General features: G+C 34.9%; 4 protein-coding genes and 1 non-coding gene across 17 annotated transcripts; 3 read left to right on the forward strand and 2 right to left on the reverse strand.

Annotated features, from left to right (window-relative positions):
* The first annotated feature begins 58,937 nt into the window (after positions 1 to 58,937).
* TRNAV-CAC (transfer RNA valine (anticodon CAC)) lies at positions 58,938 to 59,011 on the forward strand. The gene has a single exon. It is a non-coding gene; the product is annotated as a tRNA-Val (tRNA).
* A 13,169-nt stretch (positions 59,012 to 72,180) lies between these two features.
* On the reverse strand, positions 72,181 to 73,452 carry LOC100256731 (transcription factor PRE6). The gene is made up of 2 exons (XM_002276513.4): positions 72,919 to 73,452; positions 72,181 to 72,623 (listed from the first exon to the last, which is right to left on the reverse strand). Exons 1-2 carry the CDS (start codon positions 73,042 to 73,044, stop codon positions 72,471 to 72,473), a joined length of 279 nt encoding a protein of 92 aa, XP_002276549.1. The 5' UTR covers positions 73,045 to 73,452; the 3' UTR covers positions 72,181 to 72,470.
* Positions 73,453 to 78,112: 4,660 nt separating this feature from the next.
* Positions 78,113 to 118,712, reverse strand: LOC100244863 (peptidyl-prolyl cis-trans isomerase CYP23). Of its 8 annotated transcripts, none has more exons than XM_019220868.1 (9): positions 118,540 to 118,712; positions 118,246 to 118,359; positions 118,013 to 118,161; positions 115,076 to 115,148; positions 114,884 to 114,973; positions 112,873 to 112,912; positions 111,927 to 112,009; positions 111,776 to 111,842; positions 78,113 to 78,483 (listed from the first exon to the last, which is right to left on the reverse strand). In XM_019220868.1, the coding sequence occupies exons 1-8, from the start codon at positions 118,648 to 118,650 to the stop codon at positions 111,822 to 111,824; spliced, it is 681 nt and encodes a 226-aa protein (XP_019076413.1). In that variant the 5' UTR covers positions 118,651 to 118,712; the 3' UTR covers positions 78,113 to 78,483; positions 111,776 to 111,821. The 8 variants fall into 8 exon arrangements, with proteins under 8 accessions (XP_019076413.1, XP_003631278.1, XP_059596574.1 ...); XM_003631230.4 differs by lacking the exon at positions 78,113 to 78,483 and adding an exon at positions 79,071 to 79,578; XM_059740591.1 differs by lacking the exon at positions 78,113 to 78,483 and adding an exon at positions 81,394 to 81,576.
* An 8,736-nt stretch (positions 118,713 to 127,448) lies between these two features.
* Positions 127,449 to 135,261, forward strand: LOC100249995 (F-box/kelch-repeat protein SKIP11). Of its 6 annotated transcripts, none has more exons than XR_009466875.1 (3): positions 127,449 to 127,854; positions 128,576 to 130,372; positions 131,804 to 135,261. XR_009466875.1 is itself a non-coding variant. In XM_003631246.4 (2 exons), the coding sequence occupies exon 2, from the start codon at positions 128,646 to 128,648 to the stop codon at positions 130,269 to 130,271; it is 1,626 nt and encodes a 541-aa protein (XP_003631294.1). In that variant the 5' UTR covers positions 127,449 to 127,854; positions 128,576 to 128,645; the 3' UTR covers positions 130,272 to 130,866. The 6 variants fall into 6 exon arrangements, 2 of the variants coding, with proteins under 2 accessions (XP_003631294.1, XP_010652237.1); XR_009466876.1 differs by lacking the exon at positions 131,804 to 135,261 and adding an exon at positions 131,000 to 131,268 and having other exon boundaries at positions 127,592 to 127,854; positions 128,580 to 130,372; XM_003631246.4 differs by lacking the exon at positions 131,804 to 135,261 and having other exon boundaries at positions 128,576 to 130,866.
* Positions 135,262 to 140,381: 5,120 nt separating this feature from the next.
* LOC100262017 (uncharacterized) lies at positions 140,382 to 141,884 on the forward strand. Its single transcript, XM_002276300.4, has one exon. The coding sequence runs from the start codon at positions 141,166 to 141,168 to the stop codon at positions 141,673 to 141,675; it is 510 nt and encodes a 169-aa protein (XP_002276336.1). The 5' UTR covers positions 140,382 to 141,165; the 3' UTR covers positions 141,676 to 141,884.
* The last annotated feature ends 2,295 nt before the right edge of the window (positions 141,885 to 144,179 follow it).

Consider the following 144,179-nt stretch of genomic DNA (forward strand, 5'->3'; position numbering starts at 1 on the left):
ATATTCCAGACATCATCCCAATTCAGCTAACAGACGACAAGGCTCTATCCTCTGTCGATATTTCGAATAACATGATATGCTTTACCAAGAAGTAGTTTGTTGAAGTGCTCCGTTTTCCTCTTCCTTCCATTTTTAAACAATTTCTTCCCTTCACACAAAGCACTTTGACCTTTCTTTATCCGAACATTATCCGAATATTGATGGAGTGTAGTGTGTTAGACATGCTTTTCCAACTAGATCTTTCCCTATTGGAAGTCTTATTCATCTATATTGTCAAGATGAGCCAAAAGGAGAGGTTAAGCTTGTTTGCCCACATTCCTTCCCTTTAGTTGGTGACCAATTTTCTAGAATCAAGCAAAGGCTAGTCTAAGGCGCATGTTTTGGTGTTCGGCCCTTAGAGCAGTTTGTTTGAGGGTCAGGATGGAGTTTTTTCTTCACGACACTCGTTGGAGATTCCAAGTAGACTATACTTTTATCACTTTCATTCCGTCTTGTTGTTATTTCCTCATTGTTGTTAATATACTCACGATATTTATGTTTGTCTAATGTAGGTAAAAAAAGGCGAGGACACATTATCAAAGTGGGTGGAGAAAGCTTCATTCTCCCGTCTTAACAAGTTGTTCGAAAAATATGCTGCTAAACAAGCTCATAGCGTTGTCTTATTGGACAAGAATATGCAGGCACTGATTGAAAAACCTAAGTCGTTTATCATCCAGGTGTTTCCTCAGCTAGCTTCTCTGTCTTTGGTATTTGACGAACATTTCATGCTGAAGGTTTTGCCTTTCTACGAGGTTGCTCGTTTGATGGATTCTGAAACATGTCAGGCTCGTCTAGAGGAATGGGGGAAGAAACACCAAGAGAGAGTATTGAGGTAAGCTCTACTTGCTTGTTGTATAACTTTCAGCTCCGCTATCTGTTCTTTTGCCCAGAAGAAGAAGAAGTCTGCGGCTTGTCCCATCCAGAAAATGAGAACTTCGCCTCCTGCCACCTTGTCTTCATTGTCTGCTTCAGCCTCTTCATTCTCTCTATTTTCATCGTCTTCCAATGACAAAGCAGAAACAGGGGTGAACCGAATGGTGCCCCTTATTATTTTTTAGGAAGAAGAAGAAGAGATGGTTTCCAACTTGAGAGTCGGATTTTGCGAGAAATAGCATAAACGCTTGCCCAAATCCATTGCTATCGACATTTCTCCTTCAAAGAAAGCTTGTCCGACGCTCAGACCGGATTCTTTGTCCAAGCTAACACTGTCGACTACTACTACAGTCGTCACTTCGGACCCAGATGAGAAACCTTCCTCTGTTGACGACATTTCCTATCACGAGATGAGGAAACCCTTCATCGTCTCGGGGAACATTAGTGAGGACTCATTCTAGTGCCTAAATTCTTCTTTTCTCCATCCAAAGCCAACCTATGTACCTAGTCGGGAGGAGGTGTCCGAGCTTCTAAGTCGTATTCCTTTCTTCATCGAAAGGGAGACTCTAGTGCAGGACACGAGGGTGCTCTTTCCAGCTATGCAGCGAATCCCGATCGAGGTGGATGAAGACCCTAACCAATCTTTCATGACATGGCTTCCTTACGGTAGTCCGAACACTACCATTGGCACTATCATTCATATGAAGGACTACACAACTTTTAAGACAACAAAAGTGGTAGGTCATCTTCATCTTTTTCACTTGTGACTTTTCTTTTTTTCCTTTAGTCTCGTGTTTCATAATTATCTTTGTTGCTTCCAAGTGGTAGCTGGAGTTCGTAACCTCATGTGGTAGCGAGTGCACCTTTTCCAGCGACTAGAAGCAGCTGAAACCATGAGGGCATACATTGCCCAATAACATGGATGGAAACAAGAAGCTTCTAGCCAACTTGAAGATGACAAGAAGCGAGAATGCTGCTGCTTGAAAACTGGCTAAGAGACTGTTGTTGCTTGAAAATTGGCTAAAGAAGGTGTCTGTCTACTAAGGAAGGTGCGTCTACTGAGGAAGACCGATGAGGAGAAGGAAACGTCTCAAGCTGAAGCTTGTCGGTTAGTTGGGAAGAAGACAACTATGATGATCAAGAAGGAGAAGGCTGATGAAGAGGCTACCCAATCAAGACGGGATCTACAAAATCTCTAGGTAGGGTTTGCTGCTTAAAAAGAGGATCTGGAAGCGGACTACCAGAAGCATGTGGATGACATGTTCTTCTATGGCTATCGATGTTGTATGAAGAAGCATGACATTGCCAGTGATGTTCCTAACTTCCCTTCTGATGATGAACATGATGAATTTTTAGGTGGTCCTACCCAAGGAAACGAACATGTTTTAGGAGGCGAACTTTCCACTAAAGACGACTCTTATGGCAAGCAGACTTAACTTCTTTTTCATTTCTTTACTTTGGTTGGCTATGTCTTGGACTTTCATACTTGTAAATATAATGCATGCTCTTTTGAGTTTTTTCTTTAATGTGACTACACTTATTAAATTTTCTCCAAGTGTGCTTTCTTTAGTCGTTTGTTCTTACTACACAATTTTCATAAGCAACTTTTATTGATAGTATTGCTTTAAGTTGGTTACATTCCATGGATGGAACAGGGGCCCATTGTCTAGTGTTTGGAGATGATATGCCCTCGAGTTTCCTGCCTTAATTACAACATGTGGTCCTTCCCAATTATCTTATAGCTTTTTGCTCCTACTTTAGTTGTGTTTTCGAAAACTCTTCTGAGGACCAAAGATCTTGGCCGAAAAAATCGAGGTTGTGCCATTTTGTTGTATTGAGCGATTGCCATTTGATGGTAAGAAGATATCTGGATAGCTGCATCTCCTCGCTTTTTGTCTGCCCAATCCAATTGTCTTATGAGTTCTTTGTTGTCTCTTTGATCTTGCACAACTGTTTTGGCAATAGGCATGCCAATTGTAGTTGGAATGATGGCTTCCATTCCATAAGTAAGGGCAAAGGGAGTGGTTCCCGTTGGCCGTCTGGATTTTGTCCGGTTGGCCCATAAGACTCCAAGCAACTCGTCCACCCATTTTTCTTTTGCTTCTTCCAATATTTTCTTCAATGCATTCAATAGGGTTTTATTTTTCGCTTCTATTTGTCTGTTGCTTTGTGAATAGCAAAGTGTTGAGTATAAATTCTCGATGTTTAATTCTAAGCAAAATGTTTGAAATACGATGCTATCAAATTGGAGTCCATTATCCGTAACAATTGTTGGTGGAATTCCGAATCGGCATACGATGTTTTTCTAGACGAACTTGGAGATATCTTTGTCTTCGATGCTGACATAGGCTTTTGCCTCCACCTACTTATTGAAGTAGTCGGTTGTAATGAACAAAAACTTATTTTATGTTCCTCTAATGGGCAAGAGGTCGATTATGTCCATCTCCCACTATGCAAACGACCAAGGACTTGTGACCAAGGTGAGGGCTTCCAAAGGTACACAAGGAATGGGAGTGTATCGTTGACATTAATCGTATTTTTTAACAAAACTTGCAGCATCCCACTTCATGGTGGGCTAATATTATCCTTACGTGTAGGCGCTATGTGCCAAAGTTCATTCACCTGGGTGATTTCCATCTATGCCCTCATGGAGTTTGGTTATGACATACTTGGCATCTGGCTTGCTCAAACACTTTAGGTATGGACTTCCAAATGATCGTTTGTAGAGTTGAACTTGGAGACATCTTTGTCTTTGATGCTGACATAGGTGTTTGTCTCCACCCACTTGTTGAAGTAGTCGGTTGCAATGAATAAAAACTTCTTTTGTGCTGCTCCAGTGGGTAAGGGGCCAATTATGTCCATCTCTTACTATGCAAATGACCAATGACTTGTGACCAAGGTGAGGGCTCTCGAAGGTACACAGGGAATGAGAGTGTGTCATTGACATTGATCGTATCTTTTAAAAAACTTTCAGCATCCCACTTCATGGTGGGCTAATAGTATCATTACATGTAGGCGTGGTGTGCCAAAGTTCGTTCACCTGGGTAATTTTTGCATACGCCCTCATGGAGTTCGGTTATGACATACTTGGCCTCTGACTCGCTCAAACACTTTAGGTATGGACTTCTGAATGATCGTTTATAGAGTTGATCATTAATTAAAGTGAAGTGTGTTGTTTGTATGTGGAGTTTATGTGCTTGCTTCCCATCTTTGGTACTTCCCATGTCTAGAGGTATTTTATAATGTTGAGCATCCATCCTAAGTCTGCTTGATTGGTGTTGCATACTAGCTCAAGAGTGATTGAAGGCGTGACTTTGTGGTAGATGGGCAACATTATCATCTCATTTATGGGAAAAGTGGTAGCTATTCTGGCTAATCCATCGGCCATTCTGTTCTCTTCTCATGGCACTTGTCTGATGATCTACTCGTCTAGCTTTTTTAGGTATTCTCCTACCATGGCGAAGTATCGGGTCATACGTTCATCATTTGCTTCGTACTCTCGTTGAATCTGCCCGACAATTAGCTGAGAGTTGTTTTTGATTTCCAACTTGGTTGCGGCTAACATTAGGGCGAGATCTAGCCCAATTATGACAACTTCATATTCTACCACGTTGTTGAAGGTGGAGAAGTTTAGACGGATAACTTGCTCTATTAGTTCCCTAGTTGGTAACTGTAGGATCACACCTACTCCGGGTGTTTGGATAAAGTGTCCACCATTGCTCTCCAGGGCGATTAGCCGAATGTGTTTGTTTTTTAGGGAGTTCAACTATAAAGTTAGCCATAACTTGCCCCTTTAAGGATAACCACAACTGATACTTGATTCCATACTCACTCAACTCGATTGCCCATTTCAACATTCGTCCGGATAGGTTCGACTTGTACAAGGTGACTTGGAATGGCTAGTTTGTAAGTATGGTCACTTGATGAGCTTGAAAGTATGGGCAGAGCTTTCAAGTGACATTCTTTAGTATTAGAGCAGTTTGCTTTACTTGGGAATACCGAGTCTCAACATCCACTATTGCTTTGCTCACATAATAGATGAGTCTCTGCTCCCTATCTCATATATGGAAAAATAGGACGACGTTGACAACGCAGTTAGATACGGCCAGATACATGTAAAGTTCTTCACCGAACTTGGGACTGCTTAGAATGGGTGGTTCAGTGAGGTAGTGTTTGACTACCTCAAATGCATACTTACACTAGTCTGTTCAGTTGAATGTGCTTACCCTCTTAAGTATGAGGAAGAAAAATCTCAGCTTATCGATGAAACGAGCTATGAAACGACCTAAAGTTGTGAGATGGCCTATGAAGCATTAGAACTTTTTTTTGTTGTTTGGAGCATGTGTTTTGAGGATGGCTTTCACTTGAGTTGGATTAACTTCAATTCCTCTTTGAGTTACCATAAATCCTAGAAACTTCCCTGCATTGATGACGAAGGCACACTTAGCTGAATTGAGCTTCATGTTGTATGCCTGCATAAAATTAAATGTTTATTTCATGTGTTGGACGTACTTAGCTGAAGTTTCACTCTTTACAACAATGTCATCAATGTAAACTTCTACGATTCGGCCAATTAAGGGCTTAAAGATTTTTGTCATTATTCTTTGGTAGGTAAGACCAACATTCTTAAGTCTAAACAACATGACTCTATAATAGTACAACCTTTGCGGTGTGACAAAGATCATTTTCTCCTCGTCTGATTGGAACATAGGGATTTGGTGGTATTCGAAAAAGGCATCTAAAAAGGAGAACATTCCATGCTCAACGGTGACATTGACCATCTGATCTATCCGAGGCAAGAGAAAACTATCCTTTGGGCAGGCGTCATTTAGGTTGGTGTAATCAATGTAGACCCGCTTCTTTCCATTTTTCTTCGGGACTACCACTACATTTGCCAACCAATCCAGATATTTTACTTCTCTAATGAATCCAGCTACCAATAGTTTGTCAATTTCCATTTGGATGATTTTTTGTCTGTCCAGCGTCGAATCTTTTGCCGGACAGACCACGAGGTGGGTGAGACATTAAGCTTGTGGAAGGCCACGACCAAATGGATCCCCGACATTTCTGAGTGAGTACAAACAAAGTTGTTCTTATTGCGTTGAAGCATACTTCCTAGCAGCTCCAGTTTGTCCTATATGAGCAGGGAACTAGTGTAGGTAATTTGATCCATGTCGTGTGAAAGAGGCAGCAGTTGGAGCGGATCAGTTGTAGATGGATTCTTCTCCGCCAGACTCAGTAACTACTATTGTTCCATTGCATTTGTTGGCTTTGAATGCGCCTCCTCATCGATGGGATGTTAGAACTCTAACGCCACTTGATAGTATTGTCGTGCGACTAGTTAGTTGCCAAGGAGATTAACTTATCCCTCTTTTATGAGGTAGCTCACCATTTGATGGTACGTAGAAGGAATAAATTTCATTTTGTGAAGCCATACACATCCTATAATGGAATTGTATGGAGACAAATCATCGACTATCGAGAATCGCACGCTTAGTGTGATCGGGTCGACTTGGATGGGCAAAACAACATCACCCAGGGAGGTTGTTGTAGCTCCATTAAATCTGGACAACAAATGTCCTGAATTCTCTAGGTTAGATGGTGAGTAGCCTATTTGCCTATAGACTGACATTTGTAAGAGGTCATCTAAACTACTTGAATCGACTATGATTTTAAGCACGTCAAATCCACTTACCCCTAGTGTTAGGATTAGAGCGTCTTCATGCAGTTGCAATACCCGATTGACATTTATTGGAGGGAAGGTGATTGTGTTGTCGACTGGATGCACACTTCCTTCTACGAAGGTGTGCTGAACGAAGTTAATCCGTTCTTTTACAGAAGTCGTGTAGAGCAGTCTTCGCCTTTGCCGCCTAGAACTATGCTTATCATCTATTGGACCTTCATGTATATAGTTAATGATAACTTTGGGAGCTTTCGGAGATGCAGGGGCTTGGACGATGGCTTTTGGTGTCGCTTCTCTTTGTTTCCTGGTTGTGCGAACATATTGCTTAAGGTATTTGGCCTTGATAAGTTTCTCCACCAAGTAATGCAAACTCTTGCATTGTTCAATGGTGTGGTCGTGATCCTTATGGTAGGAGCACCTTCTGTTCCAATCCTGTCTAGTCGGATCTGTTTTGATTGGCTCCAACCATTTGAAGTCTGATAGGTTACGAATTAGCGGGATGAGTCTCTCATAGGAGATGCTTAGGAGGTAAGACTCACTTGCTATTGTTGTCGGCTATCTCGCTTCTTATTACTTTGTCTCGATTGGTTCGAGGACTTAGAATTTCCCGCCTTATCATTCTTAGTCGAATGATTAGTGACCAAAATATGTTGAGAAACTGCTCGGACATCATCTTCGAATACTTGTTCGCTCACTTGAATAGGTCATCCATAGTTGTAGATGACTTCTTCGCGAGAGACTCGAAAAATGGCGTGCCTGGGCTGATGCTTCACTTGAAGATTTGCAGGATGACGTCCACACTAGAGGATTTAACTTGAAGTACTGCTTGCCTGAACCGCTTCATGAAGTTCCTTAGCGTCTCATTTTCCTGCAACTTGATGTTTTTTAGGATGCTTATGTTGTGCTTTTGGCTAGCGGAACATAGGTAGTGGCCTACAAGGCTTCTGAGACATCCCAAAAAGTGTTGATGGAATTATACGGGAGACGATGGAACTAGGAGAGAGCTTGGCCATGCAAGCTAGCTAAAAAGACCTTGCATATTAGTGCATTATTCCTTATGTCGAGGGTTATGAGTTGCCTGAAGTGTATGATGTGGTCAAATGGATCACTTGTTTCATCGTACATCATGAACTTGGGCACCACGAACCCTCTAGGTAGTTCGTAGTTAATAATATGGGGGTCGAATGGTGTGAAGAGCATGTCGTCCAACCATCAGCTAATAGAGTTGGGCAGGGCTCGCGTCACTAGTGCCTCCGCCTACTGCTGTGTTGGTGGTTGAAAAGGTCATTCGGATGTAGTTGTTGTGGCTGGTTATCCCATAAGTGCCCTCAGGTTCTTTGACATGCATGGATGCTCCTCTACGCCTGGTGCTTGAGGTTCCAATTGGGTTCGTATCGCGTCAAACCAATGTGACCCTTTGTCATGCCTCATTTTCCTTGAAGCCTAGGTAGAGCCGGTGCCTTTATCCAGCTATGTTTGATGAGCTGGTAAAGACTCCTCCTTGGATTGTCTCGAGTAGCTGTTAGAGGAAAACTTTATGCCATCAGGGAAAGATGCCTCAATAGTTCGTCTTGAGGCTGTTTGTCGGCTTTGAGTACGTCGACTTTGAAAGGGGCCCATTGTTGACATTTAAGCCTGTAACTCTTCGTTCTCTTCTCTTAATCGTTTTGTTTGGCAGAACAGAGTGTGTATTTGCCATTCATTTTCTCATTAACGTCTCTCTATCCTTTTATGCCAGACAAAATAGTCTTTGTCACCCATAGCTGATGATTGGTTTCTAGAGAGTGTTGACATCCTTAGTCTTTTCCACAGATGACACCAATGTTACTGTCATGCCAATTGGATATAGGTCTGTCTAGTTTCATTGGAGTTAAACAAACTTTTCCCTACATAAAAAGATGTTCGTACATGTGGTCCAAGCACACCCCTTCGAAGCTTAAGTCATAATCTAGCAATAGTGAATCCAACTGTTTTGAATGGATATGTGCACGCATACCTTTTTCATGCTTCTTGTGGGGTTTTTATAGAACATAAGGCACCCATCATCATAGCATTGATTGTGCATTCATGCCTTTCTTGAGTTGATGATAGTCGTTATGACAGATACTAAGCCTTAATAAGGTAGTCAACACCATCATCTCAACACGAACTGGGTAATCATATCAAACAAGAACTATTGATTAGTACTTTGTTAGCTGTCGTGCAAGAATCTCGAACCATGTTGTTGACTGTGTATTTACATTTGTTAATGCCATTGATTGCTTGTAACAATTGATTGACATCGATTTTTAGGTGTAAAAGTTGTCTAGATTGTTGCTCAAGCTTTGGGTGTGATTAATCATCTATCCAATACCTAGAATTTTCGACTGGATTGGTTTGTCTGTCTGGAAGGCCCAGTCATCTTGGTCTGTCCATTCCGTTTAGCATTGGAGGGAAATGAAATATATCTCTCTTCTTGTGCCAGACGGAGCTTATCTTAGTGCAGATGGATTGATCCTAGATGGATTATTTACTTACTTTGGACGACTAAAAGGTCTTGATCTTGGGGGAGGACATGTGGAGTGAAGCTTCCCATAGGGATCACAAATGAATAGAATTTAATCAAGAAATGGTAACTTGATTTTAGAAGAGTTAATTGAGAACATTAGTGGAACATACCTGAAATCACAATAAACCTACTTTTTAGCTTGAAAATTGGTTGTTTTGGGAGTCGATAAGGGACTTCCACCTCCTTGTAAGCTAGGTTTTTAGCCATCTCCTCGAAGTGAGTGTGGACCCGTATTTTTCACATGCATCCTCATTTGATGGTGATACTCGTTTTTTATTGTAAAAAAAAATTGATTTTTGAAAAAGTTGGAGTCGGCACTTATTTTTGTTTATTTTTTTAAATGAAAGACAAAATAAAAAATAGAACCCTAAGAGTGACTCCTTATGAAAATGAAAACATGTTCGTAAAAAAATCGAGTTTAGATCTAGGGGTTTGTTTACTTATTATGAAGATACCATAAGGTAACGCCCCTCTAAGCCTTAAAAAAGTTTTTACTAAACAAATGGAGGGAATTAAGACAATTGACTAGTAAACTAATGGATATTAAGAGACAAAAAGAAAAACATGCAACAAGGCAATGGTGATAACAAATGAGAGCAATAGAACAACCAAAACCAAGTATGCATATCAAAGGAATAAATCAAGAAAATGAAGAAGCGTACCTCAATTAGTGGCAAAAATGGGACAATGTGCTTACATAGAAAAGAGGGTTAGTCCACAAACAAGATAAGAAATATAAAATCAAAATAAGAACCTCTTAACATATACAAGATATATACAATTCAAATCAATGATCAATATTGGCTAATCTAGTATCAAAGTGAGCTAAGATACACTAAACATGCACAAGGTTCAAAATTAGCAACAAGCATGCAATTTCAAAATTAATCAAAATAAAATAGCAAAATGGGAGATATGATACAAAGAAAGACTTAACTAACATGCTTAATATGTGTATAATACAAATTAAGAGTCAAATAAGATCATATGCATGTAAATGGAGTCTGAATTAGTAAGTTTTTACAAGATATACAGAAATTGAACAACACATAAGTACTTATGAAATAAATCCGAATAACATAGTTAGAAATGAGATAAAATAAAAATAAAAATTATAAACATCCTTAAAGTGTTTAGACTACAAACCTAAAACTAAAAGTTCCTAAACATGCACCAAACATCCCAGATATAACTAAACTTATCATTGCTCATAAACATGGTAGAACAACATATCATTATAAGATTAAATTAGTTAACGAACTTAGAGGTAAGATAAAATTAAAACAAAAAAATACAACACTTACAAAGAGTCTAAAATACATTAAAAATGTTTATGAAGTCTAAACATGCACCAATTATCTCATATTTCAAAGAACATATGATAACACCATATTCAAGTTAGCATAACCAAGGGTAAAAATTTTGTGATATTTCGAAGAGATATCGAGTGTCGATGACCACCAAATAGAAACACGACACTGCATAATCAATCGACCAAAGTTTCAAGAAAATTGGCTAAAAAATCGATGATAAATCGTTGATATATTAGTGAGTCAAGATAAATTGACGAAACGACATAATATTTCCCCTTAGACACAAAATGTTGGCGATATATCATTGATTAATTGAGGAAAAATCGACGACTTGGCTAATTATTTTGATTTTTTTAAAGTTGAATGGGCAAAATCATGGTCGTGTTTTCTAAAGGTGATTCAACGGTAAAAAAACGTGATCTAAGGGCTCAGATTAAATCTAACCTTGATTTAACGACCATAATCATGCTCATGTTTTTAAAGTTGATCCCAATAGTCAAAAGCTAGATCAAAGGGCCAAGATTAAATTTGACCTTGATTTAACGGTTGGGATGTGACTTCAATGGTTATTTGAAGATCCAATAGTCAAATTTCTTTAAGATTTTTAGCAAACGACCAGAAATGAATTATAATGTTAAAATGACCATCCAACGACTATTTTGGCCCAATTTTTTTTTATAAATATTTCATTTTCAATCCATTTCATCCACAATTCAATTGAAAGTATCTTGGTTTCATATTGCTCAAATTTTATTTGTGATTATTTTCTAAATTTTATAAATTTGGGAATTTGGTGTTCAAGTGGTGCTTTAATTCTAAATTAAGGTTGATCAATTACTTTAAAATATTAGGTATGTACTTAATTCAATTTCAATTATGTAATTAGTAGAAGTTTAATAATTTAAATGATTGAAATTCTTAGTTTTTTTAATAGTAGTTTAATACTAAAAAAATAGATTTGTTTTTCTTTTAAAATTACTATAGTATTGAAATTAAATTATGGTAAATTGTTTATTCAATTGCAAGTTATGAATTAAATTTAATATTAGTTTATAATCAAGTCAAATTATGGTATATTGTACATCCAATTTAATTTATATGCATGGTTGTAGATGTTAATCACCTAAGTAATTAGTACATGTCCAATATGTTAAAGAAAATTAAATTAATGGTTTAAATTTAGTATATTTACAATTAGTGTACTATTAAACTTAAATTGTAGTCAATTGTTTATTTAATTTCATGAGGTTAAATTATAGTCTAATGTAGATCATATTTAATTCATATGGAATGTTCTACATTTTAATCCCCTAAGTAATTAGTACATGCCTAATATATTTAAGTAAATTAAATTAGTGCTTTAATTTTAGTATTTTTACTATTAGTGTACTAAACTTAAATTATAGTTCACTGTTGAAAAATTGAAAGTCCAATTGAGAACACCCAGAAGGGGTAGGGGGTGAATGAGTGATTTTAAAAATTGAAATAAAGATTTATATGTCCCAAATTTTTATTCTAATAGATACTAGAGATACCTTGTATAACCAAATGGGCTATACTTGAAATCTTTAAGTATAAAAATATGATTTTTATCGTTTAGGGATAACCTTTGAGATGCTAGGGATAACAATGATAATCAATTATTCAACGATATAACAATGAAATTAAGAGATATGAATAGACATGAGATTTATGTGGAAAATCCTCACACTAACTATGGAGATAAAAAACTACGAAGTTTAAAACCTACTAATTTAAATCCACTATACGAAATCAAGTTACACAGATTTACCCCGTCGCTTTACCTTAAAGACTTACTCTCTGGGACCTACAACTTGATTCACGTTTATGATGCAACAACCTTCAATTGCTCCAATGGATCACTTTAGCCTGGCCGAAGAGATGAAGGTCTTCAAACTAAGATTCAATGATCGAATCCTTCAATTAAAGATTAGGAATGGTATGACACTTTAAGCTTTCTCTCTAGGATCTCTAAAACAACCTCTCTCTAATCTTTCTAACCCTCAAGGGGTTATAATGAGTTATTTATAGGAGTAAATTCCGAAAAGGTTTGGTTTTATAAGACTTTCAAATTAGATTTGCATGAAGGAATCTTGGTTGGAAATTCATCACTGCTCGAGCCTACTTTGGTGTCTTAAGCATTTCAAGTGCTCGAGCATCAATGCTTGAGCAGTGCTTCCCACTTGAGCATCCTTTGTTTTTCAAAAACTTTATAAAATTTAATTTTAAGTTCAAAACAATTACCAATCCCATTTATACCTCAATGGAGCCTAAATTTTCATAAACCAAACATTTTTAGATGTACCTATGACTTCCCGATTGGATGAACAACAACTCTTGATCTTCAATGGAAAGCAATTCATTGTCTAAAAGGACTTCTTTGATTAAACATTTAAAGAAATAAAATTGCTAACAATTAAACCAGACTCAAGTGAATTGGTTTTGTTTAAAAGGTTTGGCTTATAGCAAGTTAGATTCTTAAAAGGTATAAAAGAGAATTGGTTTTGTTTTGAATTTAAAATGATTTAAAATTAATATTTTATATAAGGTAGGACCGCTTAAGTGGCTTGAAGCGCTTAAGTGTTAAGGATCGCTCAAGCATTTTTTACCGGTCAAGGGCTCGAGACACTTAAGCGGTGGGTTAGTTGGTTGAGTGGTCATGCTAATTCTGTTGAGATTTTTTCATGCAAATAGGATTTAGAACTATTTCAAAATTGAAACTCTTTAGGCTTTTGTCTATATATACCTCATTATAACCCTTTGATGGTGAAGAGATTGGTAAGAGATCAGAAACTTTTTAAGAGAATTTCATTAAGGAGAAAACTTAATGTGCCACATCATTCTTGATTTTTGGTTTAAGGATTCGATATTTGAATTTTAGGTTGAAGACTTTCATCCATTCAACGAGGTTGAAGTGCATACACTAGAGAAATCAAATGTTGTTGTGTTGTGGACGTGGATCAAGTTATAGGTACTAGAGAATAAGTTTTTGGGGTAAAATGGTCAAGTAAATCTGTGTAACTTGATTTCATATAATGGATTTATATTAGAGGTCACAAACCTTATAGTTTTTTTATCTCCATTGTTAGTGTGGGGGTATTCCACGTAAAAATCTCTTGTACTTCATTGCTTATTATTCGATGTCTTGTTTGAATTGCTTATAATAAAAAGAATTGATATACCTTGATATCTCGCAAAAAAAAAAAGTTGGTATAACATATAAATCTTTATTTATTTATTTTTTTAGTACACACATTCACCCCCTTGGGTGTTACCCCACTGGACTTGAGGGTTTTTTCAACACTTAAAGAATTCTTTAAAACCTAACTAGCATAAGAAGTTAAATAAACTAACATTTGATGAAACTTTGATAAATAACTATCATGATAATCTAACCAAAGTAACATCAACCACACGAAAAAAAAAACAAAGAAAAAAATCAAACTTACCATCTAACATGCCAAGGAACTTTTTTAACAGAAAATAATATTGGATCAACATTCTAATTGAAAAAGGAAATTTCTTTTAATCAGAAAGTATTATCAAACCTACATTCTAACACACAAGGTGAGATATTTTTAAACAAAGAACAAGATCAAATTTACAATCTATCATGTCAAGAATTTTTTTTTAACATAAAATAAAATTGAATTAACATTCTAGTTTGCAAAGGAAAATTTTTTATTCAAAAACTATTATCAAATCTACATTCTAATACACAAAGAATAAGATCAAATTTACAATCCAACATGCCAAGGAATTTTTTAATAGAAAATAATATTGAATTAACATTCTAATCTACAAATGCAAAAAAAAATTGAGCAAAAAATTATCTCAAGCCAAAATCAACTTTTTTTTTTAACATGAATATTATGACGTAAATCCAATCAAATCATATAAATTTAAAAACTTACTAAGATAGATTTAATGACAATCTAGTATTCATCACTTTAAAATATAAACATAATTGCATGGGATCAATCAAACTATTAACTAAAATTAAATACTATGATAGATTCAATCAAGAGTAAAAGTTAATGACTTTTAAACTTGAACAAAGAAAACATGGGATCAATTAACTAAACTTTAAAAAAAAAAAAAATTTAAAACAAGTAAACTAACATGAGATTAATAAAAATTAACTTTAAAGATTTTATAATAAATAAACTGAATATGAAATCAATTCCATTAACAACTAAGACTTTAGAACACATTAGCTAACTTGAATTCAATGGAAACTTAACAACCTAAGATTTCCAGAAAATTCAATGGTGCGTGTTGCTCTTTTTATGTGGGTTGTGCATGTTCCTTAGAGAGAATCCAAAGTCGTGCGGCTCTGTATGCCTTTATACTCTCAAAGTGGCCACCAATCCCATGTGTGGTGGAGAAAGAAGATCCCACACTTGTGCATCTTGCCATGGCAGCCTGCTGCGTCTTCCAAAAATGCAACTTAAACTGAATATGAAATCAATTCCCTTAACAACCTAAACTTTGCTAGTCCCTAGCAAATGAAAAGAGTAAAAAAGAATGAAAAATATGTAATGAGATTCATGAAACCATATTAACTCAACATAACATGTTTCACACACAAGATACCCAAGTACACAAATTTCCTAGAATTGAGCAAGATGACACAAGATATGCAATTTCTTAGTTTTCTCACCTTATCTTCGTATACATAAATGTGCATCCATGTTTAGCATTCCTCTTAGTGTCTCTTGATTTTCCCTTGATTGGTTCTTTCCACCTAAACCTCATGTGCTTAATTTTGGTGTCCCCTCATAGTATTTTTCTTATGATTTTTTCTTAAACTCAAATTTCATCATTCTTTAAGTTAAAGTGGAGGAAAATTTATTTTGATTTTTCTTTTTTAGTTTAGGAAATCTCCTTCTATATGGCTTAATAGGGATCCACCAGCAACTCCCAAGTTTTTCACCCAAGGTACCAGGTATTGAGGACCTTTATAGGACACTTACCCCTCAGGTATCACCCTAGCTCAAGGTAAAACAAGGTGGAATTTCCCAAACATTTTTTTTTCATTTATCTTTTTTTTTTTTTTTTTTTTTCAAAACTGAGTTTAGCTTATGTAACGAGCAAGATACCGATGACTCCTAACCAGTTGGTTTCGAGCACCAGGGCTTGAAGACACAAGGCCATTACTGATTACTACCCAAAAAGTGCTATTTTACACCTTTAATTCAATATCTTTTAAGCACTTTTGTGTAGTAATTCTCCATCTTTATTCCAATTGGCATGTTAAGGACCTAGCAATGACTTCTAATCATATTTGTGGCTAGTTTTAGTGTTTTGACAGCCTTTTGGATCATTAAGACAAGCCAAGTAAAGGAGAGAAGCAAAGAGAAGCAAAGAGGAAAAGCAAGCAAAGTGAAGAGAAGCAAAGAGAACAGCATCTGCAGTCTTCTTTCACACTTTTGGAGCACTTCCCGAAGTCCATTTTCTACATGCTATATACCATTTCAAATCTCAGGAAGTCAAGAATCCAACGCTTTAAACTGTGTACAATTTGGAGCTAAAATGAGGAAGATATGGCCTTCAGAAGACAACTGCTCCAGGCTTGTGCGAGTGTTGTGCGAAATTCGCACAACACCTTCAAAATTCGCACAGCCCATGCGTGGTGTGAATTTTGCTCTGTTATTGCCGATTCCACTTTAGATATTTTCTTATGTATTTTTTGATGTAATTTCCTTTCTTATCCTTGTAACTAACCAATCACAAGCTTTTGCTTTTGTAAAGACTATATAAGGGGTGGAAATCACCTCTTGGAATATATAATTTATGTTACGTTTTACACTTAGAATATATACAGAGCTCTCTCGTTTCTCTTTTCTCTTTACTATTTTATTTTCTTGGAAGCCAAACAACCTCTGAGGACTTTTCCTCAGAGGATGATTGGCTAAAACTTTTAGTTTCTCAAAGTATGGGTGTTATGTGATGGCTTGGATGCAATCCCCTGGAAATTTCTCGCACCTGGAAGGTAAGGTAGTCGTTTTTCATTAAAGGTTCATTAATGTAAAGTTTGGTTTTTATTTTCTTTGGACAACTTCCAACGGCCAATACTTGATAAGCTTTTGGATTTCTATCCATTAGTTATCTCCTACGAGCTATTGGAAGGTGAGGTTTTCAATTCCAAGTTTTGCATTAATCCGTTAGAACCAATTTCAATGGCCATTGAAAGGTGAGTTTATCACCTGGAATGACTTTGAGTTGCCAATATTTGGTAAGCTTTTGGCTTTAGACCATTAGTTATCTCTTACGAGCCATTCAAAGGAAGTCTAAGGTGAATAACCATTGATGAAATTCACTACCATCTGTTTTGCCATTTTAAAGGATTAAAACTTGATTTGCTAAATCCATACCGGTTTGGGAAGCAAGCATCACCATAGTTGCAACCCCAACGCGAGGAGCCTATCCTGAGATTTCCAATTTGCATAAGAGCCAGAGCATAGCTATCCTATATTTGAGAAACTTGTTTTTACACCCTTTCATTTTAGTCTTTAATGTTAGCTTAGATTAGTTTAAATCTTTCTAAAACATTTACATCTTCTTTTAAAGCTAACATCCATAAGAAAATCACCTATTTTCCTAATTTGAATATCACTAGTGTTTGCGAAAATCCTTCCCAGTGAACGATCCTAGAACCACTATGCTATAGTAGTTTGGCTACTTTAGTAATAGTATTTAAGGTATAAATTTTGTTGATACGCCTTTAAAGCTAAGCTACCATGAGTCGCATCAATTACCCCCTTAGATAATTGCTCAAGCTTAAATCAATCATTTTCAATTTTTTTTTTCATTTCCTCATTTTATTGCTTAAGAACAACTCTTTTTAAGTTACAGAAATTATCTTAATCAAGATATCATAAGGGTACACGTGCTTTGTGTGTGCTTTGAGTCTTAAATAGAAAATAACCATGAAAGAAAAATTAAAGGTATTCTAAGGATTCAACCTAACTATTTTTGCACTTAAAGGTATATAAAGATAAGGTAAGTGAACTAATACTCTTACTCTAACTGCATTTTTTCTCAAATTCTAAAGAAATAATACTACTTAAAGCATTCTAATGCCAAATAAACCATGAGTTACCAAGGCAAATCAAGAATCTCATTAGCTAACCAAAGATGACATGCAAACTTTTGAAAAAAATTAGGGCTAATAGGCTAATAGGCCTTCCCCCCTCAACCTAAATTACACATTGTCCACAATGTGTAGGATATGGGTCAAAATAAAGGAAAAATGAATATGTTACCTCAAGATCATCAAGTGAGAAGTTTGTTATGAGGACTTCATATAAACTGTAGGAGCTTTGTCACCTTGAACACATGTGAGGCGTACCTTTTCACTCCCTTGAAGTTCACATTTACCTATATCACTTGGATGTTTGCAAGCTAAGTTGCTACAACTCATAAACTCATTACTAAGTTAAAAACAAAAAAAACAAAAAAAAAAATGCTAACCATATTGCTAATGACTGATTGAAAATGCAAAACTAAATAAAGGAAAATAAATAAATAAAATAAAATAGAATAAAAGAGAAATTAAATGAATAAAAGTTTTACCTAAATCTAATTTTTACCTCCTAGATTTTCAGAAAATGCTTCAACTCTTTTGAACATCCCCATCAAGAAAATGGAGATTCTCATCTTGTGTCTCAAATCTTTCAATGAAATGCTTTAAGCGCTGACCATTAACTTTGAATTCATTACATGTCCTTGGATTTCGAATGGTCATAGTGCCATAAGGGAAGACTTTTTTTACCACATAAGGCCTATTCCACCTTAACCTAAGCTTTCCTGGAAAAATGTGAAGCTTGGAGTCGTACAACAACACATTTTCACCTTGCTTGAACTCCCTTCGTAAAATAAGCTTGTCATGGTAGAATTTGTGTTTTTCCCTTGCATTACGTAAGCATTCATAACTCTCATTTCGATATGCCTCAAGTTCATTCAGATCATATTTCCTTTTAGCTCCAACTTGATCCGAATCAAAGTTCATCTTCTTTATAGCCCAATATGCACGATGTTCGAGTTCTACAGGTAAATGACATGCTTTACCATAAACAATCCGGTACGGTGACATGCCAAGGACAGTCTTATAGGCTGTCCTATATGCCCAAAGTGCATCACTCAACTTGGTAGACCAATCTTTTCTTGTAGTATTGACTACTTTGGTGAGAATTCTCTTAATTTCCCGATTTGCTAGCTCATCTTGCCCATTCGTTTGAGGGTGATATGGGGTGGACACTTTATGCCTCACTCCATATTTCTGCAAAAGAGTGGAAAAGGGCTTATTACAAAAATGTGAACCTCCATCACTAATGATTGCTCTCGGAATGCCAAACCTAGAGAAAATATTCTTCTTTAAAAATTTGAGCACCACTTTGTGATCATTGCTCTTGCATGCCACTGCTTCTACCCATTTAGAGACATAATCCACTTCCACCAAAATATAGAGATTACCAAAAGGAGGGAATGGTCCCATAAAGTCAAGGCCCCAACAATCAAAGACTTCAACAACACAAATATGATTTTGAGGCATTTGATACCTTGTGTTGATTTTCCCTAGTTGTTGACATTGTGGACAACTTTTGCAGTGAGTGTTACAATCCTTGAACATAGTTGGCCAATAGAATCCACTTTGTAGAATTTTTGTTGAAGTCTTCCTTGAAGCAAAATGACCTCCACATGCTCCTTCATGGCACATTCGCAATATGTCCTGTTGTTCATCCTCTGGAACACATCTCCGCATAATTTGATCTGGGCAAAACTTATACAAATATGGATCATCCCAAGCATAGTTGATTCGTGCCCAGTTGGGTATTTTAATCAAAAAAATATTTATAAATCCTATGACCTCATACTAGCGTAGCAAAGCTACTATAGTATAGCAGCTCTAAGGTCGAACTCTGGGATGAGTTTTCACTCTACCACTGATAGACTCAAGATTAGAAATTGAATCTGATGATTTCCTTTGTCAAAAACTTAAAGTTTAAAAGAAAATAAAATTTGTTTTAAAAGTGGTGTTTGAAACTAAACTAACATAAAACTAAGTAAAAATGGAAGAAAGAAAGTCTCCCAGAGCTAAAGGTTGCTAGGATCAACTTCAGAATGCAAAGTGGGAAATTCCGGATTTTTCTCCTCGTATTGGGGACAACAACATAAAGGATGGTTGTTTCCTGAACCGGTATAGGTTTAACAATGAAGATTTAATCCATAAAAAGTCAATAGAAATGGTAGTCAAGTTCCATTAATGGCTTTAGACACTATGGGTCTTCACCTTTAACCACTTTCCAATGGCTCGTACATGATAACTAATGGTCTGATGTGGATCTAGCAATAAGTATCCATAGAGACCTAAAGTTTATCATGTATTGGCCATTCAAAGTGATTCTAAGGGATTTAAAGCAAAACTTTAGATTTAAAAGCCATTTATGAACTTCAACTACCTGTATTTAATGCACGAGAGTTTTCCACTTTTGCATCTGGACTTTTCACCTAGCTTCCTTCACTCCAAGAAACCAAAGGTTTAGCCTCTCATCCTCTGGGAAAACATCCTCAGAGGTTGTTTGGCTTCCAAGAAAAAGAAAATAGAAGAGAGAAAAGGAAAGCAAAGAGAGCTCTGTATATCTCCTCGAGAGGAAAAATTTCACTAAGTGTAAAATATACAATATATGTTTCGAGAGATGATTTCCACCCTCTTATAGTCTTTACATAGCAAAGCCTGTGATTGGCTAGTTACAAGGATAAGAAAGGAATTTACATCAAAAAATACAAAAGAAAAGATCTCATGTGGAGTCGGTAGAACAGAGGAGATTTCGCACCAAAGTCGCATGGGCTGGTGCGAAATTCGCACTTGCTTGATGCAATTGTCTTTCGAAGGCCATATCTTCCTCATTTTAGCTCCAAATTGTACATGGTTTAAAGCGTTGGATTTTTTACTTCCTGAGATTTGAAATGGTATATAGCATGTAGAAAATGGACTTCATGAAGTGCTCCAAAAGTGCGAAGGAAGACTACAGCTGTTGTCCTCTGTTTTCCTCTTTGCTTTTCTCCTTTACTTGGCTTATCTTAATGATCCAAAAAGCTGTCAAAACATTAAAACTAGTCACAAATATGATTATAAGTCATTGCTAGGTCCTTAACATGCCAATTGGAAAAAAAATGGAGAACTACTACACAAAAGTGCTTAAAACATAATGAATTAAAGGCGCAAAATAACACTTTTTGGGTAGTAATCAATAGTGTTTTGCCTGCGAAAGAAAATACTTCTTTGTTTCCATGTTCCATTCTGATGGAAGCTCTCCGGTTGGTAAGTAATTTTCTATATTTGTGAACCAAGGCAACTTATCCACTGCACAAAGTGTATCATCAGGAAACTCATCATTAATTTGTGCTTCCTCGAAATGTGACTCTACTTTAACTCGGGAAAGATGATCAGCAACCACATTCTCTACCCCTTGCTTATCCTTGATTTGAATGTTAAATTCTTGAAGGAGAAGGATCCATCTGATAAGTCTTGCTTTGACATATTTTTTGTTGAGTAGATATTTCAAGGTCGAATGATTAGTAAAAATTACTATTGAAATTCCCAAAAGGTAGTTCCTGAATTTATCAAGTGCGAACACCACTGCAAGGAGCTCATTTTCAGTAGTTGTGTAGTTCTTCTGAGCATCATTGAGGGTTTTACTAGCATAGTACACCACATATGGTTTTCCATCCTCCCTTTGACCTAGTACGGCTCCCACTGCATAGTCACTAGCATCACACATCAACTCAAATGGAAGAGACCAATTGGGAGGTCTCACAATTGGTGTAGTAGTGAGGAGTAACTTTAGCCTCTTGAAAGCTTCTTGGCATGCTTTAGTCCATATGAATTCTGCATCTTTAAGTAGTAAAGCACAAAGAGGTTGAGAGATTTTTTAGAAGTCTTGTATGAACCTTCTATAAAAACTTGCATGTCCCAAAAATTGTCTCACCTCTTTAATAGTGGTAGGCGAAGGTAGCTTTGAGATGAACTCAATTTTTGCTGGATCTACCCGACTACCCTCTTTAGAGATGATATGACCAAGTACTACCCTTGAGGTTGCCATGAAGTGACACTTCTCCCAATTTAGGACCAAATCCTTCTCAATGCACCTTTTCAAAACTTTTTTCAAATTTAGGAGACAATCATCAAAGGTCTTCCCATAAATAGTCAGATCATCCATGAAAACTTCCATGATTCTCTCTACCATGTCATTGAAAATACTAAGCATACACCTTTGAAATGTGGCCGGTGCATTACAAAGACCAAAAGGTATGCGCCTATAAGCATAGGTGCCAAATGGGCATTTGAATGTGGTTTTATCCTGATCCTCCAATGCAATGGCAATTTGAAAATAGCCTGAATAGCCATCCAAGAAGCAATAATAGTCATGACCAGCTACCCTCTCCAAAACCTGATCTAAGAAAGGTAATGGAAAATGATTTTTCTTGGCGACTGCATTCAACTTCCTAAAATCAATGCATACTCGCCAACCTGTAGTCAACCTTGTAGGAATGAGCTTTCCTTCATCATTCTTCATCACAGTTATCCCGCTTTTCTTAGGTACTACTTGAGTGGGGCTCACCCAACTACTGTTAGAGATAGGATAAATAATACCTGCATCTAAAAGCTTCAATACTTCATTTCTGACTACATCTTGCATAAGGGGATTTAGCCTTCTTTGTGGTTGCCTTACTGGTTTTGCATTCTCTTCCAAATAAATATGATGCGTGCAAATCAAGGGATTTATCCCTTTCAAATTTGAAATGGACCAACCAATCTCTCTTTTATTCTCTTTAAGCACCTTCAAAAGTTTAATTTCTTGCTTTTCAGTTAATGTAGCTAAAATTACCACAGGTTTTTCTTCATTTTTCTCTAAATAAACATACTTTAAACCATGTGGTAGGGGCTTTAACTCTGGTTTGCTGATCTCAACCTCTTCCTTTTTGCTTTCTTCATCCTTCTCAACACTGTTCAAATATTGAATCGTATATTTTTCTTTCCATTCTGTAGCAACTTGAACACATTCTTCCTTAACGATTGTAGAGAAAAATTCATCTATATTTTCTTCCATTAACTTTTCTGTGTGTTCTTGCACCAAGGCCTCTATAAAGCATGCTTCCTCATTTTCCACATCATCATGGCCCATTGGTTGCTTGCATAAATTGAAGACATTCATTTCCACTATCATGTTCCCAAAAGATAACTACATCAATCCATTTCAACAGTTAATGAGAGCATTGGCTGTAGCAAGGAAGGGTCTCCTAAGAATAATTGGAACATAATTCACACCCTTTTTCAATGGTTTTGTATCTAACACCACAAAGTCCACTGGGTAGTAGAACTTTTCAACTTGCACCAAAACATCTTCGACTACTCCTTTGGGTACTTTAATCGAACGGTCTGCTAAAGAGAGTGTAATGGTAGTAGCCTTAAGCTCTCCTAATCCCAATTGCTTATAAATTGAATATGGAAGCAAATTCACACTAGCTCCCAAATCTAACAAAGCCCTTTCCACGAATGAAGCTCCAATCTGGATTGAGATGGTAGGACAACCTGGATCTTTGTACTTCACTATTGCCTTATTCACAATGATGGCACTGATTTACTCGGTGAGGAATGCTTTCTTGCTTAATTTAATCCTTCTCTTCACAGTGCATAAGTCTTTGAGGAACTTTGCATAAGCAGGAACTTGCTTGATCATATCAAGGAGTGGAATGTTGATCTTCACTTGCTTCAAAACTTCCAAAATCTCTAAAGTCTTATCACCCACTTTGTGTCTCTACATAGCTGAAGGGAAAGACAAATGATTGGAAACACTCATTTTATCTTTGCTCACAATGGCTTCCTCATATTTTTCAGACACTTTCTCATTTCTAACATTTTTCTCCACAGTTGGTTCATCTCTAGCAGGAATATATTCACTTATAGGTAGCTTGGGCCCTTCATATTCTTTCTCATTTCTGAGTGTGATAACTACATTGCAATCTTCCTTTTGCACTTCAGAAACTTCATTTACTCTTCTCGGATTTTTCTGTGGTTGAGTTGGGAATTTTCCTTTCTCTTGAGATAAACTTACAGCAAGTTGGCTCAAAGTGGTTCAAATATCTACTAGTTCTTGAGATGTTTGAGCATTTATCCTATTTTGATCTTCATTACGCTTGTCTTGCTTTTGTATAAACTCTCTCATCATGTCTTCCAAGCTTGAGTTAGATTATGAGGTTTGATGTTGCTGTTGAAAATTCTGAGATGACATACCTTGTGGTTGAAAACCTTGTTGCCCATTAGTTTGATTACCTTGAAATCGGTTTCCTTGCTATTGAAACTGGCCATTGTTACTTCCCCTCCATGATAGATTTGGATGATTCCTCCAACCCGGATTATAAGTGTTGGAATATGGAGAATTGCTAGAATATTGCTTGTATGTCCCTAAGGCATTGGCTTGCTCCGTAAACATGTCTTACACTGCAGGTAGAGTGGGACAAGATTGCACACCATGTTCCGTAGACTTACATATCAAGCACAGTTGAGTTACCCCCTCATTGACTATTTGTACCTCTTGAACTCCCTTGGCTTCCAAATCATCCAACCTTCTCATAACGGTTGCAAACTTTGCTTGGACATCTAAACCCTCTGGTAAGGTATACACTCCACTAGCTCTTGCCCTGTTCATTGTTCTATCTCTAGATAGTTCCTTGACAATTGGTTCATCCCAACTTCTAGATACCTCGGCAACATAATCAAGGAATTGAAATGCTTCATCAGGGTTTTTATTCATGAAATCTCCTCCACACATAGTCTCGAGAAGTTGTTTCATTGGTGGTGACATGCCTTCATAGAAATACGAAACTAGCATCCAGTTGTCAAATCCGTGATGGGGGCATGCTGTAACAATCTCCTTGAATCTTTCCCAGCATGCAAAAAATTTCTCATCCTCCATTGCCTTGAAATTCGAGATCTCCTTTTTCAATGCACTGGTTCTATGTGTTGGAAAGAATTTCTGCAAAAACACTGATTGTAGATTACCCCAATTTCTGATACTATAGGGTCTAAGACTATTTAACCAAGTCTTAGCTTTATCCTTTAATGACAAGGGGAATAGCTTCATGCGAAAGATCTCCAAATGAGTGTTGGCTTCTTGAAAAATTGAAACGATGTCCTCAAATTCCTTGATGTGAGAGTATGGATTTTCATTTTCTGTCCCCTTAAAAATGGGTAGTTAAGACACCACCTGAGGCCGAATGGTAACATGATCATGATTTGGAGGTAGCATAAAACACGATGGTGTGCTCAAGCTGGGAGGATTTAGAAGCTCTCTCATAGTTCTTTGGCCCTGCACAGGTGGTCTTGGCCTGTTGTTATTACTGTTGAATTCTTCAGTGACCTCTATATTTGGTTGAGATTCCTCAGTTGTTCTTTGAAGTCTACCTGAAATATCTCTTTCCCAACCAAGCATAAAATAAAAGAAAAATATATATAAAGATAAAAAATAAAAGAACTAAAACAAAGTAATGCACTATATCCTAGTTATGATGATTGCCAATCCCCAACAGCGGCGCCAATTTCTTGACCGAAATTCTTTATTGTACCAAAATACTTAGCCTTTTTATGTAGTAACTCTGGTCAAGAAAAACTAGAGAAAGAGTCACTATGACTTTTATAATATTCCGGGTATCGTTCTCAAGGACTGGCTTATGAAAATTGTCAATACTAGAATAAATGAATTGTTTTTGTTTAAATCCTTAAGTGAAAAACAATATGTGAATAATGTGAAACTAAGTAAAAGAAATTAAATTAATAAGAAAAAATGAATATTGATTTTAAATTCGATTGATACAAGTTTGGGGTTTTCCACAATCCAACCTAGGGTATAGAAATTAGAGAAAACAAGGGTATTTTAAGTAATATGATCTTAGGGTTTTGGGATCTTTGGCTACTCGCGATCAAGTTGAGTTCTATAACTCAAAATTGCATCTGAAACCTAATTTTTCCTTTTTAAAATAGATTCCTAAAACCATAAAATGAATGAGATTGATTATCAATTTAAGATTTGGCTTTTTAACCCTTCCTACTCCTTATAGCTTTGTTTAGGGGCAAATAACGGTAGGTAAGACGAGGATAACTAATGATCAAGAATTACTAAGAATCAATAGTATCAAGTAATAACCTATTGTATCATTCCCTAAATGAACTCACAAGGATAGGATAAAAAAATGATAAATTGTCACCCAACCAATAATTAATCTCATTGTTATAATAATTTACCCATTGTCCCTATAGGTTTCCTAACCCTTAGGTTTTCATGCTTCAAGCCCTAAGTTGGCTCTTAGCCTCTCATGGGGGTGATGTCACATTCACAATCCATAATAGGGTAAAAATCCATAATTTGAATCAAAATAAACTAAAAACAATATATTCAATAAAGAAGAAAAAGAAAACAAACCAAAGTTCTCGTCTTCTTCCACCTTCAATGTCAAATTCTCCAAAAAAAAATCCAAGATCCCCAAAACCTAGAATTGAGAGAGGTTATATAATATCCTCAATTACCTAACATTTGGCACACTCTCATTGGCCACTTATTACAAAATAATTTCCTAAAAATGATTAAAAAAATAATAAAATGGTGATTTCTAGTCGTGTGGGGTCCACCTAGGGCGGATGGAGTGCTTTAGATGCAATTCCCGAGGTAGAGGAGACGGAACATCAAAGTGGCAGTGGGTGAATTCAAAATTGGTGTCATTTCGAAGTGGATTTCGAATTCATAAGTTGAATAGATGCAATTACCGGGGTAAAGGAGGCGAAACATCAAAGTGATAGTGGGTGAATTCGAAATTGGTGTCATTTCGAAGTGGATTTTGAATTCATAAGTTGAATTTCGAAATCATTTTGAAATGACCCTCCAACTTGGTGCAGTTGTCTTCAAATGGCTATAACTTCTTCATTTCAGCTTTAATTTTCAAACTATTTAAAGCGTTAGACTCCTGACTTCCCAAGCTTCGAAACGATATATAGTATATATATAATGGATTCTAGAAAGTGCTCAAAATTTGTCCTCAAAGTCAAAGTATATAATGCCATCAGATTTTTGAGTTCTAAATTTCCATGCAGCTAAATCTTGCTTCATGCCTCATTTCCCATGCTTTCTTGCCTTCTTTCTTACTCCATAATGGTCATTTATCATCTTCCAACCTCATGATATCCTCGTTTTGCCTTTCCTTACGTTCAATGAGTCTTGACTCACTTATTTCCTCATTTAGCCCTTTCTTGATCTTTCAAAATCTAAAGTCATTCAATTTGCACAATTTTCTTCCCTTGAACCTGAGATAAGTCTCCAAAGTACAGATTAAACTCATGGCTAGGGCCTTAGCATTGATTTAGGTCAAGTTAGGTGATTTGAATGTCCTTTGGTGCACAAATCATATCGAATATGTGCCATTAGAGCACATATTTTGGCTCCAATCAGCTCTCCAAAACTGCAGCCCACAAAGTCTTGAAAAATCTAGTGGCTCCTAAGTGATCAGCTCTGATGCCCAATGGTGTGATAATGTGTTTTTTTTCTTTGGGAATTCTGCAATCCTCCCCTCCTTTATGCATTACTAGTGTTGCCTCTAAAAAAATGGTATCTTTGTTTCAAAAGTCGTAATTCATTTTCCAAAAGATTCTATGGTGCCTATCACCTCACGTTATCCCCATTTCTTTTTTTTTTAAATCCGATGATCCTTATACCTCCAACGGTGCGTGCTTCTTTCTCAAAACAGTTGTCATTTTCCACTCCCCAAAAGTGTGCTCAATTTCCTCTTAGACTAGCCTGAATTCATCCTATATATGGCTCATCTTTAGGTCACTATTCTCTCCCAAAAAGGACTCTTGTTCCTTATACCCTTTCCAAAATGCCCATCACTACTACCAAATGGCATGATTCTCTCATCAAAATATCAGGCTATGTCTCTCCTAAAATTTTTTTTTTGACTCTCCACTTAAAAATCTGCCTCCTTTTAAAGACTAACGACTTTCATTGGAAAACCTAATTCTCTCTTTTTGAAAGAATTTTTATTTTCAAAAAACTTATCCTTTCATTTTCATTTTTTTTATTTTCGAATTTAAAAACCTAATTCTCTCATTTCAAAAAAAAAAATTGTGGCTTTCCCATTAAAAAAACCTAATTCTCTCACTTTAAAAAATATTCTGATTTTCCAATTTAAAAAACCATTCTCTCATTTTTAAAAATATTTTGATTTTCCACTAAAAAATTCAATTTCCCACAAAAAAAAATAAAATAAAATCAAGTGACATACAATGTTACCTAAAGTGCAACCTAGATAATACTTCCCAAAATGAATTAGATGAACTAAGCTAAAATGTACTTGAAGTGAACATAAGTGATCTAAGTGAGTTAGAGTAAACTCAAAGTGAAACTTTCTTAAAAAAAAAAAAAACTAGTGAGTTGAGTGAGCTAAAGTGAATTGGAAAGAGGCCTAGGTTACCAATGGAATGATCTATGGTGGGTCTAATGTGTGCCTAGTGTTAGAAACCCTAGATTACTTCGTTCCCATGTCTTGGATCTCATAAAGTACATGCATTTATCCTTAAACATCTCTAAATCTATCATAGTAGAATAAAATGGTAATAAAAACCATTATTAACCATAGATCTAGAAAATGAACCCCATACTTGGATCTAGATATTCTCATATCAATTTCTTGCGATGAAGAACATGTTTGAATAGTTTGGAGGTCTTGTAAACGCAAGATCTTTTGCCAAATGACTCAAACCACGATCTTGACACTCCAAAGTGTGGGCTTTGGAATGATGGAAACTTCAGCTCTCTCTCTCTTTGGAAGTAGAAGACGACTAAATAAAGTCATTAGGAAACCCTAACCCATAAAGGGGTATTTATAAGATTGCTTACTGAGCTTAAGCGACTTGAGCCCATCAAGGCGTAGGTCATTTAATTTTAGTCAAAAACATGTTCTAATTGATTAATTAACCACATACAACCATCTAACTAATCAATTAGCCCAATCTAGAGACCTTATTCATTATCCCCTATGCAACCTTACTTAATTACCAAAATGCACTTATGCACAAGAATGAACTGAGAGCCAATCCAACCTTCATAAATTGTGTCATCATGGTATATGAGCTTAGAGTGCAAGGACCATTGGGACCCATAGGAGTGCTAAATTTCTCATAATCTAATTCTGAAGTTGATTCAAGATTCCACTAAAGAAAATCAACTGCACTCCAATATCATATGTAAATAATAATGAGAGAGAGCTTGGGTTTGTGAACTACTATCCATTACAAGTAGACTTCTCATGAACTAGTGTCCATAATCTAACAAGGTAGTGCTATCACCTATCAAGGTTACCTCTCAAATCCTTGACTTAGAAATCCCACTTATTTCATTATCAACTAACATACTCTAACTCCAAAAAACATATGTCAAATTCCACTAAAAGAATTATTGTGGTTACATATTTCATGATCACATGTCCTTCAGATCACCTAAGAGGACACATTGTCTCAATCTCATGAGATATCATGGTGCTTCTATTGAGAATACTTGTTACCACCAACTTCCATTAACAATGACCCAATCCATAAGGATATATGATCACTTTAGGGTCTTACCCATAGGTCAAAGCCTCATGTTGATTTTGACATATGCTCAATATCCTCTCAAGGTTGAAAGTTCATGCAGTATAGTAGCTTGATGAATCATGAAAATTGATAGCTTTGCGTCATGATTCACTGTAGGTCCCGTCTAGTGTGTATCACATACATTAGTGCACTCATTATAGGAAACTCATCTCGACGGCCAAGATAAGTTATCCTTCTAATTAGAAAGTGGTGCACTATATTCTCTACTAGATTGCCCAAATCCATTAACTAATTGTGGACAAATTATTTACTTACAAGGAAACCATGACTTGTATTTTCTGTGTAGCTCCTAATGCACCCAAATCATGTACAATGTAAGAGACATGAGTTGAATGCTTAAATCAATGTCAATACACCAAAATGATAACAATGAGACGGTTAAGTTTAACTTTATTACATTATGTCTTGCTTTTAAGGGCTCAATCCTAACAAACTCCCACTAACCCCAAAAGTAGACTGGGCACCATAGAATGATTATGTTCCATAGTTATATCACCTCTCTATACTATCTCACAATAAGGTGATACTTTCTCTTTATGCATTTCCTTTTCTAATGGTACTTTTGATCCTTATACCATGTCAATTTCTCACTATTATCACATAACAAGATCTTAGACGATTTAGCCAAGGGAACTGCCTATAAGCCAAAAGGATTTCTTTGTTGCTATAGAAGCAACAAAAACCACTTAGAGTGTACACATACCCAGAGGTAGACCTACAAGATTTCTCATTAGACTGAAACTCTAATTTCTCAATACGAAAGGAGTACCAACTCATTGTGAAGACTCATAAACGTATAATTCTTCATTCTCCAAAGATACTTGAGTATATGTTTGACATTCGCCCAAAGCTCTAATCAAGAAATGGACTAATATCCACTCATTATTCTTACAGTAAAACAAATTTCTAGTTTAGCATATAACATTATATACTTAAGGTTATCCATTATAGAGGCATAGGATACTACCTTAATGTGATCTTTCTCCACAGATGTCCAAGGACATTGATCCTAAGAAAGACAACTCCAAACCCAAAAAGAAACCAACCTTTCTTGGAGTTTTGCACATGTACTTGACCAAATGCTCATCAATGTAGGTGACATGGCACAATTTTCTTATTCTTACAGTCTTAAAGGACCTTAACCCCAAGAATATATTGCAATTTCCTTTAAATTTTTTATTTTTATTTTATCTCGAATTGAGTAAACAACTAGATCTTGACTGATGACAATATCCCTACATCATATCCAATGAGTAGATTATCATCTACCTACAAGATCTTAGAACATCACTCTTCTCTATGCCTTCTAGTACACATAAGACCCTTTGCTATGAAACTGTTGGGTTGCTATATCTCATAAATGAGACACATTACAATAGATAGGAGTAATATGATGGATTTGAGTATAACTAGTGTTGAAAAAGTTTTTCATAGTTGAAATCAAGGATGAAAATATCAATAATCATGGATATATTAGTACTTCAATTTTAAGGATATATTGGAGATATATTGGTGAATATTTTGACATAAAATATCGGTGGGCCCAAAATTGATCAAAATTCATGAAAATATTGATGAAAACTCTAAAAATGATATAATGAGCAATAATAGACATTTTAAAGTTGTTTTATAAAAAAAATGAAATATGTATATAGTATAATTTATTATATTTGATAATAATATCATATGCGTCAATAAAAAATATGAATTTTATAATTATACATTATTATTAAATATTATTCAACAATAGTATTGTGATATTTTATTATAATATATTTAATTTTAAAATATATTTAACATTAAAATTATAATTTATTTAATTCAATTGTATTAACTGATATAAAATAAATGATGATATATGTATAAGTATTTTTATTTTTAAAATATCGATAATTTTATTTATTTTATATTTAATTATTATACAAAATACATAATAATTAAAATTAATTTACTTACTATAATCGATATTTTAATTAATTTAATAACTTAAATATATATATATATATATATATAATGCGTATAAAATATAATACAATCAGCAATGTTAACTTGGTGGAACAGATGGCTTATTTTAAACCCAAGATCATGGGTTCAATCCCACACCTCTACACTACCACCAAGTTATTTTCCATTGCTTCTTGAAATGCAATCCCACATCAGTTAGCAAAAAAAAATTCAAAACCAATATTTAAAGCAAAGGCCATTGCAATAGGGAGGAGTAAAGCTGGCTAGGCTATTGGGCTAGGTTGCCCTTCAACAAACCCGAAATATGAGACAAGATTTTGGAAAATTTTGGAAATAAAAAAATTGGTGACGTTGCATTAAAATTGTTGAAAAATTGGCAAAATCTTGATATATCAGCAATATTGATTGTCGATATTTCGAAGGGTATTATAGTATCGATACACTTCGACACATGATATTTCTACGATATTTCACTAAAATATCATGATATTTTAATCCCTGGTTGAAACAAAGTTTCAAACTATAACCTTTAGCTACAACCTTCGCCACATAAAACTCAAGCTTTTCATTTACTCATGTGTTCTTCTTGTAGACCAACTTAGACCTATGGGGCTGATCCTTTGAGGTGCTTCTATAGGAACCCAAACTATGTTAGAATACAAAGATTCTAACTACCTCTTCATAACTCCTTGCCTTAAGTGAGCATAAATACTACTCATTGCTTCATCATAATTTGTGGGATATAAACCTCCCACTATGATAAGACATTGGTGTACTATAAATCATAGGAATGATATATATTTAACCCTCTGGATCCATAGTATCCTATGCAATATGGGACTATATTCTAATATATCCTCCAATTTATATCACTCTTTGCCTTATTCCTTATCATATAGTTTTCATAAAAAAAAATTGACATTTATGTGAACAAATATCTTCTAATGATCCTGACTATAAAGGTAATGACCCTTGAAATCCTCTTAGATATCTTATAAATTGATATACCTGTTAAGAAAAAGAGGTATTACATAGTCCATAAGACATCCTCAAAAGAAAATGGGAAAAAATGAAAATCCTATCCATGATGTCACTAGGTCCATCCAAGTTTGATATCTTCTTTCCACATCTCCATTTTGCAGTGGAGACCTTAGTGGACATAACTGGGAAATAATCTTGTGCTCCAATGGAAATAATCAAACTTACTAGACATATCACCTTAATCTAATCGAAGTGCCTTGGTATGTATACCAATAGGTTATTTGATCCAGCCTTAAATTCAATGAATGTATCCAAGGCATCAGATTTCATATGTACATATCCAAACCTAGAGTAATCATCACTAAAAGTGATGAAATACCCATACTCTCCCCATGCATGGACACTAAAAGTTTAAACATGTCAGTATGCACTAACTCCAAACATTTCTTGACTTTAGTCTTCTTGGTCATTTTACCATATATACATGATTCATAGATTGGAAGATATTATAGAATCAAAGAGTCTAGACTTTACCAACCTTTGAATCCTATTTAGATTAATATGACCTAGGTCTAGATACCAAATGTTAAATTAGTGCTAGGTTCAATCTTGAGATCTGACTATTCTCATCACTTGACAAAGTGATAATGAAATACCTATAAAAGAAGAAGATATTACCTACCACTAACCTACACAGCTAACCTTGCATTTGAGGCTAAGGTAAGTATAATCTTGTCATTTAATCTTTTCACTTGTTAAATATCTTATAAGGACTTACAGACAGTGGGTTTGGAATTTATTCACCATAAATGGTGAAATCTACCACTAAATATTTAAGAACAAGAAAGTGATGTATACTTTCCTTTTTTACTTAGGTAACTAGGAATTCATTTTCTAGTATCCTAAAAGGTCACAAAGGAATCACTTGCCCCTAAGCCTGCTCTTTTTTTTTTTTTTTCTTGAACTTTCCTTATTTGGTATTATTGTTGTTCTTCTTGAAAGAAACTAAAGAACCTTTGACTTCCATATGAACACCCTATAATATTTGAGAATCCTCTTAGCCATCTCGAAGGAAAATGACAAGGTCTTTAAGATTATATGAATACTGGTTTTCAAAATAGTTCTAATAATAGCTTATCAAAGCTAACCTATCCTTATCACCAAATAACCATTGCAAACTAGAAAGATAGTATCAAAGTCTTTAGTAATAGACATGTGTTACTATTACAACACATTATCCAAAGATCCAAGTATTAGACACTTGGTCTTCTGATTCGTCTAATACCACCTTGATATACCACTCTTCCTTTTTGCTAGGTTAGTTCATAAAGAATAGCTAGCTTTTCTTAAACTAGATTCTATGCAATTAGTTACCATATCTAGAATAAAATTAGTCCAATTGATTAGTTAGGCTTGGTCTATTGTGAGAAAGAAAGTGATAATAAAACCAACAAGATATCTATAACAAAGAATATAACCAATCATATGACATAATTGAATATTCAAGACATTTGGAAATTAATTTAGCAAAAATGTAGTGCTCTTAAACTACATATCCTTTTGCAAGGCATCCTAATATCATAAAAGTTAAGTCTACGATGGGCAGGTCATGACCTTATTACTAGTTAAAGACCCTCTTAGATTGATCAACCTGTCTTAACCATGAAAGTCATCTAAACGCAAGATCAACATACCTTTTACTTGGTCCATGGAGTATGCAAGTAGGATCACGATGGGCAATTCAACTACTTCATATCCAATGATAAGTGTATAACCATTGTTCTTGAATTATCAATGTCACAAAGGAAGGAACCCATTTGTGGGCTGGTTGTTCCCACTATAGATATGTCTAGTTTTGCTCTAATGAAAAGTCCACATCCCTTGATTCCTAGGCCCCAACCCATCGATGGGGTGGTGATGAACCCAAATCAAGATAGGCTTGACAATAGAGGCCGTGGCTTGCCTAAGGCACTCTCCCACTTAATCTTTTGAGATAAATAAGAGCGTTTTAAAACCATTAGTAATTCCCTAATGAATAAATTGTTACTTTGAAAATTTCCAAAAATATTTATTTAATAATTGGATACCTAGTGTAAAAGGAAATATGAACTTGAAAATTTTAAAATTTCCATGAAAGTAAATTTCAAAAAGAATTTTGATAAACTATCCATTTTCAAAATTTTAAAATCTATTTTCATAAAATTCTCATTTATACACAATTCCAATTAATAAATATTTTATTAAGGAAATGTTTCAAAGAAATTTATTTCCATCAAATTACTAAGTCTTTTGGTAATAATCTTTTAATGATAAACTATCTTTAATTAATATTTTCAAAATATTTTTCAAATTGAAAACTCTAGTGTAATAAGGAAATTACCAATTTATAAGATTTTGAAAATCTTGAGAGCACCTTATTCAATAATGGAAGTTTTGCTTCTCATATTCAAAATTTCTTACAAATTTACTTTCCTTATCCCTACACTTTTCCAATTTAATAAATATTTCTATGAAAACTTCATAATAATTTATCTCATTAAATACTATGAAAAACAAAACCTTTTAGTAATTCTTCAATGGATAAAATATTCTCCACGAAAAAAATCCAAAAATGTTTATTTTCAAAAAGTAATTAAACAATCCATTTTGAAAAGTAATTTCAAAATATTTTATATCTCCATTAAATTACTAAAAGTTTCTAAAAATATTTTGGCAACCCTTCTTATCATAAATTCTCTATCATGAGATTTTCTATATCCATTATTTATCTTTTAAATCGAGACTCCTATGCTAAAAGAATGGCTCTCTTATTCCTTGCCCTTGAACTATCTATGTCCAAAAAGAATGATTTCCTTCTTTGGTTAAAGGGGGAGAGCCCGGAGAACCACTTATATCATAAATCAAAAGGATAATTCCAAAAGGAATATCATTATTCTTAGTAACAATTAGTTTAAATAAATAATCTTGGAAAATATCTTCTCATAAAAATTTACTAAAAATACCAAAATACTTTTCTTTAGATTTTAACACTTATTTTAGTAACTTTCTTAATTATAAATTATCTATCATGAATTTATAAAATTATCTTATTTTCTTTAAATTAGAATCTTGTGTAAGATAGGAAAAATATTATTTCATAAAGATTTGGAAAAACAAAAGCTTTTCCATAAAAGAAAGATTTTATTCTTAGAGATCTTAAAGATTTGAGAATATTTTAAATAAAATTAAAATATATGAGAATTAATTTTAAAATGGAAAAGAAAGCTCTTAATCATTTTTCCAACTTATCTTTTCTTAAAATAAAATTTCCTAACCATGCACATTCCAATTTAAGTAAGTTTTCCAAATTTGAAAAATGCATGAAAATTTAATTGTAATTAACCAAAATATCTTGAGGCCACATATGCAATTAATCAAGAGCATATAATAAAAATAAGGGAATAATTAGAAAGAATATTTCCAATGGCCTTTAGGGATCCTATTGCATATTTGATAATTAAATTTTGAATAAAATTCAAATTACCACAATAGTCTTGCAACCAAAGATTAGTATTAGTAAAAATTGAAAAACTCTTAAAGACCCAATTGCCACAAAAAAAAAAAAAAAAGGAAAAAAAAAAAAAAAGTCCAAGAAGAGGCCCAAAAAATGAGCCTAGACAACCAAAAGCAATTGGACTCATGCAATCCTGTAACAACATGTTGTTTGTACAATATTGCTTTAATTAGTCATATCTCCCTCGTTTTAACTCCAAATTGCAATCCGTTTGAAGCATTGAATTCCTAAATCCCTAAGCTTGAAAACTATATGTGATTTACCCAAATAAAATAATTGGAAGAAGCTCCATTTTGACTCAAAGTTGATATCACTATGTTGCCATGCACTTTGCACAACCTTGTTTCAATCAGCCATATCTTCGCCATTTCAACTTCAAATTGTGATCCGCTTGAAGCATTAGATTCCTGAATTCCTAAGATTCAAAACCATATATGGATTTCCCCAAGAAACTTATTAGAATTAGCCCCAACTTTGAGTCAATGTTGATGTTATTGTGTTATCATGGATCTCAAAACAAGAACTTCCAAGAAACCTTCTTTTTCTTTTAGTTCATCATAAAATCTCAAAAAGAAACGTCAAAATTCTTTCTTTTCTCTTAGGTAACCATAGATAGGTATAAAAAATTGAAATTTTTACAATAACAAAAATTCCTATGCTCCTATAATGGAGCTTACAACTCATCTATTGAAGAGGAAAATTTTACAATCAAATAAAAATCTTATACCCCGTATGGGGTGTACAATGAAAACTAGAGAATCAAAAAGCAATTGAATCATTAAAAAATCCAAACATAATAAAGAAATTCATTCATCATTTTGGGCTATGGGATGAATAAAAATAACCCTACAAAACAGAGTTAGCACACACCTTAGAACAGATTTAACATGATAGAACCTACCTAGGGTTCTGATACTAGTTGTTGGGAACCTTGAATTACTCTGTTCCCATGCCTCGGATCTCGTAGGGTGCATGTGATTACTACCAAAAAGTGCTATTTTGTAGACCTAATTATAATGGTTTTAAGCACCTTTGTGTAGTAATCATATTCATTTAACCCAATTAATTCATTAAGGTCCTTAGTAATTGGTTTTAACCATTTTGTGGCAAGTTTACATGTTTATATCAGCTTATGAATCAATTCAAGCATGCCAAATGATGGAGGAGCTTCTTGAACAAGTTAAAGCAAGCTTTTAGCTACACCAAAGCAAGCCAACAAAAGGAGAAAAGCAAAGAGAAGCAAAGAGAAGCAAAAAGAAGCAAAGAGGAAAACAGGGGACACAGCTTCAGTCTTTCATTGCACTTTTGGAGCACTTCCCGAAGTCCATTTTCTACATTCTATATACCATTTCAAAGCTCAGAAAGTCAAGAATCCAACGCTTCAAACCGTGTACGATTTGGAGCTGAAATGAGGTAGATATGGCCTTCGGAAGACAACTGCATCAAGCTGAGGGATAATTTCGCACGATGGAAATCAAGGTGCGAATTCCTCAGTCCAAAGTGTGGGAATTTCGCACACCTAAAACCAAAGTGCGAAATTGGAACTCCAACGTGCGAATTTTCCCCTGTTTCTGCCTACTCCACATGAGATCTTTTCTTTTAGATATTTTTGTATAAATTTCCATTCTTCTTCTTGTAATCCACCAATCATAAGATTTCTTAGCTAGGAAGGTTGGAAAAACTTCTCTATTTATATCCCCTTGCATCCGTTGTAACAAATATTGAGATATTGATATATTGATATAAAGACACTTAGAATATTTACAGAGCTCTCCCGTTTCTATTTTCTTGGAAGCCAAACAGCCTCTGAGGGCTTTTCCTCAGAGGATGATTGGCTAAAACTTTTAGTTTCTCAAAGTATGGATGTTATGTGATGGCTTGGATTCTATCCATTAGTTATCTCCTACGAGCTATTGGAAGGTGAGGTTTTCAATTCCAAGTTTTGTATTAATCCGTTAGAACCAATTTCAATGGCCATTGAAAGGTGAGTTTATCACCTGGAATGACTTTGAGTTGCCAATATTTGGTAAGCTTTTGGCTTTAGACCATTAGTTATCTCTTACGAGCCATTCAAAGGAAGTCTAAGGTGAATAACCATTGATGAAATTGACTACCATCTGTTTTGTCATTTTAAAGGATTAAAACTTGATTTGCTAAATCCATACCGGTTCGGGAAGCAAGCATCACCATAGTTGCAACCCCAACGCGAGAAGCCTATCCTGAGATTTCCAATTTGCATAAGAGTCAGAGCATAGCTATCCTATCTTTGAGAAACTTGTTTTTACACCCTTTCATTTTAGTCTTTAATGTTAGCTTAGATTAGTTTAAATCTTTCTAAAACATTTGCATCTTCTTTTAAAGCTAACATCCATAAGAAAATCACCTATTTTCCTAATTTGAATATCACTTGTGTTTGCGAAAACCCTTCCCAGTGAACGATCCTAGAACCACTATGCTATAGTAGCTTGGCTACTTTAGTAATATGGAAGTTGTCAGCATGTATCTATCCTTATCTATCGCAACGAAATCAAATGACAATAAAAACCATTATTAACTATGGATCTAAAGATATGAACCTCATACTTGGGTCTAGATTTTCTCATATCAAGTTATTGCAGTGAAGAGCATGTCTGAGTAGCTTGGAGGTCTTATACACACAAGATCTTCTACCCGATAACTCAAACCACAATCTTGACACTCCAAAGTGTGGGATTTGGAATGGTGGAAACTTTGGCTCTCTTTCTCTCTGGAGGTGGAAGATGATTAACTAAAAGTCATTAGGAAACCCTAACCCATAAGGATGTATTTATAGGGTTGTTCATTGAGCTTAAGTGACTTGAGCCTCTAGACCCTCCATTTTGTCCTTTTAGCACATGTGATACTAAGTGACCCTTATACTTTTATTTTGACTCATTGTCATCCCTTAGTGGCCCATTGACAATCATGTAACTTCTTTTTCTAAGCCACCTTCAAGAACCTTTGGTTCAAAGGCTCATCTGGACCCTCATTGTGACCTTGGCCACTCTTTGAGCTCAGGTTAGGTCTACTTAGATCTTTGTCACTCAATTCACCTAGAGACCTTTTAGGTTGGATTTCAGTTGGACACCTTTTAGGTTTAGGCCACTTAGATGCTTTGTTTTAGTTCACTTAATTATTTATTTATTTTTGGTAAGTTATTTTTTTTTAAATTGTTTTTAATATAAAATTTTTAGGGGTATATACATAGATAATTTTTGGTAAGTTTTATTATTATTAAATAGTTTTAGTATAAAATTTTTAGTAGTATATATGTAAATAAATTTTTAGTAAGTTATTTTTTAAAGTGCTTTTAATATATTTTTGGTAAGTTAATTTTTTTTAAATGTTTTAATATAAAATTTTTTAGTGGTATGTACATAAATATAATTTTGGTAAGTTGTTTTTTTAAAAGTGTTTTAATATAAAAGGTTTAGTGGTACATACGAAAATAAAATTTTGATAAGTTATTTTTTTTAAGTATTTAAATATATATTTTTTAGTGGTATGTTTGTAAATAAATTTTGGTAAGTTGATTTTTAAGGGAAAGTTATGTTTTGGGATGTTAATATCATAATATTATGAAATTGAGAACCTAGGTTTTCCAATTTCAAGTTTACAATGTTAAACCCAAAAATATTTTGCGTTTTATGCACTTTGGGCTGAGGTGTTTTTTAAGCCCAACATGCCTTTTTTTTTTCTTTTTTTTTTTGCCAAGTCAACTTCCACACGTGAAAAAAAAAAAAAAAACTTAATAGTATAAACTTAATAGCAAAGGCTTCGTTCACTTTCCATCTCTATCTAAATCCTTTGTTTCTCTCTTGCTAAACCCTATATTGATTCATCTTAGTTCCTATGGCTTATCAAAGCAGAGAAAGTGATGCAACAATGATTTCCTCTTCAATGAAGACTTCAAGCCCTAAGAAGGGCTTGTATTCTCATTGGCACAAATCCTAAAAATCTCGCCAGTTTCTTCGTCGTCATTGTCATCTCTGACTTTGCTTCTGATATGACTTTGAAGGTATCGGTGATTTCGATTTGGCTTACAACATTCAAAAATTGTTATCAATTTTGTCTGAGAATGTGTTGACCCCTCTCATATTGAAGCCGCTCAGCTTTCTAGCCCCGATGGTGTTGGACAAGAAGGTGGACGACTTCGAGGAACTCTATGCAATCTAGAAAGGGTTTTTGGCATACCATAATAATGATTACTTGGTGACATTATCTGTGTCTTTATTTGTTTGATCGATTGACTTAGTTGAGCAATGTTATAGTGATCATTGTCTTGGTGTTGCTGGAATGGGTTGAGCAATGCTTTTAATCCCTTGTGGGTTCTATATCTTGGTTTCGATGGATTGAATTAAGAAATGGTATTTATTATTGAATACGATTGTGCCTTGGAATTATTCAGTTAAATTGAGGAATGCTATTCATTATGAATAGGTTTTTTGAAGAGATACATGGAAAAAAAAATTCCCTTAATTTTTTTTTATCACTATGCCCCTATGCATTCACAAATCCATGCAGTAGGGATATGTATGCAAGAATGGCAATTCTTATTGAATCTAGTTTGATTGGGCAATTTATGTATTCCATATTCTTCATTTTAACATGTTAAGTGTTAGTTGCCTTGATATACATTGTTGGTCACTCTCTAGATTTTAAATTTTTAGGCTAATTATTGTAATGCTTATATTTGTACTTGTTAAAAACTTATGATAAATGATATGATATAACAAGCAATCTATATCTTATCTTAAGCATATCTTAAGATATATTTTTCATAATTTTTAACAAAATTCAAATTCAATTTTTTTTTTGTAAATGAAATATTATATTAATTATTTAAATATAAAAAAAACCGGTAGTTTGTCTTGAATTATTTATTTATTTACTTCACATGTTTTCAACAAACAAAAAACGTTTCCATTCAAATATCGATGTCCTAAATTTACAATCTCAATATGAAAATTTTCAATTCTCATGGGGTCCTCTTCTCAAAGACTTGTCAAGGATTGATAACACAGGACTATAGAGATCAAACAAGTCCAATTTTCCCACTTCCAATACCCCCTTCCCCACAAGAAAAGGCTATAAAATTCAAAACTTTAAGTCACCTAACAAATTCATTTATGGAAACAATTTAGCTGGGAAGAAGCAGCAACTGATTAATGGTCAGTATGTTGATGTATCAAATTCATAGAGTGAACTAGAATATGCGATAAACCAAAACAATATTTCTATGGTATAATTCTCTTCACTTCTCATTATTTACTATGTGATTCATCATTTATATGCCAATTTCAATAAGTGATAGAGCTATTTTCTTGTAGATGTTAGGTTTGTGGGAAAATTTTACAAAAAAAACATTTTTTTTTTCTTATGTGATGCTTTGTCTTGCAAAAGAAAATTTTAAGGAAATGATTTTCTACAAGTGAATGAGAATCAATGGAAAATACACTTTTCACTTATCTAATCAATCAAATATAACTCAAGGTTTTAGATTTCATTTTCCTTTTTATTTTGTTCCTTAGGTATCTTAGCAAATAAACAATCAATTAGGAAAATTATTTTGATAGACTTGTTTTTCCCATAAGTAAGGTGTGGTTTGATGCACTTCCAATTTTTCATTTTTAAAAATATAAAATAATAGCAACTTTATATAAAATTTATGAACTCTCATAAATAAAAATAAAAGGAATTTATTTTATATTTTAGGTTTCTTAAACTCATTATTTGCCTTAATGTTTCTTAATCTAAATTGTTGTTTTTGAATTTTAAATAAGAAGGTATACAAAATGATTTTTTTTTTTTTTTGAATTAAGATTTGAAATAGATCACTGTTGCAGTTACCAAAAAATTGAGCATTACATGTCCTATTGTGTTCCTTTTTCTGTGCATGCATGCTCCTAAAGAAGAAATTCCTTTCACTTATACCTTTCAAGCTAGCAAATAGATTGTCATTGCTTAAGCAATGAACAAGTAAAGCTTCTTTCTCCAGTTATTGGGCTTTTTTTCTATTGTGGATTGAGTTCCTTTTCCCATATTCTTCTTCCTGATAATGGTAATGAAGTTTATAACTTGTAGAAAATGAGTAAAGTTATTTAGTATCTTTCTTTACCAACTTGTCTTACTAAGTCCTTTTGGTTGCACTTATTTTTCAATGCACATTATATTTTTAAAATTGAAAATAGAATAAAAATATTATGGTATAGTTAAGTTTTTGGAAACCAAAAATGTTGAAGGCTAGTCAAATAAAACAAAAATCACAAAATAGAAACATAGAACATTGTTAGTTAAACCCTTACTTTTTATGGACTCTGTTTTAACCCTAGAATTTCGTTCATTTTTTTAATAATTTTGGGGATTTCATTGTTATGTTTTCATTTTTTTTTTATTGGGAATTATTGCAAAATACAAGATTATGAAAAGAAAAAAAAAATCATGCTTGACTACATTCTAATTGAGGTGAAAAATGATGAATTGATTGAGACAATAAGTGAAAATGACAAAATTATTTCATAAGATGGGAATCTAATATACTGCTATAATTTTTGCTCTTAATTTATTTTTATCAACTATGCATTCTTGTTGAAACAAACTTTCTTAAGATGGCCACCCTTAACCTTAAGCACTACCTTAGTGAACCTTGGGTACTACCTTAATGAACCTTAGGTACTACCTCAATGCACTTTGGGTGCTACCTTAGTGAACCTTAGGTATTACCTTAATGCACATTGGATACTATCTTAGTTCACTTTGGGTACTACCTTAGTGAACCTTAGGTACTACCTGACTGCACCTTAGGTACTACCTTAATGCACCTTAAGTAATATCTTAATGCACCTTAGGTACTACCATAGTGAACATTGGGTACCACCTTTATGAACCTTAGGTATTTCATACATGAACCTTAGGTGCTTCATTTGTGAACCTTAGCCTTTGTCAACTTTAAGTACTATTTTTCTCAACCATAGGACCTACCTTTGGCATTGAATGGAGATGAAATTCATAGTTTGAAGATTAATTGAGATAAGTGTGGAACTTGTCTACTCTTACATAACTTCTTTAATTATATTTAGATATGAGCATGACATTATGTTTTAATAGGTTAATCAATTGGTTCACCTTAGGTTACGCTTACTGAACCATAGGTACTACCTTAATGAACTTTAGGTACTACCTTGATGTACTTTAGATACTACCTTAATGTACCTTAAGTACAACCATTAATGCACCTAAGGTACTACCTTAGTGAATCTTAGATATTACCTTAATGAATTTTAGGTACTTGAATCATGGACCTTTGGTCCTTTATTTGTGAACCTTGGGTACTTCATTTTTGAACCTTAGGTACTACATTTCTCAACCTTAGATATGAGCATGTCATTTTTATGATATTATTATGAACTGGCTTAGTAAACCTTAGGTATTACCTAAATGCATGTTAGGTATTACCTTAGTGAACCTTAGACACTACCTTAATGGACCTTAGGTACTTTATTCATTAACCTTAGGTATTTCATTTGTGAACCTTGTGTAGTTCCTTTGTTAATATTAGGTACTACCTTTTTCAATCATAGGACCTAGTTTTGGCATTCAATAAGGATGGAATACATAGTTTGAAGATAAATCGAGAAATGTGGAACTTTTCTACTCAAGACACAATTTCTTAAATTTCATTTTAGATATGAGCATGACATTATTATGTTGTAATTGGTTAGTCAATTGGAACCTTAGGTACTACCTTAGTCAACCTTAGGTACTACATTTGTGAACCTTGGGTGGTTACTTTATCAATCCTAGGTACTACTGTGATCACTCATAGGACCTAAATTTAACATTCAATTTCATTCTAGTTTCAAGATGAATCGATAAATGTGGAACTTCTCTACTCAATACACAATTTCCTTAATTGAACATGACATTATCATGTTATAATAGGTTAGTCAATTGGTTCACCTTAGGTACTACCTTATTGCACTTTGGGTACTACCTTATTATACCTTAGGTACTATCTTAGTGTACCTTAGGTATTAGTTTAATAGACCTTAATTAAGTACTTCATACATGAACCTTAGGTACTTCTTTTGTGAACTTTAGGTAGTTTCTTTGTCAAGCATAGGAACTACCTTTGATATTCAATCAGGATGGAATCCATAGTTTCAAGATCAATTAAGAAAGTGTGGAACTTGTGTACTTAATACATTACTTCTTTAATTGCATTTTAGATTTTATCATCACATTATTATATTTTAATAGGTTAATGAGGTTGTTCACCTTAGGTACTAGCTTACTGAACCTTAGTATTACCTTAGTGAACCTGAAGCTTCTATGGTTATAAAATAGCTTAAAGAGCTGTTTGAATCTCAAAAGTCTTGGTTACATGAAAAATCAAGTTAGTAGATTTGGTGCTTTATTTTCTTGATATTTATTTTCCATTTTTAACTTTATCCTTTCTCGTTAGGTGCTAAAGATGCCAATAGTAGAATTCAAGTATCTTGAACTGAACAATTGGGATTGAATTTGTTTGTGTGTGTTTGCATTAATGACTAAATGGAGAGTTGTTTGATGGGTTAAAACCTCCATCTATGAAATACGTTTTTATCATCCTTATACCCTTAGAGACTTGGGAATGATTTGGATGACTTAATGATATTTATCAACTCAAGCATAGACTTTCTTCATCCTTATCCTTAATGATATTTATTACTCATATCTTTCTTTAACTTTTAAACATATTCATTGGTTATCCAATGATCTGTTGAGTACCAATTACTAAGAATGTTTGAAAACAAGAACTCTAGTTGAGGAACAAACTAATGTAATAGGGAAAGCTTGATCCAAAAGGTATTGTTCATGTAGTAAAAAGTTTTTGTGCAAGGCACTGAAATGCAAATGTTGAGCCACTAATTGCAGTTGTTGAACATCATGTGACTGTGTACCCAATAAATGCACCAATAGAGACACAAATTTGTTTAAGAAGTTAGATGGCTTGCAACAGTTGAAGATAGTTGAAGGCATTGGAAAATGCTTGGGCATTAGAGTATCTCATAATCTGTTGCTACTTCATAGTGCATTAGTTACCAAGCTTGCTAGAAGGAAGAACAATTGTAGCTTCCTGGGACATTGCATATTGGATTATACTTAGGTCCTCTTAACTGTAAGGACGAAGCATAGATTGGAATAAATATGTACCACATTTCTGTTATCTCAATTTAACCATTATATTTTTAGATTAATTTGGTTGTAAACTCATATTTTAACAAGAAAGAAAACCCAAGGAAATTTTTGAAGAAATCTTCATTTTCTTTTCACTTGTCTAAGAATTTCTTGATCTCTCTACTTGACCTTTAATTTGGTAGTGATATCGTATATGCTAATTCTTTCCATTTCTAACATAAGAATCTACCATTGTTTTGTGGGTTAGGCTTTGGCAATCACGAAATCCATACTCTTGCTTTATTTTGTCAATTATAGCACTTCCAAACTAAGCTGGTAGGGAACTAAGTGGATTTCATGATATCCATGTTGCATTGCATCCCAATACTTCCTTGGTTAGGCATGAGAAATCCTTAATATGGAAAATTGGGACATGTAAATCAACCCTAACATTTTGGTTGCCATCATCGATATGTGCCATCAAACTCTTGTTGTTTTCTTTAGTTGTTGAACAACTTAATTCACGAGCTTGGGTGTTGTACATGGGAAGAGTTTGAAGTATCAATTCTAAACTTGAGATAAAGAATCAATTTATAGCAGTCTTCTAAACCAATGATCTTTTTACCAATCAATCATAGTATACAAATTCCTAAATTTTCATTTTTCTTCCAAATTGGACTTAACAATTGAATTTGTAGGAAAAGAGTTGAAATCAATTGGAAATTTGAACTTTGAATTAATGCAAATGGTCTAACAGTCAATACAATGATAAACAAACCCATAATTGATTACAACACAACTAAAAATGAAGAAGTTTCATTGAAAAGGCTCTTAATTTTGCGATGAGTATAGAGGAATTCAACTTCATTGTATGTTTTTCATGTGCTGCAGGACAACTAACACATCATATGTGAATGGACCATCCAAAATTAGTTGATGAACCTTCTACCAAGTCCCAACCAAGTGATTTGATCTTTGCTTCAATTTTTCTTGATAGGGAAATGAAATTCGGTATCAATTAATTTAATCCCATATTGGCATTCTTGGGTAGGGAAATGAAGTTTGCTAATGGGTTTCCCTTCCTCTAATCTCGTTCGTTGGGGCAAAATTAATTTTGATGGATTATATATATTCCAAACTTTATGACAGAAGTTTAATTATTAAAATTTTATTTTATTTCTTTCTTTTAAAGGAAAACAATCATAGTATAAATATACCAACATATACCCAATTTCATATCTTAAGCAGAAGTGGTGAACTAGTCAAAAGTTACAAATCCAACAAATTTCCATCCTCAAATGGATATTGCATATGTCTAGTTTTCATACAATCGCTAACACCAAAAATAATTACACAAATGCCTTTAATTGCATTTGCCTCTAATCTACCAAATGCAATTAGAGGCAGCCATAGAGGAATGATTCCTATCATGATCAACCATTTAATTACATTAAATTTTTTAAGTTTCTATCAATAAGTAATCATAAAAATGATGAGAAAATTAATTTAAGAAATGAAAGAACACATTATGAGTTACAAGTGCATTATAATAGACTCATAAATGTGAATGCAATGCAATAGTAGATTGGAATATAAAGAGTGAAATGGCTTGTGAGATTAAAGCTCTTAGTCAGCCATTTCCTAGGATACACAATGATCTCTACTCCTCCATCTGTAGCAAACTTATTGAGATGATAAATTACAGACTTAAAGGCCTTGGTGTTTATCTTTTTTCCATCACCATTTCCTCCAAAGTTCGTCAGCACTGCATTGTGTTTCTGGCAATTTATAGCCTGATACTCTACATTTCTTGCCCACATTCTGCTACTCTTATACTCATTAGTAATCCTAACACTAAGATGCTTGAAACTATCTCCAAAACCTATGTAAAAAATCACAACAAATCTTTATCAACAAAACCCAAAAACCAGAATGCATAAAAATAAATAAATAAATATACCATTCTAGAAAAAAAAATCTCAAGGAAATAGAGAATAATGTATATGAAAATGAAGAACGTGAGGTTTTCAAGAATTGAGGCAGGCCTAAAAATGGAAGAAAGAAAAGTATCTGCTTTTGTTTTTGTGCAGGAAAAATAGAATTCATCTCCAACTCATATAGCCAATGAAGTAGTTGAACAGGGTATCTGCACAATGTTGAATAAAAAACTGAAATTATAGAAACAATGAAGCTAGGCATTAAAAATTACATAAACAAATCTTTGTCATCTGGAAAGAAAATGAATATGAAAATCAATCACCAATGCTAAGACCCAATTGAAGCTTCATTGAGGTAGATTCAATGGTATCAAAAGTAGAAATTTATGTTTCAAAATATCAAAAGTAGAAGCTTGCATTTTTATTTTTTAATAGTTTCAAAAGTAGAAACATGTATCAAGTCCACAAGAGTTGTATTTTGTGAATGAGATGATCTCTGCTTCCATTTTTGTGATATAAAAATAATATTCAAAACAAATGTGTTCATATATGAAAAACTACCTTGAAGCAAGGATATGAACCATTTTGGCCTAACCTTCTCGATTTTGAAAGTCAAATAATAATTATTCAAATGACAAAGCTCTGAAGTTCTAGATTCGGAAATGTGGCATCTAATAGCCCATCCTTTAGCAAAAGGCACCAAAGCTCATGGATTCAATGATTATCTTCCATGTTTCTATATCGAGAAATGAACTTCAATATCAAGTTGTCACAATAAATGGATAAATTTTATGTCTATGTCCATGCAGGGGACAGGGAAAATGTTGGGTCAATACCCTTCTTGCTCCTTTAAGAACCTTTATTTAGGGACCAACCAAATGGTTTTATTGTCTACTCTAATCTTCTCAAGATTAAACCAAAACCAAAATAAATCATCATAGCCTTAACATAAGTTGACCTCTAAATTAATGTAGCTATGTGAACAATGAACTTCTACTACTTATGATATGATATGATAGTCTCAAAGATCTAAAGGAGTAACATTTAGTTCTTGAAAAAACACCATATTTGAAGTTGTGTGTGTAATTATGCAATTAAAGAAGTAAATGCAATAAACATGAAACTGCATTTATTTCGCAACAAAACAATTCAAAAGGTATGGCTTGAATTGTATACAAGTAAAGTTAGGTCAATCGTGATAAATATATATATATATATATATATATATATATATATATATATATATATATATATATATATATATAAAATGGTTGCATCTATTTGAAACAAAGGATTGAAGAAGCATGCAAAGCAAAATTTAGAGAAAAGGTCAAGCCATAACTGCAAAGAAAATCCACCTATTGGAAAAAAAAATGAAAATTCTTTAAAGAACCTAAAAAAAATGCAATTGAATTGATGATAGAATACACTAGTCTAATGCATGAAGCTGATCAACTTGCATAAAAAGAAAAAAGAAGCATCATCTTTGTGAGAAGTCAAGAACATAATAGCATGTGAATAGGCAACAGTTATGATGAGGAAATTTTGCATTTAATCTATATCAATGTTTTTCCATTTTCACATCTTCAAAAGAAATTTGTATGACTATATAAAAACAAAACAAATATTGTGAATGGACAAATGTACCTGAAACCAAGGTCAAAGGCAAAAAGGGAATATAAATTTAATAGAAAACCGCATGTAATAATTGTAGCCAAAATCACCTATCCATCAAAGGAATGGAATGTTCCTGTCAAACAGGAGACATCCACATGTACAATGAAAATTGGTGGTCAAATTAGCAACACAAAAATGGAAAATTGTGAGAAATTGATAAACATTATTAATGGAATATAGTTTATACATAGTTTCAATTTATGACTGTAATGGAAAAGGTTGAATGAGCAATGTCTAAATGCAAATACTAGGAGAGCAACAATGAATGGATATGTTGAAATACTTCTTCCAAAGACTTAATGGAATGATAAGTAAACATTAGAACATAGGATAATTTATACTAGGAGAGCAACAATGAATGTCTAATTTAGTTCCTTAGTAGATAAGAAAATCTTCCTTCCTCTTAGAACATACATAAGATACAGAAGTCAAATTTGGTCCAATCTATAGTATTGACAATCCCCATGTTATTTATCTATTTTGGTGGATGTGATGTTTTCAAATTTAATTAGTATGTTTTCTTGAATTTTCATCACAAGATAAATTTGGTTAATTATGTTTTGAGTTTCATACTAAAAGACACTCTATACAAATATTTTTTTTCTCAGGATCTTATGCTGCTCATGATGGCAAATCAATAAGTGAATATCAATTATCATAAGTACAAATACACACTCTATTGAAGATAAATTTCTATAATCTTATGATGTAGTGGCTTTGATACAAGTCCCATATTGTCTAACACAAAAATAAAAATAAAAATAAAAAATAGTTTGTTTTCTATGTAATAGATAGCTGCACAATAAGCAAAAAAAATTAGAATTATTTCAAACCATTAAAACAATGTAAATTTTGATCCTGAGACAAAAATTCAATTATCATGACCTTTTCATTAAGCTTACACACACTAATTTAGTCCAATTCACTTCAATGATTTGAATGTATTGGTTTTTTCCCACTTAAATTCATGCATTGTCTTTCAAGATTGAAATTACACAACCTATTTTAGAAAATACTAGAAAAAAAAACAAAAACAAAAATAAAACAAAAGAAGATTGACATTGTGTGCTTTAAGGGAACTAGTGAAGTTACAAGTACTGGTTATGGGTCATCTGGTAGGAAAACAAGCCAATACGACCCTACAACGCATGCATGCACTGATGGTGAATCAAGTTAGGGCTTAGGTTCAAAGAATTCATGCACCTGATGAAGCACAGATTGTTCTGAAAAGGTAATCATCAGTTCACAAAAATTTCTATCATGACCACCAATTTAGGATAGGACTTGGGGTATGTCTAATCTTCATATGCAACATTTGCCAATTTCAAATTTTTCTTTAAAATTTATTCTATTTGGTTACTTATGAAATATAAGAGAATAAAACAATGACTTAAATTTTCTACCATTTTATAACCTAGTGAAGGAAAAAAAACTCCACTCAACTACTCTACCTTGCAACTATTTATATGAATATCATTTTCAAGACTCAAAATTTGTTTTCTTTCTTTTCAAATTGTTCTCTTAGAAAATGAATAGAGATTAAGGATGCTAGAAAGAAAACATACCTATTGTTGTGTACCCCAAATATGGAATTAAAAGAAGGGGATCTAAATTCATCATCTCATATGCCATTTGGTCTTGTGTCAACAAAGGCGGTGAGTGGTGTCGTTGAAGTTGGAAGTAGCAATGACAAATGTGAAAAAGGTGGCAATGAAGATAGTGAGGAAGGGGTGTTGTTGATGGTAAGTGTGAGTGGGATTAGGAGAGACAAAAATAAAGGTAGAAGAAGATGATGAAAGGTTAGGAATCAGAGAGTTTAGGGTGTTCCAGAATTTATGGTTCAAGAAGGAGAAAAAGATATGGGTTTTGGGATTAGGGTTTTTTAATTGGGGTTTAACAAGAGAGGCCCAAAGGGTTTAGATAGAAATGAGAAGTGAATGAAGCCTGCTATTTAATTTTATTTTATTTTTTTGGTTTTCTTTTTTTCACATGTAGACGTTGACTTGCAAAATGAGGAGGACATGTTGGGCATTAAAAAATAGTTCAACCCAAAGTGCATAAAACCCAAAATATTTTTGCGTTTAACATTGTAAACTTGAAATTGGCAAACTTGAGTTCTCAATTTCATAATATTACGATATTAACCACCCAAAATCAAACTTTCCCAAATTTTAAAGTGTTTTAGAGAAAGGAGGGTCACCATACAAACTGGAGAACCAGCTAGCAGCCTCAGTTAAGAAGTCTCCACCACAATCGCACAAGCAACCATGAACGCGAGCTACAACAAGTGGCATTCATGAACATTTTGCAAACAAAAAAAAAAAACACACGCAGCTACTCACATGAATCATTGGAAAGATAAGTTTAGTTTTGTTTAATATTAGTTTCGTTAATTTATATTGATTCGGAAATTTTGGATTTTGGTTTAATTTAGTGGTAATTCATTACATTAATTTAGATTTCCGTAAGTTAGAATTTCATTTTGTTTTCGTCGTGACATATTATTTTGTTTGTTTGAAAGTTAGAAATTTAGTCAAGCTCCATAACATTAATTTGGAAAAGTTTGAAATTTGGTTAGTTTAGTTTTGATTCATCATATAGGTTTAAAAAGTTTAAACTTGGTTTAATTTAGTTTTTATTAAATTGTTAGTTTAAAAAATAAGAATTTTTTGTTTCGAAGGTTTTGTTTTTATTTTGTTTCAATCTAGTTTTAAGTCGTCTTGTTGAGTTTAGATGTTTTTATAGTTTTGGTTTAGTAGTATAATTGATACTATGTGGTAAAGTTCTTGCTCTTAAATATTTTTTAATAAAGTTCTAATCCATCCTTTTAATTTAGATATATTTATGATCCTAGTTCATTAGTTTGAATAATTCTATGTGAAAAAGTTCATATTTTTAATTTCGATTTAGTTTAGTTTAAGTTTATTTTTTAGTTTGGATGTATTTGTGATTTTTAATTCAATAGTTCATATCTCATTTAGTTTTCACTCTTTTATTTCAATAAAAACTTGGTTTTGAGTGAAACATGAATCCAAGCAAGTAGTCCCAAATAGATGGAATCCATAGGCTAGATTTATGTATATCAAATGGGGATTTTGTGAAACCTCTACATGAAAATCATTTTTCAAAAACCTTTTATCATTAGCTTATTCAATTTACTGTGTCTCTGAAAATAAAATTCAATTTGACTTACTTATATTTTTTCAAAAAATAAAATAAAATTCCAATGGTTTCATGGTATTTTAGACTTCTTGAACTTGAATTTAGAACTTTGTTTGAGTTAAAAAGAAATTCTAATATGGAAGATATAAATAAGCCTTTTAGGGGTTCTGTTTTCACCGAGTTCTGTTTTCACCCAATTCTAGACACTCGAAATGTTTTTGTAGAACTAAATTACTAGATGACCTTGTAAATTTTATTTAATATTTTTATTTGATTGTATAATTCTTGAAATTGATTTTAAACTTCTTGAAATTGATTTTAGACACATAAAATATTGAAAATAGTTTTCCTAATTGAAGGATATAATTTTCTCTTTCTGCACTCACTACACTACCCTAGTTTTGAATAGAGATGCAATTTGATTGCTTTTAAAATTGATGTGTGCTTTCTAACATTTTATTTATTTTCCTTGTAAAATAGACATTCTAAACATGTTTCTTGATTTTTTTTAGCACTTCTACGTTAGTTTAAAAATCAATTTATGCATGTTATTGTATTCTAACCTGTTCTAGACCTTCTGTAACTTTTTTGTAAACTAGGATTAAATGGAGTTTTATTAAATGTTATGGCCAATTGGATGATAAACTAGACATGTAAAGGATATTCCTTGAAATTTTTTTGTAATTAAATTCATTTTCTAGATTTTTTTATGAATACTATTGTTTTGATTGCATACTAGAATTTCTTTACAATGTTTACTTATCTTTTAATTTGGAGTTAATTGATATATCTTTACTCGATCTTGGATTTGGTATTATAATATAGACATAATGAGGGTGTCGTATGATTTTTTCCATGCTGAAATAATGTTTCTTGATATTTGTTTAGGATTTTGCAAGTGGATTTGACTATTCTTGCTCCATGTTTTGTCTTAATCACTAATTTTGACATCTTTAACACTTACGTAAATTAATTTAGCTTTAATAATGAGTTGTATTGCTTGCCTTACATGATAGTTGTTGTTTCTTTAGATCCTACCTTTTCATTTGAGTTGTATATATACCATTTATGTTAGGGTTTGGTATCCTAGTTATTCGTTATTACAGTTGTCCTAACCCACTTTAGCTATGTGCAAGTGCATTGTAATTTGTGCATGCTATCCAATTACGTCCCTTACACCATTTATCTCTTTAATTTTATACAAAAGCAAACTTTGTATATGAATGCTCTCGTGTTTGATATTGTCTTGATTGCTTTGATTTGTTGCTTGATTCACTAAATAAGATGAAATACATGTTGAGTGTTGTATTAATTATTTGTTAAACTAACGTTTGATGTTTTCATGAAAGCACTCTAGAAAATAGCTTAGGTACGCCAATCATTTTTTCTTATATGAGTGTTTCTTTTGGTATGATTGTTTTGCTATGAATAACATGTTGCTTGGCCTTAAACAAAATCACTTTTGTTTTTTTCTTAGTATCTTTGATCTACTGATTAATTGTCATGTTTCCCTTAACCTAGTCATTAAAGACCTGTTTTTAGGGCTTAGAGGGATGCTATCTTTTTATGGTACCTTCCTAATAGGTAACTTGATCCCTGGACCTAGACTCAAGTTTTTCAAAGACACTTTTCCCAAAGTTTAAGGAGTCATTTTTCTTAGGGTTTTAGTTTCCTATTTTATTTTCCCTTTAAAAAATTATATAAAAATAAGTGGCAACTCTAGTTTTTTTGTAAAATATAGTTTTTCACCTTAAAAAACGAGTCTCACAATCGAGTAGGAATGCATGTGAAAAATGTGGGTCCATAGAGCCCATCAAGGCTTGGTTCACTTAATCTTACCCAAAATGGGTCCTAATTGATTAATTAATCACATAAGGTCATCTACTTAATCAATTAACCCAATATATAGACCTTATTCATTATCCCTTGTGCAATCTTACGAACTTACCAAAAGGCCCTTATGCATAAGAATAAACCTAAAGCTAATCCAACCCTAATAAACCTTACCATCATGATATATGAGCTCAAAGCGGGGACCATTGGAACTCATAGGAGTATTGGTTCCCTCATAATCCAATTCTGAACTTGATTCAACATTCCATTAAAGAGAATCAACTACACTCCAAAACCCTATGTAAATATAACAAAGAGACGAAGCTTGAGTCTGTGACCTACTTCGTGATATATGAGCTTAAAGCGGGGACCATTAGGACCCATAGGAGTATTGGTTCCCTCATAATCCAATTCTAAACTTGATTCAACATTCCATTAAAGAGAATCAACTACACTCCAAAACCCTATGTAAATAACAAATAGACGAAGCTTGGGTCTGTGACCTACTATCCATTGCATGCAGATTCTCCATGAACTAGTGTCCGTAATCTAATAAAGTAGTGTTATCACCTATTAAGACTACTTCTCAAATCCTTGAGTTACAGATCCCACTTATTATGTGATCAACTAACATATTCTAGCTCTAAGGAGCATATGTCAAATTTCACTAAAGAAATTACCATGGCCACAAATTTCATGATCACATGTCACTTAGATCACCCAAAGGGACACACTGTCTCAATCTCATGAGATATCACGATGCCTTTATTAAAAATACCTGTTGTCACCAACCTTCATCAACTATAACATAATCTATAGGGATATATGACCACTTTAGGGTCTCACTTATAGGTCAACGCCTCTTGTTGGTTTTGGCATAGGCTCAATATCTTCTTAAGGTCAAGAGTTCATGGAGTATATTAGCTTGGTAAATCATGAAAAATAATAGTCTTGCATCATGATTCACCATAGGTCCTATCTAGTATGCATCACATACACTAGTGCACTCATTGTGGGAAACTCATCTCAACAACCAAGACAAACCATCCCTCCATTTAGGAGGTGGTGCACTATAGTCTCTACTGGATTGATCAAATCCATGAACCAACTGTAGACAACTTATCTATTTACAAAGAGCCCATGATGTGTATCTTCTATGTAACTCTTAATGCACCTAAGTCATGTACAATGTAAGAGACATAGGTCGAATGCTCAAATCAATGTTAATACACTAAAAGGATAGCAATGGGACAGTTAAGTCTAACTTTTTTATATTATGTCTTACTTTTAAGGGCTTAATCCTAACATAAAGAACTAAGGTACCATTAGAAAAAAAAAACACATGGAGAAGAAGTACTACTTGTTTTGTGAGATAATTAAGAGAGGTGATTTGACTATAGAGAAAATTCTTTTTATAGTGCCCAGTCTGTTTTAGGGGCTAGTGGGAGTTTGTTGGGATAGTACCCCTAAAAGCAAGACATGATGTAACAAAGCCAGACTTGACTATTCCACTACTATCCCTTTTATGCATTGATTTGAGCATTCAATCCATATCTCTTACATTGTACATGATTTAGGTGCATAAGGAGTTGCATAAATGATACAAGTCATGGGTTCCTTATAAGTAGATAAGTTGTCCACAATCAGTTCATAGTTTTAGGCAATCTAATAGAAACCAACCACCTCTTAATTGAAAAAATGGCTTATCTTGACTTTTGGGATGAGTTTCCCATTATAAGTGCACTAGTGTATATGATGCATACTAGACATGACGTATGGTGAATTATGGCTATTAATTCTCATGATTCACCAAACTACTACACTGCATGAAATCTCAACCTTGAGAGGATATTGAGCTTATCCCAAAATCAATAAGAGGCTTTGAACTATTAGTGAGACCCTAAAGTAGTCATATATCCCTATAGATTAGGTTATTGTTGATAGAGGTTGGTGAGAACATGTATTCTCAATATAGGCACCATGATATCTCATGGGATTGAGACAGTGTGCCAATTTGGGTGATATAAAGAATATGTGATCATAAAATCTGTGGCCACAATAATTTCTTTAGTGGAATTTGACATATACTTCTTAGAGCTAGAGTATGTCAGTTGATCACATAATAAGTGGGATTTGTAACTGAAGGATAGGAAGGGTAATATTGATAGATGATAACACTACCTTGTTTGATTACATATACTAGTTCATGTGAGTCTACATGTAATGGATAATGGGTTAGAGACTGAAGCTTTGTCTTGTAGTTATGTACATAAGATGCTAAAGTGCAGTTGATTCTCTGTATTGGGATGTTGAATCAAATTCAAAATTGGATTCTATGAGGAGCCAATACTCTTATGGGTCCTAATAGTCCCCACTCTGAGCTCATATACCATGATGATATGGTTTAAAAAGGTTGGATTTGCTCTAAGTTCATTCTTGTGCATAAGGATGTTTTGGTAATTATGAAATATTACCTAGGGGATTGTGAACCAGCTCTCTAGATTAGACTAATTGATTAATTAGATGGCCTTATGAGGTTAATTAATCACTTAAGACCCATTTTGGGTTAGATTGAGTGACCCAAGCCTTGATAGGCTTAAGTCACTTAAGTTAAGTGGGCAGCCCTATATATACCCCCTTAAGGGATAGGGTTTCCTAATGGCTTTTAGATAGTCGTCTTCCACCTTTAGAAAAAAAAAAAAAAAGAGTCTATGTTTTCACTTTTTCAAAGCCCACACTTTGGAGTGCCAAGATCATAGTTCGAGTCATCGAGTGGAAGATCTTGGGTGAATAAGACCTCCATATTATTCAAGCATGTTCTTCACTGTGAGAAAATTGATTTAGGAATATTTACATCTAAGTATGAGTACTATATCTCTAGATCTATAGTTAATAATAGTTTTTATTGCCATTTTATTTCATTTTTATAGATTTAGAGATTCCTATGGATAAATGCATGCACATTATGAGATTCAAAGATAGGTAATGGAGAAATCTAGGGTTCTTAATACTCCTCAATTAGGAGGTAGTGCACTATAACCTCTAATGGATTACCTAAGTCCAACAACCGAATGTGAACAAATAATCTACTTGTAAAGAACCCATGAATTGGATTCTCCGTGCAACTCCTAATGCACCCAAGTCATGTACAATGCAAGAGATGCTAGGAGATAATGCTATTAAATTATGTCATTTTGTTGATATTCTTAATTTTTTTTAAAAATATGTCATCACTTTTCAAAATTATAATATCAATAGATGTCTAAACTTGCAATAATTAATATGTCATTATATCAATTTAGATTAAACATAACCATTCGGTATGGATTTTTTTATTCATACCTTGACTTACAAATGAATCACAATCAGTTTTCTTAGGTACCCATTTTAGATGAATATTCTCAAAATCATGTAGAATTCAACTTTGCATTTGATTTTAAAAGAAAAGTCATCATTAGAGTTAGAAGGAAACAAAATGACTCCATTTATTTCATTCTTTTGAAATGAAGTAAACATGTCATTATTCTATATGATTATCTACAAAACAAATGATGAATCTCTCAATAATAGATTTATTTTCTAAAGCTCATTAATTATTTGGATTATACTAGTATTTGTGCTACTCCCAATTTTAACATTTCACTTTCAATATTTTCTTTTTTACAATTATAGGAACTAGGGGTCATTTAGGAATTTAATAGCTCTCCTTTAGTGATTGTAGAGCTTTTTGAGATATACAAAGCTAGTTTCTTGTTGATTTGTTAGTAAAAATATATGTTTGGTCACCCTACCATGAGCCATTTGAGAAAAAAAGTATATATCATTTACGAGAAAAAGTTGATAAATTCTCACAAGTTCACAAGCATGACATTGAGACTTAATACATGAAAGAGAAAAACATAAAGAGGCATAAAGACATATAGAAATGTTATGATGGTTGGTGTCATAGCATTTTTTTAATTATATTATATTTGCCACCATCTAATATCTTGTTTAGGTGGTGTTGTTGGTTGTCACGCTAATCTCACACACTAGAGGTCCTCAGTTCGAACTTAGGTTCAGACGTCTTTGTTTTGTTATTTTTTAGGCTTATAATTAAGAATCATTTTCTTTTATGATTCTAGTTCTTGTTATTATGAACTTGTTATAAAACTAGAAACAAATGATAAATGAAATAAAATTAAGTGTATAAAGGAGAATTATGAAAAAACTAGAAATGGTCATAGTTTATTTACATGAACACACCTCCTTAAGATCACTTAAAGGGACACTCTCTTTTAATCCCATGAGATATTCTGGTGTCTCTATTGAGAATACCTATTGCTACTGACTTCCATCAACAATGACCCAATCCATAGAGAATATATGGTCAGTTTACGATATTGCCCGTAGATCAAAGCTATTGCTAACTTTAGCACAAACTCAATATTCTCTCAAGGTTGAGAGACAACATAATAAAGTAGCTTAGCGAAGTCATGATTACTTGATAGACTTAAGTCATGACTCACCATAAGTTCTATCCAATTTGTAACCATACACATAAGTGCACTCACCATGGGAAACCTATCCTGATGGCTAAGATCAACCATTCCTCTAATTAGGAGATAGTGCACTACAACCTCTAATGGATTGTCTAAGTCTATGAACTGACTATGAACAAATCATCTACTTGCAAGGAAATGACTTGGATTTTTCGTACAACTTCTAATGCACCCGAGTCATGTACAATGCAAGCATTGTTACGTGAGAATGCTCATAAAGTATGTCATTGTATTGTTATTCTTAATTTTCTAAAAAATATATCATTATTTTTCAATGTTATTGTATCAATATATGTCTAAACTTAACATAATTAATATGTCATTAGATGAATCAATTTCTCAAAATCATAAAGGATTCACCTTTGTTATTGATTTTAAAGGAAATGTAAACATTAGAATCCAAAGGAAACAAAATGACTCCCTTTATTTCATTATTTTGAAATGAAATAAACATTCATTTATTCTATTTGTGTATCTACAAAACAAATTATGAGCCTCTCAATGATAGATTTACTTTCTAAAGGTCATTAATTATTAGGATTATACTAGTATGTGTGCTACCCCTGATTGTAACATTTCACCTTTAATATTTTTTTTCTTCCAATTATAAGAACTAAAGGTCATTTAGGAATGTAATGGATCTCCTATAATGATTGTACAAGTTTTTGAGATATATGTTTTTTTTCTTGTTGAATTGTTGGTAAAATATTTTGGTCACCCTAACATGAGCCATTTGAGGAAAAAAAAAAAGTATATATCATTTAAGAGAAAAGGTCGATAAATTTTCACAAGTTCACAGGCATGAAATTGAGACTTAATATATGAAGGAGAAAAACATAAAGAGGCATAAAGACCTATAGAAATGTCATGATGGTTGGTTTCATAGAATTTTGTTAATTATCTTAAATTTTCCACTAATTAATATCTTGTCTAGGTGGTATAGTTGGTTATCACGCTAGTCTCACACACTAGAGGTCCCTAGTTCGAACCCAGGCTCAGATATATTTGTTTTGTTATTTTTTTAGGCTTATAATTAGGAAGCACTTTTTTTTAGGTTTTTTGTTCTTATAATTACTAATTTGTTGTCAAGCTAGAAAAAAATGAGAAATGAGATAAAATTAAGTTTATAAAGGAGAATTGTTATAAAACTATAAATGACCATAGCTTACATGAACATACCATCTTAGGATCACCCAATTGAACATTTTCTTTTAATCCTATGATATATCATGGTGTCTCTATTGAGAATACATATTGTTATCGACTTCCATCAACCGTGACCCAATCCATAAGGAATATATGATCAGCTTATAATCTTGCCCGTAATTCAATGTCACTACTAACTTTAGTATAAACTCTATACTCAAGGTTAAGAGACAACATAATAAAGTAGCTTGGTAAAGTCATAACTACTTAATAGCCTTAAGTATTGACTTACCGTAGGTCCTATCCAATGTGTAATTGTACATACTAGTGCATTCAACATGGAAAACTCATCCCAATGGCTAAGATCAATCATCCCTCCAATTAGGAGGTAGTGCACTACAACCTTTAATGGATTGTCTAAGTTCATTAACCGAAATGAATAGATCATCTACTTGCAAGAAATCCATGACTTCGATTTTTCGTACAACTCATAACAACCCTAATCATGTACAATGCAAGAGATGTTATGTGAGAATGCTCATAAAGTATGTCATTATGTTGTTATTCTTAATTTTCTATAAAAAAAAAATATACATCATTATTTTTCAATATTATTATATCAACATATGGAGAAACTTAACTTAATTAATATGTCATTATATCAATTTAGAATAAATATAATCATTTGGTAAAGATATTTTTCTCCAAACCTTAGACGAAATATAATTGGTTTCCTTGGGTGAATTTCTCAAAATCATGTAGGATTCACTTCTATTATTGATTTTAAAAGAAATGTAAACATTAGAATTCAGAGGAAACAAAATGACTCCTCTTATTTCATTCTTTTGAAATGAAGCAAACATGTCGTTATTCTATTTGTATATCTACAAAACAAATAATGAGTCTTTCAATGATAGATTTATTTTCTAAAGTTAATTAATTATTTGGATTATACCAGTATGTGTGTTACCCCTGATTGTAACGTTTCACCTTCAATATTTTCTTTCTTACAGTTACAGGAACTAAAGGTCATTTAGGAATTTAATGGATCTCCTTTAGTGATTGTAGAGGTTTTTTAGATATACAAAGCTAATTTCTTGTTGATTTGTTAGTAAAAATATATGTTTGGCTGACCTACGATGACCCATTTGTAAAAAAAAAAAAAAAGTAAATGTCATTTAAGAGAAAAGGTTGATAAATTTTCAAAAGTTCACAAACATGAAATTGAGACTTGATACATGGAAGAGAAAAACATAAATAGGCATAAAGACATATAGAAATATCATGATGTTGGTGTCATAGCATTTTGTTGATTATCTTAAATTTTCCACCATTTAATATATTGTCTAGGTTGTGTAGTTGGTTATCACACTAGTCTCACACACTAAAGGTTCCTGGTTCGAACCCAAGCTCAGACATTTTGTTTTGTTATTTTTCAGGCTTATAATTAGGAAGCATTTTTTTTTTATGCTTTTTGTTCTTATAATTATGAATTTGTTATCAAACTAGAAACAAATGAGAAATGAAACAAAATTAACTGAATAAAGGAGAATTGTTATAAAACTAGAAACGACCATAATTTACATGAACAAACCACCATAGTTATTTTTTAGGCTTATAATTAGGAAGCATTTTTTATGTTTTTATTCTTATAATTATGAATTTGTTATCAAACTAAAAACAAATGAGAAATGAAATAAAATTAAGTATATAAAGGAGAATTGTTGTAAAACTAGAAACAACCATAGTTTACATGAACAAACCACCTTAGGATCACCTAAGGGGACACTCTTTCAATCCTATGTGATATCATGATGCCTCTATTGAGAATATCTATTGCTACCAACTTCCATCAACAGTGACTCAATCCATAGAGAATACATGATCAACTTATGATCATGCTTGTTGGTCAAAGCCACTGCTAACTTTAGCACAAGTTCAAAATTCTCTCAAGTTTGAGAGACAACATAATAAAGGAGTTTGGAAAAGTTATGACTACTTGATAGCCTTAAGTCATGACTTACCATAGGTTTTGTCCAATGTGTAACCGTACACACTAATACACACACTCACCATGAGAAACCCATCCTGATAGTCGAGATCGGTCATCCCTCCAATTAGGAGGTTGTGGTGCACTACAACCTCTAATGAATTGCCTAAGTTCATTAACATTTAATATTTCATTTCATACAATTATAAGAACTATTTGTCATTTAGGAATTTAATAGATCTCTGTTAGTGATTATAGAGGTTTTTGAGATATAACAAACTAGTTTTTTTTTCTTTATTAGTAAAAATTGTGTTTAGTCTCCCTAACAAGAACCATTTGAGAAAAAAAAATTATATATCATTTAAGAGAAAAGATTGATAATATTGAGATTGAGCCCCTAAAAGCAAGTAATGATGTAACAATGTAAGACTTGTCAGTCCTCTTGTTATCTTTTTTGTGAATTGACATTAATTTGAGTATTTAGCTCATATCTCTTACATTTTTCATGACTTAGGTGCATTAGAAGTTAAACAAAAGATACAAGTCATGGGTTCCTTGTAAGTAGGTAAGCTTTCCATAGTCAGTTTATTAATTTGGACAATCTAGTAGGAACTGTAGTGTACTACATCTTAATTAGAGGGATGGTTTATCTTGGTCATTGAGATGGATTTTTCATAGTGAGTGTACTAATGTATATGATGCACACTAGAGAGAACCTATGATGAATCCATGACATATGACAATCAATTGTCATGATTCACCAAATTACTATATTGCATGGACTATCAACCTTGATATGATATTGAGTTTGTGTTGAAATCAACAGGAGGCTTTGACCTATGGGTGAGACCCTAAAGTGGTTATATATCCCTATGGATTAGGTCACTGTTGATGACATTGGTGGTAAAATGTATTCTCAATAGATGTACCATGATATCTCATGGGATTAAGATAGTGTGTTCCCTTATATGATCCAAATGACATGTGATCATGAAATATATGGTTGCAATAATACCTTTAGTGGAATTTGACATATGCACCTTAGAGCTAGAGTACATCAATTGATCACATAATAAGTGGGATCTATAACTTAAGAATTTGAGAGGTAATTTTAATAGGTGATAACACTATCTTGTTAGATTACAAACACTAGTTCATGAGGGGTCTGCATGCAAAGGAAAGTAGTTTACAACCCGAATTTTGTCTTGTTGTTATTTACATAGGGTATTGGAGTGCAATTGACTTTTTGTAGTGGGATATTGAATCAGCTTTACAATTGGCTCCTATGGGGAGCCAATACTCCTATGGGGAGCCAATACTCCTATGGGTCCTAGTGGACCCCACTCTAAGCTTATATACCATGATGATATGGTTTATGAAGGTTAAATTGGCTCTAGGTTCACTCTTATGTATAAGGGTGTTTTAGTAATTACGAATGGTTGCATAAGGGATGGTGAACAAGTTTTTCAGATTGGGCTAATTGATTAATTTGATGGCCTTTGTGGTTAATTAATCAATTTAAACATGTTTGGCCAGTAGGAGTATCCTATAAATACTCATTTATGGGGTTAGTATTTCCCAATGACTTTGATTAGTCATCTTCCATTTCCAAAGAGAGAATTTTTAGGCAGCCACCCTTCCAAAGTCCACTCTTTGGAGTGTCATGGACATGGTTTGAGTCATGGAGTGGAAGGTTTTAAGTGTACCAAACCTTCAGAGCATTCAAACATGTTTTTCACCATGAGTAAACTATTTTAGGAACATCTAGATCAAGGTATGAGTTTCACATCTCTAGATCTTTATCCTAAAATGGTTTTGAAGCCATTATGTTCCACTATGTTAGATTTAGAGATCCCTAGGGATATATGCATGCACCTTACGAGATCTAGGGCATATGAATGGAGTAATCTGGGGTTCCTGTCAACTATTATCAGTCCTATAGTAGGTTATTGCATGATAGATCTATTCTATGATGTGTTAACTCTATTTTCTAAGGTTTTTTTTTATTTATCTCATGGCTGTTAGGGATAAAATTAAATTTATGAATGAATGAATGTAATTACTTATTATAATTGAATCGATTGATAATTGTTTGATTATTGTTCTCTGGATTGGGTTATATACCCCATAAGGGGGATATGATTTTTATTTGGTTGTAAAAATCTTTTCTTTTCAATAGATGGGTTCTAAGTTCCATTATAGGAGCATAAGATTTTTTATTATTGTAATAATTTTGGTTTTTTATATCCATCTATGGTGACCCAAGAGAAAAGAAAGAATCTTAAAGTTTTTTTTTTTATATTTTATGGTGATCCGAGAGAAAATAAGAATTTTTGAATTTTTTTTTTCAAAATCCTATGGTGATTTAAGAAAGAAGAAAGATTCTTGGAAGTTCTTGTTTTGAAATCCATGGCAGCATAGTGATGTCCACTTATACTCAAAATTGAGACTACCTCCTGTGAGTTTCTTAGAGCAATCCATATATGGTTTTGAAGCTTAGGAAGTCAAGAATCCAATGCTTCAAATGGTTCATAAATCGAAGTTGAAACGAGGGAGATATGGTCGATTGAAGCAAGGTTGGGCAAAGAGCATGGCAACACGGTGATGTCAACTTTGACTCAAAATCAGGACTACATCCCACGAGTTTCTTAGGGCAAATCACATATGTTTTTGAAGTTCAAGAAGTTAGGAATCCAACACTTCAAACGATTCACAATTCAAAGTTGAAACAAGGGAGATATAACCAATTGAAATAAGGATACGCAAAGGGCATGTTGTTTTGGGATTAAGTTCAAGCCAAATTGTTTTGGTTGTTTGTGCTCAATTTTAAGTTTCTTTTTCGGCTCTTTCACTTGTGACAATTGGGTCTTTTAGGGTTTTTCAATTTTTACTAACCCTTATCTTTGGTTGCAAGGCTATTTTAGTATTTTGGATTTTATCCAATTTTTAATTACTAAATATGCAATAGAATTCCTAAGACCATGGGAATAATTATTTAATTATTCCTTTGTTTTTATTATATGCTATCTTTATTAATTGCATATGTGGCCATAAGATATTTTAGTATTTTAATTGGATATAAATTTTCATGGATTTTTTCAAAATTGGAAAACGTATTTAAATTGAAATGTGCATGATTATGAAATTTTACTTTAAGAAAATATAAGTTGGAAAAAGATTAAAAGTTTTCTTTCCTTTTTAAAATTAATTCTTGGAGATTTTAATTTTATTTAAAAATCTTCTCAAATCATTGAGATCTCTAAGATTTTTTATTTTTTTTATTTTTCTAAGGAAAAGTTCTTGTTATTCCAAACCTTCATAAAATAATATTTTTCTTATTTTGCACGAGATTCCGATTAAAAAAAAAAGTTAATTTTGAAATTTCATGATAGATAATTATAATTAAGAAGGTTACCAAAATAAGTGTTCAAACATAAAGCAAAGTATTTTGGTATTCTTAGTAAATTTTCATGAGAAATTTTTTTCTAAAATTATTTATTTAAACCAATTGTTGCTAATGAGAATGTTATTCCTTTTTAAACTATACACTTGGTCATGGATAGGCGATTCTTCAGGCTCTAGACTTTCCCCCACCGAGAGAAAAAGGAAATTATTTTGTTTGGACATGGACAATTCAAGAATAAGGAATAAGAGAGCAATTTTTTTAGCATAAGAGTCCTAGTTTAAAAATAAACAATAGATTTGGAAAATCTCATGATTGAGAATTTATGATAAGAAAATATGTCAATTATTTTTAGAAACTTTTAGTAATTTAATGAAGAAATAAAATAATTTGAAAATACTTTCCAAAATGGATTGTTTAATTTCTTCTAAGGAAATAAATATTTTTTGAAGTTTTTCACATAGACTATTTCATCTATTAAGGAATTACTAAAATGGTTGTGTTTTTTGTAGTATTTAATGGAATAAATTATTATGATGTTTCCATGAGAATATTTATTAAATTGGAAAACTGTAGGGATAAGGAAAATAAATTTGTGAGGAATTTTGAATGTGAGATGCTAAGGTTCCTTTCCTTAGATACGATGCTCTCAAGATTCTCAAAATTTCATAAACTGATAATTTTCTTATTACACTAGTACTTCTAATTTGGAAAATAAATATTTTAAAAAATTTTATTAGAGATAATATCTCATTAAACAATTATTATCAAAAGGCTTAGTAATTTGATGGAAATAATTTTCTTTGAAAACATTTCCTAGATAAAATATTTATTAATTGTGTATAGAAGGAGAATTTTATAAAAATGGATTTTAAAATTTTGAGAGTTAATATTTTATCAAAATTCTTTTTGAAAAACACTCATGGAAATTTAAAAATTTTCATATTGACATTCTCTTATTATAATAGCTTTCCGATTAGGAAATAAATAGTTTTGGAAATTCTCAAAGTAAATATTTTATTCAGTAAGGTAATTACTAAGGATTTAAAATGCTCTTATCTATCTTAAAAGATTAAGTGGGATAGGGCCTTCGGTAAGCCCATGGCCTCCACTATCAAGCCCATCTTGATTTGGGTTCATCAACACCCCACTGGCGGGTTAAGCCCTAGGAATTAAGGGATATGGACTCTCCATTAGAACAAAAGACTTACTCTCTTACACCTACAACTCAATTCACATCCACGACGCAAAACTCCCTATTTCTCCTTAGTAGATCCTCCGACCACTCCAAATGGATTAAGGTCTTTAACCAAATATTCAAATACTCAAATCCTTAAATGAGAGATCGGGAATGTTGTGGGAATTAGGTTTTTCTCAAAGAGTCCCTCTCTTAAGAATGAGAGGTCTTTAAACTCTAAGATCTCTATTATCTTTACGATCTCTAATCTCTTCCCAAAAACTCCACAATCTCTAACCCTTAAGGGGTTATTAGAAAGGTATTTATAGGAAAAAAAACTAAAAGAGTCTTGGTATCTTAAGTTTCCAAAATAGAATTTGAGTGAAATTTATCCAAAATTCGTTTTCAATCTTGGCAAGACTATCATGATCACTTGAGCGGACTTAGATCGCTTGAGCAGGCTAACTACTTGAGCAAGATTAACAGCTTGAGTTGCCTCCTTTAAATACAAAAATGATACCAAACTTTTTTATACCTCAAAGAAGCTTAATATGTCACAAGTCAAACCTTTTTAGACGTACCTGTGGCTTTCTGGTTAGACGAACAACAACCTTTGATCTTCAATTGAGAGCAAATCACTATTTAAAAAGACTTCTATAGCCAAAAATAAATTGGAACAAAATTTCCAACATATAAATAAGACTTAATGTCTTAACAAGATTCTCAAAATATGCAACATTTATACCAGCACCACATGAGTGCCTTATTGAAGAAGCAACAAGGCTTTTCTTTAGCATGTTGTGAAGCACTTTAAAACACTCGAGGACATTGTAAGTGATAGGGACTTGCGATTCATAGATACATTTTGGGTAAATCTATTCAAGATTGTGGGAATAGAATCTAAATCCTCCATTGCCAATCACCCTCAAACATATGAGCAAACAGAGAAGGTGGATGCATTGCTAAAGGAATACCTAAGGCATTACATAATGGCTACACAAGAAATTTGGCTTGAACTCATGGATACAACATAGTTGTCTTACAATCTGCATCAAAGTTTTGCAACAAGGAAAAACCCATTTGAGGTTGCAATTGGGTTCCAACCACCTATGCCCTTAGATGTGTTGGCTACTTATTAGCCAAAATGAAGTGTGAGTCCTATAGCATATAAATTCGCTAAGACCCAATAAGAACTACTTGTTGAAGCACAAGAAAGTCTAGAGAAGGCAAACCGATGCATGAAGAAGTATGTAGATAAAGGAAAGAGACTATTGGAATTTCAAGTAGGAGATAAAGTTATGTTCAAACTCACTCCCTAGATTTGGAAAAAAAATCAAGAGAAAGCATGTAATGCCCTAAACCCAATTTAGGGTTAAAATTGTAATTTAGAAATTATTAATTAATTAAAGTAACTTAATAAGGGTAAAAAGGTCTTTTGTATTTAAAATCCTTAGATATAAATTAGATTTTTCATATCTTCTCTATTCAGAAAACCCTTTTACATATAGATCAGATAGATCAGAGAGCATAGGGCTGAAGATTTGGAGGTTTAGGGTTTGAAGATCAATTTTTTAGGTAAGATTTTTAATCCTTAAATTAATATTTTATATTCGCTATTTAATTTTGAACACTTTAAATATTCTTTGGAATATCTCAATTTTGATTAGAGTTTGTTTAATTAATTTCTAGGTCAAAAAGATTAAAAAAAATATGAACATAGTTTGATTTATTAATGGGGATCGATAAATTTTGATTACTCAAATGAATAGATCTAGATTAAAATATATATATATATATATATATATAGTTTCAGATGTGAAAATTACATAAAATTTGTAAGTATAGAGGTTAAAAGTTTTGACTTTAGAGAGGGAAAAAAATGATGAAAGATGTATAGGAAGGATTTGGCATGTTGAAAAAAAAATTGCATGGGGTATTTGTTAAGTTTCTTTAGGAGATTTAAATAATAGTAATAATAGTTTAATGCAGATAAATATTCTTAAAAGATTTAATTTAGATAAGTTAGAAAAGAGAAATAAATTATTGTTTAGGAAGTTGAAAATAATATTGGTTGGTAATAATATTAATATGATAAACTAATTAGGATCTCTAATACTAAATAAAATATTTTTTTAAGATTGTCAAATTTATATATTTAGATAAATAATCAATAATCAATATTGTGTATGATATTATGTTAGGTGATGAGTAAATTCGTAAAGCTAAATATTTCAAGATTTTAAGTGCTTCTTCAAGGTAAGGAAAATTAATGAAGATTTTTATAAAAGAAAATAATTTTCTTTTTTTATTGTATTTTGAAATGTGTAAAAATATTATTTTTTATCTTTTCACGTGGATCAAATATGTGTTTTGTATGGAAAATATATTTGAGAATCTTCGTTGTTTATTTATGGAAAGTGAAAATTTTTGGAGATATGATATTTTGTTTTGCAAGTTTGAATTAATTAATGAAATAAAGTGTTTGACTCTGGTTCTTATGGCCTTAGTCCACGGGTTATAATTATTGACATTTCTATAGCCCTAGTCAACGGGTTATAGTTATTGACATATTCGATCCTAATCAATGGGTTATAATAGTTGATATTATATGGCTCTAGTCAACGGGTTATAATTGTTGACCTTATGACCTTAGTCAATGGGTTGTAATTGTTGACATTTGGTTTTATTCACCTTAACTATAACAAATTTGAAACTAGTCACTCATTTGTGAAGTCTCACCTAATTGGACACCATTTGTCATATGATAAGAGTAAAGATATTTTGAATGTATTTGATTTAGTTTTGATGAGAAATTGTTTTGAATTGGATATAAGAAAGTTTTGTTGAAAAGTTTTGAATATATTAACTCAAAAGTTTTTATGAAAATGAGTTTATGTTATATCTCCTGTTTGTAATTATAATTAAAAATGTTTGATCCATGAAATTTTATTGATGTTCCTTATTGAGCTTTAAGTTCATGCCCCTTCGTTGATAATTTTTCAAGTACTTTCAATTCGGGCAAGAAGTGATGGCTAAGTTGGGGAATTTTCTTTGTTATGATTTTGGTTCAAACTTTATTTTGAACATTATTTAAATGTTAAAATTTAATTCCTGTTTAAATTATTTGAATTTTGAGTTATTTGGACAATAAGACTTTGATTGATGTGTTAGTTTTTTTTTTTTTTTAAGTTGATACTTGGAGATTTTAGAATTTTGTCCTACTACTCTAAATAGAAACTTGGAAATTGGTAATACGAATGTTTGTGTCATTTCCACTTTAAGTCTTTGGGCTTGAGATGTGAAATGACTGTCATGCCCTTGGAGTGGGTTTTGGGGTATGACAAAGCAATTCAAGAGGAGCTTGATTCCAAAATAAGATGGCCCTTTTAAGATTGTGAAGAAGATTAGCGTTGTGGCTTACAAGCTAAAGCTTCTTGAGAGATTGAAGCTTCACTCTTCATTCCATGTGAGCTTCTTAAAACCCTATCACGAGGACCTTGATCCCAAAAGAGTGTAAGCAAAACGAGTACCTTCCTACATTCGAAAGGAGTTTGGTAGGGAAATAGTAAGCATCCTAAAAGATAAGAAGATGGGGAACTGAAAAAATAAATGGATTGAGTTTCTAATTTATTGGAAATAGATGTCCAAGAGCGAAGCAAGCTGGGAAAAGGGTGACACCCTACGGCAGTTTGAAGACAAGGAGCAGGAGTGACATGGATGTTGAAGGCTCCAAGTGGGGGAGGGTCTGTCAACACCTTAAACTAAGCATCACAGGACATAGGCCTCATGAGGGTAGCATCTTAGCCCCATGAGCAACCTACCAGCAAAAAAAGGTGCAGTGAGCAAGATGGAAGCCTTAGAAGCGCACACAAGCTGATGGCATGCATAGGCGGAAGCAACACACAAGCATGTTGGCGTGACAGCATGCATAGGCAGGGTGTTTTCATGTGGCGCAACCCGTGGGCACAATGATACAGGGTATGTGGGAACTAAGCAAGAGTGCCTTGGCCAAGGGCAACACGTCGCATCATGGGATAAGCATAGCCTTAGTAGTAAGGCATTGTGAGACGTTTGAGCCCAACATGTGCATGAACTGACCAAAGACACGCAATAGCAACATACAACTCATGTGCAGGCTAACTTAAGCATATGTGGGCTGGATGCATGGCACTAGTGGAACTAACTCAAGGCAAGTATGGATGGACTTGAGGCAATCATGTGTCTTGGCATTGGGGTGAGCCTAAGCAAGATGTGGTACTTCATAGATAGAAGCACGGTTAGCTGATGCATTATATATATAATTAGCAGATCTTGAGTTAGAGTAGGAGACAAAGTCATGACACGCAAGACTACGAGTTCAAGTCGTCGTCAAAGTCCTACTCTAACAACAAGCATTCATCTCGTCCTTTGCTCGAAGCACAAGGAAGGAAATTTTGTTACTTTAATTTTCTATTTCACTATTATTATTCCAAATGTTGTTGTTGTTGATATTAAACTTGGTTCGTTTATTAGTAATAATATGTCGTCCATGACCAAGCTTGAGTGACTATCAGTTATCACACCTAGAAATATTAGCCCAATCCATCGCCACAAAGTGCCACCCCCCTTTGGGACTGGCTGCAGTGGGCTGTGGAACAAAAGCTTCCTATATTCTAGCCAATTTCTACTGAAATTAAGCTCATCTTTACACCCACTTCAACAACACTCGCATTATTATTTGAACAATACTCACTTCCTTAAAAAAATTAGAGGAAGGCAAAATTGATAAAACCCTGGATTGATCTCAAAACTCTCAGCAATGATCTCTATACAACTCTAAGAGATATGCCAATTAAGTTTGACAAGCGCATTTAGAATATTGTCTGACACTTAGCAACTCTTAATTTCCACAGAATGCAAGAATTCAACTACTGAAACTGAAACAACTATGGCAACTGGGCCTGATCCAGCCACCACTGTAAGAAGGTATTTCGTGCGACCATCCTTGCCAAACGCTTCACTGGGGACCAAAAGGACTCATGCCAAATCACAACGTAAGACCCCCAAATAAAGCCAAGCCCACTTGAAATTTGTGTATCAAAGGATTTAGAGAGTAGCTAAGGGTAAATTTAATAGAGTTGTCTCATTTTGGGGGTAAACCTAATGAAAGAACATTGAACCAAAGACTCAAAAAATTTCTCTCTTTTTTACTTTTCACTGTTTTGTCGGCAAACTAGATCATTTCCATACGCTTTTGGTCCGAAAGTCTATGGAAATTTTACAATCCTTGACACTTAAGGTCGTATTTGGCTGCACATTACACAGACCTCCGACAAGAATTTAATATGGTAAGGGACTATTAGCGTCAACCTAATTCTTTAGGGGCTGGGGGGAAACTAAATTCCTAAGCATCTATGTAACTCAACTTTTACTTTAGCTCTGACTGATGCAAATTGGCGTGCTTATCTATATAAAGCCCGGAGATATCCCCCATTCTAGGAGCTAGTTTCGGCAGATGAGCATGCAGAAAAGATATGACTGCCGGATGCATAAGCACCTTCTCCCGGTTGAATTGAAGCCCCAGTCAAGTTATGCAATGTGCAAGCACGTGAAGAGCATGACAGTACCACGTGATGCATGTTTTTAAAATTAAAACATTTTCATTATATACGAGTTGTTTATATCAATTGTGTGTCATTCATTTTATTTTTCGTATTAAAATATTATTATAAATAAGATGAACACATCAATCAAATACCCATACTTCACCGCGGGCCAGCCAGCCAGCCAGCCAGCCAGGGTCACGTACCATTTCACACTTTGTGCATAAGGCCAGGACAGACAGTGGAAAGAATTGAGAGCAACTCATCCTCTTTCAGTCATATTCGGTTGGAAAAAAGTGCAAATACCTAATACTCAGAGGAAAGAGGACAAAATGCAACCTCCATATTCCCTTTGATCAGTAGGCTCTACCTGCTGATTTTTTTGCCTTGGTGGGATGCTTTCTAGTGATGATCAGTAGTTTGCAGATCATGATTGGCTAACTCATCTACTATACATGGAGCAGAGGAGAGTGCATATTCTTCAACTATAGATACTCCCAAGGCGTAGATCCTGAATACATGATAGTACAATGAAGTCCTTGGGATATATACTATGTCTTGTGAGTAAATGGTCCTAACATTAATCTTAATATCACGGGTTCCTGGTTCAAATACATTACAAAATTGGTGTGGGGTCGGGTCACGTGCTTAAGGCTTTCAGCATCAAGAGGTTGACACATTAATTATGGGTCCACTCCCAAGTTTCTCATAGGGGAGAGGGCTTGAAAGGAGATTAACATATGATTATATATATATATATATATATGATAACATGCATTAGCCTCTAAACTTTGGAACTTTGTATATATATATATATATAGATAGAAAGCTTATCTAATATTCAATGTAAGTATGGCAATCATGGGCAAAAGATAATCTTAAAATTTACTCTTCCATCGAGAGCAATGCGAGCATTGCTTTAACTAGATACAAAAGCTTTGAATCAATTCCAAAATTGAGAACAACTCCATGAAATGGGAAATGAGAGAGGACTCTAAAGTGCAAGTCCTTTTATTATATGACTTAATTACTACAAGTGCCTCTGCAAAGGGATACCAAGGAGCTAGCTATGTAGTCCATGCTGACCCTTGTGGCCTAGAGACCAAACCCTAGGTAGAAGAAGAAGAAGAAGAAGAAGAAATAGAGAAAGATAAAAGGCTGTATTACATGAGTAAGCTCCTAATTATGGCAGCCTGATCGCTATCCGTGTCGGTGGAAGCCAAAAGCGCAGACAATCGATCGCTTAGGTCATCCACCTCTCTATGCAAATTTCTAATATAGTTGCAAGTCTCCTGCAAGACTTTAGAAGCCGATACCTGCCAAGATAAAATAAAAATAAATAAAAAATAAAAATTTAGCGTTTAGACAGGGTCTTTGTTTAAAAATGAAGGCATGGAGACACACATCAATATTAATACTCTAGGTTAACGAGAGATGTGTTAACGGGGGAACAATTGAGTCCCACACCTCATCATGCTGTAGCTAAATGAGCCACAAAAAATAAATGAGGGTGCAGTGGGTAAGACCAAACTTATCTCTACTAAAGAAAATGAAGACCACACAATATGAACAAGTATTCAATATGCTTAATTGAGAAAAAGACCAAACTACCTTGTCGGAGCGCCTATTGCGAATCTCAGGAATAAGCTGCTGTAACTTGGACACGAGATCAGCAATCTGATCGTCACTTATCCTCGAAACTCCTGGCTGTCTTGAACGCGATCTCCTGCTTGACATTTTGGTGTCAGATAGATAGATAAGAGGAGGTAGCAGCAGCCTCTGCAAGTGGCTAGCTAGAGAGGATTGGATTGTCAGAAGGAGAAAAAAAAAAATAAAGAGTAAGTTGTGTGGAAGAAGATGGGTGTGGAATAATGGGGAGAGATATGAAACAAGCTTTAAAAGGTGGAGAGGAAAGAGAAGTGGTTTGAGACAAGTTATGGATGGGGGAGATAAGTTAGGCAAAATGAAAGAAGAAAGAAGAACAAAACGGGAAAAAAAATTGAGGGAAGCGGAGAGAAATGGGTGTTGTGGGTGAAGAAGACAAGTGCATGGAAGAAAGAAGTGGGCTAGGCTTGTTTTTAAATAGAGTTGTTGAGAGAGAGGGGAATCAAGCAATAGAGATGCGCCATACTGTCCTTCTCTTTGTGTCCCCAAACTGGGGTTAGACTTCAAGTGGGTTAAGAGAAATGTGCTCGTTTATCGCCCAACCACAAGGCCCTCTTTGTGTCAGTCTCAGCACGCAAGCCCATGTTATCTTATTATTTCTTGTCAATTTTATATTCTTATTTCAATTATTATAATATTTCTTAATAAAATAAAATTAGTTTGTTAATTAATTTCCCATATTTTTTCTTAATAATAATAATTACAATAATTACGATCTCCATGTTTCTCACACCCACCCAGTTGCCGATGCAGGTGCGCAGTGATCTACGTGAGCAGGAGGGTGAGATTGTTGACCAGTCAGACATGGCATTCCACATTTTGGGTAAGGGCACGTGGCATCTCGTAATCCGATTCCTCAAGAGGACACTTTCTTCCATTATTTTAAACGTAGCATTGACACAAATTTCACAAATTCCAGTCATTTCCTTCCCCTCACTCGTGGCTTTGCGTGGTATAGTAATTATAATATAATTAAGTTTTGTTGTGTTGTGAGCTTGTTATTTACTACATTGTAAGATATGTATATGTCTAGACTCTAGGTGTGATGTCGTAAATATCGGGCGTTACCTGTCGGCACATGACTGGGATATGCTCCACACTTTTTTCCGGCGAGATTCCTGCTACTAGTTCGTTTTCTCCACGTAACACCCCCTCAAATTAACACTAGATTCGCCTCTTCAATTTCTCTGGAAGCTGCTCCCATGTCTTGTTGTGATTAAAAAACAAAAGAAAATCCTTTTTAAGTCATTTGTATTGCTTCTCCTCAATCCTCATCATGAATATATATACCCACCTAGCTACCAAAATTAAATACTCTACACACACCTGTGTCGTTTGGTGTTACAATTTTGATACTATGCCCCTTATGGTATGGTCAAAGGAGTGGTACAGCACCAAACATGATCATAATAAAGTTGCATGTCTACGTATTTTTCATTTGAAATATTTTTTTACTCGATGAGCAACCATGACGTGCAGATGAGGCGTGCACACCCTTTTAGATTAATCTTATGTCAATTAGTTAGTTCCTAGATTCATCCTCCACCTTTCTTTGATTTTTTGGGAAATGTATATATTCTATGTTCTAACCCAGTGCCTACATCACACCAACTTGATATGCTCGATCCTAACATTAAAGTACATAATTCAATCAGGCTGGGTATGCAGTTGGTCCGATGTGTCCCATGCCAACGGCCTCTGTATTTTGGTTGGAGCCAGGGGAAACACATTTAAATGTGAAAAGCCAATTAAAATGTGACGGTCAGGCCACCCTCATGGAACATTCACATACGATGATCTTTAGCTTTAATTTTTACAACTCTAGTTTGATTTTCAGTGACGTTAGTGATGATGATGATGACTTAATTCCACATGCCCAAGTATTCCACATGTCCAAGTATGCATCCCAGATAGCCAGCTCAGGTACGTAACATGCGATACGTGCCATTCTATAGAAAACAGATCATCCTTAGAAAATCTGAGTGGGTGATGAAAGAAAGATGCAGTCCCATGTATTTTTTTTAATTTTTTATTTTTTATTTTGATGTTATATATAAATGAGTATTTGTTGGGACATGGCTTAGTCAAAATGAGTTGTGATTATCATCATTAATCTGTGTGGCGTTCGCATGAATCTGATCAGATTGCATGTTAAACAAGTGTTGGTAGAATGAGATCTCCTAGGTTGACAGATAATAATATAATTAATACACTGGCATGCATCCAAAGTCCAAAGATTAAAGCCTAATTTTAATAATGTTTAATTCATAAGTGGAGGCTCATGTTGTCAGATATCTGAGATCAATTCTAAAATTAACGAGTCACCGTCCTTGTGAGTCTATTATTTCAGAGTTAGGTTAATTCAATTAAGGCAGATACGATGTGGCCCTGTGGGTCTGCCTTTCAAATCCTTGCTTATGCTATCACCACTGCTACTACTACAACTACGTACGTCTTCCTTGGATGTTATGCATTCCGTTTTTAGGAAATCAAACATAATAATAACAATCATGTCCATTCAAATTCTTTTCTCAAACAAGTTTGATATTGATGTGACTAGCTAATAGTTGATCCGGTTTCATGTAAAGATGCATTTTCGACCAAGGACTTGGAGCTTGAAGTCCTAGAGCTATACGTTGCCCAAAGGAATAACTCTTTCCTACTTGGGAAAAAAAGGAAAGAAAGAAAGAAAGAAAACGTGGCATTTGGTGAGTCTGTTCATGATTAAGCATAATTACACTGATTGCGGCAGCGGCCAACTAGCCAGAAACTGCAATGATCCACTTTATTCTTCTTGACTGGATGATGATCAACATACTAAGAAATGTGCAGTAATCAGTCCTATCTAACAAAATAATTCAGGGATAATGGCAGGGGGATGCATATGGAGTTAACTGGGGAATTATATATTGGTTGAAAGATTGTTTAATTACGGGAATGAGTGCCGAAAGTATACCATAATTACGCTATGATTCAATGAAGGTGGATCACATGAGCTTGACCAATTGACAGCGATGCCTCTACCTGAAATCACGACCAATCTATTTCACCCCTTTTGATTTTTTTTTTTTTTCTCTTTTTGGGTTCCTTTTCTTGGACCTTTGAGACATGTATCAATCTTTCTCCTTTTCTTATGCTTTCTGTTCTCTAATTACCCAGTATTAAATATGCTAGACCACTAGTCTTTCTAATCACTCAACTCTTAGATCTTAACTTAAGTCTCTCTCCTGTCAGAGAGAGTATCAATCGTTAAATTAGGCCAGTGAAATATTGATAATTATTTTATTCATCTCTCACATTGAATAATTAAAAATTGTAGAAGTAATTCATTGAGTTTTAAATTCTCTTGTTTGAATCTAGATTCGTGCTTCTCAACAAAAGACAAATAACTTCTGTTCACAGCAAATTTAATCCTTCTGTCATCCAATTTTGATGATTGGCTGGTAAATGAGGGTGATTAACCATGGAACCCATTTCTAAAACTGGTCCGTTGTAGTGTATTCAGGCCCAGTTGAGGATTGGGTTATAACAAGACTTTGGGGGGGTCTGAACCCAATTGACAAACTTGAATGCTAGCAAATTTAGTAAAAGGAATTGAAAACTGGTCCAAAAGTTTTTGCCTTTAGGGAGCAATTTCAGCAAAGAATACCAAACCCAGACGCTGGCCTTGGGTAGGCTTGAGGCCTAAGCTAGGCCGTTGGTTTAGGCAGGATACCGAAAGAAGGAACAATAATGGTGAAGCCAGTCACGTGAGGAATGGTTGATGTTGCATGTCGCGGAATAGCAGAACAAGGCATCATACTCAGCGTGGCCCATCCACCGCCCCACCGCTCTCACCACAAGGTAGCCCCTCACATTTCCGCGTCCATTCCATCCACTTGAAGTTTTCCCATGTCAACACAAGAACATGCGCCTCTCAATTCATCAACATCTTAACAACATGGTTACAATTCTACCAGTCTTTGGCATTTATCCCACCACCATGTCACATTGTCGACCTTACCAGTCAAAAGGAGGAGTCCTGTTCCTTTGCTAACAAAACAATATTCATCCAAGGATTGATGATAATCAAATGACCGAAATTCATCCAATGAACACACATTGACAGACTTCTGTTCAAGAGTCGTAAACCCAATTGTCGGTGAGGTGAGAGGAGGGCGGGCTTTACCAGTTACCACCATGGATTTTTGTGGTTGGCCTCGGGTTTCTTGATTTGGGTGGTGGTGTGCAAAAGAGCAGAAGAGGATGGGATGAATTTGGATTGATTTGGGAGGCCACACATTAAAATGTAACATTTGTTTCTTCTCATGGAACTGTTGGCTTCATTGTCTCGTACCTTTCTAGTCAATTTCTCTGACTAGACCCAACACCCCACGTTGCGAAACAAACCATACGGCAGAAAGTGACCCATCCCACACACATTCACAAGCACAGAGATCTGTAACTTTAGCCATGTGGTGTGTTCCCCCTCTTCTCGGTTTGGGGCATTTTAGAGTCGCAAGCTATGTATCCTACGAATGCAACATAACAGAAGTTTGCAACACTGCATGCATTAATGGGACTCACCATTCAATTCCGACCTCCTATTGCTGGATAAAGTCCTTTCCCCCACTGCTCCTCTCGTCATACTCTTCAATGTTACTACACATGGAATTGAGAATTGCTTGCTATGAAGAAAAATCTATCATTAAAAGCTGAAATTTTCTATGCAAGCACTACAGCATCAAGACAAAATTCATATGCCCATCCATCAACAGACAGATTCAAGGGTATAGAACTAATATAGAATGTAGTGAGTTGTTTTCAGGCAAGAATTTTTTGACAATCATTTTCAATCCGTTAACAATTTAACTCTCACAGCAGTTCCTACTAGTCTTATTCACTGCAAAGAATAGGAAACTGTTTGCCTGATCCACTTGCATTTTAAAAAATTAAAGAAAAAAAAAAGGCAGAAATAAAAAAGACAAAGCATGATAATAATCTCATAATAATCAAAGTCATCTTGGCTCCAAATCCAAGACAATAAAACAATGCAACTGTCTTTCTAACTAACAGGTTTTCAGTTGAAAGGAAGTGACTCAGCTAAGTGTGACCACTTTAGGGAGCATGAGATTCATTCCGGTGAATGATGCCAAAAAAGTTTCACTAACAGCAGGCTGCACATGCTATGTTCTTATTTATTGAGATATTAAAACACATGTTCAAGTAAAGGAAATTGTAGGTTCATACTTATATGAATAAAATTAAGAACTGATTCAGTTACTGGATGGCAGTGAGGCAGTCATGGTCAGCAATGACTTGATACCAAACTGTTAATTGGTCCAAATGCCCTCCCAGTTGTCTTGGATCTCCTGCATAGTTGGGTTACAATGCTCCCTCCTATTTAGACATGTATGTTCCCTTTACCTTAGTTTGAAGCCCTTTAGCTCTCTTCACCAGTTCCATCAATGGCCACCTCTGCCGTCCCCATGTCAGTTTTAAAATAAAAAATGACTTCATCATCCCATGTACCTGCCAATGAAAATGCAGTCCTAACCATGTGAAGAGAAAGAAAGCAAAGACTAATAATGGTTCCTATGTCCACCATTATTATCGCCTACATAATCATCTAGGTCTGCCCTATTCTGTTTTACCTCTTATGGCCAGCAGAAAGGATTTGCATAACTGGCCTAAGCAGTTGAGATCAAAGATTTTTGAGTCTTGAGTTGTAGTCCCTTTCTAACTATAGTCATACCTTGTTCGTTAAATTGACACTCATGGAATTTGACATCCTAAACACAGATTTCTCAAATTCTTCCCATCACTTCTTGATTACTTGACTTCCCATTGTCACTGACTTGGCATCATCAGCCAAAGAAATGCTTCATTTTGATAATTTAGGAGGAAGAAAATGAAATAAAACAGTCTACCCTTTCTTTCTATCTTGAAGCTGTGAGGCAGAGCTTAACCCCAACACCATAGTAATAATGAATCAAATGCTTTGACAAAGGACAAGTTAATCTAATTCAGATTTTGACAGGGTCTCCAAATACAAGGATTAAGCCATTTTTCACATGCTCAGGTGTTTCTCCACAAAGATTTACAGAAAATCTCAAAGATTAGCTAGTTAAATATTTCTTATAACTTTTCTTAAACCATAAAACATAATTACACTCAGCAAAACCTGAGAAAGTCAGACCAGATCATTAGAATATCAGAGAAAGTGTGCCAATTTCCAGCCATCAATTTGGCACCACCACATTCAGGCATCCAAACAAAAACCAGGTATTGGTAAATTAAGATCTTGGGATTGAATGGGCCCTCACCCCCATTACCACATGCCAGATTTTGCATTGAGGCTCTACTTTAAACTTCTTTACAATCTTGTGATATGGCAAATTCATACAAATTCAGTATGGGATTGCGCGACTTGAGGGAACCACTGCATTAGTTTCAATCGACAATCTGTGTACTTGCCCTCACACTATGGAAATATTATTTTCAGCAAGTTACTATACATTTGGAGTATCAAGGATTCCTGTCACAAGCAGCTTCAAACGTAATGGGTTTGGTCCAAGTATAGAATGGATGGACACAAAACAACCCCACCCACCATGTACTTAATTCCTGTAATTTAACACAAAGAAGACAAGGAAATGTATCTATTAATATGAGCACCATGTTACAGCAAATCCCCCAAAATTCCAGTTTACTTGTATGCAATCAGAAGAATGTCATGCAACATGTCAGCAAGTATAAAAATTTTTGCCTATATTTTCAGTTACCAAGGGCGTAGGGGACATGCACAAGTCAGGATGGGTAAAATGACACCTAAAATCTAAAACCACTGTCTAAAATCCAACAATATTTGACACTGAAGCATCAAGGGACAGCTATAATCTCACTCCAATGTTGGACATTTTTAATAGCACATCAGACCAAAGATCCTCCCACCAACAGGCCCTCTGGACACCCCTGCTGACCATTATTATTTTACTCTAGCAGTTTGTCATTTCATTTGTCTAAACCTAATGACCAGGGAAGCGGCATAATCATGTGGCTGCCAACCAACAAACCCATAATGGTATTTTCATGCATAAGCTTGAAAAACAACCATACAAATGCTTTGTTTCTTGGTATGGGAAAACCACATGAGAAGGGGTTATACAGACCCCAACTACTGGGACTGTCTGGTTGTCAAAGGATGATGAATATGAGAGGAAAAGGTTTGAGATGGGCTTGCTAATTTTCAATAAAGGATTGATAGACTTGGTTAATAGCAGGATAAAAGCTTCCCAAGGCATCTATCACTCTTTTGCTCACTATCATTTGAGATCACAATCAAATCTTACTAAGCATTATGGTGAATACTCGGGTTCTCCACTCATCTAAAGTTTACAGCCATGTGGACAAGGGACAAACTAGTCATTTGATTGACACAACTGCATGATCAAAACAGGTAGAGGAATTTAGCACTTTAAGTTTTGTCAAAGATTCAGGTGTTTGATAAATCTGAAAATTAAGCATTGGCAACTTTAGCACTGATTAGAAGTTTTGAAGGTTATAAGTGCTGAAGATAGTATCTGAAATATAATTGTTTAAAAAAAAAAAAGAATAAAATTTAGAAAGTATTAATTTTTTACAAATTTGTTTTTATATCTAAGAGAGACAATTCTCAACATGACTCAAAAATAACATGAAAAAAGCATTAAACAAGTTGGGTAAAAGTATTAGGTTTCAACTCATTTAACCTATATCACCAACATTGACCAGTTTAATTGTTATGCCAATTTGATAAGATTATGGTTCAACCTATTTTTAAATATTGTGTCACATTGACACAATTATAAGTTGACCACTATAAGACTCATTCCACTCAATAACAGTATATTTTAAATTTAAAAAAAAAAAAATCGCTTTGGTACCAATAAATGCTCATAATTTGCCTTCATATGTGACATTTTATAATCAAAACTAAAAAATTTCACTTTGATTTTAATAAATGCTCATAATTTGCCTCCACATATGAGATTTTAAAATCAAAACTTGTGCACATAAATACTTTAGAAGTTATAAGATTTGCTAGTCAATAATGTGTCCAGTTTTTAATTCAAATGATCTATATTAATAAATGTTTAAATGAAGAGAATTCCTCTCATATTTTGTCTATTTTGAATGAAATTACAAGAATATTTATAAGCCTATAATAGTATGAAAAACAGGAAATAAATCAAAACATTCTTACAATTTCTTCTGCACTTTTTCCTACAATTTAAGAGAAATCATCTCCTATTTTGTCTATTTTGAATGAAATTACAAGAATATTTATAAGCCTATAATAGTATGAAAAACAGGAAATAAATCAAAATATTCCAACATTTACTTCAGCACTTATTCCTACAATAGTATTTTATAATCTCTCCTACAATCTCAACACTCCCCTTAAAACCGGAGATTAGATATTAACAAAATAACTTGTCACAAGTAAAATCAAAGGCTTCTTTTGGAAGGCTTTGATACAGATATCAGTCAGTTAGGTCTTATCCATCAAAAAATAAAGTAACAATTTCCTTCAACTCTATTTGTGAATGAATGAAATAACAATCTACTCCAACATAATTTTTCCTGTCATGAAAAAACAGAATTACTAGCAATATGAATGTTTGCTTGATTACTTATCAGGAAAAAAAAATGTCATAATAGAGAGGAGTCAAATCCGGTATGCCAATTTTTTACAAAAAGGATTTTAATCAAGTCAGCTCATATGTTGCATTTTTCATTGCCCAATATTCTGCCTTTGCACGAAAAGGAGCCATATTTGATTGTTTCTTGCTTCTCTAACTTATGAGTAACCAATTTTTTATTTTCTATCATGGGGAGATTCCACCTAATCGGAGTCGATCTATTCTTCAATAGAAAGATGTCCTTAGGATCGATAGAGAAGACCACAACCAAGAGTTCCCCTTGAGATAGTTAAGATTCATGACTGCATTCTAGTGTGAAATCCATGGAGCAGTCAAATATTGGTTGACAACACTAATTGCATAAGAGCTGTCTGACCAAGTAATGATAAAGTAAACTAGCTTTCCCACCAATCTCCTATACAATCCAGGATCATCTACTAACTCATCATCATTCATCAAATTTTGATTTGGTTACCAAGACAACTTGTTTCTCTCAACATATCAAGAGTGTACTTCCTTTGAAACAAATAATACCTTTCCCTAGTCTTTCAACTTCAACACCCATAAAATAATGAAGTTTACCAGGATCTTTAATGCAAAAATTAGTAATAAGGTCAAAGTCTCAATCCCCTATTTGTCACTCTCAGATATTGTACAAAAGTTGGCACAAAAGTGACGAATCAAAGTCCCAAACCCTTTTTGCTCACCCTTAGTAATAACAATATCATCTACATGTATAACTAGGATTTCAACGCCACACTCTATCCTTTTAAAAAAAATTGAATGATCATACTGATGGTCAAGCCATGTGACACTACTACTTTTTAAAATTTTTCAAGCCCTGAACAAGGTGATTGATTGGGTCTATAAATAGACGTTTTATTTGACAAACATACTCCCCCTTAGACTCAAACCTAAGTGGTTGAACCATAATACCATTTCATTCAAATTGCCATGAAGGAAAGCAATTTTAACATCAAATTACGAAAGGGAGATTTACTGCCTTAGATACAATGGTTCATACAAAATTTATTGACCACAAAAGAAAAGGTCTTAATATAGTCAAGGTCATTCATCTAAGTGAATCCTTTAGCCACCAATCGAGCTTTCAATCAATCAATTGTGCCATCAAAAGGTTATGCTTTCTGATTAAACCTAGCCATAACCAACAACAAGAGCATCACTAGGCTTAGGAACAAGATCCCTTCATCTTCCATTGCTTTCCTCCAACCCAAGATGAGAAATAGTTTCCTTGCAAGACTTAAGGCAAGTAATAGAAGAGACGGAAGTAGAAAAGACTCTAAAAGGAGGAGACAAGTAATCATAAAAGATAAAATTGGAAATAGGATATTTAATTCAAGTACATGTATCTTTATGAACAAACAATAGAGAGATCATAAGAAGGAATGCTAAGAACCAAAGCAGGACAAACAAGAAAAGGCTTAGGCAATTCATTTCCTACCTTAAAATAATAACATACATCATCAAAAATATAAAATTGGCACAACCAAAATATTTTTGCATAGTAGGGTTGTAGCACCAATAACCTTTTTGAGTTTGAGAATAACTAAGAAATATACATTCATGGGCTCAAGGGTTATGTTTGTCACAATCAATGTTTAAAGGATTTTGAGTCTTACACCTCAAGGCTCGCCTCAAGGTAGGCATTAAAAAATAGCCTAGAGGCTTTTAAGGCATAAGCCTCAAATATTTATGGCTTTTTTATGAGTGTTTGGCCTTCTTAAGCCTCAATGTTTATTGGTTTTAATATTTTTAGTCTTTTAGTACTCTATTTTGTAAGTTTTGAGTCTTGGTCTTGAGTCTTAGGTCAATTTATTAGGTTAAGTTTTAAAAATATGGCTTAGCTAGATCCTATTAGCCCTTAAAAGGAAGCAAAAAAATTAAGGAGAAAAGAAAATTGCTTGGCTGCAAGGTCTTCTGCCTTTAGAGGATAAAGAAGAAGAATGGGTGGATTTAACACCGATGGAGAGGATAATAGAGTTATTAGTTAACATCGATGGTGTTGAAGTGTGAAGACTATTTGATAAAGCCATGACTTATGAGTTGGATTTTGGGAAAAAAAAAAAAGAACAAAATTAGAAACTATTATGATGAAAAATGAGTTTTCTTATTATGAATTTTATATTTTTTTTCTTACTACTTTATTTTTATGTGATTCATTAGTGTTCTTTTTGAAATTTTTTTTTTTTTTTTTGAGGCCTTCCTCTTGAGGTTTACACCTTTCCTCATTTAGATAAAATGCTTCACCTTTAAGAACAATGGTTTCTATTTGAATTCATGTTATGTACAAAACAAACACTCCCAAAAAACTTTTAAGGATGAGGGTAAGCTTCCTAGTCATCAAATAACATTTGAAAAGGGAACTTTTCATGAAAAACTTAAAACAGCATTCAATTTAGAAGAAAACTCATTGTAAGAAAGCAAGAATAGGATCATTCTTCCTTTTAGCAATTCCACTTTGTTAAGGTGTATTGATACATGATGTTTGGTCAATAATATCCCTTCACTCAGGAAGTGTTGAAAATGAGAATATTTGTACTCAAGGACACTTTCAATTCGAAGAATATTTAATTTAGCATTGAACTTGTTAGTGGTTGGAAAACATCAAATACTTGAGTTTTTTGTATGAGAAAAATAATGACTAAACAAAATGAAATAGCGAAACCAAATAAGCCAACAATTCTAGTTGGATCCAGATATTAGAAAGGACTAGCTCAAAACCATGCAAATAAGGTTTATTTGGAAGAAGTTTAAAAGTAGCTCTATGATATTTATTGAGCTCACAAGTTTCATAATTAAACCAGAAAAATATAAAATATGAACTAACAAAGACTGGGAAAGGAAGGGTGACTAAGACAACAATGTCATACGTATATGGAGACATTAATATGGAGAGTTGAGGGTTTGTGCACCGATTATAAGTAGTAGTCTATCCTTTTCAAATCCTCCTTCATTCATCCTCTTTGACTTTAGATCCTAAAAAACTCTATATGAAGGATAAAATATAAATGAACAATTCAAGTGGAAGACAAATTTTGCAAATACATAATAGTTAAGGGAAAGTAAGGATTTACAAGATTAAGAAAAAGTGTAAAGTAAAAAACGCTAACTATTTGAACGTCATGGATAAGGTGATTAGAACCATAAACAATAGTAACAAAGGATGGAGATGAAGGATGATAAAGATTGAAAAGAAGAAAAGAATTACATATCATTTGCTAACATGCACTAGAATCAATAATTCAGGGAGCAATGGTTGAGGAAAAAGATAGGTTTTCCTGAATTACCTAATGTAGCAATTAAGGTAGATAGAAGAAGAATATAATGTTTGGCAAGAGAATCATATTTTGATTTAAAGAGAGTAATTTGCTCCTCAAGTTTGTCTTAAGCTATTGTAAATCCCTAGCTACCAACCTAACTTCATACCTCTCCACCAAACCATCAACCTTATACTTGATAGTAAATACCCACTTGCATCCTATCGGTGTCTTTCCTCTTGGCAAACTTACCAAATCCTAAGTTTCATTCATTTCAAGAGCACTCATTTCTTTCATGACTACTTCTCTCCACTTAGGAACAACTACAGCATCCTGTATGGATTTTCGAATCTCCACAGAAGACATGTTAGTTGTAAAGACTGTAAAGGAATTAGAAAATCTATGGTACAACACATATTTAGAAATAGGATGTATGGTATAAGATCTAGTTCCTTTCCTAAAAGCACTAAGACTATCAAGGTCATTGAAAACATTAGAATTTGTATTTAAAGAGAGATTAGATAAAACGATATTAGGTAAAATCGTACCTTCCTAGGTTCACATGATTAGTTCTAACTCTTGAATAGTGGTAAGAGTGACTTTCTGGATTGATGATTTCTCCTTCTTGTGTAGACACAGCTTAATTTGAGGTTTTGTCTATAGCAATTCTCCCCTTATCAACAATTCTTCATTGTTTGGCACAATAAAACTCAGTTGAGTAGTTGAATTTGACCTTGAGTTTTCTGACCCAATAAGACCCAAACCAGAAGAATGTGAAAGACTAGGACTCACATTGTCATCAAATGTTGGCAAGGGTAAAGACGCTTCCCAAAATTGATCTTTCTCAACCACACTCTCCCCCTGAAGAGTGTTTTTGGTAAAGTAGGGTTGATTCTCAAAGAAGGTTACATCCATGCTAACAAATATTTTCCTACAGATAGGATCATATCACTTATGCCCCTTTTGTGTAAGTGAATATCACACAAAAACACACTTTAGTGCATGAGGATCAAGCATAGTTCTATGTTCTTTATGAATATGAACAAATGTTGTACACCCAAAAATTTTTAGTGGAATTGTGGAAAATATTTTTGTATAAGGATAAACCTTAGAAAAATGATTAAGAGGAGTTTCAAAACCAAGAATTTTATTTGACATTATATTAATTAAATAAGAGGTTGTGAGTACAACTTCTCCCAAAACACTTTTAAGTACCGCCGACTTAAACATGATGACTCTAGCAACCTCCATTAAGTGGCATTTTTTCCTCTCTACAATCTCATTTTGTTGTTGGGTATCAAAACAACTAGACTAATGTATGATCCCATTTTCTTTTTTTTTATATAGACAATGTATGATCCCATTTTCAAGTAGATAATCTCCAAGAATAAAGTTAAAATATTCCTTTCTATTATCAGTTGGAATTACTTGAATTTGAGTTTGAAATTGTGTTTTTATCATAGCATGGAAAATTTTAAAAACCTTTTTTGCATTTGATTTTTCCTTCAACAAATAAATCCAACAAACTCTAGTGTGGTCATCTATGAAAATGATAAACCACCTAGCTTCGATTAAGGTCACCCCACATGTGAGGGTTCCTAAATGCCACAATGTATCAACATGAAAGATTTAGATTCTTTATAAAGTCATGCTAGAAAGTAGACAAGATGATATTTAGATAACTGATATACCTCAAATTGAAATATTAAAGGATTTTTTTTCTTAAATAGAGATGGAAACAACTGTTTTAAATATGAAAAGCTAGGATGACCTAACCTAAGGTGTCATAACATTATTTGACGTTTTAGCAGGAGAAAAAAAAAACATTATTACTCGTAACTTGAGCTTGTCTATTCTTGATAGGATCCCCAACAAAGTAATAGAGTCCATCAATCTCCTTAGCACTACCAATCGTCATCCTCGAGCATAGGTTTTGACAATAAGATGAGAGAAATTTAGTAACACAATTCATGAACCTTGTTGGTTTACTAATAGAAAAAAGATTGCATGAAAGATTAGGGACATGAAGGACGGATTCTAAATTTAGAATTTTTAAATAGGGACCGAACTCTTCCCTGCAACAGATGAAAATGATCCATTCACAATTTTGATTTTCTAGTTACCTAGACAAGGAGAATATGTAGAAGTCAAGTTCAACAAGTCCGTCATATGATTAGAAGCACAAAAATCCATGATTCATGGTGTAAAATTTTCAAAATGAACGCTTAAAGCACTAAGAGATTTACATGTTTATGCTAAAGAATAGGATTGTAAAGAGTTGGAAGATGGAAATTAATTGAATAACCTATACAAGTATGCGCCACTCTTTACTAAATGGAGATGCTTCGATTATGGTTGTTGGACTCTCAGTTGCAGCTTGCATGCCTTAGTCATTTCTCCCATGAAATCTGCCACTGTTTTTCCAATTTTGTGACTTCCCATGCAACTTCCAACAGGTGTCTCTAGTATGCCATTGTTTGTTACAATGATCATACCACATCTTCCCTTTACCCCAGTCTTCTTTGGGTTCCCTTGACCAGCAGCATTGACAGTTTCAGTTGCAGCAAAAGTGTTGAGTTCTCTATGATAGTGGTTGAAGAAGAGCCTCTCATTATGATTGATTTGCAGCTTTCTTCCCTTCAAACCATAGCAAACACTTCTCAGATAGAGGGTAAGGGCTCTTTTACCAAGGATTCATCCACAAACTTCCATCTAATTCTTTATTTAGCCCAGCAAGAAACTCAAACACTCATTCCTTCTCCATCATCTTCTTGAAATAGACACTCTCAACAGCACATGCTCATTCAAATCCATAAAATAGGTCCAATTCTTGCCAAAGACCTTCAAGATGTTGTAATATTTAGTCACATCTTGATCTTCCAGCTTTATCTCACAGATCGTTGATCTCAACTCAAATATTTAAGCTGAATTCCCAATATCAGAGTAAATTTCCATAATCACTTCCCAAAGCTCTTTTGCTATTGGCAAAAACATTTAAGTTTGACTTATCTCCGGCTTCATAGAGTTTACTAACCAAGCCATGATCATGGAGTTTTTTGAGTCCCATATTTTAAAGCCTGGATCATCCTCTTTTGGGGTCTTTGTTGTGTTGATCAGATATTCTAGTTTCACTTTCCATAAACAATTTAACAGGTTGGGACAATCTAAGAAAATTCAGTCCATTTAGTTTATAAGTGGTGTGTGCAATGAAGGATTGTCACCGATGCCATGAGGTGAGGCTTGTAATGGAGGCATTGATACTAATTGTGAAGAATCTCCAGAATTCTCCTCCTTTCTAACTCCGAACATCAAATCCTCCTACTAGCTGACTCCAAACATCAAATCCTCCTACTAACAACCTAATCGGTTCTAGGAAAAAAACAGTTGGTACTTGAGACCAAAAACAAATGTATCAATTCCAGTAGGAATTTGGCTCCCCAATACCATGAAAGTTTAAAGAAAAAATTGGTTCATTTATATTTTCTTGAAGTTTAGGATTACAAAATATACATAGGACTACTCTTGAGTACATGCAAAACAAAAAGAATAAAATGACACAACCGTACAAATAATCACTATCTTGAAAACAAAAATAAAAAAATAAAAAATAAATTAGGAAATAATCCTAAATTTAAAAACATTGTTAGCTGATTCCATTCCCTAATTTACTCCATTAAATCATATCATAACATCTAATTTATAGCACTAAATTAAACCACCCACATATTTTCAGTTTATGATTTTCCACACTTTTCTTATTTATAAGTGCATGTAAATTTGGAAGGTATTATCATGCATCTTTATGCTTGTCAATTCATATCAAGGGATTTGTTTGTTCTCGATAAAGGAAGAAAAAGAAAATGAGAAGCAAACTATATTGATGATGAGAACACAATTTATGAGACCATTCAAAAGCAGCAAAAACGTAGAAAAGGGGCTAGAGGAATAAGTGAAGCTGATATAGACGAGACAGGTATAGAAATCCAAAGTTCAATGGCTCACCAAGGAGTATGCAAATGAGAGGTACTTTTGCCTATCTACAATTGTTCAAAGCAGAACAATGCTATTGATTTTTCAAAGAAATCCAATGGATCAAAAGTTCAACTTGAGATAAGAAATCAATTTCCCTATTCGAATATCAGATTTCCATGTTTATCCAATGAGTTAATGATATCTTGACTAAAATCTCTTATTTATGGAGATAAAGAAGCTCATACTTCAAAAGCCACCTAAAAAATGACAAGGTCCAAATGAAATCTCTCTTCTACATGATGTTTTGGAATGTCCTTGGCATTTATTTAGTAGAATGTGTGCTAAGTTTTTTCAAACATTATGCAATGGATATCAAATGGTGGTTAGCAAATTTCAATTTGAATTATGGATATCAATTCATAGGAAACATTATGCAATGGTATAGTAGGTTGTGGACAAAGCATTTATTAACTAATTGTTTTATTATAATTTTCATAGAATACTGAGTGCAATTAATCCTCTTTAGTGGAGTAAAGATTAATTATTTTGATAAAAACAAAAATTAATTATAAAATTTTTTGTAAAAATATTGAATGGGAGCCAATTATTATATGGATCATAGTGTTCCCCGCACAAGCTATTTAATAACGCAATTAATTAATTAAGCAATTAGGAAATTAAGGTGCATGGATAAAATGGGATTCAGTCAGAAGTGGATGAGATATATGAAATAGTGTGTAATTATAGCCAATTTCCTTGTTCTTATTAGTAGGAGTCTCACAAATTTTTTTCATGACTCCAATTGTAACAACTCACTCCCAACCATATAAATATTATCTGCTCTAGATCTAAGGGGCCCTCACAGCTTTAAAATGCATCTACAAGGTTAAGAGGAGCTCATGCATGTATAGTGTCAAGGACTTTTGCCCCTATTCGATGTGAGATATTATACCAATAGCTTGAGGCAAGGAAATCCCCCTACCCCTTATTTATTCATTTTGACCATGGAGGCTCTCAGTCGTCTATTAATGAAGGTTAGGAAAGGAGATCTTATTACTGGGTTCAAGGTGGGAGGAAGGGGTCTTGAGGGTGTTAAGCTGACTCACCTACTTTATGTTGATAACACTATTATTTTATGTGATGCTAGCCAAGAGCATCTAGTTTTCCTAAACTAGACTCATGCGATTGAGGCAATTTCTAGGTTAATGATCAATATGGAGAAAAGTGAGCTTATCCCAGTTAGGAGGGAAGATGATGTGGAAGTATTGGGTGTTGAGTTAGGATGTAGGGTGGGGGAGCTTTCTTCCACATATTTGACACTTCCTTTAGGTGTTCCTTTCATGTCAAAGACAATGTGGGGTGTGGTGGAGGAGAGATTTTAGAAAGGGTTGTCGCTATGGAAGAGACAAATTTATCATAAGAGGAGAAACTCACTTTGATCAAAAGCTATCAAGCATGTCCTTATGATTCCAAGAAGGGTGAGTTTAAGACTTGAAAAGATCCAAAGAGAATTGCTATGGGAGAGAGGAGCTCATGAGAAAAACCTTATCTAATCAACCAATCTACAGTTTGCAAACCTAAGAAAAACGAGGGCCTCAACATCACAAATCTACCTATTTTAATCTTTACTGTTTTGAGCAAGTGAGGTTGGAGATTTGTCTAGGAAAGCGAACCTCTATGGCAATGAGTTATTATTGGTAAGTGTTAAAGAATCCAAATCTCTAATGGAGATAGGATCAACCATTTTAAGAATTAGCTAAGAATTTATTTAAAGCCACAATCATTATTTGGATAGGATTTGTTAGGTAATTTCCTATTTCTTTCTACTTTATTTTTGTAGGTTCGTAGAATTATATATATAGAAGGTTTTTTCTCTTTTTTTCCCCATGAATGAATATACGACTAGGTACAATTAACTAACTGGTTTCTTCAAGATATCAAAGCCTATCTCTGATCACTGAGGATTACGGTTAAAACAACCATGACAGGTGCTTCTAATGAAGACAACAACTTGAAGGAGGCAAAAGAAAAACCTACTCTCAACGAAATTTCATGATCAATGGTCATAATCACTCCTCTCATCCAATAACCTTTCACAAACTCAACCAAGAAAATTATCTTCAATGGTCTCAATCTATCAAATTCTTCATTTATGGGCATGGAAAAAATAGGTACCTGACTAGAGCAACATCAAGACCATAAGGAGCAGTTCTCACTGAGACATGGGAAGCAAAGAATGTCATGTTTATGTCATGGCTAATCAACTTCATAGAACCCAAGATTAGCAAGACATGCATGTTCGTGTCCATTGTTAAAGAGATCTAGGAGGCTATCAGGGAGATCTATTCCGACCTTGGTAACTCAGCTCAAGTCCACAAGATAGCCACACAAATCAAAAATACTAAGCAAGGTAATGTGAGTGTAATTCAATACTACAATACACTCAAAACTCTTTGGCAAGAACTTTATCTTTTCTATAACTACAAATGGCATTGTGCACAAGACAGTGCAATATTCAAAAAGATGATTGAGAAAGATCGAGTCTTTGAATTCCTAGCGAAGCTGAATAATGAATTAGATGAGGTTTGAGGTAGGATTCTTGGTTGTGAAATTCTAACATCAACCCATAAAGTCTTCTCAGAAGTTCAAAGAGAAGAAAGCCACATGAATGTGATGATAGGTAAGGAAATTTCATCAGCCCTAGCAAAATCCAAGACCTCTGCACTCAACATTGCCTTAGCTACAAAAAAAGTGAGCTTTCCACTTCTACCAATGATCCAAAATTTAAAAAGATCAATGAATAGTTTTGAAAGAGGATGAGGCTGTAGGTAGGGGGTAGTTGCTAGTTTGCTATGGAGTCGAAGTCTTTCGAGATTTCAGTTGAGGATGTTGGTGGGAAGCTACGTGGTATTATCTTGGAGAGATGCAGAGGTTTGTCCTTGTGGATTAGGTTTGGTAAATCTAGTCTAAGGTGCTTGCTGGAAGGGGTAGAAGTGTGCTGCAGGGAGGAGAGTTTTGAGAGAGAGGTAAGGAGTTGGGAAGAGGAGGGAAGGAAATTTAGACTGGAAAGGCACACTAACGAGGCGGAAAGGTTCATCCTCTGCTTTGTGCATGATGTGGAACGGAAAAGATTTTGTTTAGTCTTTCCAGAGGGAAGAGGGATCCTAGGGGGCTGGGTTAAGCTAGTTGAAAAGTTGTGTTCTCTTGGTGTGATTACCCTTTTTGAAGTCAAGGTGGGTTGTAGCCCTGTTGGTAATAAGGAAAGTAGGAATTGTAATGATCAGGGGGAGGTAGAGGAGGAGAGGAGAGGTCTTTTGTTAAGGTTGTAAAGGCGAAGGTTGGAAGACTAGGAGACGCAGTGTGGCTTCAACTTGGGGGCAGAGACTTGAGAAGCAGGGATGAGCAATTGGGGCGTTATCTGGTGGGACGGTGGGGTGGAGCGATAGTTCCAGTCCCGGATATGGCTTTGTTAAGAAGATGGGGAGTGCGTCTATGGAATTTGAAGGGTGGAGTGAGCTTTTCAAATTTGGGTGGTGGGCTTTTCCTAGCAGAATTTGAGGATGCAGTGGAAGCAAAGAGGATGTTGAGAAGAGGGATTCGGTGCTTTGAGCACAAGGTGTTTCATTTGGGGATCCGAGGCAAGTTGTTATCGATTTGGAGTTCATGTTAATCATTGATAGGTGAGGGCGGTGGGTCTGCCATTACAATTCTGGAACCAAGAGGTGTTTAGGAAGTTGAGGGATAGTTGCGGAGGGTTCATTGTTGTGGACAATGACACAACAAATTTCGTGCAACTTCAGTGGGCTAGACTTTTGGTGAGGTCTGAGGGAAAAGACCTCCCTAGGACGTTACAATTGGTGGTGGGCTCTTCCTATTTTGCAATCCAACTATGATTGGAAGTGCCACCATGAGTGTCAATGGTGGTGCCAATGCAAAGGAAGGAAAGGTCGGGGGTGAGAGATGAAGGAGAGATGGATTCATGCACGAGGAGTAGCATGGGGCTTTCGCAGGTGCAAGCGCAGGCTCCAAAGGTTGAAACGGCATGTTCCAAAGGCAAAGTCAGAGCAAGGAAGGTAGGTGTTGACGCTGACTTGCATGATTTGGGTATGGTTAGGGGTATAGAGGTAGTTGCAAGAAAAGATGGGAAAGGGAAGGTAGTTGTTGAGGAAAAGTGCTCCTTTTCTGATGTTGGAGAGAGATTAAGTGGGGAAGGAAGTAAGCCCAAAGGTTACTAGCCCAAATTCAACAAGCATGGGTTGGTCTCTGGAGCCTGGGGAGCCTAAGTTGCAGGGCTTGGTTAGGACTGGGCTTGTGGGCCTTAGTAAGGGCTAGAGCCTAGTAGACAAAGGGGCTAGTGGGCCTGTGGAAAAAGGACAGCCCAGCTCTCTAATGTTAAGCCAAAAAGGCCCGACCCAGGTGTCTACAGCTGGAGGTTTAAAAGAGCCTAGGGCTCTTGGAGTTAAGATTGTTGTTTTGGAAAGGAGTCTCGACAATGTGATTCTTGGTGCTATGTCAACTACTAAGGCGGGAGGGACGTCTGTAGCGGATGAGTCCCTACTAGAGGAAGCTTCCAGGTACTCATTTATGAGCCTCATTCTCTTTCTAGCTCTAGGGGTTGGGTTTCTCCTTCTTCTTCTTTCTCTGAGGGGGATAAGGCGATGGTGGTTGCTAGTCAAGGCCTTAAGACGCTCGATAGGTCGGTTGTTAAGGTTGGAGAGGCAATCGTTGACCCGTTGAGGGTGATGTGATCTGGGCAGATGGGAATGAGAGGGGAGCCTCATCAAAGTTTGAAGGGACGGCCAAGGCGTATGATGGAAAAGCGTTGTTGGCAAGAGATTGGGAAAGTGGGTTGGAGAAGGAAGAGGGGAGTGCCTCGTTTTTGTGGATGAGTTTCGTGAACTTCTGTTGATGTATGGGAATGCCTATGAAGGGTTTTGAGGGGGAGAATATGGAGCTTATGAAAAGAATGAAAGAAAGGAAAGATCTTAAGGGCAATCTGGCTGGAAAAAAGAAGAAAGTCAAAAAGACCTCAAGATCAAAGAGGGAATTCAAAAAAAACTAGAGTGCTCAATGAATTATAGTGGTACAAAGAGGTGTGAGTGGGAACTATAGCTTGCTTAATGAAGCTATGTTTTTTGGTTATGAGAAGTACGCGGGAGTAATATTATTTTGCTTTATGAAGTTGAGAATTATATCGTGGAACGTTAGAGGGGGCCAATGATAGTGATAAGAGAAAGGTGATTAAGGCGTTGATCAAGTCTCAGAAAGTGGATTTGGTGTGCTTGCAGGAGACTAAGATGCAGGAGATGTCAAAGAAGATAGTCCGAAGCCTTGGAGTGGGAAGATGTTTAGGGTGGAGGGTTGTTAACTCGAGGGGTGCCTCCAGTGGTGTGTTGGTGTTCTGGGTCAATGGGGTGTTACATTTGTTGGAGGTGGGAGTGGGGATGTTCTTAGTGTTTCGCCAATTTAAGAACTGTGAGGATGACTTTTGTTGGATTTTTACAAGGGTTTATGGTCCCGCTCTGAAGAAGGAGAGGGAAGAGTTTTGTGGTGAGCTAGGTGATGTTAGAGGGTTGTGGGGTGGCCCTTGGTGTGTGGTCGGTGATTTTAATGTGGTTAGGTTCCCTGTGGAGTGTAGTAGAGGAGGCAAACTTACCTATTCAATGAGGAGATTCTCTGAGATTATTGAGGATTTAAAGCTAAGGGACTTGCCTCTGCAAGGAGGTTCTTACACTTGGCGGGTGGCCTAAATAATCAGTCTAATTCTAGGCTCGATCGGTTTTTGGTCTTGGAGAATTGGGAAGGTCACTTTACAAGGGTTGTTCAATGTGTCCTTCCTAAACTAGTTTCTGATCATTGTACAATTTTGCTAGACAGGGGAGGTCTGAGGAAAGGCCCTACACCTTTTAGATTCGAAAATATGCGGTTGAAGGAGGAGGGTTTCAAGGACAAGCTACAAGCTTGGTGGGAAGGTCTTAGTTTCAGTGGGTCTGCTAGTTTTGTTTTGGGTGCAAAACTGAAAGCCCTGAAGTCGTTATTAAAAGACTGGAATAGGAATGCCTTTAGGAAAGTTGAAGTTAATAAGGCTTTAGCTTTGAATCAGGTGGAATTTTGGGACAGAGTAGAGTTAGCTTGGCCTCTTGTCGTTCATGAGTTGGAAGCTAGGAGAGGAGCTAAAGAGGATTTTAAAAAGTGGGTTCTCCTAGAAGAAATTTCATAGAGGCAAAAATCAAGGGAAGTGTGGTTGAAAGAAGGGGTTAGAAACATTAATTTTTTCCACAAGATGGCTAATGCTCACAGGAGAAGGAATTTAATGGTCTAGATTAAAATTAATGGTTTGTGGTTAACTAAGGAGAATGGAATCAAAGAAGGTGTGGTGGATGAGTTTAAGGTCTTGTTGTCTGTTGCAGGAGGATGGAGACCCAGTATTAGTGGTCTGTCTTTTGCAAGATTGGAGATTGTTGAAGCGGCTAGGCTAGAGGATCTTTTTTCTAAGTTAGAGGTTTTTGAGGCTCTAAAGGGCTTTAGTGGGAAAAAGCTCTTAGGCCTGATGGGCTTTCTGTAGTTTTCTGGCAGCATTCTTAGGGGTTTGTGAAAGAAGAGGTTATGGGGTTTTTCAAGGAATTTCACGACCATAGTTGTTTTGTCAGAAGTCTGGATGCAACTTTCCTTGTTTTGATCCCAAAGAAAGGGGGAGTGGAGGACTTAAGGGACTTCAGACCAATTAGTTTGGTGGGAGGGTTGTACAAGTGGCTAGCTAAAGTTGTAGCCAAAAGGTTAAAGTTGGTGGTGGGTAAGGTGGTCTCTAAGGCCCAAAATGCCTTTGAGGAAGGAAGACAAATCTTGGATGCTGCCCTTGTTGCCAATGAAGTCATAGATTCGATTTTGAAGAGAGGGCGGTGATGTGCAAGCTTAATATAGAAAAGGTGTATGATCATGTGGATTGGTCTTTCCTGCTTTCAGTTATGAGTATGATGGGTTTCGGGGAGAAATGGCTTCGGTGGATGCAGTGATGTATCTTCACAGCTAGTTTTTCTGTTCTGGTTAATGGGACTTACTCAGGTTTCTTCCAGAGTTCTAGGGGTTTAAGGCAGGGGGACCCTCTCTCACCGTATCTTTTTGTGATTGCGATGAAGGCTCTTAGTTGCCTTCTTCAGAGAGCTGTAAATGGGGGTTTTCTGCTGGCCTTCAAGGTGAGGGGTCAAGGAGGTGAAGGGGCCGAAGTGTCTCATTTATTATTCACCGATGACACTTTGCTTTTCTGTAAGGCTTCTCATGATCAAATGATGTATTTAAGTTGGACACTAATGTGGTTTGAGGCCATTTCGGGATTGAGGATTAACTTGGATAAAAGTTAGCTAATCCTAGTGGGATGTGTGGAAAACGTGGAGGCTCTAGCTGCAAAACTTGGCTACAAGATTGGGAGTCTCCCGTCCTCTTATTTGGGATTGTGGTGGGGTGCTCCTTATAAATCTGTGGCTACTTGGGATGAAGTGGAGGAAAGGTTTCGAAAGAGATTGGCTAGGTGGAAAAGTCAATACATCTCCAAAAGAACTCGTAATCCTCATCTCATTTACAATTTTTTGAGTTACCATCGATTATCTTCACCCTATTCTGCATTTGTTTCTACTATATCTTCTGTTTCTCTTCCCAAGAGCACCCCTGAGGCTCTTTCCCATTCAAGCTGGCGACAGGCAATGGTAGATGAAATGGCTGCTTTACACTCCAATGGCACTTGGGATCTTGTTGTTTTACCTTCTGGTAAATCTACAATTGGTTGTCGTTGGGTCTACACAGTTAATGTTGGCCCTGATGGTCAGGTTGATTGCCTTAAGGCCCGCTTAGTTGTTAAAGGCTATACTCAGTCTGATTATGGTGACACTTTCTCTCTTGTTGCCAAGATAGCTTATGTTCGTCTATTGCTCTCCATGGCTGCTATGCGTTCTTGGCCTCTTTATCAGTTAGATATTAAAAATGTTTTCCTTCATGGGGATCTTGCTGAGGAAGTTTATATGGAGCAACCACCTAGTTTTGTTGCTCAAGGGGAGTCTGGTTTAGTGTGCAGGTTACGCCGTTCTCTATATGGCTTGAAACAATCTCCTCGAGCATGGTTTAGCCATTTTAGTTCTGTTGTTCAGGAGTTTGGCATGTTCCGCAGTACAGCAGACCATTCTGTTTTCTATCATCATAACTCTTCGAGGCAGTGTATTTATCTGGTAGTTTATGTGGACGACATCATCATTACAGGCAGTGATCAGAATGGTATTCAGAACCTAAAGCAACACCTTTTCACCCATTTTCAGACTAAAGACTTGGGAAAACTCAAGTATTTCTTAGGGATTGAGATAGCTCAATCCAGCTCCGGTGTGGTTCTTTCCCAAAGGAAGTATGCTTTAGACATCTTGGAAGAAACCGGTATGTTAGACTGTAAACCGATAGACACTCCTCTGGATCCAAATGTCAAACTTATACCAGGACAGGGGGAGCCTTTAGGAGATCCTGGGAGATATCGGCGACTTGTAGGTAAACTGAACTACCTCACCATTACTCGTCCAGACATTTCTTTTCCTGTAAGTGCTTGCTCGCTTATTTATTTCATGTTTGTGCTTTCTTTACCAAGGGCAGTTAGATTGCGGTTGGAGCAGATTCAAAGGGATTTCTTGTGAGGTGGCGGGGCCCTTGAGCGGAAACCTCATCTTGTTAGGTAGGCGTTGGTTTGCTTAGACAAAAACAAAGGGGGGTTGGGGGTAAAATGCCTCTCTACTCTAAATAAAGTGCTTTTGTGCAAATGAAGTTGGAGGTTTGCAAATGAGAGAGGGGCTTTTTGGAATCAAGTGATAAGGGGACAGTATGGGGAGGAGCAAAGGGGTTGGTGTTCCAAGGAAGTGAGGGATGGGTATGGTGTGGGGTTGTGGAAAGTAATTAGAAGGGAGTGGCATGTTGTAAGTAGTAGGCTTTCTTTTGTGGTGGTAATGGCCAAAGGGTGAAATTCTGGAAGAATCTCGAACAACTTTTCGTTACCGATCTGTGTGGGGCTGCACCTTTTTGTGTTTCTTTTCCTACTTTATTTGCACTAATTGTTTTCAAGGATGCTTAGGTGAAAGATGTGTGGAGTGCAACTGAGGGAGGGAGGAGTTGGAGCCCGCTTTTCTCTAAACCTTTCAATGATTGGGAGGTGGATGAAGTGTACAGGTTTTTATTAGTCCTCAATGGGAAGTGTGCAACAGGATGTCGAAGATAGGGTACTTTGGATAGAGACTAAATGTGAGAAGTTTTCCGTTAAGTCTCTTTACAAAGCATTAGGTTCTGGCTCTTCAGTCTCTTTTCCATCGAATGTTATTTGGAAAACTTGTGTGTAGCCGAAAGTGAGTTTTTTTTTGTGGGAAGCAACATGGGGAAAAGCTATTACTTTGGACCAACTCCAGAAAAGAGGATGGCCTTTAGCAAATAGATGCTGCCTTTGTCAAATGCATGAAGAATCGATAGATCACATCCTCCTCCATTGTGCCAAGACAAGGACTTTATGGGCTTTGTTTTTCTCTCTCTTTAGGGTTTAGTGGGCGCTACTAGCCATTGTTCAAATGACATTGTTGAGCTAGAATGGGTCTTTTGTGGGGAAAAAAAAAAAGGAAGTTTGGAGAGCAGGTCCCTTATGTATTTTTTGGACGGTTTGGAAGGTAAGGAATAGTATTGCGTTTGAAGATGATGTGTTGTCCATCCAAAGACTAAAGAGTCTTTTTGTTTTCTTGCTTTCGTCGAAGATAAAATTGTTTATAAAATATGGTCCTTCGACTTTAGTTGATTTCATTGATTGGGTGGGTTCTCGTTGAGGGTGGGGTTTTTTCTTACTCTTCCGTGTTTGATGGGGGAGGTGTTTCTTCTTTGTACACTTTGAGTCGCTATTTTAGTGGCTCTTTTCACTACAATTTTATCTCTTTTATTTATCAAAAAAAATTAAAAGATCAATGGAAGGCCTTGGTGTGACCATGGTTTGAAATGTTGGGATTTTTCAACGAAATATCGCCGATATTTCGGTTATCGGAGAAAACTGACACAATATTCCACACTGAAAGTCAATCGACTAATTTTTCGCCTTCTTTTTTTTTTTTTTGAAATTTCACCAAATTATCGGCATTTTTGTCGATTTTTTGGGAAATTTTCCAATATTTTCAATAGTCAACTCCGATCAAGTGCCCACCCTTTCAAATTTTTTAAATTGTTTACATTACCACTGGGCCAAGTTCGCACTTATTAATATATGTTGATAATAAATATGTTAAAGTTCATTATTAAAAAATAAATAAATTAATTTTAATTCCTTTACTTTAAATTTTATTTAATTAATTAATAAATGTATAAAAACCATCATTATAATTTTATTAACAAGTATTTTTTAATATCATTTATAGGATAATTAAATATAAAAAATATAAATATTAAAAATCATATATGCATCATCATTTATTTTACATTATTAAATACATTTGAATTAAATAAATTATAATTTTAATGTTAAGTGTATCATCATTTATCTCATTAATCTTATTTTAAAAAATTATTAACACTTCACTTTTAAATTTTTTATATTTATCCTTTTAATTTTGAATGTTTTTATTTAAAAATATTAAAAATATAAATTTATTAAAATATAAAAAAAAAATAATGAAGTTCTAATATTTTATAAATTAAAATTAATTTGATTAGATAAATAATAAATTATTAAGATCAATTTATCCTTGCTTACTAGTATATCTATGTTTTTAACTATATCTATGTCTATTACACTTAGAAGATAACTTTAACATGTGTATTTTTATTTATTTTATCATTTTTTGAAGTTTTTCTAAATATTTCCATTGATTTTAAATAATTTTCACCTTACCGATATTTTGTCAAAATATCCATCGATATTTCTCCAATATTTCCGATATATCCGTAAAATTCAAGTACCGATATATCCATATTTACCGATATTTCAAACCATGGGTGTGACTATTGCAACTAAGCAAGTCATACTCATGAGACCTACTATGAGTTACACAAAGGACCACCTCACATGAAGAACAACCGTCCTAAGTAAGGGAGTCATTCTTTTCAAGTTTCTACTTAGGACCAATCTTAGGATAGCAATCCAGTTTCCCTCACTAGGGAAAAATTAGAGAAGTTCATGCGAATTTTAAACTCTACTTCTCTACCTGCTTGCTCTATTGCACAAAAAGGCAATTTTCCTAAGTCCCTAAGTGTGATATCAACAATAAGGCACCTTAGGTCATTGACTCCGAACTCAGACCTTTTCATCTTATAATCCTTGTGCTAGGAATCTAAAGGTCAAAATTGCAAATTATCAACAAAAAAAAAATCTAAAGGTCAAAATTGCAAATGGTTCTCTTACACCAATGGTTGATAAGGGTTTCACATTCTTGTCAAAAAAGCTAACTCTTCAATTGGTTTTACATGTTCCTAATCTCTCATGTAACCTTTTGTCTATTAGCAAACTCGCTCAAGACCGAAAATCGACTCTTCTTGTCAATTTCAAGAACTAATCTCGGAGAGGATGATTGACAATGTTAAATAGTGTGAAGAACTTTATTACCTTGAGAAAGACATCCCAAATGAACAAGTTCCTAGTCTAGGTTGCAAACCTTTTCTATTTCATAATCTTATGAAAGTAACATTATGTAATGACATTTTAGGCTAGGTCATCCAAGCTTTCCTCACTTAAAGAATTTGTTTCCATCATTATTCAAAAATATAGATTCAGCTTTGTTTCATTGTGAGATTCGTCAACTTGCAAAACATCACCGTGTTTCATATCCATCACAATCATACAAAACATCAAAGCCTTTTTCGGTTATTCATAGTGATATATGGGGTCCCTCTAGAGTTCAAAATCTTTCAAGGACTAAAGGATTCATTACTTTCATTGATGATCGCCCTAGATTATGTTGGGTGTATCTTCTTAAGAACAAATCTGATGCCAAGCAGACTTTTAAAAATTTCTTGTCAATGGTCAAAACTCAATTCCACATTCCAATTCAAACATTCCAAACTGACAATGGAAAAGAGTACTTCAAGAACATTCTTAGGAAATTCCTTGAAGCTGAGGGTATTGTTCACCAAAGTAGGTGCATTAATACACCACAACAAAATGGGGTTGCCAAAATTTGCTAGAAGTTGTTAGATCTTTCATGTTCATTGCCAATGTTCCAAAATACTTGTGGAGTGATGTCATTCTTACAGCTTCATTCCTCATCAATAGAATGCCTACTCAAGTATTAGGAAACAAAACACTCTTGAAAACCTTCCAAACCTTTAATCCACAAAACCAATTAATAATTGACCTACCACTTGGAATATTTGGATGTTCTTCCTTTGTCCACATCCATGCACCCAATTGGGGTAAGTTTGATCCTAGAGCCATCAAGTGCATTTTTCTTGGTTTCTCTTTGACAAAAAAAGTGTGTTAGTGTTTTAATCCTAAGTCTAGAAAAGTGTTTGTCACTATGGATGTCACTTTCTTTGAAAATCAGCCTTGTTTCACCAAAAACTCACTTCAAGGGGAGAGTGAAACAATGGAAGAGAGTTTCTAGGAGACTATCTCATTGTCACCCTCTTTGCTGACATCATTGTTCATAACTATACCTAATTCTGTGCCTTATAGTTCAACACCTTTGTTGAGCCCTCAAAATGTCACTCTTTTAGGGTTTTGTGAAGAGAGAGAGAAAAAATGAGAATCCCTAATTATTGTTATTGAAAAACTGTAAAGAATACACACTGGACTTGGGTATATATATACATGCTAGTGGAACCCACAATACAGTAAAGAAAGAAAAGGAAAAGGAAAAGTAAATAACCTAAATAACTATACATTATCTAACACTCCCCGTCAAGCTGGAGCATATATGTTATATGCACCAAGCTTGTTACAAATGTATTTAATTCTAAGACCTCTGAGAGATTTAGTAAAAATATCTGCTAGTTGATCATTTGAATTGACAAAACTAGTCGCCACACATCCTAATGCGATCTTCTCTCTAATGAAGTGACAGTCAACTTCAATATGTTTGATCTTTTCATGGAAGACTGGATTGGATGCAATATGCAAAGCGGCTTGGTTGTCACAGATGAGCTTCATCTGTTCATCCTTTCCAAATCTCAACTCCCGAAGAAGATGTTTCAGCCATATGAGTTCACATGTTGCCAGAGCCATAACTCGATACTCGGCTTCAGCACTAGATTTGGCCACTACATCTTGTTTCTTACTCTTCCAAGATATTAGGTTACCTCCAATAAAAACACAATACCCGGAAGTGGAATGTCTATCTGTGGGTGAGCCAACCCAATCTGCAACTGTGTAACCAACAACTTGGGTATGACCTATGTTCTCGTACAACACACCTTGGCCTAGTGTGCTTTTGATATATCGAAGAATGCGGATTACAGTATTTCAATGGCTATCACATGGTGACTGTAGGAATTGACTAACAACACTTACAGGAAAAGAAATGTTTGGACGAGTAATGGTGACATTAGCGGAGAGAAAATAGCGATGAGTCTCAGAGGAATAACAACGATAACCCTTTTGAAGTCTGGAATATCCCAAGAAGATGCATTTTGTGGCTCTGGCAGAAAGTTTATCCTGTCCAGGAGTGAGAATATGAACAAAGCAAGTACAACCAAAAACACGAGGAAGGAAATAAAGTGGTTGGTCAGGGAAAAGAAGGGAATGAGGAAGTTGATCGTGTAATACAGATGAGGGCATACGATTAATCAAATAACATGTTGTAAGAACAGCGTCCCCCCAAAAACGAAAAGGAACATGACTATGTAGAAGGAGAGTACGAGCTGTCTCAACAAGATGTCGATTCTTACGTTCAGTTACCCCATTTTGTTGAGGAGTATGAGCACAAGAAGACTGATGAATGATCCCATGTTGGGACATAAATGAAGTAAATGGTGCAGAAAAATATTCTCTGGCATTGTCACTGCGCAACACACGAATAGAAATATTGAACTGGGTTTGGATTTCAGTATAAAATTTCTGGAAAATAGAGAATAACTCAGCTCGATTTTTCATTAAAAATAACCAAGTACATCGAGAATAGTCATCAATGAAAGTGACAAAATACTGAAATCCTAAAGTAGACGCGGTCCGACAAGAACCCCAAACATCAGTGTGGACAAGTTCAAAATGAGACTTTGCCCGATAATTCAAACGCTTTGGGAACAAGACACGAATATGTTTCCCAAGCTGACAGGACTCACACGCAAGCGACGACAAAGATGAAAAACTAGGGACCATTTTCTGGAACTTGGATAGACTAGGGTGGCCCAGGCGACTGTGGATGAGGACGGGAGCATCAGTGGAAATGCAAACTGTAGGTGAAGGCGAGGTGAGGTGATAGAGGCCTTGAGACTCACGTCCTATGCCAATCGTCTTCCCCGTACTCCGATCCTGCAAGGTCACAAATTTATCAGAGAAAGTGATAGAACAGTTAAGAGTGTAAGTTATTTTGCTGATGGAAATAAGATTAAAATGACACTCAGGGGCATAAAGGACAGAATGAAGAGATAGGGAAAGGAGAGGATGAGCGAAACCAAAACCCTTAGCCATAGTTTGGGAACCATTAACTAAAGTAACAGTAGGTAAGGCAGAGGTAGTAGTAATAGAAGAGAAAAGATCCTTATTACCAGATATGTGATCAGAAGCGCCAGAATCTAGAATCCAAGGTCCAAGAGAAGATGTGTGGGTAAGACAAGCAAAAGCATTACCAGTCTGGGCAACAGAAGCTGACTTGGTGGCCTGATAGCGGAGATAGTCATCATACTCACTGTCAGTGAGAAAAATACCCTGAGATGTGGAGGAACTAGGAGGCTAAGGCGACTGAGGATTAGATGACTGGGCCACGTGGGCAATGCCGGGAGGCCGCCCATGTAACTGATAACACCGATCATGAGTGTGGCCAAACTTATTGCAATAGGTGCAATGAGGACATTGGCCTCTACCTCGGTTACCACTGCATCCTCCTCGAGAGTTAGTTTGAGAAACTAACATAGAAGAATCTGAAGTGTTATCAAATGGCAAAGTCTGAGTGCAGGAGATACGGAGGAGGCGAGCAAACACATCATCCAAGAATGGAACGGAGGAATTGCCAAGAATCTGATCGCGGACGGTCTCAAGATCTGGACGGAGGCCAACAAGCGTAAGAACCATGAAGAACTTGTCAATCTGTATGCGTTGATCCCCAACATCAGTAGTAAGAGGCATCACGGTCAAGAATTCCTCCTTAAGAGAGGCAATCTGGCCAATATAAGTAGATAAATCCATGTCTTGTTGTCTGACATTGACAATAGAAGAAGCCACCTTATAAAGACGTTGGATATCATTCGTGTATAGCCCTTTCGCCTGATTCCAAAATTTAAAGCATGTTTTGTAGGCCCGAAGATGATGCAGAATCTTAGGATCAATTGATTGCCATAACACACTACATAACTGTGCATTTATCTTCCTCAATTGTACTTTGTCAACCTCAGGGATATCCGCCTCCTGCGTAACAAGGTGATCCTCATAACCTTGACCCATAAACCAAAGCTCCACAGAGGCAGACCAGGACAAATAATTTTCACTACCAACCAATTTCTCAGAAGTAATCATAGGAGATCCAGATATGACAGAGGAAAAAGTGGAACTTTTAGTAGTCATATCTACTTATATGGTGAATGAAATACGTTTGGATCGAAGAGAGCCCTAATACGGCTTATCGCGGACTTCCTAAGACACATGCAGGGCTCGGGGTGGAGAGGAAGTCACCGGAGGTCGCCGGAAAGGCGGTTTAGAGGGCCGACGGAGACAAAAAAACCCCAAAAAATGCACTTTTAGGGCTCAGATGACACAAGAGCAGATGGAGGGTGGCTAGACGGCCGCAGGTGGAAGTGCGTGGCCGGAAAGTGCCCCACGTGCCCTCACGCGCCGACGCGTGAGATTCAGGCCGCCGGAGAAGAGACGTGCGTGGCTAGGATTCTTCCTCCAATGCTTTGAGAAAAGTTGAAGATCTCCTCCTTGCACACCTGATGGTATGGTTGGTGTCGGAAAAGGACTTCACCGAAAAAGTCGTCGGCGGTGAGGGTTTTCTGACGGCGGTGAGGGTTGATCGGAAGCTTTAGGAGATGGGAAGGGTGACCAGAATGAAACACAGTCACTGAAAGATTTCCCAGAATGGATTCACGGATAAATCGAAAATAATTAGGGTTTTTTTCTCCCTAGGCTCTGATACCATGTGAAGAGAGAGAGAAAAAGGGAGAATCCCTAATTATTGTTATTGAAAAACTGAAAAGAATACACATTGAACTTGGGTATATATATATATACATGCTAGTGGGACCCACAATACAGTAAGGAAAGAAAAGGAAAAGGAAAAGGAAATAACCTAAATAACTATACATTATCTAACAGGTTTAATAGACCCTATTGTGCATGAAATTAGTTGCTCTAATGAGTTTTTGAATGCATGGAAGGAAGAAATCCACACTCTAAGGCATGACCTACCATCGGAACCAAGGGTCGTTCTTGAATAACATCCTATTTCAAGTCCAATTCCCTCACAAGATTTAGGTAATCCAATCCAATCTCAAAATTTAGACCTTATTGCTTTAAGAAAAGAAAAATAAACTTGTACATCTCATCCTATCTCGAAATACTTGTGTTATAGTAATCTCTCATCCTCCTATTGTGCCTTTGTCACTAACCTTTCCAATGTAGAGATTCAAAAATCAATTCAAGAGGCTCTAAGTGTTCCTTCTTAGAGGGAAGTCGTGCTTGAAGAGATTACGGCTTTCGAGAAGAGCAAAACATGGGAGTTTGTAGACTTTTCAAGAGGAAGGAAGACAGTGGGGTGCCAAAGGATATTCATACTGAAGTAAAAGTCCAATGGATCCATTGAAGGATATAAGGCTTGTCTCATTGCTAAAGGATTTACCCAATCCTATGGGATTAATTCTCAAAAGACATTAGCTCTAGTGGCAAAGCTAAATACAATCCAAGTATTGCTTTCCTTAGTTGCAAACTTGGATTGGCAACTATGTCAATTTGATGTTAAGAATGTCTTTCTTAATGGAGACTTGGTAGAAGAAGTGTTCATGGATATCCTTCGAGGTTTGAACAAGTTTATGGAATGAACAAGGCGTGTAGTCTGAGAAAGTCCCTTTATGGACTAAAACAATCACCACAAGCTTGGTTTGATCGATTCTCTAAGGCAGTGAGGAATCATGGTTACACAAAAGCTCAAGTTGATCATACTCTATTTGACAAGATGTCTTTGAATGGTAAAATCTCCATCTTGATTGTATAGGTTGATGACATTCTAATTATAGGAGATGATGCAGCAGAAGCTAAGAGAATGAAATTCTTTCTAGCAAAAGAATTTGAAATCAAGAATCTCAGCCCATTAAGTACTTCAAAGTTGCAAGATTAAAGAAGGGTACCTTGGTGACCCAAAGGAAGTATACCCTTGACTTGCTCAAAGAAACCAGTTTCCTTGGAAGTAAACCAGCAAATGCTCCAATCGAGGCAAATCATAAGATTGGGTATGTGAAAAGAGAGGTTCCTATTGACAAGGAAGGATACCAAAGGCTGATCAAACATTTAATCTATATGTCACAGACTAGATTTGACATTGCTTACGCAGTTAGTGTTGGAGCCAATTTATGCATGAACCAGATGAAGAACATCTAGAAGTTGTCCATCAAATTCTCAAATATCTCTAGGGTACACTTGGGAAGGGATTATTATTTGGAAGAAATAAGTCAAGGAAGATTGAAGTCTTCACAGTTGCAGATGATGCAGGTTCTGTTAGTGATAGAAGATCAACATCGGGTTATTGCACATTTGTGCGGGGCAACCCAGTAACCTAGAGGTGTAAGAAGCAGTGACGTCTATTGTTGCAAAAAGTAGTGTTAAGGCAGATTTTAGATTTTTAGCACAAAGGATATGTGAGCTCATGTGGTTGCAAAGGCTGATGAACGAATTGAAACTACAATGTGAGAATCTCATGCTATTATATTGTGACAACAAATCAACAACAAGCATTGCCCACAATCCAACTCATCGTGACTAAACAAAGCACATTGAAGTTGATCGACATTTTATCAAGGAGAAGTTGGAAGAAGGATTAATCTACATGCCATACATAGTATCCAACGGACAACTAGCAAATATTCTCACAAAGGGACTTCCTCGAGTGAACTTTGAAGGCTTGATCACCAAGTTGGGTGTGATTGATATCTATACACCAACTTGAGGAGGAGTGTTGAAGAATCTAAATCTCTAATGGAGATAAGATCAACCTTTTTACAAATTAGTTTGAAGTTTATTAAAGCCACAATCATTATATGGATAGGATTTGTTGGGTAGTTTCCTATTTCTTTCTACTTTATTTTTATAGGTTTCCTAGAGTTATATAGAGAGAGAGAGAGGACTTTTTCTCTTCTTTTCCCTATGAATGAATATATGGCTAAGGAAAATTAACCTAACAGTTTCTTCAATGAGTTTGGGAAAGCAGTAAGAGGTTGGTGCTCTAGTGTGTCAAAGGAAGATTTTGGTGTAAGATTATGGAAGGTAATAAGAAACGAATGGGGTGTTCACTTTATTATAGGGGAGGTAAGAAGGGTAAAGTTTTGGTCAGATAGTTGGTGTGATGACTCCTCTTTGAGAGACTCCTTCCCCAACTTATATACCATTGGTAGTTCAGAAGACTTATGCATAGTAAATGCATGGGAGCAAGCCAAAGAGAGGGATCTTTGAAGCCCTTGCTTTTTAAATCATTTCCATGATTGGGAATTAGAGAAGGTGGAGACCTTTCTAAGGACTCTTCAAAAGCATATAATGAGACAAGGCACAGAGAATAGGATGGCCTGGTTGGAGTATAAAAGTGGCAAATTCTCAATCAAGCTTTCTACACCCTTTTGGCATCAAAGAGTTCAGAGCCCTTTCTGTATTGTTTAGAACTCATAGATTCCATCGAGAGTATGGTTTCTTGCATGGGAAGCATCATAGGGAAGGATTTTGATTTGGGATCAATTGAAAAAGGGAGGTGTGTCTACAGAGAACAGTTGTTACATGTGTAAGCAAGAAAAAGAATCCGTTGACCATATTATTCTACCTTTTTTTTTTTTTATAGGCAGATGACCACATTATTCTACCTTGCGTCTCAGTAAGCATGTTGTGATAATTGGTCTTTTCCATGTTTGGGATAGCTTAGGTGATCCCCTCTTCAATAAGACAAATGTTGCTTATCTAAAAAGATGTTGGGAAGAGGTGGAGAAGAGCATGGAAGATTGCTCCTTTTTGTTTATTTTGGACAATCTGGAGAGAGCGAAATTGAAGGGCATTTGATAATGTGGAACATTCAAAGCAAGAGCTTAATATATTGTTTATGTGTAATTTTTTGGATTAAGGTATTGCAAAGAGGAAGCACCTATGTCTATAATGGATTTTGTTGATTGGTTCGACTAGGGGTAAGTGAAAGATAGAGTTGTATCCCTCTTTTTTTTTGTTCTTTTTGTTTAGCATCCTTTGTATACTCCCTGTGTACTTTGAAAAGATACTTTCTATATCTTTTCATTTTTATTATTATATATGTATTGTATACTTATCAAAAACATCATCTGGTTTAAGATGCAACATGAGTGTTACAGCTAAGGCTAGGTCTTAAGCGTAGTTCAGCCTTTAAGCCCCACCCTAAAGTCTATATAAAGCACCCTTTATGCTCTATGAAAGACATACTTGAAAAAGAAAGCTTTAGGAGCAGCCATTCTCTCTCCCTTTCTCTTTCCCTGCCTATATAGAGAGAGGTTACCCACACAACCTTGCGTACAAAAGAATGGCATCAAGGAAGAAGATCCATGGTGATTGAAGCATCTCAACCAAAGAAAACATTCTTACTTCAAACAAAGGTATGATTTTTAAATATTATAATCTCCAGGTGGATTGAATGAATAAATTTTTCGCTGTGTTCATGCACTCTGAATCCAACAACTAAAGCCTATGATAAGTTGATAGGTTCATATGCAAGACCACAAAAACTAATTTTGGCAGAGTTTTTCCCCTCCATCTTTTACAATCCTTATAAATAGAGGTCCTATTAGGATTTTTGTTAATGGAGCATATTAAGGCAGGAGGCCCTCTGTCCTCTTTCCTATTGTTATGTGCTCACGTGTCACGAGTTCTTTAAATGTTTTAGTAAGAAAGGAGAGTAGTAAGAAACTTCAGGCCTGTTTGGTTCCTGTTTTCAAGAACTGTTTTCTGTTCTTGAAAACAAAAAAACACAAAAAACTTGTTCAAGGAAGGGGGTGTGTTTTTGTTTTTTGTGTTTTCCATGTTCTCAAAAACCATTTTTTTGAGAACAATAAAAAGATGTTTTCATTGTTTTTTCACTGTTCAAAGCATAGATTGTTTTTCGTGTTTTCTCTTCCTTCTTTTTGCGTTTTCCTAACTGCTTTTTATGTTTCCACAAAGGTGAGTTTCACCCAACAACCACATCCCCATCCACAAGCCCTTTCTTCTTCCTTAAATTATTGAAATTAATATACTTACACATGGTTACAAAATCATCATTTGTTTAAGAAAATTATAACTGGTATAAAAATTTCAAATTTGAATATTTTTTTAAATTTAAATGAATTGTGCATATGAAAATTATTTACATATTTATAATATCAAGCTAATGAAAGAAAACACTTTATTAATTAAAAAAATAACTTTCAAATACGTTTTTTTGTTTTACTTATTCTAAAAAACTTTTTTATTAACTCAACCAAACATATTTTTTTTGTTTTAACAAAAACTGTTTTACAGAATTCAATTCCCAAACACAATTTTTTTTTTCCGAAAACACAAAAAAACTGTTCTTAAAAACTATTCTCAAAAATTGTTTTCCAAAACAGTTTTCAAAAACAACAACCAAACAGGCCCTTCATCACACAAAGGTTCCAAGAAACTCTCTTCTCATTGACTATTTAAAGCTCTCTAATGATTTTGATTATGTTCTTTTAGAAAGATTTCATTGTATGTAGCTCATATTTTTTTTTTTTATAACCAAGGCACCTCCCATGGTCAAGTCCTTAGAACCCTCCATGGGGGCCCAAACCTCGGGGTGCTAACAACACCCGCAACAACCAACACCGGGCAAACAAAGGTAGGATTTGAACCCAGAACCTCACACATCCCAACATTCGCCCTAACCAACTAGGCCGCCCTAACGGGCTCATTGTATAAATCCAATACTATAATATCAACCAAGGCAATCAACATTAGAAGAATCATTTCAATGCCAAAATTCATCTACATTCCATTTCAACCATTTTCCATGTGAGTGTGATAATTAACACATGGCCTTTTGGTGCGATATGGAAAAGAATAAAGACGATAGTTGCCAAAGTCAGGACCACAGTCAAGCAAAGAGGACATTCAGTTAATGGATTGGTAAAGATATTGATAATCCCTTTAAAGGGTTTTTAGGGACTTCCTTGAGGGAGGGCTCTTTAGCATATTGCCAACCTCGATCTACTCTAGACCATTTAGAGGGTAAAGAACACTATGGAGTATATGGTTTTCAGGGCCTTATTTTATTTCTTTTCTTCTCTTTGGGCCTCCACATGTGAAGCCTTTAGAGACGTCTCTTTGAGCCTCATATCTACTAAATCAAAACCTAGTATGTATGACCACAATATTGATTAAGGAGTCACTTCCTATATGATTACCACCTCTAAAAGGTCTCATTAAGCAAAATTTTAATGAGTGTTCTTTGAGTAATCCAACGCAACTAGGAATTGGAGGATCGCTTAGGGACCATTTTGGTACTATGGTAAAGCCTTCTTTTAGAAGATCAATTACAAGTGAATGTTTTGAGTCTCTGCATCTCTTATTAGAAAAAGATTATACTATTGTCATATCTTGGATGACTAGGGGAAAAAAAGGACTGTGGAAGTTTAATTGGCAGTTATGTCAATTGTTTTTGAGTAGGGATATTTTGTTTGATAAGCTTTTCACTTAGCCAATTACGAGATGTATATGCTAGTAAAATGTCTAGTAGAACATTCAGTTTCTCTTATAGGATAATTTTTTTACCTCTCTGATTTTGGTGAACATTGTTTTATAATTTTGAGCTATAGATTTGCCTTTTTGGACCATCAAACATCTCTTTTTCTTTTTTTGATCAAGGTTTATGTAGAAATTTGTGTACTTTACAAAAGTATTTCTCATCCTTCTTAATACTTACTATTTCAATGCAATGAAATGGTTGTTTTTGATAAATAAGATAAAATAATAAATAAACAAAAAGATATGTCATTGTTCAATATCATGAATGTCAAGCATGTATGTGCATTAAAGTGAATTTTCAGAACCTCAGGAGAAATTGACTGCTCTCAAGATTTGGAAGAAGTTACGGGGGCAATAATAATGTGGTGACTATTACCCAATCAGGCAGCCAATGGATTGATGAAGAGGGGGACCTAGATTACTTCAGATTTCTATAGATGATTTTCACCCCCTCAGTGATGTCTTATTTGCCTTCATTCAATTTTATCTCATTTAGAATCATTAAATGTTCTTTGCATATATTGATCTTTATTTTAAGGATTCTTCATCCTTCTCTGTACATATTTTTCTTTAGTGATATAATTCCTTGCTTCTTAATATAAAAAAATGGCATAAATGGGACTAGCCAAATAGTTGTCTGTGCTTCTCTCTCCTCTATTTAGACTTGTTCAAATGGAACTCAACACAAGTTTGTATTCAGCAGAAATTAATATGAAGTTCTATTTTGTAAAAATCAACCTTTATAAATTCTTCTTTGACATAATACAAACAGCATAAAAATCTGAATAACGTACTGTAATTGTAAAATGTTTCCTTCTGGACTAGCTCCTGCTTGCTGAATCACGGGAAGCATTTCATTCTCTGAAAATTAGATGAGTTCATGTTCATTCATAGTAGGTCATGTAGAACCATTTACCATAAATGAAACTTGGAGCTTCTTATTACCTGTCTTTCAATTTCAACCACAGATGCGGCAAGCCTTCGTTTCAATGTTGACTTCTCCTGTTCACAAGTTTCCATCTTGGTATCTAAAATCCATAAAAAATAATATTAATAATTACAAAACTAGTTTTCAGATTTTAGCAAAATTCTCTTCTTTATCATCCAAATCTTCCAACAAGCTGAGCTTGGCTGAATACGACACCCATGAGATGTGGGTTGTGCATTCTCAAACTTGCTCTTTTATTCCCACAATGATGTTCTTGACTCTGCTCCAAATTGTGAAGAGATATTCCATTGGTGCATAGAATTAAGTTAATTTATGTTACTCATCATCTGCAAGCTATTCCAACGGCAAATGCATTATAAGATTCATCTTCAAACATAACCAAATATAGACGAGTAGACAACTAAAAGAAGTCAGCAAACAAACTCATCTTGAATCTATTGCATCATCTTCTGCATTATTATAGATTATTCAAAACCTAGAATCTATATTATAAATTTATAAGCAAGACTATAAACCTAAACTTGGAAATTTTAATATAAACTCAAGAATGGCAGTGAAACATATGTGTGCAAGGAAATTGAGGCCAACTACAAGAAGATTAAATAGCTAACGATTTTTTTTTTCTGGACCATCAGCCATTTCAGAGCGAACAAGAGAACCCAATAAACTTGAGAATCACTATACTTGATTAAATCAATTTTTAGTAGAGTAGAACATCCACAAATTTAACAAGGATAATTATTCTGTAGTAAGCACCAATGGTACCTAGAATACCATGTTTTCTATAGGAAGTGTTTGTCAAGTGCAATATAGTTTATATCCATATACAAACATCAGCCGAACATGGTGATTCATTCTATATTATAATAAATGAAAAGATCAAATTAAATAAAAGGAGGAAAAAAAAAAACTAAGATGGATTATTAGATTGCTGATTCTCACCATAGAAGTACGAAGACAGAATTGTGATGCGCTCAGTCGGCTGAGAAAAAAAAAACAATCATTTCAGGGCCAAGAGACAAGCGGCTACAAGGGTGGAATCCCAAATAAGACAATATAATTTAGTTCAGAGCACATAGGAATACAGCAGGACCATTTGCACAGACATACAAATCAACTAAATTAAGGAGCAGACCAGATTAATCAACTGCAATTCAAATTTCCATGCACAGAGAAAATACTATAGTCTGGGATTCTGGGTTGTAATCCTTCTCTGTGATTTTGCAGCATAAGTGTCACATAGTAAAGGAATTACCATTCACTACACAATACTAAGTGTAAATAATGAGCATCTGGATGGGAATAGGCAGGGTATATTAAGTTATATAAACTGTCCTGCCCCTATTAGGACACATCTGGAAGGTACCTATCTGAAGTAGGATGGATCTGGGGAAGAAACACGAAATGATGAAAGTTGGGTTAGGTTCAAGATTGGGTTGCCCCTGGATATTCCCTCTTCTTCATATGCCTTACTCTTGCTTAAGTATTTCTTCCCTATTTTTTTTTTATTTTTTTTTTTCAGTTTTCTTAACTTAAAGTGATAATGCTTTGTTTAGATTAGAAACAATGAAGGAAAAGGGAAAAAATGCTAGGAGGAAATTCAATTTCTCTTGTTAGGTGGTGATGAAAATGTAGGAAAAAAAAGTATACATTTTAAAACTCCCTTTTTTCAGTTTAGCACATCTAAAAAAAGTTAGAAACGGAGTAGAGTAAAAAAACCATTGAGGTCAAAAAAATCTTATGGGAAAATTCAAATAGATTGAATTAAGAAAAGCACCAAAATAAAAGGGGGCAAAAGCTTAGTACATAGGAAGTATACAAGACACCATGGAAAAAGGAAAAAAGGAAAAGGCTAAACAAAACCATCATACACACCCCATGCACGGGCTATCAACAAAATCTAGCAGCAAATATTACCCTCCCCATCCAAACCCCTACACCAAAGCAATTTGACTATGAAAGAAGAGAATTTAGGAATAGGTCCTACATCCCCAACATTATAAACTCAGAACATTAAGAAAAATCTATTTCTCGACAGATTTCCTTCCTTTAATTTTAAACTTCCCTTTTCCTAACTTTTAAGATCCAAACATAGTCTAAGATTCCATATAACAATTTAGATTTGCTAGTGTCCGAGTATAAATTAAGTTATTAAGATAAAATCTAGTTTTCATCATGTGTTATGGGCCTCTAAAATATTTTGTCCCCATCTAGCCCTGTGCCCCCAGCCTCACGTCGTGGTCAGGACAGTTTTAGGAAGAGTTTTTTTTCAAGGAATGGGGGTGGGAAAGGAGCACCATCCCAGACCTCCCCGTTGCCAGCCTTGCATGCTACACAATGAGTCCTACAAAAAACATCTGGTTAAGAGGTCCATGTATCAGATGGTTACAGACATCAAATTATAAATTTCAATGGTTTTTTAAGTTCTACACAAGCCACTCATAAGGTGTTAGGCTCCTTGATGGAACACAAGCAGTGCTTTTTTCCTAGTTCCACCTGAATCTAACACATCCGCATGTCCACCATGAGCCAAAAGGCAAGAACAAATATAGCTTCTCCTAGTCTTCCATAAACACATGTATTTCTCTTCATAGTAAAGCACAATATATTATAGAAAGCAAATTAATAACTGTAAAAATTAACTAGATATATTACTGTATAACTGAACCTGAACAAGAATAAAAGAAGAATGGAAGATTAATAGTTGACATGAGTTGGAAGAGATGCAACCAAAATCACGAGTTCAAAGAGGTGCAACCAAAATCACGAGTTGGAATAGATGCAACTAAAATCACAAGTTTGAAGAGATACAACCAAAAATATAGGATTTCTCAAAAATGGCTCATTATTCTAATGTTGTCGCCAACTATGGACAAAGATCTTCCGGTTCCAGTTTACACATCATCCTATTCAGGATCGACAACTGGAAAATATAAGAGACATACAGACATACCATTACAAAGATCCCCTCACGTCGAGTAGGGAGTTGCTCAAGCTTTTTCAATGTCTCATCACCTTTAGTAACCCTGCCAAATATTGCATACTGAAGACAGTTTGTGTCAGCAAATGCGTTAGCATTCATTTTAGAAGCGATTGTAAAATAATAAACTTTTACAAAGGTATTTAGCAAGCGTAACTAGAATACCTGGCCATCAAGATGAGGAGCATCTCCAAGAAGCATTGAAAACGAAGATGAGGCACTGTCTGGATCAGCATACCTACATCAAAACAAAGTATCATATAATATTAAATAAAGCTTCAATCTAGCAGAGTGAAGTATCTAAATTTGAGGAGAAAGAAAAACAAAACTGAGAGGTGAGAAGGGATTGGTGAGTGTGGTAGTGGTCCCCTATGAAAAACAAGAGCCTCAAATTCAAAGAGAACCTTGAGAATTTGGAAGAGCAAGCTTACGTTTTATTCTTTTTCCTGTATAATTTCTCTAGAATGGAGCCTTTTATAGTTTCCCAGAAAGTAACTCTCATTAATTGTCATTTGCTAACAGGGAAGTTTCTGATGGTGACATGTGCCTCACAAGTCACAAACACTGTTTGGATCCTCCTTCCTTTCATTTTGCCCAAAATAGGCTCAATGTATGTCAATTTCATCTTTGATAAAGCTCCAGATCTAGCTGCCCGATGAAGACCTCCACACCAGTTTCAAGGCCCTCAATGGTAAAAGAACCAGTCCTACCATTGAGGTGCATCAAGTTAATATTGGACCCCTAGAGACCTATTCCAAACTCAGGTAGGTATATCGTAAGGTGCTATGTCGAGGATGACACTTTCAAGGAAGTATGGAGATGGCTATGCAATGCATTCATCTGGAGGTCAAGTACACTTGGAGCCCTGCTGGGAGAGAACTGCTTTGTCTACATGCCATTAGCTGGTGGGCCACATGGTGCTTTCTAACTAGTCAGACCACCATATGCCTACATGTGGCAAACTCACGGCATGCAATTACTAGGCCATGTGGAGTTTGCAAAATAGAAAAACATAATGTAACTTAAGAAAATTCCCCAGATCTGTATGGCTTCAAATTCATTATTTAAACAGGATAATTTTTTAATGGCCGAAGTCAGATTCATTAACGCCAATTCCACTTGTATATTAAATATGATCTAAAATGTATTTCCACCATTCAACAAGCAAAGCTTATTAAAGAAAAAAAAAATGAAATCCATTTCATCATTCATCTCTATGACATTGCTTTTCTTAAGGGCATATTTTCAAATATTCTCCAACTAATTCTTCCACCCATATCCATTCTAGCCTCATCCTTGTATTTATAATATCACTCACACTGAAGTTGGAAAATCATTTCTAACTCTATCAAAACTAGTTCAGTACAATTTCAATGCTTCCCAAGTTATTGCTTCATATCAAGAGACACAAAACTCACCACCTTTTTTGCCTCTCTACTAGCCATTTTTTCACCATTGACATCATTACTTTTTTAGATCTTTTGTAGCAGATGCACAAAATCCATCCAATGATTTTGAAATACTAATATTATGTATCTTGTTATAAGTATACCTTTTATTTGATTAGAAGAGTATAGAACCAACCATACAAACATGACTTCAAAGCAACTTTAACAAGGGAACCAACATGACTTGGTATACTACTGTGGAGTCCAACATGCAATTGGTTTTACTTTAACATTTGTATGAGACTTGTTAGAACTGAAAAGGCTTTTTGTCAGTAGGCAAGTAAGCCCAAGCCCATTTATTAAAGAATGCCAACAGAGGGTGCATCCAAGTGTATGAAAGGATATCAGAAACACCTAAGAAAAAAAGAAAAGAAAAGAAAAGACAGAAAACCTACATTTCAAGAACAAAACATGCCGTCAATAAAATTAAAGGGCCTACCCAGCCATGGTCTCAACTGTCAACAAATAGAATGACGTCAAAGTGATCTCTTTCAGCTCCCATTCCTGTAACTCCACCTCAAGTGTTTTTTCCAAATACACTGAACTTTCCATGCCAGCTAGCTGGAACTTCTTGGACCATCCTCGTTAGCCCCATGCTACAAACCGTATAAAAAATCATATACTAAAAGTTTTGAGTTGAGCAACCAGGCAATGCAGGAAGAGGCAATTGACAGTCTACCCATCCTTCTGAACAAAAATAAATAAATAAATTTGGGAGGAACCCCCCCCCCCCCTCTCTCTCTCCTCGACTTACTAATCAATGGTCAAAATCCTCTTCCAAACGTAGTCCAAATAAAAAAATTGCTTTCAAAGAAGTCCAGAAAATCCGAAAACTTTTTTTTTTTCCTTCTCTAGGAAAGCTTCTCTTCGTTGTTCATCAACACCTTGAAAAGTAATTAGTGTAAATCTCCCAATTTTAGTTTGTCCCCATGTTAATGCATCTACCATCTCCCTCTTCAGCCCCACCCTATATAAATGGGTTCAAAAAGGATTCAACCTCCTCTAGCTTCAAATCATAAAAAATCCCTATAAGCTTCCACTTCCAGTTACCCCCAGCCACCATGGATATGCTGCCATCATAGCCTTTTTAATTTTCCAGTCCTAAACACATATAGGAACCTCACCTCCACAGGGGCTTTCTGCACCACAAATCATCCGAAAACTTCACCCTTGGACCATTCCAAATTAAAATTTTGACTTCTTAACAAGAACCTTCATAATTTGGCATATTGGTTTCAGAAGCAACATTCTTCTATTTATAGACTTCCTTGTCCCAAAATGAATAGGAAATGTAGTTCATAAGTGATTGGTACAAAGTTTCTGCTCCTAAGCATTGAGATTATGTAATTACAAGAGTCATAAACTAAATCTTGTCAGATATATACATATAGAGAGAGACAGACAGACAGGCAGAGACAGAGACAGAGACTGACAGAGAAAGAGAGATAAATAGATAGATATGAAAAAGACTCAAAGCTACGCATTATTCTGGAAACCTTGGTTTATCAACCAATATATTTTCTCTTGAGTCTCTTATTTTCTTAGTTTTCAAATACTTCTCCACTGAGAACAGCACATACAAAAGAAAAACCATAATGCAAACAAATTTATGAGAACAAGAGAATTAGGTGAATGGTTTCCCAAAAAGACTAACCTCCCCATAGATAGAATACCTCTCACATGTTTGACATCACTGAATTCACCAACAACCGTTTTCACAGCTTCTTCCCGCTGCTCTTCATTCATCGGAGCTGATCTTCCACCAACAACATCTGCCACTTGGGCAACAAATCCCCTATCAACCTGCACCAAAATTTTCACATACAATCATCATACAAATCATAACATTACATCTACCACCTGCTTTCTCAGGTCCCAACCACTCACCCGGAAAAAGTGGTTGGTATTAAAGCATCCCAAACGAACGAGTTTGAAAATGTGGTCAACAGTTTTGGGTGCAACACCAGGAAAAAACCCAAATTCAATGTCTCCATAGTTGGTCTGCATCCAACAACAAAAAAGAAAAGCACCACAACCATTAAAATTCCTAAATTCGCAATGCACATTTGCACCTGATCATTCAAATAGGGCCTTATGGTAAAGGTTGACTTAGGTTGTAGAATGGGGTCTTCCAAAATCCAAACAATGTTGAATGTCATGGAAAACGGGAAAAGACAAAACCTGAAAAACAACGCGAGCGGAACCCAGTTGGGGTTCTTGCGAAGAAGCACCCACAACAAATGCCAAAGCCAAACACAGCAAACCCACGATCCACGCTCCCTTACTCCACATCTTTGCTGATGTCTGCCCACCTCCCCGGTTTCCGCATCAGACCTTTATGCCACATCGTGGGCCAGTCAACTCCAGAAGGCATATTAATTAATTTTTAAAATTTGGGAAATTTATTTTAATATCTTTCAATTCTTGCACCAATACTGGGATTCAAATCTTAACTGGACTGGCCCATTATTATAGCCCAAAACAAATTTACAAATAAGTTCGACAAATAACATGTTTGGTCCTGCCCTCCGACGAACCCAGCCCAAACAACTCTAGTCTTTCAAATAAGGCCTGGCCCAGTCCAAACAATAATAAATCATTATGAACCTATTTTTGAAAACGAAAAATAGTTTTATGAAAATTTATCCTTAAAAGAAAAAAGTTGTTTTTCAGAATAGATTTGAGGTGTTTTTAATTTTTTGTACATTTAATTAATCAAATCAATTATTAGCATATATATATATATATATATATATAATTTATAATTTAATAAATAAAAAAGTGTTAAATCAAGTTTGGTTAATCCTAGTTTTAATGATTACAAAATAAGATTTAAAACTAATAATATTATTTTAAGTGTGATTAGGTAATAAGATGTTGAAAGAGATGATTATAAAAATGCATCAAATATAAAAGAAATCAACAAAAAGAAGACTTAAAAGAAAAGATTCATTAAAATCATATTTTATAAGATCTCCGTGTAATTATTGGTGCACCAGTATTATAATACATTGTCTTTTTCCGCTAAACACCTAACACTTTTAAACTCATCAAATTGATCTCAAACTTGGTTTAATATTTTTAAAATTGGATGACGAAATGATTCCAAAAAAAAAACTTAAGTTTTAATTTGGTTAAAAAAATTTAAAAAGTTTTTAAAAAGATTAAGGGTTTGTTTGGTAATAATTTTTTAGAACAGTTTTCTATTTTTCATAATAAAAAAAAAATAGAAAACATATTTGACAATCAAAAAACTGTTTTCTATTTTTTATTTTTAAAAACAGAAAATATGATGTTTTCAAATAATATTTTTTTAGTTATTTTCATTTTTTTTTAAAGTTGTTTTAAAAAATAATTATATAAACATATATAATGATTAAAAATAAAACCATAAATATAAAATTTATTTTTAAAATATTAAAAATAGATTAAAAACATTTCAAACTCCCAAACAAACCTTTATTTTACAAAATATTAAAAAAAACAAATTTAAAAAATTATTCTTAAAAACTATTTTTCAGATATGTTTTAAAAACAGTTATCAAACAAACTTTAAGAACTTTAACCATTGTTTCTCAACTTTGATTAAATCTCAAAATTGCAAAAATAAGTCACACTCAATTGAAATGTAGGAAAACCAATTGAGTCAATTAGGTTTAATTAGTTAATGAGTGTTTCATGCCCTGGATGTTCAAAACGTGTTCCCAATCAATTGAGGCAAAACTCCGGGTGGATCGAGAATCAATTGTTCTATCAATGGAGTCCTTATAATATAGATGTGATACTTGTACCAATGGAAGAAGGTTGGTTATCAGTTATATCAGAGTTCGTCATAGAAAAACAAAAGTGATGTGTAATGCGTAGGCAAGAAAATTGAATTCAAAAAGGTGCTCGATTAGTTGCGAGACAAAATTATGAAGAACAGTGAGGGGCAAAGAATGGGTTAGAGGAAGGATTAGGTGGAATGGGTGGAGAATTAAATGTTGAGATTACGGAGCACCGAGAAAAGAAAGGAAAGACGAAAACAAAAGATTTAGATGGAGACATGGGCAAGTAAGTGTCACACCAAGGATCACTTAGAGCTGACTCCCACCAATATTTGGCCAACCCAAATCCAATCTTTTTTATTATTATCAACCCTCTAATCCTTCTTTTGTACTTCCGTCTCTTTGTCTCACTGCCTAACTCACATTATTTCTTTTATTATTATTTTTTTTGTAGATCCTCGGAATCATTCACAGCTATGCTCCTCTGTTTTTTCTTCAAAAGCTTACACTCGGGTTATTTCCCTCCCTCGCTGTGATTAATGATATGAAATGTGTCAATCACAATAAAGGGATCCATCCATCCATCCATCCATCCATCCGTTCCCCCTTGCTAATGCCACCCATCTCGAATGCTCAATTCTCAAGTACACTACTCTTATTATATAGAAATATCATACAAATGGGAATTAATTGAAAATAATAATGGATTTGCCTTAAATGTGGTTCAATTTTCATGAAATCTTAGGCCCCTTTTGAGCCCAAAACATTATCATTATGATTTCAACCTTTTGTCTCAATTCTACAGTATGACAACCAACTGCAGGCCATGCCCCACCTCTGCAATGAGGTGGACGTGAAGGGTTGATGCCATTTACAATTATGTCTAATAAAATTAAGAGTTTTTATTTTCTTTCTTTCTTTTTTTAAAGTAAGTGTTAGTTACCGGGAGAAAAATACTTCAATCATATCACAATAATACTTCCAACCACCTTGAATTGACATGCATGCAATGCAATGCAATGCAACTTCCAAAGCATCGAGGAAAACAAACAGTCAGGCTACCTACTCTTTATTCACAAATTTAAAGTTTAGGAAATTTAAAAAAGTTCGGAGCCAGGTGCCATGACAGGGGAAGATGGCATCATTTTGTGAAGGAATTAATTGCAGAGAAGAAAGAAAACCCTCCACGCGTCCCACGCCGAAATTAAAAAGAAGGAATTTTGAAATACAGAAGAACATAAAAATTATTCTGAACCCACAAGTGATCAGCGAATAATACAAATATATGAATATGCATATATTTTTTTCAATCAATCAATCAAAGATGAATAAAAATCCCATATGGGTGTAACACAACAACATCCAAAAGATTCCCCACTAATATTATATATATGAAGAAGCAATGATTAAGAGAGCTGGATGGAGTCGAGGGTGTAAGATAGGAATCCCACCTTTATTTTGTTTATTTATTTATTTTAAAAAAAAAAGAGAGAGAGAAGAAGATAGAGAGGGGGGGAAATCAAGGCAAATGCTTTTGTTGTCATATACTGGTGTCTTTACAGCTTACAAGTATTGAATGTCTTGTTAGAGGGTTAATGGGGGGGAAGTCAGTGTCATGGAGGTGGTCTGGTGGTGGTTTAAATGAGTGTAATTTGAGTCTTAGAGATACAAGTCGGTTGCTTTGGTTAGGCGAAATTCACGGATTTCTTGTTCCCTTCTTTATTATCTTTGAAGACGACATAAAGGTGTATGGAAGAGAGGTGGAGTGTGGAGGTGTGCATCATATCCAACACATACAATAACATTTTTCAAAAAGAAGAGGGAAAATCGTTGAATATGACGTTTGCCTAACAATGTTATAAAACTTACAAGAGATATACTCCAGTGGAAATGGATCGAGGAGGGCTCAAGGCCTACGTCTCCTCCTCATCCTTTGACCTTTCCATTTTCTCCAACTTGTTCTTCCTTTCTTGGTCCTAATTTGCATCGTCCGCACACACGTCACTTGCCGACCTCCGCGGTCCAGGTTTATCATTTGGTATATACTTGTGATCATTTCTAAATAAATACTTAATCATATATACGTATGTATACACGTACCAAGGAAATACCGACAAAATGGGGCGATTGGTATATGCATAAATAATAAAGGGAGTTTTATGATGTGGGAAGATGGGGCCATGGATGGGGGCGTGGCGCAGGTTGAATACCCAAAGTAACATGCAGTCTATATCATGAAAACAAGCACACATGTCACATGGGTAGCCCCCAATTTCACTTCCCTTGCGCTTGAGCCTTGCATACAAATAAATAAATGGCTACAACTTAATTGCACACCCTTGTCCCTTTCTTCTTCACTTCCAAGTTCCACCCACTCATGTCAAACCCTTTTCCTCCCCTTTTGCACCAAGGATTTTCCATTTTTGTCAGTCATTCATGATCACATTTGCTTTGATATGCCTTAGGTCCCTTTATAATCACTCACAAAACTGTCCATGTTTAGTTGGCGGAGTTTCTCCTTCTTTAGGTTCCTCCTAGCCCGTTTTTATTTTTTTCTCTTTCCAAAGAAAAAAAGGAATGGAAAAACAAACCATCCGTACATGCATATGCTCCATTTATTATTTTTTTTCCTATTATTAGTTGCTTTAATTGGTTCTCTTTTTAATAAAGAATTAAAAATTAGTGTGTTTGGAAACCTCCACATTTTCACCTATTTTTTTTCAATATATGTATATTTATTATTGTAATGAAATTTTAAAAAAATTAATATTTGTTGTGGTATTTTTTGCCCACTCTTACTAAGGTGTGAGTGAAAACATTTGGATAAGACGATAATGGGCTTTTACAATATCTCCAAGTAATAATTCATACTAAAAAACAATCATCATAATTTTATAGGATAAAAACATTATAAGGTAAGTTTCATAGTTTCTAAATTTTGACTCAAATACAATAGAAATTATGATTGAAGTACATTAACTTTGATTAGTAAAATGGAAGGAATGATGGACTCAATGAACTCTTTGAAAGTTCAAATAATGATGGTATAATAGATTTAAGGAATTGGTACAATTATAAAATAGAAGAATTTTGGTGAAACTAGCTTTTAGACACTATTTTAATATAGTTAATTGATTAGACAATTGACCAAGTCAACAGTAGTTGGGGAAAAAAATAATTATAGAAGACAATTTAAATTACAAAAACTTTAGTTAATGACCAATCCATCGATATTCAACTTTGAGGGAAAACTTTAGCAATTGTTATACATTATTTGAGAGAAGTTCTCAATACATATCATCTTATTAAGATAGATTTGATTTGAGCATGTAAGCAACCAATTGAGATATCCCTAACAAACTTATTAAATCAGTTGATTCAAATGCTAGTGAGTAAATATATATATATATATATATATATATATATATTATAAAATTTGATCTTTTATGAATCGACTAGCATCATTTCACATTGTTTTTGAAAATCATTTAGGAATAAAGTTTTCTTCATCCTTCAATCTTTGAAAATTTGAAGTTCAATTAATAATGATTGGATGAGCCTTTTGAAATCCTTTAGAAGTGTTATGTATGCCATACAAATTAGGTGCAACTCAATTTTGCAATATTTTAATCACAAAAATTTGTCTTTAAATCTAAAAGTAAACTTGCGTATCCTTCAATATGCATGTAAATGATTTATTTGCTTGAAATTCTCTTTTAAATTGATTTGATATTTTTAAAACTTTCACCATTTGTTTGGTAATTATGAAAATTTATGATTGTATTTATCAAAATCCATGGTTGGGAAACCTTGGCTAGCATTATACATGTGAAAAATTAAGGACAATAAAAATGATGATTTTTTGTACTTGTGCTCCAGTGGAAAATGAAAACAATATAAAAGAAAATTTAATAACATAATTTTAGAAATTATTTTTGAAAATATATTCTTAAATAATTTGTTTTTAAATAAAAAATTTAAAGATCTTTGAATATCAATTAATTATTATTATTTTGTAATTAAAACAATTTGTGATTAAGAACTTGTTACATAGTAATTTTAAAAAATGTTAGAAATGCTTTCGATCTTGAAAGTATCTTCTTATCTAAATTAGGCATTTGACAAAATTTTTAAAATTATTTTAAAAAATCTAAGGTGTAATTTATTTATAATATTTTTTGTTTTCTTCTTATAAGAAAACCGAAATCAGGATTTAAAACATGTTTGGATAACATTGTTTTCAGTTTTAGAATTTTATTTAAAAAGCAAAATTATTTTTTAAGACGTTGGAAAACCAAAAAGAAATCACATAAAACATATACATCCCATAGGTTCAATAGAATAAAAAATTATGAATATTACAAATACAAAAGAAATATTAAAATGAAAAAAAACTTATCTCGTATATATTTAAAATCATATTATTTGGCATAAATATTTTATTTATTTATTTATTAAATTATGGATTATTATAAGTGAGTATATTTTTATATTAAAATAATTTATTTAATATATATATATTTAAAAATAAAAAATAGTTGCTAAAAAGCATTTTACATAAATATCCTTGGGAGGGAGCTCCATGTCACCGACAAAATAAGGCGAGGGGAGAAATATAAAATGGTGAAATATCAAATAGCCGATAGGGAAGGCTTTATTCTAAAAAAGGAAGGGGAGGAATGAGGGATCACGTGAGAAATGCGTGAAGAGGGGAATAGGGATCCGGGGAGGGGAGGGGTGGGTGTTTGGCGAGGTGCAATTAGTGAGTAAACACCTTTCTCAACCTCCAATAATGCTTCACATGACGACGCGTCTTTATATAAGTGACCGACACGTGTTGTGCCCACACTGGTCCACTCATGCCTCGGTCCCTGAGGCCTCCCCGATTATTATAACTGCTTAGTGCACGCCAGAATCTTTTTTGTGGGTTGGAGTTTTGAGAGGGTAGTGGACTTTACCTTCTTTTCTAAGTTTTCTTATTCTTCACATTAAAAATCAATCATCATAATTTTTCTTTCTATTTTTCTTTTTTGCTTCTGCCCATTTTTAACCCCTCTAAACATGATGTGCGCACGTGCCCATGTTTACATTTTCTCTCTGCTCTTTATACATATATGATTTGTATTCTTCCTTATTTCCAAATATTTGAACTCAATTCCCTTTTATCAAATAATAATAATAATAATAATAATGATCATAAGTACAATATTAACAGAGATTTGGGTCCGTGGTATTTTATATTGAAGGTCAGGACTCAGGATCCACGAATGTGTATAATTGAAAGACCATCATAAAAATTTCTTTTTGCTTTTTTTTTTTTTTTTAAATGGGAAAAATGAAAACAAAGGCGCCGCTGACGGACATTCTCGGCTAAATAATAAGGGGCGTAGATGCGGCCGTTGAAAAAATATTAGTTGATTGGGATTTTAAAATACGCGGAAAACAAGTAAAATATAAAAGCGAAGTGGCTTTTTGAACCCTCAATTCCACTGAGGGGGCTCCCACGTGCGCCGACACGTGGCACGCATTACTATAGCGATGTCTTTGCCCCTTGCTTGCTCGCTCATATCACCGCTGGATTAGATTAAAAAGTGGGGTTTTTATTTTTAGTTTTTTATAATCACGTGCGCCGCATGAGACTCTCGTTGGTCCTCTTCGGTCGTCGCCGACGCCGTCAAGTCGTACACGCAAAAACATATCAGGTCTGCACACGAAATCTCCAAACCATCCTTACGCTGATGGGGAAGGACGGTGGCTTGGTGCGGGGAAGGGGGGTGGGATGGTCTTCTTGTTGACGGCGGAGGACACCTGTCAGAATATCTCATCTTCGGATGGTCAAAATCTCGTGACACTAAAGTGGCTGGTTATGGGCCGTGTGATGTGAATATTTGGTGGACGCATGATATCAGTGGGACCCAGTATAAAAGGTTGACGGTTTGAAAATGATATCCGCCACGTAACTGACTCAACTCCTCCAAATTTGATTTGATTTTTCCACACTGTTTCCGTTTTGCCCTTTTCTTTTTCTCTTTTTCATTTTGGAAACATTTCTTTTTCTTTCTTGTTGCTTGGTAGCGTGAGGGATATGACTCTCAACCAAGCCTTGAATTGTGCTCTGCAAACTCTCGTATATTTCGGAGCATGAAGTTATTGGTAAATATATATATATATTTTAAATTTCTTAGTTGAATTGGGTCTGTTGCCATCTCAAAAAGGGCAGATCTTGGTAATTTGGCAAAAAAAAGGCGGAGGGGGGTAGAATTGGAAAATTAAAAAGGTGGGTCGAGGGAGTATATGGGCGGTCAATAATAATGATAGGAGATGACCAAAACTCATGCATGTTTCACCTTTTTGTGATTGACGCATGGGGTTGGATTGTATTGACCAATTCTACTGTTGTAATTGAAAAGGCCAAACAAAATAAAAGAAGAGGAAAGAGAGGAACGGAGGTGATGATTATTTTCATGGCGAGTATGGAACGGACCCGAATCTCACCCTTACACGCTATACTATTATATAGTTTATAATGCATAATTAAAAGTTGAAATGATTATCCCCAATCCATGCACAGTAAAACCTAATGTAAACCTTCATTTTTTTTGTCTCTCTTCCTTAGTCCTTTTACGAATATTGAAGATAGAATTATTCATATATTTTCAAGTATTGATTTATTTTTATGATTCGAAAAAGTAAAAGCATTCCTCAAAAATTTTGATCTGAAGCCGCCGTGTGCTTGCTTTTGAACACATGTGATGGAGGCAGGAAATACTTGCATTTTAAATGTGATTGTTTTCCAGGAGGATAGAGATAAATATGTGGCCATTTCAACTTTTTGACTATCCGAATTAAGAGAATAATTACATTTTAAAGCAGAATAATTTTAAGCATTGCACGCCAAGCAACCACCTTTGCCTTTTTATTTATTTTTAATTACAAATATATAATTTTACACGTGTATGTATTTGATTCGTGTAATATTTAGGTTTAGATTAAGGAATTTAGAAATTAAGAATAAGTTATACAAGGCAGGAATATAAGATTTTGTTCGTGAGATCATGAGAGATGGGATATTTGAATTTGATTTGGTGGTTTTGAGGCAAGCACCAAGAAAAAGGTTGGGTTGCAATAAGCTGCATATTCCCGAGAAGCAGAGGATCGCTCTCCCAGGAATTTCAGACAAAGTGGTACGCCGTGTGAGACGATAAATTGAGCCGCAAAGCGCGAGTGATTGACCATCCGAGAAATTGGAAATAACGAATAGCAAACAAGAATAATAGGGGGAACTGAGACGTGGGAAAACCGGAGTCCTCCCGTTCTCACACTCGCCCTCCACCCCCCATCGCCGGTCACCGGTTACCGGTTACTGTCCCCACCACCACCACCTCCGAAGGAAAATTATTATTAAAAAAATCCAATACAGAAAAGGGTAGAAATTCCCCCCCCAAAAAAAAAAAGAAAAAAGAAAAAAAAAAGACACACGCACAGAAATTAGATAAAATAAACAGAGAGAGGGAGAGAGAGAAAGGACCCCTCCAAAGATTTTGCCAATTGCCACAAAGCCCAAACCACACCCAAAGGCCAAAGGTATTGTTGATTTGCAGAGAGAATCCAAAGGACGAAAGAGAGACTGAAACTGCATAGCCAGAGATATACGGAAAAACAAAAGAGATACACTATTAATCTTCTTAATTATTTCCAATCAACTCCTCTTTCTTCTTATCCAATCCGCGTAAGTCCTCTTCGTATTACTTACTACTCACTTTGCTTTTCTTTGTTTTCTTCTTCTTTCTCCGTTCATACAAATAATTGCTCAATTTTTTTTTTCTTTTATTAATAACACAAACCTGGACAGATCTAATCTAATCTAGTTTGGGGTTTTGGTTTTCAAATTAGAGTGTTAGAGTTCTGGCTTTGATCATTTGTTGTTGTGCCTTAGCTGGATGAAATTTGGAGATCTGGGTTGGCCAATTTTCTGAGCGGTGATTCATTTTTTTTTTCTCCCTCGGGTTTTGGGATTGTGGGCTGTTTTTGTTATTGAAGTTTTGATTGTTCGTGGTGTTTTTGGGGGTATCGGTTGTTCTCATTTTTGACGAATTTGGTGGTTCAAGAGGGGATTTTGAATTCGGAAACTTACAAGTTGTTGAAATAATTGGTGTTTCTTTCTCTTAATCTGGATCGTTGTTCCTTGGATTCAGATTGGTGAGCTTTGATATAATAGTAAAAAAGGTTGGATTTTCATTTAATTCTCCTCGTTTTTGTTTCTGAGTTTTCCCTATTTCATGAAACCATTTACGAATTAGGGGTTTTAGATTTTCAATCTCTTAAAAAAAAAAAAAAATTCCCACTTTCCCCCCCTATTTGAATAGGTTCGATTCTGTATTTTGACCGGATTTTGAGGGACTCGGGTGCTTCAGTTATTGATTTTTGGCTGCCGATTTCATTGTGGTAAGGAAGAAAGAAGGCTTTGGATTGGACTGGCTTCGTGAATTTGAAGCTGTTCCAGTGCTGAATTACAGAGACATGTTGGAGGGTCGGTCCTGTCTGTTTTCAAGGGCATTACCGAGCTCCTGCGAACAAGAAAGCAACTGGTCTTACATGACTTACCGGGTCGAGAAAAAAGAGAAACGCCCATTAGAAATTGATGCAGAAGAAGAACTCCAAGTTGAAGATGCAAATGGAAAGTGCCCACCAGATATTGATGCCCAAGAAAAACAAGTCATCCCAGCCATAAAAAGGAGACGCCCATTAGAATTTGATAGCGAAGAAGAGTTCCGAATCAACCTGGCAATTGGAAAGTGCCCACTGGAAATTGATTTAGAAGACCAACACCACCCTGATGTTGCAGGTGGGAAGCGGCCACTAGAAATTGATGAAGAAGAACCCCAATTAAGTTCGTTCTTTAAGCTGACCGAAGCTCATGAAAGTGTCGAACCAACTCCGACCATAAGTGATCTCACATTATCCCCTGAAGATCAATCCCATAAACAGGGTCCCCCAGAGGATGAGTCAGATAAGCCCGGAATCAACCTCTCTCTGTCATTGGCAGACCAATCCAATAGCCAGCATCAAGCTGAATTTAATTCAGATTTGGATTCCCTTATCCAACCCATTGGCAGAGACTTGTCAATTAGTTGTCTCATCCGATGCTCAAGGTCGGATTATGGTTTTATTGCTTCTCTAAATCGAAGCTTTCGTTCGATAATTCGGAGTGGTGAGCTCTACAGAGAAAGGCGGAAGAACGGGGTGATTGAACACTGGATTTATTTTTCTTGTCAACTTCTTGAATGGGAAGCTTTTGATCCAATTCGCCATCGTTGGATGCGATTGCCAACAATGACCTTCAATGAATGCTTCATGTGTTCAGATAAGGAGTCTTTGGCTGTGGGCACTGAACTTCTTGTATTTGGGAAGGAGGTGATGTCCCACGTTATCTATAGGTACAGCATTTTAACAAACTCATGGTCTTCTGGAATGAGTATGAACGCGCCAAGATGCTTGTTTGGGTCTGCCAGCCTGGGGGAGATTGCAATTTTAGCTGGTGGCTGTGATTCACAGGGAAACATCTTGAGCTCTGCAGAACTTTATAACTCCGAGACAGGAGCTTGGGAGATGCTACCAAGCATGAATAAACCGAGGAAGATGTGTTCTGGGGTATTTATGGATGGCAAGTTTTATGTCATTGGGGGAATTGGAGGAAGTGACTCAAAGCCCCTTCCATGCGGAGAGGAGTATAATTTGCAGACAAGAGTTTGGACTGAAATTGCTGACATGTCCCCTGTACGAAGTGGTGCACCCAGGGAGAATGAGACTGCTGCAGCTGAGGCTCCTCCTCTAGTAGCAGTAGTAAACAATGAATTATATGCAGCTGATTACGCAGACATGGAGGTGAGGAAATATGAAAAGGAGAGTAGACTGTGGCTTACAGTGGGGAGGTTGCCTGAACGGGCGGTTTCAATGAATGGTTGGGGTCTTGCATTTAGAGCATGTGGAGATAAACTTGTTGTCATTGGCGGACCCAGAGCTTTGGGCGAAGGGTTTATAGAGCTCAATTCATGGGTCCCAAGTGAAGGGCCTCCACAGTGGAACGTGCTTGCTGTGAAGCAATCGGGTAACTTTGTCTATAATTGTGCTGTGATGGGATGCTGAAGAGGTGGATTTTGATGGTACCATGTGTACTATAACATGCCTCCCTTTGAATGGGTCGCACAAGATTGGTTTGTCCATCTGCACCTGATTCTTGCTAATGGGTAATTTCCCCTTTCTTTTAATTTCTTTTACTTTATTGGGTGGGGGAGGATGGGGAGGAATTTCAGATTTTACTCAAGATTCAATAGAATGTTTTCTTGCAAGGTGATCTTGAGTTTTTATTTTTTATTTTTAAATTTTATTTATCTTTTCTTCCATCGAAATTGTGTCTTCCCTCATTCCAGTGACATGAGAACTTTCAAAGGTTGGTGTTATTTAGCACAGGGATAGTTTAATAATTTGAAGTACCGATACATTGGCCGGTTGTCATTAGTGTTGTTGAAGCCTTTTCATTTTCCTTTTTTTTTTTTCCTTTCTTCCTTCTAAAAATCACAGGAGTACTAGTTATATGGGTTTCATAATCCTTAATTTTCTTGCATTGTCCTCAAGAGAGAAAATAAGTTCTAAGAGGTTGTCATTCTGGACCATGCTTATGTACTAATTACATTCATCATTGCAATTGATGGGCTCTGTATTTTGAGCCTTTTCTTTTTTATTTTCTTATGTATCTCTGCAGAACCTTCTGTTTTAATTCATTGTTTCTCATCTCTAATTCCTTTTATGTTTATTTGATTCATGAAATGTTATTTATTTCTGTTCTCTTTCTTTACCTTGTTGTGTGAATCCAGACGGGACATAGTTGGAGTTGTTGGTTGAGGATATCTCCATTTGAAAATCTTAATATGTGGTATCTTATGACAAATGGACTGCATTATCAGAAAAAGTATTAGAAAATGCAATTCTGATATATCATTTTTCCCATTAACCAGTCAATCCTGTGTGGTATTCCAAGCTGGTATTCCTTTCCTCATTATCTAAGTTATGCAAATAGTGTTTCTATGACTGTAATTTTAGTTTATGAGCAATATTCTATGTCGGTAGGTTTGAAGTGTGTGCATATTTGGGAGCAACCCTCAACCTGCAAAAAAATGAAAGACACAGACCAGATTCAAGCTAACATACTAATGTATACTTGAAGGATTTATTGTGAACATTTATATTCAGTTGATAATATTACTTCTGAATATTCTTCTTTTTCAAAGAGGTAGAAAAGGGGAAAAACAGCATTATGTATAAACAAATTGCCCTGCTATTTACCTTTAACATGATTGTATGGAACCCCAGCTTTAATTCCTGTAAACCCTTATTTTTGCTATATTATTTGATATTGGGATGATCACATCAAATTTCTTACTCATGAAAAATACCACTTATCTTCGAAGTTGGTGTGTGTAAGAGTAGTTCTGAAAATCCTAGAACACATAAATCTTGCTGGAAATCCAATAGAACAAAATGAATGAAAGAGAAAATACCCATGCAGCACGAAGACTTCTATAGTGGAGGAATGCCCTTGTTGGAAACAACACTTAATTAGACACTCGTCGGATGTATGAACCATTTTATAATAATATTTGCTTTCACATTATGTGCAGGCCTATACAAGTTAAATACTTGGTGCACATGTTAAAAAAATGACTCAACATACTTCAACAAATCAAAAGGATAGAGGTTCAAAGAAAAAATTGTTGTAAGGGCAGAGTAATGTGAGTATTGTATATGCTATTTGTGCATACCTTCTTGTTCCAATTTATGCTAATTGAATTAATCTATCTTCTAAATTTATCATATGTAATGTAATTGTCTACAAAATAAGAATAGAGCAGTGGGATGGGAAAGGAGCCTATTTGTATGGGCTTCCTATTGCTTATCAAGAAAGGAGCAGACTGATAACTTTAAATTTGCGGCCTTGTATCTGTATTTGCATTTCTGATATAAATATATGGTTAGATGTGTGGTAAACTACATTTAAGATATTATTTGTTGTTGATCATCTGATAGTATCAGTTATAGGCCATGGAACCAAGTTGATTCCTTGAAAAATTATTGGAGAAATGTTTTGAAGTGCTGAGTCCCATGCTTGTGATGAAAGATTAAATTGAGTACTTTGGAAAATTAAAAAGGAAACACAATTTAGGAGAATTACACAAGAACCTTGAGTATTGCAGTATTTTATGTTCCTATCATGGTTACTTCTAGCCTGGTTCATATATATAAATAACTTGCTGCTTGAAGCTTTGTTGAGCTATGCTTTTTCTTGCCCAGACAATTAAAGGAAATGTTCCTTCTAGATATCTCGACTATATGCAAATCTACGGTTATTTATTTTTGTCATTAATGGTTTGTATGTTTTTTATTTTTATTTATTTATTTTTATTATTGTAGGTTTTTCTATTTCATGATTAGTTATTAAGTTAAATAAAATGATGGTTATAGCTATTCCCTCTTTATATTATATAATGTTTATTGCTGTATAAGCCAAGGAACTAAGTCGGTTCCTTGAAATTTTTTTAGAGAAATGGATAAGGGGTTGAGTCCTACATTTATGATGAAAGATTAAATTGAGGACTAATGCAAATTAAAAAGGAAGTGCAATCTTTGTTGTCAAGGGTTTGTATATTGTTTCAATCATTTGTAGTGCTTTTTGGAAAAACACTTGATGGGTGATTCTCCTAAAAACACTTCCAGATAAAACACTTCAAGTAGAAATATTGCCAAACGCACTTTAAGTCTTTTCCTTGAAATTTTTTTAGAGAAATGGATAAGGGGTTGAGTCCTATATTTCTGATGAAAGATTACTTTGAGGACTAATGAAAATTAAAATGGAAGTGCAATTCTTGTTGTTAAGGGTTTGTATGTTGTTTCTTATTTTTTCATTTTCTTTTATCATAGTAGGCTTTTTTAATCCATGATTAGTTTTAAGTTAAATTAACTGACAGTTGTTGTTATTCCCTTTTCATGTTATATAATGTTTGGTTCTGTACAATGTTACGCTATATATAACCTGTTTTTGTTGGCAATAAAATCCATAAGGAGTTCATCCCTTGTGGATTAGGCTGAAGGAAAAAGCCTCAAAGCACGACTTCGATTTTCATGTACTTTGAAGCTTACATCCTAAATGTGTAACATGCACTGCCATAGGTTTGCCTTTGTTTTTTGCATTACATATATTCATGTGCTTTCTATCAATGAAAAATGCTAAAAAACATGCATACTAAATTGCTTTTGAATTTCCATTTTTTATGTTTAAAGATTTGTTTGTAAAAGGAGGGAACATAGGTGCATAGTTACTGTTTGAATGAGTTTCCATTTTGCCTTGAAGATTTTGTTACATCCTAAATGTGTAACATGCACTGCCATAGGCTTGCCTTTGCTTTTTGTACTACAAATATTCATTTGCTTTCTATCAATGAAAATTCTAAAAAACATGCATACTAAATTGCTTTTGAATTTCCATTTTTTATGTTTAAAGATTTGTTTGTAAAAGGAGGGAACATAGGTGCATAGTTACTGTTTGAATGAGTTTCCATTTTGCCTTGAAGATTTTGTTACATCCTAAATGTGTAACATGCACTGCCATAGGCTTGCCTTTGCTTTTTGTACTACAAATATTCATTTGCTTTCTATCAATGAAAATTCTAAAAAACATGTATACTAAATTGCTTTTGAATTTCCATTTTATGTTTAAAGATTTGTTTGTAAATGGAGGGAACATAGGTGCATAGTTACTGTTTGAACGAGTTTCCATTTTGCCTTGAAGATTTTGTTTCTAGATGATGCAAGGAACTTAGGCCTGTTTTCCCCACTTTTATGTTAGTTGTGTTTGTATGTTTGATTGGTAAACATCTATAGTGTAAACAATTTGGGACATTCTTTATTTCCTAAAACGCTCTTTTAAGCATTTCTCTTTGATAGACATTACTTGGAATTTTTTACTAGAAAATATATTTCTTTAAAGCCCCATTTATTTTGATGTTTCTTTTATTGTGATGCTTGGATAAAATTTATCAGTGTGTTTACTATTTAAAATAGGAGATATTTTTCTGATGAAATTTTAGCCATTTTGCATTGATATTATAAAATGTTATCTAACATTATTCTCTTCAAGGAAAAAGGCTGTTATTTTGTAGATATGCAGAATAACAAATATTGTTTATTTTCCATATAAAAGGGACTATAAAATAAATTAGAAGTGACTTTTTTTTACAGAGGCTTTTTATGGCCTTAGTGCCAGTCCATTTATTTAAGTTTTCTGCGTTAACTTAATTTACTATGTGCTCTAGGGCCAGGTGTTTTACAGAACTTAAGTTTGAAAATGCTTTAGGAAACCAGATGATGTAATGTTTCACAAGCAAAAATATCCAAGCTGTAGATACCAATGTTCTTTCTTTCTGTCCTTTTTTTTCCCCAAAAACTACTACAACTTGTCTACCGTGGTTAACATCGGGTTGTTGATTTCCTTGGCTGATTGCTGTTTTAACATAGCCTCTACAAACCTTTAATTTGAGCTGCGTGCCTCTTTAAAAATGTAGAACTATCAGGTGAGATAGAGCTTTCTTTCCATTATATAGTTAAAATAGTGAAGGAAGTAGTGTTAGCCATTACTCAATAGTTTTGTAAGGAACTGCACCCTAGCCTGTACCACCATTTGAGTGCAATGAGAAACCAGAAGACAAACACTGAGGTTTATAATTTTCTAGTAGCAGAGTTCAGATTTGAGGTGCTTTTATCTACTCTTTGATTTGACATTTTCCTATGGATTTGGTAATCAAATGGGGTTTCTGAGTAGCTTCCAAATATTCTCAGGTTTTGAGCGGCTTGCCTGAAGAAGAGCTCAGTAGGACAAGGAGTTTCATTTCATTCTTCCTTAGAATATACCCATTTTATCATGTCTTCTATATATTTTGTCTGTTCTTTTTCTTATGCACCTATTGTTAGTGCTCTCTCTCTCTCTATCTCTCTCTTGAGTTCTGAGCAGGTTCAGCTGTGACATATTCTTCTAGGGTGAACTGGCTTTGATTTATCCATTAGGTAGATCCTTCCTGATTGAAAATATAATTGGCTAGCCAGTTTCTGATCATCCAGAATTAGGATCTTAGTCTTAGGATTATCCAGTATCATAAAGGCAGCTTCATTGTGTTGTAATGGGTTCTCTTCTTTATCTCTATCATTATGACATCTCATATTTGAGGATTACAGCCTGTAATATTTTCATGATTTGAGTAGGGAACTTGGAAGGTAGCTCATTAACGATTTCCCTTTAGGTGATAGGATTCGTCTTTGGTAACCTTATAAAATGATGTCTTCATGCTCAACTTGCAAATTTTTGAAGCTGGTGAATTGGTGGAGCTTGCAGCAGCATTGAAGAGTGGAAATTGTGAAAACATTTATTGTAACTCTAGGTCAGAGGTCTATGATACTGGGTTTGGGTTCAGTACTCCCCGACTTAATCCGGACCTAGAGCAACTCATGTTTAGGTGGTCCTTAATGGCCTGCCCGTCCAGGACCGCTTAAGGTCTCAGGCTCCTATTGGCTTTGGAAGGTCTTAATGATCTCAGGCTCCTATTGGCTTCCTAATAATAATAATAATAATAACAATAACAAAAACAATAATAATAACAATAACAATGATAATAATGATAATAATAATGATAATAATAAATAAATAAATAATAATAATAATAATAATAATAATTTTTATTAGGGAAAATAATTTTAAAAATGTTTTTATTAAAGATGATTGAGGAAAAACATTGATATTCTTGCTCCTTTAAAATTTGGATAAATGATGTTGATAATAATAATAATAATAATAATAATAATTATTTGGGAAAATAATTTTAAAAATGTTTTTATTAAAGATGATTGAGGAAAAACATTGATCTTCTTGCTCTTTTAAAATTTGGATAAATGATGTTGATAATAATAATAATAATAATAATAATAATAATAATAATTTGGGAAAATAATTTTAAAAATGTTTTTATTAAAGATGATCGAGGAAAAACATTGATCTTCTTGCTCCTTCAAAATTTGGATAAATGATGTTGATAATAATAATAATAATAATAATAATAATAATAAATATGATTATTATTATTAGGGAAAATAATTTTAAAAATGTTTTTATTAAAGATGATTGAGGAAAAAAATTGATCTTCTTGCTCCTTTAAAATTTGGATAAATGATGTAGACAAATATGGGGTCCATGATTGAGAGTTTTATTGAAATATCCTTAGAAGTATATGCTTTGAAGGTTTGAGATAAACAGTCTCCGGCTTAGGCTTTGGTGATGTCTGGTTCTTGTTGGGATTGAACACGCTTGGAGCCCGTTTCCAAAGCCAGACAGGGGAGTGTGACTTACAATTTCTAAAAGTTTTGAGTATTGGAAATATCAAAACTCCAAGATGCCATCAACTAATGCCTGTTTTCCTATGAATCCACCCTTCGTGGGTTATGTTTGATTCTTTAGCTTGGGAGTAGGATTCCAGGTCCAATCCCTGGATCCCCCGGTTCTCTGGGATTCCAAATGAAAATTCATAACCTGATCCACAAAAGTTGTTGCTGGTAACGTGTGTATGGGCGTTTATATGATCAGAACCTACTCTTTTTAGAATCATCAGATCTAGGATTGATAGCACCTGAATTTGACCAATTTTAATGCTCCTATTTTCTTGCATATTTATGCTCCAAAGTAAAATTTTGGCCTAGTGGTAATAGGTGGCCCATCTGCTGATAAAAAAAATTAGTGCTTTCTCAAACAAATTATTATAGGAGAATAATAATTCCTCAACCCGCTGAATTTTAATGTACTATATATGTGAAGAGGCAAGTCGAGACTAGAGTGAATTGGTAGGTGTCTAAATATGTAGCTACTTTGTTGGTGATTGGAGAGGCAAAACCCAAACCTACCCATCCAGTAGAAGCCCCGGACGTGGTCTCCACTATGTACATCAGTACATCCATATCTATGATATTAGATTGAACACGTGAAAACAATTATTTTCCCATTCCCATTCCCAGGTGTCAAAGTTGATTTGAAGGGAAATCCTATCAGAATCTTCCTCCACAAGTGCTCTGGGGTTGTTTGGGTTTCTTTATATCAACTCAAATCCCTCTCTGATTTCTGATTTGACCTAAATAAACCCCATTGTTTTGTTGTAGTGCATGGCGCTGGTGGTCCATAACCAGCATAAAGTGCAGTGCCAGCTATCCCTTTAGTGGTGCCTATATTGGATTTATATTCCTTTTGATGCCCTAATAATGCCTCCTCATCTCCATTTTCCACTGATTGTGACCATCAACAATCAAGTATATTTCATTGTCTCCCTCACGGCCATCACTCCTAACACTGCTATTAAATTGCCGGGGAAAAAAATATATAAAAGGAATTCCTTCAAGCCACCCATACATTGCTTTATGCCAATTAATCTTTGGGCAACTTTCTTTTTTTGCTTTAGCTTTCAACCCTCCACATTGGAAGCCACATTATCTTTTTGAGAATTGGGTGGTCATCCATGGAATGGAGGATCGGTTAATGCATTGATGATGTGGTCAAATATGCATGCTTTTTCTTTCTCTTATGTTCTTTCTTTGGCTTTTAAGATCTTCCAAGATACGATTAATGGCTAATCTAGACTCTCAAGCGGCCATTATGAATAAACTAAACGTAAATTGGACCCCACCACCCCCCTTTTAGCTTAAAACTTATTGAAAAGATAAAATGATGAATGACATGAAGCATGGTGGAGAGATATATAAATTTATTTATGATACCGTACTTTTTAATATCTATGGAGCCTCGATTATGAGCATGTGCAGTCATGTCATCAAATAATCAACCAAATTTCATGATTAGGATCCTTCAATGTGTCCTCTAATTGCCTGTTTGTGAAGGCAGAATAATGCTCTTCAGATACTATTTTCAATCACAATCCTTGAGGATTGCCAAATTGCCAAAGTTGATGTGTTTAGCTCCTTTTCCAAGCAATACATCTTTTTCAATTCAGCCATGGCACTGCCCTTTCTGTGTTTGTTATGATCATAAAACCTAGTTTTACATTAAAGGAGGTTAGTTGATTTCCAAGTAAAATTTCCCTTGTCTCAAATAACCTATTACACTAGCTAGCTTGTAAATTACTTACAAAATTTACAAAGTTTGAAAGCAATAAAGTCATTATGGAGTAAATATTGGTAGATGCATGGGCAGAGATATTATGAAACAAAACACCCACACATTGAGCCCCCCAAAGTCCAAGTAACCAACATCACAATATGGAATGGTCCCATATGCTTGTTGGTTAAGGCACCAACATAATGGAAACTTATAACTGAATTTTGATGCTTTTGCGAATACCCTAATCATAATGTGTGCCAGCTCAAAACTTGAGGAGGCAAAGCAGTACTAGTTGGCGAAGCAAGGTGAGATCCATGTTGCATGGAGCACTCAACCAAAATAAAAAACAAACAGAGGAATTAGGTCCACTCTCCACGTTAGAGGCACTTTCAGATGCCACACCCACATGGCCCTCTCTACTTACCAGTTAGTTACCATGCATCTTAGCACATGCCCCTTACCATTTCTTGCTTTTTTTTTTCTGTGTCTCTTTTGGATATTTATAGCCTTCTCGTTCATCTCCCCACAAACCATTTGTGAAACCTGTGGCCCCATGCCTCCAACACCAACCAAAATGATGATTTGGTTGTGTTGAAAGTGAGTTTTCCTAAGAAGCATTAGACAGGATCCAGCATGGTCCGGACTTGCCATATCCTAATCTTTTCATATTGTTATTGATCAACAATTGGATCCATAGATTAATTATGAACATGATTCGGGAATTAAAAAACCCAAGTGTGCCGAGACAGCCTTACCGATATAGCCGGTGAGGGGCCACTTAATTAGATGCATAAATATTATAAGTACGGCTTGGTCAGCATGAAGCTTTCTTGATTACATAAAACAAAAACCAACTCCACTTACACAACCTACGCTAAGATTAAACAAAAGCATATGGGCTGGGGGTTTGTCCCTGCAGGCAACTTCTTCGATACAGTCAAACGAACCCTTTCTTTACTTAAACTATATATCGAGTTTCTTTCTTTAAAAGTGGGTTCTCTGATTGAGTCATTGCCATTATTCTTCAAGGCTTTTTCTGGGGTGCCACCCATGCATATCTCTAATCTTGTAATCCATAATATTATACACCGTGACCTAATCTTTGGTGGGGGTGTTTTGAAAGTCGAATCCATTACTAGTATATATAATGTCTCGTGACTATAGTTATTCAACATCATCAAACAATTAATTAATCTGTTCAATGTTGCACTAAGCACAAGGAGAAGCTTCATATACAACCAAGCACCCACTATCCTATCCTAGGGTTTTAAATATTTGATCCACAAAATGAATACATTATTACTATATATCATATAATATTGGCTCCCTCCGTCGGACCATTCAACAAGTTGGAAAATAGACGAGAAAATGTGAAGTCCACGTCCCACAAATGAGGTGGCGGACTTTGCCTCCGAGAGGACAAGTCTTCCATTACTTTGGAATAACCCACAAATCACATGGCCAGTAGCTACTCCCCTTTCATTACGGGGTGGATGAAATTGAACGTTTCCAACTCCCACATTTTTTCCACAATTGACTTCCAGAAACTCTTAAAGCCTTTTTGTTGGTGTTGGACCAGACGGCACCACTACTGGTCTACTACTGCTACTGTTGTCTATGTTGGACTTGGAAGTTTCTAACGTGAAGATTTTGTTGAATTCAACTTGAAACATCTAAATTTCAAAGTTGTAAGAGAATTATTAATGCTGCCCCTTCATCACCTTATCTTTCAAGTACTAGATATGGGAATTTTCCAATCGCAAGTTCGCAACACACATACATTCAAAAGCAGATTGAAGATGGAAGCAGGCAGATGAAGAGACGTGTGAGGAGAGGAACCGTAGATTTGAGTGGGTGTGGTGAATCCTGGTGACAGGTCATAAGCCATAAATATCTTTTCTCTGAAGAAAAAGAAAGGATACAGAGGTTGCATTCAACACCCCAAAAAGAACACCCACACCTTCCCAAAATCTAACCACAAAAAAGAAAAAAAAAAAAGAAAAAAAAAAGAGGAAGTTTCTGAATAACACCCACAGATATTAATGAATCGCCGGGTCTCAAAAGGCAAAAATGTCCATTCAATCCTCTCAATATCTTCACTCCCAAACAGCCCCTTATTGCTTTCTAGCCTTTCTTTCAATTCTCGAGATTCGTGGATTTTTCCCCTTCATCTCCACCGTGCGTTCCAAGTCACAGCTACGCCTGAATAGTGGCTGAGCGGATAGCGCAGTTAAAATTCGTAGACGTTGCTCGGTTGCTGCTTTGAAATGATATTTTTTTTTAATAATAATTGACTTTTAATTCTGGGACCAATCAATAGAAAATTGTTTGTTTTTTTTTTTTGAATTTTTCTAAAAAGATATCTGCCACTTGTACCATCCGCACCTACACCTTTTAATATATCACACATTTTTTTACGGGAGGGTTGTCGTTGTCTTTAAGATAGCTTTGATGTCCTCGTCCTCAGGTGAACTTTTCTCCTTGATTCTCCACCATCGATGTTAATATATAAAATGTCAATTCTTTTACGGAAAGTTGATCTGACGGTGGAATCATGGGGGGTGGGGGCCAACATGCTGTCTAAACGACAACGTTTTGCCCCTCCAACCTCTTTTTTCTTTAAGGAGGAAAAAAATAAAAACTTTTGCGGTGAGACTTGGCATCTTCTACCGAAACATTAAATTAAATATTCTCACTCATTTTGACCGCAATTGCCCTTTGCTCCTTCCTCTATATAACCCCTTCACAACCCCCTTCTCTCTCCTCATCGCTTCTCTTCACTTTCTCTGCTCTCTCTCTCTCTCTCTCTCCAAAGTTTACGTTTCTCCTCGTCTTTCTCTAATGGCGGAAACACCATTGAAACGCCAAAGGGAAGAAACCCATGTGGAAGAAGAAGATTCCAAGCGTCACAAGTCGTATAACCACATACTCTCTATTCTTGACGCAGATGAAGAAGAACCCACCCAAGATCTTTCCTCCCTCATCACAACCCTCCAGCAGGAACTGTCTTCCGATTCTAGCTTCGACCCAGTTCAGTGCCCAGCCTCGGAGGGTGACGCAGAAAATTCCATCACCGCTTCTGCTACCTTAGAGTGCACTTCTTCTTCGTCGTCCTCTTCTACGCTTGTACTTTTGAAGGAAGGCGAAGAGGAGGATAAAGAGGGGTTCATTAGACACCTGCTGGAAGCCTCGGACGACGAACTTGGGATTCCAAACAGAGAAGTGAGAGTAGATGATGGAGAATACGGTTTCCATGATGGAGATTTGTTCTGTTTGGGTAATGTGTTATGGGAGCTCGAAGACGAGGCTGCCAACTTCTATACGTTGTTGCAGTCGGAGCTTTTTATGTAGGGGTTAAAATGAAAAACTAGAAAACATTAGGGGGGTTGAGAAAGGAAAAAGACAAGAGTGAGAGGGGGGAGGGAAAAGGGCAAAATGGAGGCGTTTTTGGGTTTTCATTTTGGACCCCTCTTCTTTTGTAATATATCAATCTTGTCCCCTTTTCTTTTTAGAATATTAAAAGAACAAAATGTAGAAGAAAAAGGATTCATATTCTCATATTTTTTTCCGCCTTTTCCTTTTGAATTTTCATTTTCATTTCCTTTGGTTCAGTTTTTTCATTTTTGCGGTTCCACATGGACATGTCCACACCTGACCTTAGCCTGTTGCCATAATTGCCTCAAACAAAAATGTAAAATTACCAAAATGCCGTATTGCAGAGAAAAAATATATATATATATAAAATTAAATTTTTATGAAGGATTGGAAGAAATTATTATATTGATATAAATGAGGGAAGGCTTTTTTTAGTGGAGACTGGAGACCCGAGATCACGAGACAAGGCCCGTTTTTGAAGGTTAGATATGGTCATTCTAACGTGCGCCATGACATGCGCACTACGCCTGGGGACTATCTTACATTTCACCCGTTATGCCGTCCACATCTGCTTCTATTTTTATCCTTTACTTCGTTCCATCTCTCTGACTTTGTAACACAGTCTCCCTCCTGATCTTCTACGGTTCTACCACATCTACAGTAGGTTCATATTTATATTTTCCTAAATAATAATAACAGAAAATAATTTCTATAATTATGGGTAAATCTTGAATTAATAATTTTACGTATTAAATTATGAAGGCTTGAAAATTTTAATTTTTTCTTAAATAAATAAATATATGAAAAAAAAATGAGAGGAAGGCAAAAGATGGGTGGTTGGTTGGGCAGAGTCCAGAGGTGCACAATTCAATGCACCATGGATCACGCCATTGGTGTGGTGTGGTGTTGAAGTTCTAAAATGCGCCGGGGGGTGTGAACAAGGCCAATGATCCAGTGGGACGAGACAGTCGAGGGACCTGGTGGGACCGCAATACCAATAATAAAAAGGAAAGCAGAAAACGTACGGGGAAGCGGTGTTAAATGGAGTGCTGAAGCTCCCCTCACGTGGTCCCCCCTCCTCCTCCCTATCTCCATCCATCATCGACTTCTCACGCACCTATGCGCTGTCTGCCATGTGCCCCCCTTCCCCACTTGCATCTACCATCCATCCATGTCCCATGACTTCTCACTTACCAATCGATATGTTCATCCATGTACTCCTATGGGACATGCACATGACGATGATGTATGTGATGGAATAACCATCCCACTATCCAGGCACAATTATGGATGATGCCCCCCTTTTTTTTTTGAAAAAACAAAAGAAAAAAATTGCCCTTTATAGTTGAGGGTCCCAATGAATCATTTTGGTATCCCCATATCAAGATCCACCATCATATCACATCCATCTCCTATACAGCTATACTCATATGTGACTCAATTGCCTCTCTGCTTCTCAATCATTTTCCCTTTCTTTTCTTTCACCTTTTTTCATCTTCCTTCAAGTCCGTGTTTCCAATTTTTCTGTTTTTCTTTTTTATTTTTGATGGAGTGAGCAAGGAGCATCTAAACCACATCAACAACCCAAAGCACTTGATTCATGCATGAAAATTGATACATGGTAAGCATAAGGGTGGCTTCTGTTGTCAATTATTCCTAGTTATGGTGGTAGTTTTGCAAAGATATTTGTCAGACTTTAATTTATGTGGCATTTATAAAGAAGATAGGACCCAGTAAGTATACTACTTTCTGCAATGATTTTATGAGGAGAAAACGACCCACACTTGGACCCATTCATTGCAAAAGGCCAATATAATTCATATGGTCAAACACATGGCAATGGAACATTTTGGTAATCTTTTTTTAATACAATGCTTACATCACAAACAATCGAGTGGGATTCCATGAATAGAAAGAATGCAATATGAAAACTAATCTCACCTTAACAGATGACACACCCACACATATAGTTAATAATATCGGCCGTCCATGCTTGAAAGGAAATGATGGAATCGACTGGGGTGGGTCAGGAAGGGGAATGAGTTGAAAACAAAAGGGCCGTGCCGTATAGGCAATTGTTGGCTTAATGAATAATGGTATCAACCTCCTCCTGCCCATGACTCCCAACATTTTTAATGTGCCACTTTTCACATCGTGCCTCTCTAATTATTGTTTCAATGACCCAAGTTATCAAATACCCAAGGCACGTCACCTTATACATGGGTTTTTTTGAAAAATCCAAATGGAAGTAAATGTTTTCTTTGGAAACAACAGGGAAATTATTTTTTACTTTTAAATTCAATGAAATGGGTATTTGTTCTAACACTGGTTTGGATATGGAAAGTGTGCCCTTTTATGGGCATATGGTAAGTAGAATACGAAATTGGGCTTGGTGAATGGGTCAAAATGAGGTCCTTAAAAGTTTATCGGCACCTTATACACATTCCCACAAGAGAATAAATGTTTTTCCTTTTTTCAAT

This window comes from Vitis vinifera, chromosome 1 (assembly GCF_030704535.1).
Source record: "Vitis vinifera cultivar Pinot Noir 40024 chromosome 1, ASM3070453v1".
Taxonomy (NCBI): Eukaryota; Viridiplantae; Streptophyta; class Magnoliopsida; order Vitales; family Vitaceae; genus Vitis; species Vitis vinifera.

Bases quoted from the DNA above. Each gene is read 5' to 3' on its own strand.
- LOC100256731 (XM_002276513.4), bottom strand. From the start codon at position 73,044: ATGTCAAGCAGGAGATCGCGTTCAAGACAGCCAGGAGTTTCGAGGATA. The intron at 72,624-72,918 runs GTAGTTTGGTCT...TTATCTTGGCAG, and splicing joins GCAATAGGCGCTCCGACAAG to GTATCGGCTTCTAAAGTCTT.
- LOC100244863 (XM_059740584.1), bottom strand. From the start codon at position 118,650: ATGTGGAGTAAGGGAGCGTGGATCGTGGGTTTGCTGTGTTTGGCTTTG. The intron at 118,360-118,539 runs GTTTTGTCTTTT...TGTTGGATGCAG, and splicing joins CCGCTCGCGTTGTTTTTCAG to ACCAACTATGGAGACATTGA. The intron at 112,913-114,883 runs GTATGTCTGTAT...TTTTTTTCTCAG, and splicing joins GTGAGGGGATCTTTGTAATG to CCGACTGAGCGCATCACAAT.
- LOC100249995 (XM_003631246.4), top strand. From the start codon at position 128,646: ATGTTGGAGGGTCGGTCCTGTCTGTTTTCAAGGGCATTACCGAGCTCC.
- LOC100262017 (XM_002276300.4), top strand. From the start codon at position 141,166: ATGGCGGAAACACCATTGAAACGCCAAAGGGAAGAAACCCATGTGGAA.